This window comes from Pyrus communis, chromosome 13 (genome assembly GCF_963583255.1).
Source record: "Pyrus communis chromosome 13, drPyrComm1.1, whole genome shotgun sequence".
Lineage (NCBI taxonomy): Eukaryota > Viridiplantae > Streptophyta > Magnoliopsida > Rosales > Rosaceae > Pyrus > Pyrus communis.
Genome location: NC_084815.1, coordinates 6,822,774 through 6,966,952, shown reverse-complemented (window position 1 = coordinate 6,966,952; position 144,179 = coordinate 6,822,774). Strand labels below are relative to the sequence as shown.

Sequence of the window (144,179 nt, the reverse complement as noted above, 5' to 3'; positions counted from 1 at the left end):
TCTGATAGGGATTTTTACCACCTGCAAAAGTAAGGATAAAAAACACATAAAAATACTTGCAAGAGAATAAGGTTATCGTAGTATAGCAGCTAAAGCAAGGTTCGTTCTCCATAAGGATTGAATGAATAATTTATGTTAAAACCAAATCTTAATTAATTATTTGAAAACAAAGTTTGGAAAAGTTGATTTTATGACCTAAAATATTAAAAAAATTTAAATAAATTGGCAAAGTAAAGAAAACAAAAGAAAATAGTTTTGAAAATAAATTTAAGCACTAGGGTTTCGCCGTCACCTTAACAATCATACATAGTTGTTTCAATTACTTATGAATTACACATGCATATTTTGAAGGTTAGGTTTTCCTAAAGTATATCCTACTTGGAACCTCCAACATAGAATGTATATCTAACATGCAACCCGTCTGTGGCGTCCAGATCAAATGTGAACATGCAAGACTCATTAAGTTTTGTGAAAACCTTCTGAAAAACCATATAACCCTTAAGACGTGTTGTCCATCCTAAGAAGTTACACGTATTAACCACAAGAAGCTAGTGCCAATTCCAGGGACAGCCCTCTGCCAAAATTTCATCAAATTACTTTTCTAAATATCCTAATGGTGACCAATCATCAAGACAATTAGATAGTTTAAAGCACAGTGATTAATAATTCAAAACTTGCATGCATAATATCATAAGCAAATTGAAAAGAAACTACATATTCTTGCTAAGGCTCGTGGCCTCAGCAAACGAAACTAGTTACGAACAATCATAAAACAAAATATTATTAAAAACATGGATAGAAAACACCTTGAAAATAAACTTGAATCATCAAAGCCTAGCAAAGCTCTCCAAAATATTATGCGTTCTTCTCCTTATCTCCCTCTTTTCTAATGGCTAAAAAGCCTTATTTATACTACTAGAAAATAAAACCCTACCTAGAAAAGGTCTTAGAATAATACTAGGAAACCAAATAAATTGAAATAAATTAGAAAACATAATCCTAAATTAACTTGAAAATTCGCCCAAAATCCTTCACAACCACGTTTTGGACCCATATCAGCTCCAAAACCAGCCCAAAAGACACCATTTTGGATGCCAAAAAGCCCAAAGAAGCCCAAAACGTTAGTTTGACAGCATTGCGTGCTGCTTTTTTATTTAATTGCCAGAAAATAACCACTTGGTAGAAATTGCTGAAATTTTGATATGAACAAGCTGAGAGACATATGAACATCCTCCAATTTGAATCACTACAAAATTTAACCGTTTCTTTACTTTTTGCTCCAGAAGAAGTCGAATGTCCTACATTGAAAATACATAACAAAGTATCAAAATTCTACCAAAATAACCAATAAATTAATACTAAGAATAGGGTAAAATATACAGTATAATACCGCCTCATCAAATTCCTAATCTAATTGTACAAGAAAATTTATTCTTTCCTAATCTATGTAGGACAAGAATATGTGAACCTTTAGCTTTTCTAATACAATCCTAAACAAAATAAGACTCTCACAAATGACAAGCCAAACCTAACAATCTCAACCCATGTGGCTACTCCTCCAACCTCGTTCCTCTAGCCCTATTCAAAATTTTGAATATTCGCCAAATTGAAGGTGTTGTGTTCGCGTGTTGCAGCTGTTGCTCGCCACGTTAGACTCTAATTGAAGTCGCCATAAAACCTAACCGTAATGGTAAGAACTCTACCTAATTCATTAAGTGACTAATTTTAATGAGCCTAAATTAGGGTTTGACTTCTAACATTTTGGAATTAAGGTTATAAATTTGAATTTAGGGATTTATAGGGTTAAAATTACTCACAAACAATGAAATATTGGTGTTTGTTTGTTAGTTAGTTATAAACAATGTGCAGATTAAGGAACTTTTGATAGGATGAAAATGAGTGGGTGTGCGGATTAGGAGAGTGTGTGTAGTTGTAGTTTGTTGTCGAGTATGTGTGTCATTGATTGAACTTGCAAATTAGGAGTGTGTGTATTTCTAGATTAAGACTTTGTGTGTGATAGAGAATGTGGGATCATTTGTATTTTGTAAAAGTAATAGAATCAAACACATTTTTTAAAATATACATAACTAAAGTGGAACAATGTTGTTTCTGCTCATTTTTTAAAAATGACTTTAGGTCGTGATTTGCCAAAAAACGACTAGGGGCCCTTAGTTGTAGGTCGAGGTTTCTGGGTTCATGGGGATGACAATACCAAACAACATCGTTTTGGTTCTCAAGATTCGAGTTGTGGGCTCCTGGGCTTGCGGCTCGCTATGCAGGCTGTGGGCCTCGACAACTTAGAAACCTCGTCGGTTTAAAAAAAAAAACTCTAGATTTTATTTTATTTTTTTCAAATCACAATAGGCTTTTTATATTAGTACCCCACAAAATGTTGAATGCACCTCACATTAAAAATTAATATTAAATAACTTATTTACCCCATTATGCAATGACAATTTTGATCTTATTAGGTTTTTTAAAAATAAAAAAAAATTTCTAAATACACCCCAAATCACTTTTAGCGGATTATTTATCTTCTCAACTATCAAAACTCTCCCACCCTCCATTATTTAATAAAATCCTAACCAATAAAACTACAAACATGTTGATTGAGAAAAATTGTTTTTGATGAATGGAACACGAAATCGATGTTTCAGAAGCTTCACATGAGGTAAGACTTCAATGACATCGATTTCACGAACTTCATTTCTTACCTCATGTCATTGAAATCACTAAAACAATGAAATGATGTATACTTATAAATGAAAAGTTACATCTCTTTAATAAGTAGTAATTGGATTCTATATAAACCCATGAAACCATTGGTATTAAATGATAGAAAATTAGAGTTAATTTTTACTCTTGAGGGTTTCGCCACTCATTTTCTCTCATTCTTCGTTTGTCAAATTCCGAGTCGTGTCTTGAGAGTACAAAATATATAAAGTTTGCTAGAGTTCGAAGATTGAAGTGCTTCGACTTCGGTTTATAAATTATTAAATCCTGGAAGATGGACGCCTACTGAATTACAAGCACAAGGGGAGGGGCAAAATTATGTCTTTAGGACATTGCATTTATGCAAGCACCAAGTTTGTTAGTATTTCTAACTTTCTCCCTAGTTGTTTATATTAATCTCATACACAATTGATGTTGTGATTTTCTTTATGATTATTATAATTGGAATTATTGTGTTAGTTTCATATTTTCTAATATTGCTCCAACAATCTAATGACAGAATTACTTATGCAATAATTAGAAAATATGGATTTAAGAAATAATTATATTGAAAAAGTAGAAAAGAATCATTTGGATATATGTTAGTCAAACTGCAGTTTAAACTTTGAAACGCGTGCATCTTGAACCAACAACAATAACTTGTCGGTCTATTCATTAAGAACGACAGGTTATTGTTGTCGATTCAATACTCTAAAAACTAGACATTGAGAATGACGATTAGTTCTTGTGATATGTGATTGGTTTTGCCAATTCAAAATCTTGCCAACTGTTATGCCTGTTAAATGGTTTCTCAAATTGATATACAATATTGCATTAATATAAAGAGAACCCATTATTAAAATGGAAGATATAGTGGTTATATTATCATACAAATCATGTTTTGATAAGAAGATGCATCCCACTGCATATAATTTGACGAAGCCATATCTAGGTTTGAAATCTTAGGCTGATGCTTGGTTGGTGTTTAATTTTACATAATATATTAGATGAAAAAGGCATTTGGTGCTTTTAACCAACACAATCAGTTTTGATTGGTGAGGTTCGTGGTGGACTGAAATTAGACATGATTTTCTATTTGAAGGATTTATCTGTTCAAATAACAAACAGATGCCAAACAATATGCAAAGGTCTCCAAGTTTTCTCAAACAGTATGAACACAAAGATAAGGAAATGAATTGGTGAACCATTCGGTCACTGGTTACGGAAAGAGATGGCGTGGTCACTAGTTTAGTTCTTTTCAGACTTTAACCATATCGGTTATGGTGCTAGTGCTATTTGGGATATAGAAAAGCTAGAGATTCTAGTTTCCAGAAAGATATGGTGATAATGATTTTCATCATGAGGTTGCTGCAATTATTATGAGATCTGTTCATGTTCAGTGTTTGTCTCCATTATATGAAGAAAGGTGTCAGTTAAAGCCAAGTGAACGCCAAAGTGGTGTACTGGATTCATACCAGTTCATAAAATGGATCCTTTTTTCCAGAAAGGAGATGTGTTATCGAACCAGAAAAGTATGGTATGTCAAATGCCATTTGATTTTTCTACCAAAGGGAGCATAATGGTTGCTTGATTCTAATTTGAAATGACCATGAATTTTTATTTATTTATGAAGAAATATCATGAATGTGCAGTTTGAAAAGAGCTATGAAAACACGTGCAGAAAACCACACAAGAAGGTGCTGATGTGATTATTTTTACAAGCCGTTGCAACTCTATGTAAAAATGTGTCATTAGTGCTATAGAGAAACAGTTTCAAACTAGTAATTGGCACTAGACACTAGCATTGCTAGTAATTAGTGCAGTGTTAGAATTGCAAAGGAGGTGAGACTAGTACAAGCACTAGCAAAAGAAGACGATCAGTTTTATGATAAGTATCATAAAAGGAATCTTGCGGTTCCCATGTTAGTCATGGATGAAGTGAGAATAAAAATGTAGGGGACATTTTACATAATTAAATTAGACACGATGATGTTTTTAATTAAGTAAGCATATGAATTAATGGACATGGTCATGGGGTCATACATGTAAGTCATAGTAAAGAAGAATGAAAGCCAAAAAAATGTTTTTCCCATAATGGCTAGTGAGGCATGAATGCATAAGAAGATAGATAAAATCGGTCTAGTTGTTCCCTACTTCTTAAAAGTAGAAAACGTGATCGATTTAATGATAACGTTAAAAGTAACCACAATTATTGAAGAATTTTGGGGGGAGTTTAAGTATCTTTGATATATTAAGAAAAATGGAAACATAATTTGTTAATTGAATGAGACAATCAAGATGTCATCTCTTATGATGAGTAATTGTTTAAGGTATGGCAAGGTTAGAGACCTTCTTACAAATACCTTTAATGTAGGGGAGTTTAATTACTTAGTAATTAAGTCCTAATATAATTTTGAGGAATTGACATTTCACACAACTACTCTTGTATGAAATATAATTTCCTAACAACATAGAGAAAGTCAACCTCGTGGATCCAATATTAAAGGATTGACTACAGAGTAAGTTGACCATCGAGGGAAATGAGGCTAAAGCCAACATAAGCAATGAATCAACCGGGCGGAAACCTAACTTAGTTGATTGGAGATCCCATTGTCTAAGTTCAATAGACAAACTGGTTGGGCATGATTCAAAGAAGTTTACAAACTATAGACCTCATTCCTATGGTGGGAAAAGTGTGTTGTTCTGCAAAAGTTATAGGGTATATATTTGTACTTAATGTCAGTGATATCTTAAAAATAAGGGGGATAGAGCAGACTATTCTTAATATGTGGTCACCTAAATGAGAGTAGAAGTGGGTCGCTTCTATACGTATGAGATGGCTAAATTCTCTAAAGCTCTGATGAATCTATGATTTGTTCAGGACCAAAATGAACACAACTTTATGAATCGTAATATATTAGGATTAATGATGTGCGTTGCTTATTGTCTCGATTTACTGCTGCAGTGAACAGTTCAAGATTCCATATCCACTGCATCACCAAGTAAATCCGATAAGTATTCACTAGGGTAGGTTCAAATCCAAAAGACACCTCTCTTGATCCATCTCTTGTCTGCCTGTACTCTCAAATTCTTCTAATTTTTCATTCATGTGGGGGATTGTTGGAAATTATATATTATAATATGAAATGTTATAGTATATAATTTTAATAATTGAATGAAAAATAGTGTTAACCATATTTCTTAGAAAGGTTTAACTATATTTCTTAGAAAGGTTATGTTGTTTATGTGCATTCCCTTGCTAAATGATGTATACTTATAGATGAAAAGTTACATCTCTTTAATAAGTAGTAATTGGGTTCTATATAAACCCAAGAAACCATTGGTATTAAATGATAGAAAATTAGAGTTAATTTTTACTCTTGAGAAATAGGGTTTCCCTACTCTATTTCTCTCATTCTTCGTTTATCAAATTATGAGCTATGTATTCAGAGTACGGAATATATGAAATTCGCTAGAGTCCGAAGTTAAAGTGCTTCGACTTCGGATTATAGATTGTTGAATCCTGGGAGACGGACGCCTACCGAACTACAAGCACAAGAGTAAGGGCAAAATTATGTCTTTAGGACATTGCATTTATGCAAGCCTCAATCTCCAAGTTTGTTAGTATTTCTAACTTTCTCCCTAGTTGTTTATATTAATCTCATACACAATTGATGTTGAGATTTTCTTTATGATTATTATCATTATAATTATTGCGTTATTTACATATTTTCTAATATTACTCCGACAAAATTTACACAATCACACTTTAATATAATATTTATAACATATATGATATTGTATTGAAATGTTCCTTGTGCATCAGCTGCAAGAAGATATTCCATATAATCATACATGTTTGACCAATTCCAATATCCAACTGTGGAAACGAGAATTGAGTAAATGAAAGGAAAAAAACCAAAGGTAGTTCCCTTACACGGCATTCGTGTCACATTTAGTTATCAAACATGGTGAGTTCACCAGGACATTTGATGTATTAGTTAGGAAGGTACTACCCTTCGACTTTAAATAACCAAAACTTCTATATCCTCATATAGGGATATCGAACAAGTGTAGTATTGTTCTTCTTGATTAAGAAAAATAGTACTATATTTGTTCATATTCTCCAAAACGGTAAAATGGCGAACGTTGAAGCAATTAGGATCCTCATAGGCGTCATTGGTTAGTATATCATTTTCGCGATGAATTAACTTTTTAGTTTTACTTTACGTAAAAAATGACCAAGTTCTTATTAAATTCTTCTTGTTCCTCCTTTTGCAGGAAATGTCATATCTTTTTTCTTATTTACCTCTCCAGTGTAAGTTCTCTCTCTCTATCTCTCTCTCTCATCCTTGTGTTCCACGTACGCACATGGTTACAAAATTCTTATGTTTTATGAGTGACTGTAATTAAAATTTTTGCAGCCCAACATTTGTGAAAATCATCAAGCAAAAGTCAGTTGGAGAATTCAAGTCAGATCCTTATATTGCAACTCTGCTTAATTGTGCAATGTGGTCGTTTTACGGCATGCCGATTGTTCATCCGGATAGCCTTCTTGTCATTACAATCAATGGCACTGGATTTTTTATTGAACTCGTTTACATTGCCATCTTCTTCACATATTCCTCTGGGAAAAACCGCGTAAGTCGTACTAATACTAACAACTAAACTGCACGTTATGAATTTGCAACACGTGTTTTTTTCTTTCTTTCAGCGAAATATCATCATTGCTCTTCTGGTTGAAGCTACATTATTTGCCATTGTGGTTTTCATTACCCTACACTTCTTCCACTCAACGAAAGACCGGTCTATGATAATTGGGCTCTTGTCTATTGTCTTCAATATCATTATGTACGCGTCGCCCTTGACCGTCATGGTATGTATTTATAATTTCCATGCGCGTACGTAGGTGCACTGCTGCTTAGACAATATTTACTAATAACATGAAAAGAAACCTATTTATACGCAACTTACTTCTACTAAAGTGAGGTGGTCACTAAACACCTCCAAATGGTACATACTATATGTCTTGAATCAAGTTGATGTGTTGCCTTTCTTGGATGACAGAAAATGGTTATCAAGACGCAGAGTGTTAAGTACATGCCAATTGCCCTCTCGCTAGCTAACTTTTGCAATGGAATTGTGTGGCTCATCTATGCACTTCTTAAATTTGATCCCTATATTCTGGTAATTATCGAAACGAACATTTTAATTTATGATAAGAGTTTTTATCCGTTTCTGAAATTGTTTTCTTGATATTTTAACAATTTTGTTTGAACAAATTTTGTAGATTCCAAATGGTTTAGGAACAATTTCTGGCTTGGTGCAACTCACCTTGTACGGCACTTACTACCAGACCACCAAATGGGATGAGGATGATGAAAAGCCAAAATCGGATGTTCAACTCTCCATAGGGATGGCAATTCTAACCGTTAGACCCGATAATCGCGGATAACCGCCCGAATGGATTGGATTTGGGTATGAAAATTTGGGTATATTTTGGGTACGGGGAAAAACCGTGAATATTATTCGGTTATGGTTATAGGGGTCTCCAATCCGTATCCGTCCCCAAATCCGAACCGAATAATATAATATAATTATGTAATATTAAAATATTAAATAGTGTATGTGTGTGTGTGTATATATATATATATTTATTTATATATATATATATATATTCATTATTCACCGAATCCATTACCTTGAAAATATAAAAATTGCATTGTGTGAGTTGCATTTTGTGGGAAAGTTCGAATTTTTTTTATATGAATCAAAATATATGATAATTCAATGGTACTTATAGGAGATATCAAATATTAGTCAACATTATCAATGTTTAGCTTTAATTTTTATGCTTTACAAGATCTATTCACTAAATCATTTTATCATCAATTATATAGTGACGAAATTAATATTTCCTAAATTATCATGCATCAATTGGACGAATATATTTTTTGTATTAACGAAGATGGATAACCGATGGGGAATCCATTACCCGGTGGGTATGGTTATGGATAATATCCGATGGTTAATTTATGGTTATGGATATGGTTAATTTTCGTGGTTATAGGGATAGATATAGTATTTCCGTCCCCAAACCAAACCGTTGCCCTCCCTACTCTCCAACGTTTAGAAGACGAGTAATGCTAAGTAGACTACATTGTAAATCTCTAATTTGTCAAATCAAATTAAAGATTCGGATAAATTATTTACCAAAATTTTATGAATGGTAAAACCTTTGTAAATTTCAATTGTTACGTTTCAAAAGTGGGCATAGCTCACCATTCTAAGGAGGTGGTGAGAATCACTATCCTAAGATAGCTGTGAGTAATATCACCACATTAATTGCCGTTAGATGAGTTTAATATAATATATCTAATACAAAAATATCGAAATTCAAAGTGAATCTACTATTATTCAATGCAAACCACTATTAACCTATCTTAGCTTGATGGAGTGGAATTTATTATGACCCACCACGAAAGTTTTATTTAGGAGTGGGCACAATTTGGTGCGGTTTGGTTTTGGGGTATAATCAAAATCAAAATTTATTGTGGTTTGATTCAGTTTGACAGATGGAATCGAAGTAAAACTAAACCTTTCAGTTTTGGTTTTGTTCGATTTAGTTTCTAACAGTTTTGGTTTCGATATAAGCTATGTTAAACAATTGGGCTTATCTTACATGCCTATTTCAGTTTGGCTTTCTCAACTTTTTATTTTATTTTTGCAGTTTTCAGTTTGCTTGGGCCCCAGAATAGAAGAAAGGAACAATTTACAGTAAGTAAAAGCAAAATTGATAACCACTATACTAAACTTCAAAGAAATCCCCTTTCGGTTTGTTTTAAAATTGAGTCGTTGAGGATGATAATGACCAAGAGCTTTATTTTATTTTAAAGTTTCGTGATGGTTTTTGAAGTTTGAAATGCCCCAAATGCAGAAAACACCTTGTCATATCAATCAAACTTACGGATTTTTCAATCTAGTAAATGAAACAGATTAACATGGAACATGGAGGATGAGCATGAAGTGTAAAGTGAGAATGAGTAGCTAGAAGCATTTTTATTTTATTTTACTAGCAAATACACGCATTGCCTTTTGCGTTTTTATTAGTGGTGGGCAAAATGGATCGAGAACCGAAACCGAACGAGGTCTGAACCGGAAAAATTCAGCCAGTTCAGTTTTATACACTTTTTTCTCGGTTTCAGTACAAAACCGAACTGGTCTATTAACATTCGGTTTCGGTGTTATAAATGTATGACTCGAACAATTTTTTTTTAGATTCCTTTTTCCACTTGGCTGCCCTCAATTGGTTGTTGGGAGAGCCCATAGAATTACCATGGAGTCTACCACATCGTATCTGGGACTCACTAAATATCTAGGGGTGTGCTATCTACACACCCATTTTTACTTCTCATACACCCTTTGTTAATTTCTGTCCGTTGATTTTCTTCAATTTATCCGATCAAACAGCCGAAAACCAAAAATATGTGGGAGAACTAAAAAAAGATATGTGGATATCACACTCCAATATCTATGAAAGACGATCTATTCTCTCTCACACTCTCAACTCATCTCATCACACACTTAGTCACACAGGTAGACAGACTCAAAGCTCAGTTGCTAGTCATCTCATACAGTTTATCTTATAATATATTATGACTACCTCAAGGAACCTGTCCTTTGATGTACGACAATAAACTAAATTTAGCAAATAGAAAATAATAGGAAACACATAAAATTTATATTGGTTTGGCGGAACTTTGTCCTACGTCCATTTGTGATTTCTCTGGGTAGAGAAATCACAACTTCATTGAATTAATAATAGAGCAACAGTACTTTTGTAAACATAAAACCAATCCCTTCAACTTTCTAAGCTATCTTTCTATTCTCTCGTGTTTTTGCCCCTTGCTGCACCCTATCTAGAAGTATTGTGTGCAGCTTACAAACCTATTTACTGATGAGAACATCTGTTATATTTGGGATAGAAGGTACACTTACATTCCTATTATGTTTATGCTTCTAGAATTCATAATCTAATTATACAATTCTTGTAGGACAAGAATATGTGCACCTTTAGCTTTCCTAATACAATCCTAAATAAAATAGGACTATAATAAATGACGAGCAAAACCCTAAAAATCTCCACATTGGTGAGTCAAAGCAAGTCTTGACTGTTGCACCCCAAATTATCTTCAAATCATCTTGAAGCATCTTTGGAAATCTTAAAGAACATTTATTTTTGCAAACTCCTACTTGCCTCATTTCACCTCAAATAAGGAGGTGGTCCATCTTAATCAATCAACTAGATTGATCAAGGTCAAGTAATGCTTGAATTTCTTGGCCGCACTATCTTGGTAAGAAATCTGTGGCACCTTAAACTCTACCAAATCTCAAATTATGTGATACCTCGCTTAAATGTGCTTTGATCTTGCATGAAAAACTCAATTCTTGGCCAAGTGAATGACATGTTGACGGTCACATCTTAGCTTCACGTAATGTAGAGTGATTCGCAATGTTGACTTTCTGGATTTTCATGCATTTGGAAACGACACTGATTGCTTGAGCTAAGTCAGGTCGTGTGCACACCACTTTGTACATTAGGTAGTCCACGACATTAGCATACGGCCCCTTCTTCATCGCTTGTTTCTCTTTCTCAAACTTAGGACAATGATGCCCACTTAATTTCAAGTGAGCCACCAAAGGAGTCGAAATTGTGTTTGCTTGTAGCATGTTGAACTTTTCAAGAACATTTTGGATATACTTGGCTGTGAGATGCAGATCCTACCTGCGGTCCTACCTCTCTGAATTTCCATGTTAAAGATCTTTATGTTGCACCTAAATCCTTCATGTTGAACCTCTTGCTCAACATCTTCTTCAAGTCTAGAATTCTAGACTTGTCTTGACAAGCTATTAGCATGTCATCCATATATAACAGCAACAATATGATTATCCCATCTTGAAATACATGATAAATCACACAAAAGTCATATCCTAAAATTTATTTTTAGCATAAAGGAATCAAACCTCTTGTAACACTGTCTTGGAGACTACTTTAGGCCATACAAGGGCTTCCTAAGCCTATACACTAGGTTCTCTTTTCCATATCGGCAAACCTTTCCGGTTGAGTCATGAAAAGTGTCTTCTCTAGATCTCATAGAGAAACATAATCTTCACATCCATCAGCTCAATCTTCATGTTATGTTGTGCTACCATTGCTAAAAATAATTTGATAGAAGTACACTTGACCATCGGTGAAAAGATCTCAACATAATCCACCTTTTCCTTCTATGAGTACCTTTCCATGTTCCTTGCTTTGAATCTCACGACATCTTATTCATATAATTATTCATTCTTCCTAAGCACCCACTTGCATCAAACTAGTTTTCTGTCTTTAGGCATAGGAACCAACTTCGAAACAGAGTTCTTGTAAACCGACTCCATTTCTTCTGTCATATTGCTTATCCAACTATCTTGCTCGTCACTTGCTATAGCTTCTTGATAAGTAGTGGATCTCTTTGACTAATGTTAAGAGCATAATTAACTTCGTCTTGGTCAACTTGTAAGGTTTTTTCTTGTTTCGAATGGGTTTGTCTAGTGCTATGCATCTTTAGAATACATGTGAATTATGGGTTGGAATTCAAGTCCCTTGGGATGTCTAGCGGATTGGAGAGTCTGCAATCTACCATATTTCTTGCTCCACATGATTCCTACATATTGAATGATGTTGATGCTCTTCTTCTTTTCTAGAATCATCAGATTCAAATTCGCACTTAATTGGTTCCAGCTGAGCTTCATCTTCCCTATGGAACTTATCAATTGTTATAATTATGACTCCCTTATGGAACTTGTTATTTGATGTATAGGAATAGGACAATAGACTATACTTAGCAAATAGAGAACAACTAGAAGCACACAAAATTTATACTGGGTCGGTAGAATTTTTGCCTAACCACGGTTGTGATTTTTCTGGGTAGAGAAATCATACCTGCTTTAAATTAATAATAAAGCAAACAACACTTTTTGTAAACCCTAGAACCAATCCCTCTAACTCTCTCGGCTATCTCTTTGTTCTCTCTTGTGTTTTTGCCCATCATTGCACCCAATTTATAAGTATAGGGTGCGACTTACGAACTTATTTATTGATTAGAACTCCTATTCTATTTGAAAAAGGAGGTACACTTACATTCCTACTCGTTTCTGCTTCTAGAATTCCTAATCTAATTGCACAAGAAAATTTATTCTTTCCTAATTCTTGTAAGACAAGAATATATGCACATTTAGCTTTTCTAATACAATCCTAAACAAAATAAGACTCTCACAAATGACAAGCCAAATCAACAGTCTCAACCCCAGTGTCTCCTCCTCTAACCTCATTCCTCCGGCCCTATTAAAAATTATAATTTTTTGCCAAATCGAAGGTGTTATGTGCACGTGTTGCAGTTGTTGCTCGCCACATCAGACTCTAATCAATGTCGATGCCACTCCAGTCGGAGAAATTTTTCTGAGTTCCCAGTACCCCAGACAGTTGGTGTACGCCACAAATGGCCACATGACTCGTAGCCTTTATTTACCACGTAACCATCTTTTTGACAGGTTGCAAACAATATACCCATTTAATCCTAAATTTTCAGAAAACAAATTAAATAAAAACAAAAAAAGAAGTTAATAAGAAACCGGACCCAGAGTTCCCGATCTCCGCCCCAGCCCCACCCATCTGACATCTTTACACCATCGTCATAGCTTCCCCAACCTTCCTCCGCCTCCGATTCCTCCCAGCTCCCCATGACAACCATCGCCGCTCGGGGTGCTGCCCCACCATGTCCTCGTGCCCCCCCTTATTGTGCGCACCTTTCTCCTGGTGCTCAACAACCGGCGACTCTACTTCCGTCGCGAAGGCCCTGCAGGCCATAGAAAGACCCGGCCAACTCGACATGGGAACCGGCGATCTGCATGACTTAACGAAACATAGATTTTTTTTGTTAAAGCAAAATCAAAGAAACCAAAAACTGTGTTGCAGACCAAGACGGCCGGGGAGAAGGAAGAGAGAAAAGAGAAGGGCACCGATGAAATAATATTAAAATATTAAAATTTTAAATTCTTTAATTGTGGGCCAGACGATGGTGTAAAGATGTCGAGACATGGTTGGTGGAACTCCAAGTTAGCAAAATTCCCGGCACTTCAAAAAATTCCTCCTCCAGTCGCCCTAAAACTAATCGCAATGGTAAAAACTCTACCTAATTCATCAAGTGACTAACTTTAATGAGCTTAAATTAGAGTTTGAGTTCTGACATTCTGGAATTAGGGTTAGAAATTTGAATTTAGGGATTTATAGGATTAAAATGTACTCCCAAACAGTGAAAAATCGGTGTTTGTTTGTTTGTTAGTTAGTTAGCTATAAACAATGTGCAAATTACGGAACTTTGGATAGGATTAAAATGAATGGGTGTGCAGATTATGAGTGTGTGTGTGTGTGGTTGCAGTTGTTTTTGCGCGCGCGCGTGTGTTTGATTGAACTTTGCAGATTAGGAGAGTGTATTTGCAAATTGGGACGTAGTCAAATTACGATTTGATGAGATTTTAATGGACTTTAAATTCACGAGGTAGTCGATTACGATTTTGAAAGATGATTTTAAAAGATTTTGAAATCATGGTGTAGTCAAACTAGGATTTAAGAGTATTTAAAAAGATACATTCAAATTCATGGGTAGTCAAGTACGTTTCTAAAAAAGTCCACTCAAATCTAGGTGTAGTGAGAATTCTAGAGATTTGTTAGGATTTAATGAATTATGGATTTGAAGGTGGGTGGTATAAATATCAAATGCCATCAAGAATCCAACCCTCCCCTATCAGATTTATTTTCACGTTCATCACAAAAAACCTCTCTCAGATGTCTTCCTCTATCTCTCACGGTATTCATGCTTTTCTCTTCACAATTTGTATTGTATGATTATTTGTTGCACAGCTCCACTAGACTAGCGCAATGAAAAGGAAGTGGAGTAATTCCCTAGCTCCACCGCTTGCTCCCTATATTCCTTCTCACGCATACATATCTTTACATATAGGATCACAATTTCTGCTGCTGCATTGCACCCGTGTGAGGAACTTTGATATTTTGTTCTAAATAAATGAAAGGGGCTTGTATAAATTTAATGGGCTTTAATTATTTAGTAATATATACCTTGGTCTTTGAGAATTCAAGAACTGTTCTTTTATACTAGAAGTATATTTGGGTTTAGTTCTTAATGTGTTTAGTTCTCCATTGTCACTAGCTCACAGATCTTGAATGGTTGTTCATCATACTTCAGGTCATTCTTCATTGTTTAAACTATAGATCTTTCAGTGGTTGTTTATGTGGTGTGTATATAGATTGAATCGTGATTTTAATGTAAAAAATTCATGGCTGGATTGGTATTTGGGTATTTGTTAACTTCTTTATGATTTTGTTTATTTGGTTGGTTAGTTTATATAATGTCTCGATCAAGCATATATAAACTGTCTTAAACAAGCATGGAAACCGAAGAAGATGGGGAAGAAATGGAAGTGGACGAAGAGGAGGAAGAAATGGAAGTAGAGCAAATGGTGGAAGAACAAATTGAAGAAGAAGATGAAGAAGAAACTGAGGAAGAAAAGCATTATGATACCATTAAGTATTTATTGATGGCAATTCAAGCCGTAGTCCACGTGCTAAAAGAGTTTATAATCATCAGTGGACAGTCTATTGAACATCCTTTAAATCGACAATCAATTACTACGAAATGATACAATTATATACATAAAGTATTGAAAAAGGACCGCCCAGAGAATTTCCGGCAGAGGTATAGAATGTATCATGATTTGTTTATGAAGTTATGGACTATTATTAGAGAAAAAAACACATTTAAGAGATACAAAATTCATTTGCATAGAAGAAATGTCGGCAACATTTTTGCTCATTGTCGGACAGAATAGTAGATATTGTCTTCTACGTGATACGTTTGGCCGATCACATTAGACTATCAGTAGAAATTTTAACAAATTTCTGAAAACCTTGAACACAACAACACCAGAGATGATGGTCAAACATGGATGAGCAGTGCCATCTAAAATAAGAGAAAGTAAGAGGTTTTACCCTTACTTGAAGGTACGTATAGTGTGTAGTTCTTTTTATTTTTTTTTATTTTGTATCATTATAATAAGATAAACTTAACACTCTTCATTGGAGCTATTGATGGCACACATACCCCAGCATCAGTGTCCGGATGCAACGTAAGCAGTTATCGTAATCACAAGAGTGTCATATCACAAAATGTATTAGCCGCTTGTAACTTTGATTTGGAATTCATGTATGTTCTTAGTGGGTGGGAAGGATTGGCTCATGATTCACGAATACTAAATGATGCTTTGACAAGGAAGAATGGACCTTGAAGTGCCACAAGGTATCAAATTATTATTTATTACTATCATTCTTATTATTATTATTATTTTAAAATTTTCATTAATCCATTCAGTTGCATACTAAAATATATTATCAGGTAAATTTTTCATAGTAGATTGTGGATTTCCAAATAGACATCAGTCCTTAGCTCCTTATTGAGGAATCCGATATCATCTCCAAGAGTAAAGTGGTTTGGGTCGTGAGCCTAGAATTGAAAAGAGTTCAATTTTCTTCAAGCTTTCTTAAGAAATGTCATTGAGAGGATATTTGGTATTTAAAATCACGATTCACAATTTTAAAGATTGCACCTCCATTTTTGAAAATATACATAACTAAAGTGGAACAATGTTGATTCTGCTAATGATACGTAGAGTTGTGCATCGCTGATGGATAAAGTTTTGACTTTTTTCTGTTTTCAATTTGTGTCTTATGTAACACTCTTTTTCCTATCCTGATGTTTTTTTCAATGTGGTTTTGTTTGCTAAGATTTTTCTACAGACGCCATTTTGTTTTTTTTTTTTGTTCTCCGTGGGATACACCAGACAACATGTGACGACCTGTCCCTAATTTTCATGTAATTTCCTTCCCGAGTATGTAAAATGATGATGATTACACCCTTTTTGGCTAAATGGAATATGACGTGGACGTTGTTGGTTGGCATTTAATTTATTTTTTGTATTATCGTAATTAAATATTTCTCGTTATTATGAACGTATGAGCATAAGCTAGACCCAAATCGGATTTGTAACTAAGAAGTTATGCTTAGTTAAAATACGTTAACAACAGGTAAAATTATACACGTGCGTGTGAATTATTTAGTGTTGGTGAACATTGTTTTAGATAGGGTGAATTGGATATTTTTGTACTTGGAATTGTACAAAATTTGAACCCTTCCCACTTTAAAAGCCAATCCTTTATTGGTGACCTTATCTCACCAACCAATCAACTTTCTTCCCATTTCTCTCACCAATTAGAGACTCTCTCTTGTACAATCAGAAACTCTCCCTCTCTCTTCTTCTTCTTCTCTTTCTCTCACTGTACCTCTCTTCTCTCTACAACAACAAAGATCATCATCAAACATCATAGATTGGACTTTAAACCACCACCGTCATATTCCTCTCATCCCCACAAGTTCATCCATACGAGCCGATTCGAAAACGAACGAGTTTTAAGTTCCCAACTCAGAGCTCCGACTTGGATCATGGTTCTCCAGTGACTTTCTGTTCGAGTTACAAGGTTTTGGAAGGTTTAGAAGCAACTACACAACTCCCTGAGGTCCCTAGCCTAAGTTTGAAGTCAAGCCAACGTGTAGAGACGTGGTTTTGGGACGTTGGAATTAGGGCCAAGACTTTCAAGCCATTTTCAGTCCATTTTCGTCCACTTTTTGGACTTTCAAAAGGTACAAACTTGTTCTTCTCTTCCCAAGCTTCATTTCCATATACAGTACGTCAAAAATGGTTGAGAAATGAGAAAGTTATGAAGTTTCAAAGTTTTTACAAAAAATCCGGCCAACTTTTCCAGATTTCAGCGAACCAGGCGACGACGACAACCAGAGAACTAAGGAAGAAGGAGAATATTCCATTAAAGTTGACGGAATATTCTCATGCAATTACTAACACCGTTAAGGTATGCTCTTAGAGTTAACGGAATATTCCGTCAACTGAAGGAATATTCCTTAAGGTTTCTGCCAGCACGTATAGCCACGTGGCTGCAAGCTGGCAGCGCGTGGAGGCACGTGCTGCTTCGTGGTGGTGCATGGTTGACGTGTATGGGTCCGTAACATCACGTAGAATGTTTTCGTATATTTAAACCCTTTGTTTAAGCAAACTATGAGGGATTTTCCTAGCCTTTTCATGTATGTATTAATTAATTAATTAATTACTATAGTTGTTTCACTTATAGGAGAGAATTATCCCGAGGAGGTACGAAGTCAAGTAAGGCTAGGAAGCTACGATCCGACTACGTATTAGTGAGTGGTCATTTGTGTGTGTGTGTCTATATATATATAGTTTTATAGTTTCCACAAATTCTTTTGGATTTAATATTATGCCTATCATGCCATGCTTTATTTCATTTTAAAAGTGCTATTATATTGCTAAGATTTATAAATTGTCATGGCATGTTCATATACATTTTACATGCTCATCATGCATGCTTGCACCGGTGTAGTACTCGTCCTGGGCCAGGGCCAGACTTCACGTGTATGTTCACATCAAACCACACGCTCACTTTGGATCCATTGTAGATGCCAGTCATATCCTAGGTTGCAATAGGCAACTAGGACTCGTATATGATGCACTTAGCGCCAGTCTTCATGTGATTGTAGTACTAAAGCGTATATTATGATTACACTCAGTCCTGTTCACGTCAGAATTTCTCTTCATGAACTCGTGTGTTAGCATAGATTGATGAGCACTTGATTTTCTTATGTCACGGTTGAGATATTATGATTTGTTGTGTTTATGGAATTATTGATAGATTACATTTGGTTTCATACTTATACGTAGTATGATTTTATGGAAACTATACATGTTTTACAGCGAGGGGTTATTATGTTTAGAAAATAAATGTGTGTCATAAACCTTTGTTTTTGTCCACTCACACTTTCTGTTTTTTGCCCCTCCAGAATTTAGTTAGCTGAATCATCTGTGGCGTACGAGGGATCTTTGGCGATTCTGACATTCTCGTGAGTAAATGTAGGAGTTTATTTCCAGTTGTGTAATAAGTATCTTAACTAGACTTAACTGCTCTACTTATGTCGTACTGTCATTTATGCTCTGACTACTTATGTATTATGGGTTCTTCCCACTACTGCGCACTCTCTTTATTAGCTTAAATAATTTCTAGTTTCGGTTTAAATTTATCCTTATTTTTTTGCACCTCACTTTCCTTTTGGCTAAGTCACCTTCAGGTGTCGGCCAAAATGCCTCGACTTCGGTCGGAATGTGTCACAACATATCTTTTGTAAAATGCAACTTTTATTCCCAATATTCACGTTGGATTTTGAACTGTCATTTTTTTTTTGTGCCCTTGTACTATCCTACGTGTTTTTTTTTAGTAAAACATCTATTATTCCTACAAAATATATACATAAACATAACTACTACATTACTCATTATTTTATATTAGAATAATACCATAATACAACGGATGGCTAAAGAGCTATCCAAAGAGAAATCTTAAAAAGACACTGCATAAAAGAATCTGGGTCCAAAAGTAAAAATAAAACAAACAAAATTAAAAATAAAACGCGCTTCTTCAAAATTAACTTGAAAATAGATGCATGCCTTTTCGAAACAACTATTAGAGCAGAAACCAATTACAATTGGTTTCAATTAAAACCTTCTCGAAAAAAATCACGCAAAACAAAATTTTGGGATATAAAAAAGGTTTTTGTTTTTCTTTTAACTAAAATAGGTTTTGAAATTGATATAATTTTTTATTTGGTCTATTCAGATTTAAAATAAAAAATTGGGAATATTTTTGCTATTATTTTCTTAATTAACCAAGATTTTTTACATAATGAATAAAATGATTGATGGTGGACAAATCCAGAAACCAGTTCTACCAATTTCAAATTTCAAGGACCAAATTGAAGAGTTATGCCAATCTTAAAGAATTTTATTTTTTTTGCCTTTTGAGCAAATGATACTACACTAAAAGGGTAAGGAAGTGAGCTAAGACTTACAATAGGCCAGTAAAAAATTTGGTTCAAATTTTTCTTTTGCCGAGAATCGAATTTAAAACTTTTCACTTACAAGGTACAAATAAAAAATAATACTACTAAATTATAATACTAAATAACATCTCAAGGACTATTTTAATTAAGTATCCTAGAAAAAAGAAAGAAAAAAAGATCTGGACACAATAAGGCACATGTTTTTTTTTTTTTTTTTAACTCTCCTTGGTGACGAGCCCGGTTGTCTTAATTATTGTACCCGTATAAATTTTTTATTCGGTTACAAAACAATTATTTTTGTTAACCAGTGAGGTAATTCATTATTTTTCCCCGCCAGCTTGCCCGTTGCCCAAAGAGGAGCTGGGCATTGCACGGTGACAAAAAAGATAATTCATGGCGACGCCACCGGTTGCGCCGCCGAACATGGAAGGCGGTCCGCCGCCCGTGGTAGCACAGCCACCGGGTACGGACATGACTGATATATGCTTCAAGGACCAGCTATGGTTGAACTCGTATCCTCTCGATCGCAATCTGGTCTTCGATTACTTCGCTATCTCTCCGTTCTACGACTGGACTTGTAACAATGAACAGCTTCGTCAACGCTCCATTCACCCCCTCGACCGAGATCAACTCGTGTAAGTAAACCCCCTCCCCAATTTTTGGAAATGTTCTTCGATTTTTGCTTTTTGTACTGAATTTACTTAGCTAGGGTTTCTGAATTTTGAATGAAATTTCTTTTGATTAAGCGAGAATTTGAAGAAATATGAATTCATGGTATTGGTATGCTTGGAATAATCATTAAAAATATGTGGTTTTTAATTTTATAAGCAGAATCATTCGAAATTTTTTTTTTTATAAGCAGAATCAACTTGCTTTTTGTATTTGGTTGGTATGGACTAATGAAACCTGACTGATTCGTGGTTAATTTTCGGATCAATTTGATTAGATACAGATATTATACGGGACTAAATTTTCTTTTGGTAACTTTCGTGGGCATCATTGCGTTAGACGGGAAATGCAGATTGTTCATATGGTTCTTTTGATTGACCCCAAATGGTTGGGATTTGGGGTTTTGGCACAGTTAATGATGGTCACGTGTCCGTTTTATAGGAAAATGATGGGCACTGAATACTGGCTGAGTGAAGTTATGGAGCCGCACCTTTTTGTTTTCCGCAAGCAAAAGAGGGATGGTCCGGAGAAAGTTACACCGATGCTGACTTATTATGTCTTGGATGGTACAATTTACCAAGCACCACAACTGTGCAATGTTTTTGCCGCTCGAATTGTAAGTTTCTTCTTTGGGTTTGTTTGAACGAATTAGGACTTATCTGAATGGAGTTTGCCACATTATAATTATAAAAGAACTAGTAGCTTCAAGCCTTAAAGTCATTTCAAATTTATGCTTAATTTTATTCTGATTGCACAGCAGTACAATCATGTGATGTGTTCCTAAGTCGTGGAATTAATAGGGATCTTTATTTCATTCTGATTGTTTGTCTACTCATGTTGCAGGGACGTGCTCTCCATTATATATCTAAGGCTTTTACGACTGCTGCCTCAAAGCTGGAGAAGATTGGATACGGTATATTGATTTCCTTGTACTTTGTCCGATATCTTGATTATATAAGTATGATCTTAAACAAATGTTAATTCAGCTAATGGGAAGGTTGTCAACAGTTTCCTTGCTGTTACAGTGATAGTTACTTATTTTTGTTGGTGCTCCATACAAGTTATATAGGAATGCTCTGCTCATATCAGTTATATTGATATTTACATCACATCAAAAACCTGAAAGATGAAAACTCTAATGCTTTGCAGAACCATGATATATCCCAAACTCCGATGTTTCCCCAGTTTACATTTGTTTCGACGTGGCTATAGGGATTTGGGAGTAATTGGGGTAGGCAAGTTCAATCACGATCCAATCACTACACTTTTCTCTTTTCCAATCATCACGGTCGTATATGTGAAGATGTCATGCAAGACAGAAAAATTCAAAATCAAAATCAAAGCTTTATTTGTCCGGTATTGAAAAAAAGAGAGAGGGTGGAATAGGGTTTGATGGCATGCTAAATCATGCAGCCACCTCTTGCTGTTCAACCATTCTGTCAAGATCTACGAATCAGTATTTTGGATGTCAATTTATTTGTCTGTTACAGCATCATTTTTCTTTTGTTTCATGAGATATTTACTTTGATGAGCATGACAAACTTGGACGTTACGGGTGTACATGGGTGGTTCAGGTCAGATTTGAAGCAATTCCAATCAAACCGACCTTTTGGCGTTGAAAGATCAAAAGACCAATGTCCAATCAAATCGTTGTAACAACTTGGCCAATCCAATCCAAGAATCATTGGATAACTTGGATTTGGTTCACATGTGTGCTACTATGCAAGGATCATACTGCTCTCTGATCACAAAATTATCTTGGTTGAACTCTTGAAATCATGCTTGTTTAAACATGGTGACATGTATCATGCCTATAAAAGGATGGTAGGTGTATCATGTATGTAATGCTAAAACCTTAAGCATAGTGTATATTTAAAATATGAGAAGGCTCGTCGTTGCTTGTCCTATTTCTGTATTAACTTCTTGTTTTTGTAGTGTCACCATGAGTTTAATGTTCATGGTTTCTAAATTTTGTGATGCAGTTGATTCAGAAAATGAGGCTGCAGCCTTCGAATCAAAGGTTACCAAAGAGACAATTGACTTCAAGGAAGTAAAGCGAGTGGACCTTATTCTTCAATCCTTACAGCGCAAGGTAACTATGATAGAACTGAAACATATATTTTCCCATGCACCTATTTGAAGTGAATTATTGCATTGCACTTCTGGGTAAGAATGTTAGCTAAGGTACTGGAGGATATTCTGGGAAGCTTGTAATTATTAACTGATCACAACTGTATTACTAGGAGTAGGTCCTTATTATCATACTGTTTATGCAGCTACCACCAGCCCCACCACCGCCACCATTTCCAGAAGGCTATGTTCCCGCCCCAACTGCAGAAGCAGAGAACGGCACTGAAACCCAAGAAGCTGGAGAGACACAAAACCCTCAGATAGATCCCATCATTGATCAAGGCCCAGCTAAAAGAATGAAATTTTAGAGTACAGCTACCATTTCTGCATCCTGTTAAGAGAACAAAGCTGTATCCAACGTTGAAGGTACAAACCGTTTGACAAGAAACTACATTTCTTGTGCAAACCGTGATGGAGTATCAACTAACCTCTAGGTTTGGTTTTGTTAATCCTAAAAATAATAGTATTTTTGTAACTGGAGGTTCTGAGTTCACCCAATTACAATTATTCAAAGTGACAGGTCGGATCTTACGACACCGTATGGTTGTTTAACATACTATGCTACTCAATATATAATAGCAAATTCGGATTAGGGCAATAATTTTTTGACAATTTGGAAAAAAAATACCGATTTCTCATTTTTCGGATATGATTGGAACCGATGATTTATGCCTATTTCTTAGGGTGTTTAAAGAGCGTGACTCTACCGCTTAGTTAAAAAGGTCCATTTGATTCAATTCATGAATTAGCCCACTAATTAGCCCACTATGGGTTTATTGCATTTGCATTTATAAATATATTAAATTATAGATTTTTTATGATAATTATTTATATAATAAATAATAATATAGTATCTTATTTGTGTCTCTATTACAACATGGGGAAACAAAAGGGTTCGAATGAAATCCAATGAGAAAAATAATAAGAATTAAGGACTAGCAAAAATACCAACAAACTCCTATGGGCACGTTTGTTGCATAGGATTGGCTTTGGCTTAGGGTAATTGTAGGGATTGACTTGGAGTACAAGGTATAAGAAGGTATAATCCCAGCTTGATGTTAAAAATCCAACTCAAATGTAGCCCGATCAATATTTTCAAGCTCGTCTAGCACCTCCCGTTCTTGCGGTTTGTCAATTTTTATGATTCAGTGGTTCAATAATTGTGTCAAGTAAAAGCACTGAAGTTGTAGGAAAAACCAGCACTTTGTTATGATCTTGTGATTACTTCGATCACAAGTACTAAGAGGGGACCAAAATGTAATAAGTGAGATAGATTTGGGGGTCATTTTCCTATTTGTAGTTTTAAGGGAGTTTGTTTACAATTTGACAGGTTTCATGTTGTATTGGGTTACTATATAACCATCTGTTTTTCTCTGAAGTAAGAAGAAGATACAATTTTACAAAACCAATTCTGTTCAGTGTTCTCTTCGACTTCCCTCGCCATTTCTGATCTTGCAAGCAGGTCTAGGTTTGAGCCTTGCTACGGTTTGGTGCTAACATTGGTATCAGCCTCTGGTCCTGGTTCCCTTCCGCGCATGCCCCGTGCTACTACCACCAATCGTATCTCTGTGATGGACAATCGCGTTGCTGAGCTCGAGAATTCCATGGCTTCGCTCAAAGCTTCTGTCGATGCTTCCATGGTTTCTCTTCCTTCCTTAATTGACAATGCGGTCGCTGCTACTCTCGACACTAAATTGCAGCTCTATTTCGAGCAATTTCGTCGTGAGCTGCACTTTCGTCCGGGCAGTAGTGGTCCTCCTGTGCCTATGGTTCCTGACTGTTCCGATCCTCGTGCATCTGCACCTGATCTCCGACCTCTGAGTTCGAACCGTTTTGGCGGTGATCATCCGCCGCGGCCACCATGGATCCAGCGCATTGAGTTTCCTCGCTTTGTCGATGGAGATGATCCGCTTGCTTGGATCTACAAAGCCGAGTAGTTCTTTTCCTACTACAACACTCCGCCTGATTCTCGAGTGCTTACTGTTTCCTTCCATTTCGATGGTGAAGTGTTGCAGTGGTTTAAGTGGCGCGATTGTTTGCGTACTACACCAACCTGGGAGGAGTTCACTCACGCCTTATGCTTAGAGTTTGGACCACTCGAATTTGAGGACACAGCGGAGACACTTTTTAAGCTGCGCCATACAGGTACTTTGAAGGATTACATCTCTGAATTTAGGCGTTTGGCTACTCGTACTTCCGATATTAGTCATGTGTTGCTTAAGAGTTGTTTCCTCGGCGGTTTAAAAAAAGAGCTGAAGTTTGATGTTAAATTGCTTAAACCTGCTACTGTCCATGATGCGATTGCGATTGCCGTCCAACTAGATGTGAAATTTACTGAGTTTAAGAGTAGTCCGGCTAAACCTTCTCTTGTGTTGAAACATCAGTTTGTCCCTGTCCCTACTCCTCCTTCTGTGCCCCCACACCCTGGTAATCTGCCAGTTAAGCGATTGTCCCTTGAGGAAGTTCAACGAAAGAGGGAGAGAGGCGAGTGTTGGTTTTGTTCCGATAAGTGGACAAGGGGTCATAAATGTGGATTAAAACAACTTCTTATGTTAGATCTACTGGATGGTGTTGATGAGTGTCTTACTGAGGAGCTGCCGGAGACTTCGGAATTGTATCATATGGCACTTAGTGAATGCGCTTTTTATGGTACAACTGCTAGCCAAACACTGCAAACAATGAAGGTCGAGGGTTTGTTGAAAGGCCATTCTGTCAAGATCCTTTTGGATTCAGGGAGTACTCACAATTTTGTGGATTCCAAGCTTTCGAAACAATGGGGATTTCCAGCTCAAACTACACGGCCTTTCGAAGTTATGATTGCAGATGGGGGAAAAGTGCAAGGTTCAGGGTGTTGTAGGGATATGCCACTGTCGTTGGGGGGTTACAAGTGTGCAGTGGACCTTTATGCTTTGCCATTGGGAGGATGTGATGCAGTGCTAGGTGTACAATGGCTTTCTTCTGTGAGTCCAGTTCTGTGGGACTTCCAACTCTTAACCATGGAATTTTGTAAGGGTGCTCAGAAGTTTAAGTTGTTTCATAGTCCTCCAACAGTCCCATTCATTCAGGAACTTCCCTTGCATAACGTTGATAAGGAACTTAACAGTTCTAATCTTGGTTTATGTCTTTATTCTCTGGAAACTACTCAGTTGGGAACTAGTACACTCAACTCTTCACAGCTGCAGGAATTACAAGCATTATTGGGCGAATTTGAAGACATTTTTGAGCTACCTACTAAACTGCCACCATCCAGGTCACTTGATCATTCTATTGCTTTAGCTCCTGGTGCTAAACCGCCACACTTGAGGCCTTATCACTATGGACCTCTTCAAAAAACGGAAATTGAGAAGGCTGTGCAGGAGCTTTTGGATGCAGGATTTATAAAGGCTAGCCATAGTCCCTTTTCATTCCCCGTACTTTTAGTCAAGAAGAAGGAGGGCACATGGAGAATGTGCATTGACTATAGGGAATTGAATGCACTTACAATTAAAGACAAGTATCCAATTCCCCTTATTGATGACTTGTTGGATGAATTGCATGGTTCCCAATATTTTTCTAAGCTCGATTTGCGATCTGGATATCATCAAATTTTAATGAAACCTGAGGATGTGGGCAAGACAACATTTAAAACCCATGAAGGTCACTATGAGTTTTTGGTGATGCCTTTTGGGCTCACTAATGATTCCAGAATGTGATGAATGATCTGTTTAAACCATTCCTTAGGAAGTTTGTGCTTGTTTTCTTTGATGATATACTCATCTATAGCACCTCTTGGCAGCACCACTTGGTTCATTTGAAGGAAGTCCTCACTGTGCTTCACAAAAATCAACTATATCTCAAAAAGTCTAAGTGCTCTTTTGGTCAAAGTAGTGTTGAGTATCTGGGACATATAGTGTCTAAGGATGGGGTGGCTGCAGATCCATCAAAGCTCAAAGCAATTCAGCAGTGGCCTCAACCCAGAAATGTAAAGGAGTTAAGAGGATTTTTAGGGCTTACTGGCTATTATCGCAAATTTATTCCCGGTTATGGGAAGGTATGTCAACCTTTGTACAATTTGACCAAAAAAGAGGGATTTGCTTGGAATGATTCAGCTAGTGAAGCTTTTAGACAACTCAAGAGCATTATGTCATCACCACAGGTTTTAGCACTTCCAGATTTTTCTCAAACCTTTGTAGTGGAGTGTGATGCTTCTGGAAATGGTATAGGTGCTGTTTTGCAACAAAATCACAGGCCAATTGCATTTTTCAGTCAAGCACTTGGGCCTAAAAACCAGGCATTATCGACTTATGAGAGGGAGCTTATTGCCATAGTTCATGCGATACGCAAATGGCAGAATTATTTGCAAGGGAGGCACTTTGTTATAAAGACTGACCATAGCAGTTTGAAGTATTTCTTGGGGCAGAGAACCAACACTCAGTTCCAACACAAATGGGTGGCTAAACTTCTCGGATTTGATTATGAAATTCGGTATCGAAGTGGGAAGGAAAATACTGTGGCAAATTCATTATCTCGAATTCCAGACCATCAGGAAATTGTTGCAGGGAACACTATGGAATTAGGTGCCATATCTTATCCGTATTTTGGATGGATGGATGACTTGAGAAGGTATAATGAGAGTGATACTTGGATCATGGACAAAATTAGGGAGGTGACTGAGTACAAACTTAAGGGCACCACCAATCCTGCTTTAGCTAAATATTCTCTTGATAATGGGTTTTTATGCTACAAGAAGCGGGTAGTAATTAGTCCAACTTCTCAGTGGAGAACCAAGCTCATGGAGGAGCATCATTGCACACCAGCAGCAGGTCATCAAGGGGTAGCTAAAACTTATCAAAGAACTAAGAAGGGGTTTTATTGGCAGGGAATAAAAGGGGATATAAAGAAGTTCATTGCTGAATGTGCCATATGTCAACAAAACAAGTTTGAAACCATTGCACCACCTGGATTGCTTCAACCCTTACCTATGCCACAAAGGGTGTGGTCCGATATTAGCATGGATTTTATAGTAGGATTGCCTAATTGCAAGGGAAAATCAGTTATCATGGTGATTGTGGACAGGCTTTCAAAGTACAGTCATTTTATTGCACTTACTCATCCTTACAATGCTTCTATAGTTGCTCAACTATTCATAGAACATGTTTTCCGATTGCATGGCATGCCTAATTCCATTGTGAGTGATAGAGATCCAGTGTTTGTAAGTGCTTTTTGAAAAGAACTCTTTAGACTCCAAGGTTCCAAACTTTGCATGAGTTCTGGATATCATCCTCAAACTGATGGGCAGACTGAGGTAATGAATCGATGTTTGGAGACCTACTTAAGGTGCTTTGTTGGAGGACAACCGAGGAAATGGGTTCAATGGTTGCCATGGGCAGAGTGGTGCTTTAATACTGCATACCATACTTCTTCAAAGTATACTCTCTTTGAAGTGGTGTATGGTTTTCCCCCACCTTACATTGTTCCACATGAGGTTGGTTCCACCAAAGTAGCTTCTGTGGAACAATGCATGATTGAAAGAGATGGGTTGTTGTCAGTGTTAAAGAATAATTTGCAGCTAGCTCAAAATCGCATGAAAGTGCAAGCAGATAAGAAAAGGACTGAGAGACACTTTAATGTTGGAGATATGGTGTATTTGAAGTTGGTGCCCTATCAATTACACTCATTGGTGAATCATAGTTATCACAAATTACAACCACGGTTCTATGGTCCTTATGCAGTTCTTGAGAAGATTGGTGTTGTGGCATACAAGTTGAAACTTCCTGAGGGGTCCAAAGTCCATCCTGTGTTTCATGTTAGCTGTCTCAAAAAACAGGTTGGAAACAATGAGATTCCCCAGATTGAACTTCCTTTGGTGTTTGAGGATGGCTTGGTTCAGGACATACCTGTAACAATTTTGTCGAGAAGGATGTATAAAAAGGGGAATGTGGCTGGAGTTCAACTTCTAGTGCAATGGAAGGGTAAGGAAACTGCAGATGCCACTTGGGAAGATTTTGATGAGTTCCAGAAACGATTTCCAGGTTTTGTAGTTTAACCTTGAGGACAAGGTTGTTCTGAAGGGGAAGGCATTGTTATGATCTTGTGATTACTTCGATCACAAGTACTAAGAAGGGACCAAAATGTAATAAGTGAGATAGATTTGGGGGTCATTTTCCTATTTGTAGTTTTAAGGGAGTTTGTTTACAATTTGACAGGTTTCATGTTGTATTGGGTTACTATATAACCATCTGTTTTTCTCTGAAGTAAGAAGAAGATACAATTTTACAAAACCAATTCTGTTCAGTGTTCTCTTCGACTTCCCTCGCCATTTCTGATCTTGCAAGCAGGTCTAGGTTTGAGCCTTGCTAGGGTTTGGTGCTAACACACTTCTTCAGGAAGGTTCATTTATCAACAATTTGTACAGTAAACTGCATCTGTTGGGGAACAAATAATGTACCACCCTTAGAGGGGTCAGATGCAAAGTTGTATGTACAACTGACCAACTCGAAATATGACCACGAAGTTGTATATACAGAGATTCATCGTATCCTGAGTTTGATCGTTGTTCTCCTGAGGAATCGAGACAAACATGCACTGCAAAACAAGCATAATCCCGTTTCAGGCGCAACTAGATTCTTGCAAGTCACATTTTCACTCTGTTCTTGTAGTATAGCATGCAGTAGGCACAAAGGTCTGCACTCGCCAACAGATATAACATCGACAGTGTCCCAACGAGAAACACACGAGGCACGTAATCATACAACCAACACGCATATGCAGTTGTACGCCAAAAGAAATCAAAATCCCGACACTTGTGGGTGTGGGTGTGTGTTGGTGGTGCTCTATTGTTAGTAGAGTATATCAAGGAACACAGTGCTAATGTTAAAAACTCGCCTAATCTCGGCCTAGGTTTTGGAACGTGAAGATAGGCCATGCATTTATCACTCTTAACTTGTTTAATTCACTTTTAAGCGCTCTGTTTAAACCAACTTACAGAATGGGCGTTCATTAGATTGTTAATTTTAATCAACATGCGAAAGGCTGGCGTTTTCTGGTCTCCTAAAGTTGAATTTGATAATACGTATCATCAAGTATATTGTATATTATACAAGATCTTGGTGTGTTGTTTTCCTCTTCTTTGAACCAAATGTATGTTCTCTTTTTATGTTTCACATTTCTGGTTGTGTTGGAGCTGCTAAGAGTTTGATATTATTACTTAACCTAGCCTGTAGACCTGCCAACATCCCGTTGCTGTGTCGTTATAGAATCTAAGGAATGAAACGTAAATTGCAGATTTCGTTATCCATCTCGGAGATGTCATCACAGCCAATAATATATGGATTGAAAATGCAAGCTTGTACCGGGATCAGGCAACTTCACCAAGAATAGCCAGGGGCATTCCTTGTGCCAGTGTATTTGGAAACCATGATGATGCATAATTTGTGTGGCCAATTGAGTGGTTTTCATCCCCTGGAATTCCTGAAATTCGTTGCCGTGTTGCAAATGAGAAGTTTATCTACTATGTGATTGTGGCCACAATCATGAATAATGTTGGCCCGCTGTATGAAAACACAGTTGCCTCCAACTATGTAGTGAGAAAGTTGGCAACGTTAGGGGTGAGAAATGGTGTTTGCAGCAGCAGTGGTTAAATGTATTCCGGTTGGGATTTGGGGTTATGGAATGAACTGGTTGAGTGATCCCTCAGGAAAATAAACTAGATCGGCATCCGTTCCAAAGAAATATAACAGAAACATTGCTTTAAATTAATCGAAGGAGCTCAGGAATAAAAACCAATACACCCCCATTTCAGAGGTGATGGTTTTCAGAGAGTACAGAAGCAACTTGTGCCTCAAGGAATTAGTGTTTAGGTTTTAAATTCTCCTCAAATCCCAGTTGGCTAAGGTGTTTGGTAATCCCAGAGTTACAACGAAACCAAGATTTGAGTTGTGTTGATGGTTTTGGTCGAACCACTTTAACTACTTTTTCTCTTTGATTTTTAATAACTTGAGCTGTCATGGTGTTCGTTGAAACACTGTCGTTTACTACCCTTGGGAAGGCGATATTTGTCTGTTCTAAACCGTGTTATGCTTATTGTGCCTGCCATATGTAAATGCTACCCGTGTTATGCTTATTCTGTAAAATAATACAGCAGTACAATTATCGTAGCAACCAACAAATTTTCCTCACTGTTCTAAACCGCCTAGTGCCACCTAGGCGCTAGGAAGCTGGCCACTGCTCTAATTAATCCCTATGCATTTGAAAATTAAGAAAGTGCGCTTAGGCATAAACTCACCTAGGTCGCGATTCTCATATAGACAGAAAATTGATAACTTTCATTTTGCATTTAATTTTTTCAATAAAATGTTAGAGACTTGTTAAATACTTGGATGAACACTCATTATATGCTTGTTCCCATGTTTTCAATATGTTCTAATACTTACTTCTCACACTCCCCTTGTTAAATTCTGTCATTTAATCTTCTTTAATTCATCTGATTCAACGGCCGAAAGCTAGAAGGGTGCGTAAGAAGTAAAAAGGGGTGTGGATATCACACCCCTATAATGTGTCATTTTATTTTGCACTTTATATATATAATCATGTGTTTTTTTAATTATAAATAGGCACTTATTTATACAGTATATAATAAGTTTACTTAATCCGCCTAATCCATTTAGGCCCCGCTTAGCTGCCTAGGCACTAGGCCCAACTCGCCACTCGACTAGTGTCTAACATCTTTCAGAACTTTGCTTTCGTATTTAGACTCACACACACCCCCTCCCAATTCTATGTCAATTTCATTTTTCATTTTTTCTTTTTCTTTTTTTTTTTTTTTGAAAAACAAGACGTTTTATTTCAGGATCAAAGGTCAATTAAAGATACAAAGAGGTCCATTAACTACATAAGTTCAAAACAAAACATTGGAGCTCAAAAGCACATACAAAAGAGCCCAAAACTAGTACAAGTGGGGCCCAATACAAACACAGACACATCCAGAACACCCTAGAGGAAGACCGGAAACGGAAGTGAGACTCGCACAGACGGCGGAAGAAACTCTCAAAGAGAGAGAAGTGCTCTCACCAGAACGGGAGAGAAGTAATTATATTTGTTTTCTATGTCAATTTCATTAGGAAACGTATGTTTCGTTAATAAATCATTAGTAATAGAAGCATATCATATTGCTGATTCCTAAAGTCAATGTTCTGTATCTATTCTGAATTGCAGACAAACTCAGTCGTGATCCTTCCAATCGACAATCGTACATTGCGAAAGCATGAAAATTTCAATCTTCTTGCAGTCTTCCAAATGTTAAAGTTCTGTATCTTTCTCCATCTTGTCCTAGCTCGCCCCTTAGGTTTTGTTTATATGCTAGTATATCTAAACGCTTATATTCCTTCCCGCCTGCAGTCCTCTATCTAAATCAAGTCACACAACTTATAGACTGGAGAAACTATAGGATACAGTCAGATGATGGTACTTGATCAGCGTATGTAAAACTTTTATGTTAAATTGATTAAATTTTCTTTGGGGTTGTGGTAGGCAATATTTGTACGACGCAGCCATGGATTAGCCTGGTGTTGCCCCTACGAAAAACTGTGGGTAGGTTATGCTAGGCATAACAGTTATCGCGGGCATGGAAACTAGGACAGGTAGGTTATGCTAGGCATAACAGTTGTCGCGGGCATGGAAACTAGGACAGGCGAGCTAGAATTGTGGAAATCAACTATCAGCCTTTCTCTGTTAAATCTTGGATAAGAATGGAGAATGGGAATGTAAATAGTGAAGTTGCATTGAGTCCTCGAAAAATTTTCCCTTTTAATTTTAAGTGCTACTACCAACAGAAAGAGTAAAATAATGAAAAAAATAATACCCGATATTTGCAAAAAACCGTATTTGTATGTCTCTGTATATAAACTGTATTAATCTTTTTCTGTTTATATATGTTTCGATGCTTCAAAGTGTATTATTTTTCCTTTTTGTTTTTCATTTTCAGTATTTTTGCAGTAAAAAAATGCTGCCTTTGTAGAAAGCAAAGAATTAGCGGACCACTTACATAATTGGTTCACATGTACAAAAATATTTAAATCAATTAGCCAAAAAGTTTAGTCTAAAAAAACAACATAAAGAAATATAAAGAAAAAAAGGTTGCTTAAATATATTGTTGGTTCTCTTATTTCTTTTCTGTCCCTTAAGCTGAAAGCATAAAGCAAATGCTCAGCCGCTTCCAATACCGCTGGGTTAAGATTATATTAACGTGCCACTTAGAAGTTTGAATATTCACTAATCAAGAAATGCATGCATCAATATTGTTGGCAAATGCAGGCTGTGCATGCATGTAGCTATTATGACATGCTTCATTCTTTTCTCCTTTTAGGTAACTGATTAAGAGATAATATAATACACTGCTCTAAATAACTTAGAAATTATGAAAACGATGAATCCGACTTTAGTGTAGACAATAATACATTGCTTTAAATAACTCGGAATTGTGGTCTTGTCGTTCAAGGTTTTAGACAGCGGGTTTTGCCCAACTACTCTTTTCCAACAAACTTCCGTTGTCTAAAGCCTTCAGCAACAAAAGTAGCGTATAGCCGACAGGAATTATCTATCTGACGAGGTTTTTTTTTTTTTTTTTTTAATTTTTATTGGGGTAGCATATTCAATTTAATATTTTCATGCTTACATGGGTCAACCTCCTAAAACTGATGATTAGTTTGACTCATGTTTCCAAATCTTATCATGTATATAAAACAGCTTCTTTAAAGGATACATAAATAAAGATATCTTTAGCAGCGGTTCGATTTTAATATGGGCTACTTATCTTTTCTCTAAAGCAACAGTCGGCAAGAATAAAATAGGGGAAATGAAATATCAATGATGTATTTGTGTTTCAATCAATGTATCGAGCCAATTAATAATCTGACACATTGCAAATTAAAATGAAAATAAAATTTCAGTTTTAAAAGTGAACTTCTAAACAAAGTGTTTTAGTTAATAATCTAGTCTATAACAATTTCTAAAAATGATCTTAGGTTCGATTATTTTATGAATTTGAACAACATTAATAAAATTCTCACTAACTGCATGGCTGTTTTTATATGAAAAAATAGATGTTGAGAAAATAGCCACTATGTTTCAAAAACTCATACTTTTCCTTTTTCAGTTTTATCTAGAAAAAGTGTCATTTTATTTTTTATTAGGACAACTCATTGGAGCCCAATCTAAGCAAAAGTTGCAAAAAATTCTGCATTGATAAGTCTTAAATCATGGAAAATTGAACAGCTCAAAAGCTATTTTGGTGTCACTTTTGCCCGGGTCACACGTGGGAGGATTAGGATTGTGACGAAAGTTCTTATTTGACAAGTCAAAACTCACCTCACATGTAGTGTCACATTACATGCAGAATTAAAGTGCAGGGAGGGGGACCGATCCTTTTAATTATAGACTTTATAGGTGCAATTTGTATATCATTGTTATGAAAATACTTAATCCATTCTTCCGACCAAAGTTTTGTAAAAATTGATAATAAATCCTTTCAAAAGTTGATATGAAGTGTTTCTTCTAATATACAAAAAAGGTCTACACAATCAAGTCCTTCGAATTAGTTCAAATGGTGTAAGAAGATAGTATAATGAGTTAAACTAGTAGTTTAGAATAGGCCAAGCATTGGATACTTACATTTTATTATGTGCACAGTACATTATTTGTAAACAGTTTATCACAAAACGCTTAGTGTAACTACAACCAAATCTGCTCAATATATCATATTTTGTTTTGTCGATTTTCTAACGCATAATTCTTGTATTTTTCAACCATATCAATGCCACTCAAGCTTGAGAACAGATTCTTAGCTAGGTTTGCCACTATATTATCTGGGAATGTAAGAGATAAATAGAGGGTTACGTAATATGTTAAAAACTTTAAAAGTGGTCGAGGAATTCATGCAATATAAAGTATCCACTATCCAGGTTGTACTTATAAGTGGACCAAACCAAAACCATCATTATTTTCCATAGACCTTTGGCCTCGCACATGTTAGACTTTCTAACGTCATTATAACTAATGCTAGGGTAATTTCATGAAAGCAGACATTAGGACTCGTCAATGGTGGTTGTTGAATTGACCGTTGATGGTGGAGAGGGGGAGAGAGAGAGGACCCCAGTGAAGTTAAGCAGACTCGTTCTTCTTCTTAAACCACCGCACCTGCTGCTGTTATGAGTCATCAGTCTTCGTCAACTAACAACGTCTAAGTACCTGCAGCAGCCATTGTACAGTTTCTCTCTCTCTCTCTCTCTCTGTGTATGCTGTTAGTTGTAGTGATTGAAGGCTTGAAGCAAAGACACCATGGAAAACCTACTTGAAGTATCACGGTTCATGCATTTAAGTTGATTGATGTAGGTTTTAATAGGTTTGGACCTGAGAGTTTAGTTTTTAGCATCATGACAGAAGAATTATGAGTCTAGAATCTTTCAAGTGCATATATCATGATTCATTATGTATTACATATTCATGTTCCTTAATTTTTCGTATTATATACGTACCTGCTACGAACCTTAATATACACACAAATTAGTAACATATATATGTATTTATCCAGTTACATTAGTGCTCCAGCGAGTGGTTAGCGCCTGAAAAATAAACGACGATGCTTGACATCATAATGGATTAAGATTTAAGATGGTCTTACTACTTGTTCAATGGCAAAGACAAAGTGCTGGTTTGGTTGGGTCAAGAAGCTCTTAACTTCTGAAGCAAACTCAAAGACACAAAAGGTTGGTGAATTGAATTCTATTTCTCAGTCTTCCTTCATTGCCTTAATTAGGTTAACTACTGCTTAATTATTTACACATATGTTGTGATCCTCTTTAATTTGGTTGTCATTATATATTTTTTGTTTCCTAATTAATCACCAGAAATCGAAGAACTGGAAATGGATTTTCGGGAAGCTGGAGGTACTTCCGCAGTACCCTGCACAGCCTGCACTGATCACAGCATCATCATCAGAGAGAGCAGTACTGCTCAGTGAAGCAACTGAAGAGCAGAAAAGACATGCTTTCACTGTTGCAATTGCAACCGCTGCTGCAGCAGAGGCAGCAGTGGCTGCTGCCCGTGCTGCAGCTGAGGTTGTGCGCCTTACTACTACTTCAAAATCTCGCCACTATCACACCAAGTTTGACAGGAACTTGGCCGCCATTAAAATTCAAAGTGTTTATCGTGCGCATCTTGTGAGCTTCTTCAAAACTATAAACTCAGATTCATCAACTTGAAATATATGCATGAGTAGTCAATGTGTACTATGAATTTTTATAACCATTCGAATTTATTTATTTGATGGGAACATTAAATGAAAGGTGGATTTGAAATAAGTATCGTTATTGAGAAATCACCATTAGATCCTCTCTAGAAATTAGCATGGTCTAAAAGTTAGAGTAAAACAGGCAAGGAAAGCATTGCGAGCGTTGAAAGGACTCGTAAGAGTTCAAGCAATTGTTCGTGGTAGAGCTGTGAGACGACGACAAGCAGCTACCACTTTGAAGCGTTTGCCGTCCAAGAGAAAAGGAAATGAGGGGCAGGCAGAGGTTTGCCAAAGGAGCATTCTTACTACACACGAGATATGTAGTGATGGTGAAAACAAACAGCTGATCAGCAAGACAAAAAGGGAGTGGGAAGAAAATGAAACACCAGTAAGTGAGAATTTATTTCTTCATATCTACAAATAATTATTCCTTTTCATGATACTACCTTATGACGCCTCCACATTGTTTGATTTACGCAAGATGTTTGTTATGAACAGCTTCAATGTAGCAGCCAGAGAGGGTGGGATTTCAGTATAATTTCACAGGAAGACATGGAATCCGTACGGCTAAGAAAGCAAGAGGCTATGACCAAAAGAGATAGGATGAAGAAATACTCTTTTTCTCTACGGGTAAGTAAAACGTACTTTTCAGCTTAAATTATCTGAACATCTTGATTCAGATGAGAATATACAATGAAAAGGAGAACCCACAGCAAATTTGAAAGTCCGTACAACTATTGTGTTTTGCAGGAAAGCAGAAATGTTCAAATGTTAGAAGATTCAGCGAGCATCAATGAAACTGGAACGCAAATCCTTCATTCAAATCTTAGTGCTAGTACTGGAGCATTGTTTGGGAGATCACAAGTTAAACCGCGACATGTGAGAAATGAAGATTCAGTGGAAAGACCGACCCCAAAAGTTCTGGTATTGCCAAGGAGATCATTTTGCACTGTAGAAGCGGAACAGAACAATTCTGTTCATGATCAACATTACATGGCTGTGACAGCATCTGCCAAGGCAAAGACGCAGTCGCTAAGTACCCCGAAGCACCGCCTAGAATCCCAGGATCGACACAACTATGGGATTTCTCTTTCTTCTTCTTATGATGCTGAGTCTATTAGCAAGAATAGTAAGAATGGATGGGGTTCTTTGGCAGATATGTTGAAGCAACATCACCATAAACAACGTTGAAAAATAAGAAGTCGATCGTCAAATTGTCCTCCCGGAGATCAATGTAAGTTTAGGTTTAACAGTGATCTGAAAACAAGGAGGCTGAATTCAGTTCTATATCCGCCGAGATTTTCAAAGATGACGATGCAATTTATTGACCCTTCAACACTATAGTCAGGTTTCCGATGTGGGACTTTTACATTCGTCAAGAAATATTTCAAGAGAGAGGAATGTGTCAACGGGCTGTTGGAGATTGATGGAATTTGTAAAATATGAGGATGGTTTTTTGTTTTGTTTTGGATTTTGTTTTTGTTTGGAGGATTTTGTGACTAAGAATTTTGAGGAAGAAAATAATGCAATGAAAGGCATTGTTTGGGTTGGAGTGCAAATAATATCCATTTTCCATGTCCCTTAACTTTACATGCCTAAAGCTAGTGCAAAACAATTCACCAAATGGATTTGAAACTTGAAACACAAGAAAATCAAAATTCTATTAAACCTTGGAGTTTACTGAAACATTTTAAGTATCAAAGAAACTGAAATTCCTTTTATCGACGGAGTTAGAAATATTGTCGTTAGTTATAAATTCTAATAAAAGATAATGAAATTGTTTATGTGCCCATCTCCCTAGTGTAACAACTCGTTCCTAAAAATTATGATTTTTATCATTTTAATAAGTGAAGTTACGAAAATGCCTTCGAGGCAAAGTGTTGACTTTTGTTGACTGTCGTGTCATGTTCCGTAAGGTTCGTTTTCTTGGCGTATTCTTGTAGTACTCATCGCTACGGACGTGTGGGCGCAAATAGGGCATGATTTGGAGTTATAACAAAAGAGTTATTAATGTTTAAAGTTAGGGATATTTTGGTAATTTACTTAACTTGGAAGGCTCCAGATTTTTGGAGCAAAGATCTGTAAGGCTACGTGTGTGGCTGGGATGGAAGGAAAGAAAGAAATCGACGGCTGGGATGAGAAAGAGAGAAGAAAAGGGAGGAAAGGAGAGAGGAAGGTGACCAATTAGAAACAGGAGCAAGGAGGGGAAAGGAGAGAAGAAAAGGTGGGGGGGGGGGGGGGGGGGCAGACACAGGTTGGCCCATGTAACCCGTCAGGCACCACCCACACCGCTGCCTTCCTGACATTTTTCAGTCGGTTTTCCGGCGATCTAACCCTCACCACCACGTAAAAACTAATCCTTATCTTCCCCTCTTCCATTTCCAACTAAATTTTATTGGGTTTGAGCTTGAATTCGAGTAAAACAAAACTCGTGGGTTCCGTGGGTACCATGGCAAAATCCAACGATCATGAAGTTAACCCAGCAAATTACCACCACCACTAGGCTCCCCTCAACCCCAGGAACAAAGCCCAAGCAATGTTTTGAGGCATTATAGTGAATTTGGAGGTTGAATTGAACACACCCAAGTTTAGGGTTCCATACAGTTCGAGCTAAATTGGGGCTTTTTTTGGTCAAATTGGCCTTAGTCACAGGTATGAAAGTTGCTCCACTCATTGAGATCTTCATTCCTATAAAATTTGAGAATTTTTAAAAATAGTTGAATTTTCCAGCAAGTCGGGACGGCCGGCGCGTGGCCAGTTGATCGGCGATGTTATTGTATGTTAAATAGATACATTGATCTTAGATTTGATATCTATATGATGTGATTTGATTATTGTGAATCTAGTTTGATTAAGGTATGTTACTTGGTAAAAATATGAATCGACAATCCAACCGTTGGATTGTTACCAAAATTTAATATGTTATAGTACGTAATATTTGAAGATCATAGGAACTTACAGATCGAGAATTCGATGGGCGGATCTTCCCGAATTGGATTTGTAAGTTCGTAAAATAAAACGTTAACCGCCACTTGAATTTGCAATTGGCGGAGATCCAACCGTTGGATTATAATGAAATTTTAGGATGATGTTTTAGAAACATAATGTGGATCTTTGGAAGTTACTGATTGGAAATCCGATGAGCGGATCTTTCGAATTGAGTTACGTAGAGTTGTGGACCCTACCGTCGATCTTTGACCGACAATCACACAGGGCAACACTTTTGGGGAGCTGGGCCCTCTCGGCTTTATTAATAAAGATGGGCTGCCCCGGAAGTGTTTGTTTTATCTGTTTTGACTTTTGGTCAATGGGTCTCAAATCATTCTAGAATGTCCTTGGAGATGTGTTTTATGTAAATTATGAGTTCTATCAGTAAGGATTCTGAGACGTGGTTTGATATTTGTTCTAGGTGACAATTGTTCAAGACATTTCGATATTCGTGCTAGGGAGTGTAGAGCGGACCTTAGGTGAGTGGGCTTTTGTTTTTCTGTATATATATATATATATATATATATATATATATATACATACATACATACATACAAAGCATTATACAATATATATATATATATACATGTTTCCCATAAACTATTTTAAATGGAATTTCATTTAAAATGCCATGTCATATTTGCTTCACGTTTTAGCATATGCATTAGTATAGCTTTGCATAATATTGCATGATGCTGCAGAGGACTAGGTAAGTTCAGATGAGTACATATTGATGGCATGGTTGCATGGTAGTTGGTTATGAGTTGATGCAAGTAAAGCTCATTGTCCTACATCCCGGTGTTAGTGCTTCTCCCGAGGTTAGGGCCTAGCCTTCACGTGATTGTTCACCTCCTGCACCGCATGCTCACCTTGGATCCAAGGCAAGTGCCAGCCTTTCGTACAGACCACATTAGGTGGTTCCAACTCGTAGGTGACCTGCGATTCGTCGCATAGCCTTCACGTGATTGTAGCACTTGAGCGTACTTATTTACACCCAATCTGTCATACAGACCTCATTAGGTAGTTCCGACTCGTGTGCAGGAATTAGTAGATGAGCTATAGGCTTAGCCGTACAGGTTACTTTAGGTGATGCCAGCTGACATATCAGTTACATTGATTTATTTCACCTAGCTTACTTATTTTATTGCTAAGATACTTGACATGGCATATAATTGCTTTCACTACTCTCGAGCATGATTTTTACATAGGTATGTATTACTATTTTCTGGGAAATTATACAGGTTTTACGATGAGGGGTTATTATGTTTAAAAGGAGAAATGTGTTTTCAAAAACTTTATCTTTGCCCACTCACATTTTCTGTTTTATGCCACTCCAGGTTTTAGCTACTAAAAGTTCGTATCGACAAGGATTCTTGGCAAGTCTCAGTTTAGGTGGCTACTTCTGAAGGTATGATCCTTACCCACACTACTACCTTACTTATGCTCTGACGTCGCGTGTGAAATGAGTTCATTCCCGCTCATAGCGCACTTTGATTTTTAGGCACTTTTTGGTTCAAATTTATTCACATTTTCCATATCACTATACTTTATGACTTCGTCACCTTCTAGGTGTCGGTCAGCACAGCTCAACTCGGAATCTTAGTGGACATTCCGGTCGGAGTGTGTCACCTAGTCCCTAATTTATAAACAAACAGATTTTTTTTCTATTTTCTTTTTATTCTGTGTGCCATTGTTTTTAGGTGGTCCCCGTCCCCACATCCCTCTCCCTCACATCACTTCTTCTCTCTCTACACAACTCACTTCTTGTTTGTTTTGTGTTTTTTCTTTTATTTTGTATAAAATTCAAAAATTAGTGCATGAACCTTATATATGTGGACTCACCTTTTTATTATTATTTTTCACTCTATTACGTATTTCATTTGGTGTATTATCGCATTTTTACAAGACATACTAACATGGTTTGTTAATCGTATACCAAAAAATAAATAAAATTATCATCAACAAACTTAAGGGAAAAAAAAAATTAAATAATGCAACCACGCATAATTTAGAAGAAACTAGTTAATAATATTACAATCCTAAAATATGAAGAAAAACCTTTATTATTGAGTTTTAGAAACAGTGCTTACTTTAATTTTGAAAATGGTGATTCTAAATTTAGTTTGGGCAAATCTTTTGAGTTTGTGCCATATTATCTAAGTTAAATAATACAACCATGCATCATTTATATCAAACTAAGTAATAATATTACAATTAGAAAAAAAACATCAAACTGACTATATTTAGAACTGAACACTAACTATTTCTTAAACTGAACACTAGTACTATTATTATTTTTTACACTGACTATTTTTTAAACTAAATAATAGTATTATCACTATTTCTTAAACTTAACAGTGAACACTAATACAATCATTATTTCTCAAACTGAACATTGATTATTTCTTAAACTGAACACTAATACTATTACTATTTCACTATTTCTTAAATTGAACAGTAATACTATCAATATTTCTCAAACTGAACAGTAGTACTATCACTATTTCTTAAATTGAAAATAGTATAATTAACACACCTTGACCCGGAATGTCCACTAGGACTCCGAATCAAGGTGTGATGACCGACACCTGGAAGGTGACGAAGCTAGAAAGCGTGATAATGTGTAAACTACGAATAAATTTAAAGCTAAAAGGGCCTAAATACACGAGTGTGGGATGAGCGGACATGGACCCATACACACGTGATACAGAGAATGAGTAGAATACAATAAGGTATGATAACGATTATACCATCATAAGAAGCCACATGTACTAAGAAGTGCCATGAATCCTCGTCGATACGGAAACTTTACTACTAGGACCTGGAGGGGTACAAAAATAGAAAATGTGAGTGGGCGAAAACGAAGGTTTTAAAAAAAATCATTCACTTATTAAAAGTAATAACCCCTCACTGTAACACCTGTATAATTTCGCAGAAAATAGAATACATATCTATATCGAAGTAATGCTCGGAATAGCAACATCATATGTATACCATGCTCAACAACTCAACATAATGAAATAATTAAACCAGGTGAAGTAAATCCAAAAGTATACCACAATATAGCATCCCATCAATAATATAAATAATCAGGTGCTTAATAACCCATGCTAGCACGTAAGTCGGAGTCACCTGTAGTGATTTGTACAACTCACCCATATCTCATCAATCAATGTTAGCACATAAGTCAGAGTCACCTATAGTGACCTATACGACTTATCCATATCTCATCAATCAACGCTAGCATATAAGTCGGGAGTCACCTATAGTGACCTGTACGACTTAATCTATAGCTCATCAAACATGCTTGCACACGAGTCGGAACCACCTCTAGTGGTCTATATGATAGGACTGGGTGTATATAAGTATGCTCAAGTGCTACAATCACATGAAGACTGTGCAAATAATCGCGGGTCACCTACAAGTCGGAACCACCTATAATGGTCTATACGACAGGCATGTGCACCTACCTTGAGTCCAAAGTGAGCGTAAGGTGCGGGAGGTGAACATCATGTGAAAGACTGTACCTTGGCCACGGGCAGGAGCACTAATACCGGGGTGCAAGTTTATGAGCTCTCAATGCATCTCAATATAACATGTACAACTCATGGGCAACCAGTATGACAGTGTCGGAGTTGCCTAACACATAAATGTAGTCATGCCATAACTCCTTCAATTCAACTAATACCATAAACTCACCTGAACTTACTTGTGTGTCCTGTGTTCACCTTTGCACTTCAAAGCATTTACAACAATTATGTGCAGATAATATACATATGGATATGCCATGATGCAATCTAATACCCAACCATAACATAGTGTTTTCCAAATATATGTACACAACATGGCGTGAAATGCATAATCTATAATGCCCCACTTCCAAACTATTTATTTCGGGAATAACTATCGGAAACAAGTCCAACTAAATATTAGTTTAATCAACTATCATTACTTACGATTCTTTAGTTCAATTTCTTGATTCTTCACACATTAATTTATGACCAACATTTAACCACCAATTCATAAGGTTAAATCTCACATTTTCCACCAATGTCCCTTACATTGCTCAATTCCCCAAACAAGGTTATTGTCTCAATTATTTACTCTCATTTATTATATGGTTGCATCTAACGTCTCGTTAGACTGCCTACGTACCCTAAACAGGGATCAAGCCATTCGTAGTTCATATTTCGAAAGCTCAAGACCAAATCCGAATATATTCATTTAATCCAACATATACTACAATCGTACTAATATTCAAACCACAGTAGTTAGGTCTAAAAAGCATCATTAGAATATTAACATTCGCATAAAAACACAATGACAGCTCCCTGGCCGTGCGCCGCCGCACCAGCCACCGTGGGTGGTGGTCGGCCTCCTCGACTTGCCGAAAAAACTCAACTATTTCTAAAAATTCTCAATAACCCATGCTTAATAACCCATCAACAATATAACCCATCAACAATATAACCCATCAACAATATAAATAATCAGGTGCTTAATAACCCATGCTAACACGTAAGTCGGAGTCACCTATAGTGATCTGTATGACTCACCCATATCTCATCAATCAATGCTAGCACATAAGTTAGAGTCACCTATAGTGACCTATACGACTTATCCATATCTCCTCAATCAACGCTAGTATATAAGTCGAGAGTCACCTATAGTGACTTGTACGACTTAATTTATAGCTCATCAAACATGCCTGCACACGAGTCGGAACCACCTCTAATGGTCTGTACGATAGGACTGGGTGTATATAAGTACGCTCAAGTGCTACGATCAGTGAAGATTGTGTGAATAATCGTGGGTCACCTACGAGTCGGAACCACCTATAGTGGTCTATACGACAAGCCTATGCACCTACCTTGAGTCCAAGGTGAGCGTAAGGTGTGGGAGGTGAACATGACGTGAAGAACTGTGCCCTAGCCACAAACGGGAGCACTAATATCGGGGTACAGGTTTATGAGCTTTCAATGCATCTCAATATAACATGTACAACTCACGAGCTACCAGTACGACAGTGTCGGAGTTGCCTAACACATAAATGTAGTCATGCCATAACTCCTTCAATTCAACTAATATCATAAACTCACCTGAACTTACTTGTGTGTCCTGTGTTCACCTTTGCACTTCAAAGCATTTACAACAATTATGTGCAGATAATATACATATGGATATGCCATGATGCAATCTAATACCCAACCATAACATAGTGTTTTCCAAATATATGTACACAACATGGCGTGAAATGCATAATCTATAACGCCCCACTTCCAAACTATTTATTTCGGGAATAACTATCGAAGTCCAACTAAATATTAGTTTAATCAACTATCATTACTTACGATTCTTTACTTCAATTTCTTGATTCTTCACACGTTGATTTATGACCAACATTTAACCAACAATTCATAAGGTTAAATCTCACATTTTCCACGAATGTCCCTTACATTGCTCAATTCCCCAAACAAGGCTATTGTCTTAATTATTTAGTCTCATTTATTATATGGTTGCATCTAACGTCTCATTAGACTGCCTACATACCCTAAACAGGATTCAAACCATTCGTAGTTTGCATTTCCAAAGCTCAAGACCAAATCCGAATATATTCATTTAATCTGACATATACTACAATCGTACTAATATTCAAACCACAGTAGTTAGGTCTCAAAAGCATCATTAGAATAGTAACATTCGCATAAAAACACAATGACGGCTCCCTGGCCGTGCGCCGCCGCACCAGCCGCCACGGGTGGCGGTTGGCTGCTCCGGCTCCCCGGAAAAACTCAACTATTTCTAAAAATTCTCAAAATTTACAAAAATAAAGATCTCAAAGAGTAGCACAAACTTTATACTTGTGGCCAAGTCCACTTTGGCCGGGAAAAGCCTCAATTGGTATCGAATCTGCCGGAACCCTAAAATGGGTGCGCTGAAATTCACCGTCGCCGGTGCTCCGACTCCCCTATAACTGACTGGGCTTTGCTCCCAGGCTCAAGGGAAGTCTAATGGTGGTGGAGATCGACGGGATTCACTTAAGAAATAGTGGATCGCAGCCACAAGACTCATAGGCTATTGTCGCTGTTCACCATGAAATCGGGACAAATTGCATTGTTTTGTGAGGGTACCACAAAGAAGAAGAGTCGTGTTGATGGTTGCAGAAGGATGGGGTGTCCTAATTCGCCGAAGGAGTGGTGCAAAACCATTGGAAAATCACACTGGGAGACCGGGTTTTGAAACGGGTCGCGCGGGTCGAAGGGGAACCCTGCCGGTTCCTCTCTTTCTCTACTTCCTCTTTTCCCCTCATTTCCCTTCTCTGATTCGTCCCTTGCATCTCTCCTCTTTCTGATTGGCTAGCAACCCTCTCATTTCCTCTTCCCCGATTGGGCAGCAGTCCCCTTCCTTCTCTTATGTTCTTCATTCTCTCTGAATCCCCTCCTTTTTTCCCACACAACCACCACCCCGTGTGGCATAACCATTTCAAATATAAAATAGTATAATATAATTAAAATTGAAATTTTCTTCAAAATACTTTCGAGTTCGTAGCTCCATAAAACTTTGACCGTAACTTTGAACTCACTTCTGCTTGTACCTACGCATCAGTAACATCAAGTGCCTCAGCAATACGCTAGAAGGATGTTTCGTACGTCACACTATATGTTGGTCAACGAAAATGAATTCCCTCACTTCCAGGGCATTTTCGTAAAATCACTCTTTTAAAATTTATAAAATCGTAAAATTAGGGACAGGTTGTTACAATTATCACTATTTATTAAACTGAATACTAATACTATCACTATTTCTTAAAATGAACACGAACTATTTTTAGAATCAAACTTGACTATTTATTAAACTGAACATTAGTATTATCACTATATCTTTAACTGAACACTAACTATTTCTTAAATTGAACACTAGTACTATTAATTTCTTAAACTAAACACTCAATATTTCTTAAACTAAACAGTAGTACTATCATTATTTCTTAAACTGAACATTAGTACTACCGTTATTTTTTAAACTGAAAATTGACTATTTCTTAAACTAAACACTAGTATTATCACTATTTCTTAAACTGAAGACTAAATATTTCTTAGTTGAAGACTAATTCTATATTAAACTGAATGCTAGTACTATCACTATTTCTTCAACTGAACACTATTACTATCATTACTTCTTAAATTGAACATTGACTATTTTTAGAACTAAACTTGACTATTTATTAAACTGAACACTGGTATTATCACTATTTCTTTAACTGAACACTAACTATTTCTTAAACTGAACAGTAGTACTATCACTCTTTCTTAAGCTGAACACTTGTGCTACTACTATTTCTTAAACTAAAAACTATCTATTTCTTAAACTGAACACTAGTACTATCATTACTTCTTAAACTGAATACTGACTATTTCTTAAACTCAAAACTGACTATTTTTATAACTGAGTATGGGTACTATTATTATTTCTTAAACTGAATATTGATGCTATAACTATTTCTTAAACTGGATACTGAGTATTTCTTAGAATTGAACACTAACTATTGTTTAAATTGAACATTGACTATCTCTAAAATTGAACATAGGTACAATCACTATTTATTACACTGAGTATTTTTAATATGCATGAAATAAAAACAAAATTCAGGGCACCCACAGATGCAACCCGTAGAATTTCATTCACAAATCACAACTTTATAGAATTTAGTTCACATAGATCTTCCCTATACATCTAAGTTTGAAAGTCAAATTGTCCTTCTGTTACTGTATCATGAAAGACTTGAGTAGATACATATTTTTATGTGTATGGTTTTGTGCATGACTTGTATCCACGACGTATCTCAACTATATTGATAATATATTGCCGATATACTTTATACGTGAAGATATATTATCATTACACTATCTATCTGGATCATGCCCATTAGACTATCTACTTAATTATTAGTTAGACAAAAAAGTTCAAAAGAAAACTACTTGGCATAGGATTATGATATTGGCGCCAAGGGGAAACGCTCCCTCATTTTCCTGCCGAATAAATAGCCCATTTCACGACCAAAAAAAGAACAATAGCCCCCATTTAAGGATTGGTCTTGCACACGCTTTTTTTTTTTTTTTTTTTTTGTTGTTGTTGTTGTTGTCGTCGTCGTCATTCTTTATCTATCTATCTATTTATGTGTCTATCTATCTATATAAGAAGCCTAAATAGATGAAACATTTGAAAATCTAAAATGCCTTTTTGTTTCCTTCACAATGAAACTCCAAAAATTTCAAAAAATGAGGACAAATTGGTAAAAAAAACATAACAGAGTATAAAACTGTCGTGAAAAAAGAAAAACATAATAATTATCCTCTTAAACTCAGTTATGCGGTTAACTACTCAACAGACACGATTACAAGAACAATGCAGCGGTTGTAAAGAGCGGAGGACGATGGAAACCGCTTTCCACGCGTTATTGAGAGGAGAATGATTAATCAATTACAATACACTCATTCTGACTGCTTGCACACCCATTTTCCTTCTCAATATTCTCTCTCTCTCACTCTACCGTGAGAGTCTCCCGAGCGTATTGTTCTTCATAATTGCAATTTGACCAATTTATGATGTTTGATTTCGTGTCTCTATGTGTTGTCTTTGGTACTTTTTTATTTAATTGATTGGCTCATTAGTTTACTTATCATTTGCTTATGTGCTTCTTCCTGCGTTTTGAACATTTCAGTTTTGGTTTTCTTACTAGATATCTCACTTCATTGAAAAATCACTTTTGATCTTCTTGTTTTTTTAGGCCTTAATTTACCGTTCACGAGAGAACGGAAGAAGAGGAGTTTTAAGGTAATTTTTGCCCTAACTTCTTTGCATTTTGTTGGAATTAGGGTTAATTTTTTTAATGGATTTATTTGCTGGGTTAATTTTCACCCAATTTCTCTGTAGCCATTTTCTCTCTCTCCCTGCGTTTTTTTCTCTCTGGGTTCCATTAGTAAATGGGTGATTCAATCACCACTTTAAATCTTCCATACCCCATCACAATTCAACCAAAATCAACCAACAAATAAACATATTCAGGGAACAATTTCCTTACGGATATATGTTAGATTGAAATTATTTTCATAACTAATCTGACTCTTAATTTATACTCTACACAACCAAATCCGCCGCTAGGATATTTATGATCGATGTTCATACCATTACCCCATACCAATAAGAGATAAAGTCAATTGGTGAAGTGTGGTGACAGGAATGCATGTAGTAATTAACAAATTTGTTAGCCAAAAAAATTAAATTGAATGAATGTTTTTGCAACATGGTGTTTATGTCTTTCCGGATTGATTATGGTGGATCTCAATTGTTTTATTCTTTGATAGTATATGTGCTCCTCATAGTGATAGTAGATGCCTTGATAGAAATAAATTTTTGCTGTTATTTTTAAAATTTTCTATTTTCCTGCTAAATATCTTCGCTTCTCTTGCAATGTGAGTTTTGTACTGATTTTGTGTCTATTGGTGATGTTTGGTTACTTATGGTGCAGGATATTAAAAGTGACGCATCAATGGTGTTTCCGCCTTCTAATTTAGATGATTGTATTCAATCAAAAGCCATGGTAAAGAATTTAAGATTTGATAAATTTGTTATTTTTACTTTTTGCCGTACACGTGCCCCCATGCAACTCACGCTACTGTTCGTTGCACTGCTACAAGTTACCTATGCATATTTGCACAGATTTATTTCATTTTATTTATTTTGGTGGTGATTTTTGTGTAGTGTTTTGTGATTTGATTTGATTGATCAATCGCATAATATCCGGTGGGGTCCGATGACGAAATGAAAGACATGGATGATGATGATGATGCAGGTATGTTTTTATTTTACTGTTTTAAATGATGAACCATTCATAATGGCACCTGATGCAACTGTTTGTCATGTCCTTTGAGCTTATATATATGGATGCATGAATTGTTCTATATATTTTTTAACGACCTGAATTTGACCCCAAAACGGAATCCAAGATCAATTTTGTCACCTATTCAACAGGCCATATGATCAATGAAAGATTGAGATCAATTGAAGATGCAATTGAATTAAAGGTAAAAAAATTTGGAAACCATTTTTTGTTTACTTTACTCTGGAGAAGATCAATATATGGTATGTGCAATTTTTCAAAGTTTTGCTTATTTCCACTAAAAGTATATTTTTGTGCTTCGGAGGAAAAATCTCCCATGCTAAAATTAGAATTATGAAAAGAATGTATATTTGGAGTTTATGGGCAGCAAATGACTTGGTATTTTAGTGTGATAAAAGGGGTATTTATAGGAGGTGGCCGGCCCTTAGGGTGGAAATGGTCAGCCATATATGGTAGTATTTGGAGAATAATCGCAAGATATTATGTGAAATAACATCTTGCAATTAACATGACAATTATTCTTAAATTACATAGGAAGTTTTGGGAGTCACCTTTTGAATAAAATCAAAAAGGGATTGATGAGGAGTGATGAGAGGGATTTGAATAAATACTATATTGATCACCTTTGACTCTGCCTTGATTGAACCATTATTGTCTGTTGCATGCGCGTGAGAATCCTGATGTGCCTCGAGAGTAATTTTGTCTTTTTATCCAAAAATCCATGTATCACCTCCATGATTTTTTGGATTATTTTTTACTCCACAGATGAAATATATAAGGCTAAGAAAAGGGCTGTAGTTTTGAAGCAACACTTATGACAAATGGTTAGAGTTGTTTGTTTTTATTTGATTTTTTTTTTTTTTTTTTAAGGTGTTGCTAACCATTTTAATCCATTTAAAATGTTTTTGCTTTGATTTAGGTGTTATCACGATACTTTTAGAGTATTAGTGTTAGGTATGTTTTAAATGATTTCATTTGCTTCTCTTTACATTAATTGTTTTGGAATTCTACCTTCATTGTATTATTGAAAGTTTGATTACTAAATTACTTTGTAGACATATAGTTCACAAGAACGAAGAGGATATTGAGCAAAGACTTACGACATGCATAGCGACTTAAAATAGTCTTACTATTATTTTCTTTTGTTTCTCTTCTATGTTTTGTTGTATGTATTGAACCATTCTTTTGTGTTAGTAATTTGTTCTAGATGCATGTACATTTTGTTACTTAGAGAACATAATGTAAAACCAATGGGTGTCTGGAAGGATTGTGTGATTACTAATTTACTATTGCATTGGTTTACTCAACGATTTCAAGACACTAGCTTCTTTGCAGGCACATGATTCCTTTTCTTCAATCACTGGCGCTACACACCCTAAAGATGTCTTGCGTTAGTTGTTTTTCGCTCCTAAAAATGTCTTGCGTTAGTTGTTTTTCATTGTAATTGTCGAAATGGCTCACTGAATGAATTGAAAACTACCAGAAAACATCTTCACGAACGTGTAGCGCCCGTGATTGAAAAAGACCTTTCCAAAATGATGCCGGTCTTTGCATAGCCTGGTGGCTTTGTGTTCACATAAGATCCACCGGGTCAACAATTCAATCGGCACCAAAAGAAAGATCATCTCTAAAGTGGTAGGATTGGAAGGAATGAGTTTTCATAATGTCTAAATCTCTTATGATCTCCTCCAAATGTGAAATCAGTCACTCCTGCCTTTAATGTCTTGAAATGAGTGTAGATTCATTTCAAATCCTAATCCTATCTTACTAAATGACCACACTACGGTGAAGCGTTATGAATATGATGTCTTAAATTCAACTGCCACCAATGATGAATTCGACATCGATAACTTACTGAGTGACAACTCAACACCCCAGTTCCAATATCGTAATCAGAAAAAGATCAAGTACAGCAAGGGGAATCAAGGTCGCCGGGAAAAAGACGCACTATCACATGTCATAATTGCTTCGCTCACCACATGGTTGGTGGAAACATTATGTTGTGGGGATGACGCAGCCCAATTATTCTGCCAACCGCACCCAATAGCCCAATTGACCATTCTACCACTGCTTTCCAACGCAGATTTCGACCCTGCGAGTCAAAATATGCAGAGTTCCCAATGGGTATTTTTGTCAATGCATGTGTTCCTTCCTCTCTCCACCAACGACTTCTACAGTCTTTGTCAGTAATATAAACAGTCCAGCAAGCAACGCGCTTTTCATGCCTCATCTTTCCCTTCTGTCTAACGTCACAAAACAACTTGAGAAAATAAGCAATGCAGAAGAAAACAAAGTGATTACATATATATATATATCTACACACACTCACACACAAACATAATACATATATATGTGTGTGTATACCAGACACACACACTCACACACAGCAAGGGGGAGTTAAGAGAGAGAAGCATGGAAGGAGGAGGAAAGAAGAGGAAGATGGAGGATGAAGAGGAGGAGGATGAAGAGGAGAAGATTGAGAAATTTTATGCGTTGATTACAAGTACGAGGGAGGTGCGCCAGCTTCTCAGGGGCAATTCAAATGGGTCGAAAGAGAAGAAAGATAAGAAGGAAGAAGGCAAGGCTGCCGGGGGTTGGAACCCGACATTTCAACCGGAAGACTTCCTTGAGGATGTTAAGATTTCTGGTCATCATATAGGAGGTTCCTCTAAAGGAAAACAAGAAGAAGAATATAAGAAAGAGGAAGATAAAGAAGGTAATGGTTTAAACCTAAACCTTTCTTTGTAGGGCATGGAGCTTGTAGTTTAGTTTCAGAACATACATTCACCCTTGCGCCTGAGGTCCCGAGTTTGATTTTGCTTCCTCCTACAACATTGCTTGTACCGGAAAAATAAAAAATAAAAAAGGCTTCTTTGTAGGCACATTGTTCTATTTTCTTTCTGGGAACTTGGGTGGTAAAGTTTTAGGGTTTGACACGTTTTTCTCTCAGATGTACTGTTATCAATAGCGTCTACGTGAAAAACCGAAAGAAAATATGAAATTACATCTAACAACTTAGGAGAGAATCCAATTATTCAAGTAGAAAATATCTTCGTGGATCATAAACTATCACGAGTGGTAACCACTACTTCTAGCATGAAATAACCAAGTAAAGAGATTAAGGAGTGATGTAATAGCATGACATCAGCAAACCAAACCAACCAACCATGTATGACTCATTCAACCTTTGAAAATGCAAAATTCTAGAATGCTCCGTAGTATGAAATACTCTTAGTTGTTTTAACCGTTAGATCTTGATTTTTGTAATTTTAAACAAAGATCACGGGTTAAAACAACCAAATTATCTCATACTCTAGAGTACCGTAGAAAATCCCTTTGAAAATGAGCAAACTTAGTTGATTCACATCAAACCAACACTTGACCCACATTGAAAGACATCACAACCCGCTTAAATGATAGATCTTTTCTGTACATGAACAAAGAAAATTTCTCTAGAACGAAAGCTTTGTGCAACTTATTTTTCACTTCATTCATATAAGATGGACTCTACGATCATGTGAGAGTTCAAAAACAGTTACACTCTAAGCCAAGATCAGAGGAGCAAAGCGAAAATCGACGGGTACTGTATTTCGACTACATCCTTATTTTCATGCACGAACAGTAAAAAGGATGAATTTGAAACAAGCTCACACTCAAAAGGAGAAACAGAGAAGCCTAGTTTAGCTCAATTCAAGTGAACATCTTTTAGCATGACCAATTACAAATCTGAAGCCAGTTCGAACTTGTTTTGCTGTTTGGGCACAAGTTTTGGTTTTACTACTTTCTTCTTCAGTGTAAAGGGAAATACCTTTTTTGTTCTTTAACATCTTAGAGGATTTGTTTGAAATAATAAACTGACAGACAGCAGGATGCAGTGCAAAATGCTTTTGTTTGAACACAAATATGTTTTCGGCAACAACTGATGTGCAAACAATCAATAACAGGTTTACCAGTACGAGAAGAGAAATCAAGAAGTTTACACAAAAATTGTCATTATCGGTGATATTGCCCTTCAAATATTTTACTAGTATAATTTATTTATACCAACATCCCAACCATTCAATTGGCGGGAAACCTCTTGGACAAACTCAACCATGCATGTAAAAGTGCACTCATGCACGGACACACACTCGCTAACATGGTAGTTGATAGCAGGGCATAGAGGAAACTATAAGTTTGATCCCAAAGAGATCACCCTAAGTTAGGAACCGGGGAAATTTAAAAGTATTTAAAGGATGACCTTTCTTAATGAACTTCAGGGCAACAAAAGCTCTATGTTTGCCTTCCTCGGCTGAGCTCACTGTGTATCATTCATGTCAAGTTCCAGCCCTGAATCATAAGGTGAACAGCGAATGTGGCACAAAATATTAGCCGAGTAACAGAACAAACAGTATAAAAAAAAAAAAAGAAAAAAAAAATCAATAATATGAACTTAGATTGAATATAACGTACCTCCACACGAGAAAATTTTCACCCCATGCCATTTTCACACAAGCATAAGTACTTCAAAACCATTTCAATTCCAGAGCCATCATTGTAGGCCTTACACTTTGACGTTTACAAGCTTTTTTGGATTGCCAGTGCATACAAGTTATCGTATTTGGAAGTTCTCCCCATGTACCAACAAAGTTATAGCAAGTTCTCCTCATGGTTCTATATATAGGTGTCATTGTCTGGAAGTATCAATTTCTGTCCTGGTCAATTAACTCCGGTAGGCACAATTCCTGTCTCAAAACCAGACCGTCCCAGGATGTATCCCCACAAGTTTGGAATCACCAATAGTCTCCACAAGAACACACACCATCCTTAAAATGATGAAATCTGTTAGCATCCCTCAAAACAATCTCTCTCTGCGTAACTTTAGCTATTAATTTAATTGCAGAATGGCAATCCCCACAAACCCGAAGGTTCTTCATCACACGAATTGGCATCCCTTTTGGCACCTTGAGGAGCCCATATACTATGGCCAATTTCTCACTATGATAACCCAAGCTGTGTGCCTTCTCTTCTTCTTCTACATCATGCAATACAAAGCTCCCATCAGGGCAGTAACCAGCTTCTCTTAATAATACACCCAGTCTCTCTAACTCTCTCATGATCATCTCATGTTCTGGGTGTCCCGTGCTCTCTCCCCCAGTAAACATGTGTACATTTTTCTCCACCACAATCCAGCTACAGCCAGGCGACTTGTGAAGACTTCTGGCTCTCATGTTTTCCCTCACGTCTGCAACATCATGCCATCTACCCTGGGATGCATAAATATTTGATAGCAAGACGTAAGGCCCTGCTTTATCAGGCTCAAGCTCTGTAAGTTTCTTTGCTGCAACTTCCGCCAAGTCCATTTTCATGTGCTGTCTACATGCACCTAATAAGGCACCCCAAACAATTGCATCTGCTTCCACTGGCATCCTATTAATTAAATCCATTGCCTCCTTTACTTGCCCTGCTCGACCAAGCAGATCAACCATACATGCAAAATGTGCAGTTCCTGGTTCCACCTGGTACTTTGATTTCATCGTTTCAAAAATCTCAAGACCTTTTTCTACATTGCCACTGTAGCTACACGCTGAAAGAACTCCAACAAAGGTGATTTCATCTGCTGCTATGCTCAAAGAGCACATCTCATCAAACACTTGTAGAGCTTTACCTCCTAAACCATGTTGGGCATAACCAGTGATCATTGAGTTCCACATAACAATATCCTTTGCAGAAAACCTGTCAAACACCTGTTTTGCCTTCACAAGGTTGCCACATTTAACATACATTGTCATCAATACTGAAGCAACATATACATCAAGATCAAACTGGTTCCTCACCAACTGGGCATGAATCTGTCTACCATAATCAAGATTCGCCAAGCTGCCACAAACAGATAGAACACTTATCAAAGAAGGGAAATTCGGCCTTATATCTTCTCTTTGCATCAAAGCAAACAAGTCAAGGGCTTCCATTTCAAAACCTTTCCGTTCGTAAACTTTAATCATCGCACTCCATGTCCGATCATCCCTATCTCTCATATTATCAAAAACTTCCCTTGCTTTAGCTACCTCTCCATTTTGACCGTACCCAAGTATCATGGCATTACAAGCAACAACTGACTTAATAGGCATTGCTTTAAAAAGCTCTGAAGCCTCTATGATCCGTCCACACTGAGTGTAACCTATCAGCATTGCTGTCCAAGACACCTCATTTTTCTCTGGCATCACTTCAAAAAGCTTTCTAGCAATATCTACTTGTTGGTTATGCACATACCCAGATACCATCATAGTCCATGAAACAACATTCCTACGCGGCATCTCATCAAAAATCTCACGTGCTTCAGCCAAACGCCCAACCTGAAAATACCCACCAATCATATTAGTCCTTGCCACGACATCCTTGTCAGGCATCATATCATAAAGCCTACGGGCATCATCAATCCTACCCTCTTGAATCAGGCCACCCAACATCACTGTCCACGAAACAACATTCTTTTCAGGCATTTCCCAGAAAAGTGATTCAGCCTCCGAAATCATACCCTCTTGCACGTACCCTCGAACCATCGACGTCCACGAAACAATATTCCTTTCGGGCATTGAATCAAACACTTTCCTAGCCTCACTAATCATCCCATTCTTGACATACCCAGATATCAAACCGTTCCAAGAAACTGTGTTCCGCTCCTGCATTTTATCAAACAACCTCCGGGCTTCTCCTGGCTGATTGCTTTGGAAGTAACCTCCCACAATTGAGTTCCAAGACACAATATTTTTATCGTGCATTTGATCAAACACCCTTCGGGCTTTCTCAATTTGGCCAAGCCGAGCATACTGAGCAATCTGAGAATTGGCGGAAATTGCAATACCAGTGCCATATTTCCGAGATAGAATAAACCGAGGCAGCATTGTTACACTAAATATTGCACTACCTACATAAAGAAAACAATTATACAGAGTTTACAAAGTAAAGGCTAGAGATCTAGTCTAATAAACCAGTTCCCTTTTTTTCCAGCTCAACCTCCACAACAATACACAATTTCATTTTTACACGGAAAATACAAACTGAACAGAGTAAATATTGATGATCTGAGAACAAGAAATCTCACCTTCAAGCTGCCGCTGGTTCTGTGTGTTCCAAGCCTCGAACTCTCGCCGTTGCCGCTGGAGAAGATGGAGCGTGCGAAAGTCAGAGGATTACATGAAATTTTATAAATATATGAGGGTATAACAGGAATTCCGAAACATTTTAAACCTGCAACCCTCCCTTTCGTAGTTAGAGTATTTATCAATAATAGTCAAAATTTAATACCTATATTCATAAATGTCATTTTTTATAAAATATTTCAAATATAGCAGAAAAACTACTTAAAAAGAACTAAATGCCTTGAAAATTAAAACCAAATAAACATAAGAAACAAAACCCCATTAGAAGTTTAGAAGTTCAATCGTACCAAAGAAATCCAAAACTAAAATTGAATCTCAACATGATTGGAATAACAGACTTGTATAATGAAAAGTGTGATCGATTCATGGCATCCATTCGCTTTGGGTATAAGAATTGGGACGAGTTGAGATCAACAATTTAGAACTTACAAATTGGTGTTGTAGATTAATTAGATTGGCGGGGAAGAGAAGAAAGAATAAAGTTGGAATGATCCTCTTGTGAATTAGATCGGAATTCGATTCCAATGAGTTAGAAGCCTCAACCAGTATTCACATGGGTTTTGGATTGTGTAATTAGGTTTTGGATTTTTAGGGTTTTTAGGGCATTTAGGTCTATTCACATGGGTTTTCTGCTACATTTAAAATTTTTGTGTAATTCGGTTTTGGATTTTTACGGCATTTAGGTCTATTCACATGAGTTTTCTGCTACATTGGAATTTTTGTATAAAAAATAACATTTATGAAATTGAGTGTTAAATTGTAGCTATTAATGATAAAAACTCGTAGCTGTTTGCGTTAACTTAAGAAAAGTTAACACAAAAAAAATTATCACATAATCAAATTACTACATAAATAAATATATATAGTCTCATATAGAGCCCGAAAGAAATTGCCCTTCATTGGGAGAGATTCTTTTACAAAACCCCCCTCATTGGGAGAGATTCTTTTATAAAGCCCCCAAGATTCCTCAGAATTTTAAAATGAGCTATATCAACCACTTTTCCAACCACAAATAGAGACCCTCACTGGAGATGCTCTAAGTAGTCTAGTCCAATTCAGTCCAATTCCAGTTAATGAGGTCAAACAAATGCACTTAGCCTTACATAGGCTCTACATAGGGAGAGACATGTGACGTGCCGCCCATGTTTCGGGCAAAGCGAAAAAGATTTTAGTCCAATGGTGCCATGTAGGACGAAATTATTATGTTACCCTTATATTTAAGGTCTTTAAGACGGAATTTCTCCGAAATGGAGCGAAAATCGAGTTCTAAAGGCTAAAATGACGATATTGTACTACTTAGTATTACGGTCTATTGATATTTCTCTTCACATATAAATAAAAAAATTTAGATTCGATTCTTGGTAAAAACGAATTTGAATCATATTTTTTCCTCTTAGTGAAGAGAATATCGTTTGTCAAAAACATGACAAATATATTTTTTCGAAAGCAGCTTTTACTCAAAAGACGGTGCTTTTTTTTTTTTTAATTTTTTTCTTTTATCCTCCGCGCGGCAGTTGCAATTACCAAACCAGCGCTAGAAAGTATTCGTTGCCCTCAATCGTCTCTCAGTGTGTCACCCGCTCAATTCCCAGACCCAAACCCTAACCCTAAAAATCCATACCCAAATTCCCTCAACCTTGTCACTCCAATTTCCCACAATTTCAATAAGCCCTAAGAAAAGACAAGGTATGATTTTGTTGTTCAATTTTCATTCCGGTTTAAGCACACCGAATTGTGAGCGAGTTTGAAAATGGTTATTTAACTCTCCATCATTTTATTTGCAAGTGTGAAAGTTACTGATGTGTAATGGATATGAAGAATGTTGTAACTAATGAATATCCGGTCACGGAATTATACGGAATTGAATTTAGCTTCATCTTTATTTGTGACCTTTACATTTATGCACACAAAGCATGATCACGAAATGTCACTGATGTTTGGTGATTACGCTGACCAAATATGTTAGTGCGTTCGAGCTGCTTGAGTTAGTTGGTTATTACTAATCAGTGCGTCTAATTATGTATATATATCTATGTGCTCTCTCCGTGAAATCCCTGGCAAACTAATTTTACAGAAAGTAAAGGAAATGGAAGAACCAGAGCAAGAAGCTCGGCGGCTGAAATCTGTAGCAGAGGCCAAATACAAAGACTCCAATGTCATATCAGCCCTCAAATATGCAAAACGTGCTGAGCGCCTGAGCCCAAGCTTGGAAGGCATCTCTTCCATGGTCACCGCCTTAAAGATCATCTGTACAGCCTCCAAAAGTCCCAATCCTGACTGGTACAAGGTCCTGCAGGTGGAGCCCTTTGCTCACACCAACACCATTAAGAAGAACTACAAGAAGCTCGCGTTTCTTCTCCACCCTGACAAGAATCCTCATGCTGGTTCCGAAGAGGCTTTCAAACTGGTCAACGAGGCCGTTCGATTCCTTTCTGACAAGCTTAGGAGGAAGGAGTATGATATGAAGCTCAGGATAAAGATTCAGGATGGGAAAATTAAAGAGAGTGGTGTTGGGGGTTTAGGTTCTAGTATGGTGGTGGAAAGTGACACCTTTTGGACAGCCTGTTCAACATGCCGGCTTTTGCACCAGTTTGAAAGGAGGTATTTGGGGCATAATTTGGTTTGCCCAAGTTGTAAGAAGAGCTTTAAGGCTCTGGAGGTTGAAAATGGTGAGAATTTCAAGGTTAGGACTAGTGAGAGGTTAAGGAAAGAGAATTTGGCATCAAAAGGGGGAATGAGTAGTGAAGGATTGGGTAGGAGAGTGAGTGACAGTGGTGAAATAAATGGCGGTACTGGTGGGAAAAGGAAAAGTGGTGTTTTGCAGAGGAAGGGTGAAGTGGGTACTGGTGATTTGGACAGTCAAGTGAGCGCTGGGAAAAAGAAAAGTGGTGTTTGGGAGAAGAAAGGTGAAGTGGGTACTGGGAGTTTGGGCAATCAAGGTGGTGATGCTGGTGAACTGAGTGGTTGGAGGTTGAGGAGGAGAATGAGTAGTGTTGGAGAGGTGATGGAGAGGTCTAAACCGAAGAAGGCAAAAACCAGTGATGAAATGATGACATTGGCGGAAATGAAGCAAAAGGCTCAAAAGGAGAAGATGAAGATGAAGATGAAGATGAAGCTGAAGGACAAGAATGATGAAAGAGATAAGAAAGAGAAGAGAGAGAGGCTGAGCCATGACAAATTAAAGAAGGGTAAGAATTTAGATGTTGAGAAACGCACTGTTTCAAAGAAGGATTTGGAAAGTGATAAAAGCAATGGCTTGTCAATAGAGAAGAGCAGCAGGGGGTCTAAGAGTGGGAATCTGGAAATTATGGTGGTGGAGGAATCAGATTTTTACGTTTTTGATAAAGATAGAGTAGGGAGGAGTTTTGAGAAAGGACAGGTGTGGGCTATATACGATGATGACGATGGAATGCCAAGGCATTATGGTTTGATTGATGAAGTTGTATCTGTCAAACCTTTTAAGGTGAAAATGAGTTGGTTGGATCTTCAGAATAATGGTTATGAGTGGCTTGCCTGCTCGGAGAAAATGGGATTCCATGTGTCTTGTGGGAGGTTCAAAGTTTCCAGGAAGACTTCCATTAATTCATTTAATATATTTTCTCATCTTGTGGATTGTGAAAGGGTGGCAAGAGAGATTTATTGTATATATCCGAAGAAGGGGTCAGTGTGGGCGCTTTATAGTGAAACAGCTTTCGATGCAGAGGGAAGAAACTTGTCCAGGAAAGACAAGCGTTGTTATGACATAGTTGTGTTTCTGACAGCTTATAGTGAGATGAATGGTATGAGTATAGGGTATCTTGAGAAGGTCGATGGGTTCAAGACAGTTTTTAAGCGAAGGGAGATCGGGTCTCATGCTGTTAGGTTGCTAGAAAAGAGTGATGTTAGGTTGGCCTCACACCAAATTCCTTTTAGGAAGCTCTCTGGTGATGAGGCTCCAAATCTTTTCAAAGACTGCTTGGAACTTGATCCTGCTTCTCTTCCTCCGGATTTACTTACTTTTGGGTTGAGAAGATAGGTTTAGCATATTGTTTGGAAAGCAGAGAGCTCTTTATGTAGCCTTTCCTTCTCTGGTTTCGGGTTCAAAGTGCAATATGCTACTGTTCATGCAGTACCCTACTGAGGTAATTTTGTAGCAAATGAGGGTACTGCTGTTGAACTACAATCTAATCAGTTGCTGACTATATATAATCTTCCAATTTTTTATTGGAAGTGGATTAAATGCTGGTTTACAATCAAAAGAAAATGCATCTGTACTAAATAATGTGAAGCAGCGGTTTTTGTGTTCTTCTCTTCTCTTGTAGAAACAGGCCCTTATTTTCTTTTCACCCAGCTTTTAAAAAACTGAATTTTTAAAAAGCTTCAGTATTTAGATTATGTGATGCTTTCATAAATCTTGATTGGAAGAAGACGATTGATTTTCTTGACATGTGCATACCTATGTATTGGTTTATATTAATCTTTCAAATATTTGATATTTATGATTTATGCAGAGTAGATGGATACTTTATAACCCTATCTAGATTTTGGAAACCTTTTCCCTTTCAAACCTCGTTTTCAATAGAAGTGGTGTTTTTGGGTTATGTCATTGTATCACTTTAGAAGTTCAGAGCTGATTTGTTTTTGGACTAAACATTTCCTTGAGTCATGCCATATATTAGTTGGTTGGTTTCTCACATATTTATCGTCATATTTTGTTTTTGTTTTTTATCAGGCCGAGGGAGAACAGTTATTTATTATTTTGTTCGTATTGCAAAAGCTTTATGTGCAGGAATCAGGATAAGTTGTACTGTAGCTACTTAGTGTTGTAAATCCTTTTTCGTTGGCCCGATTAATTTGGAAGTAGAACAATTTTTTACTTGTTTCTGCTTCTTTCGTACAGATGAAATTTCAGTCGTGGGATGGAGAGTGCGGAGTGCTAGTCAAGATAGCAACAGAGTAGCAGAAAATGGTAACCCCGGTTCTCCATTTATTGGTTGAGTTCTGATGTTTTGCAGATTTGAATATGGCTTGGTGATGCAAATGGGGATTCGTTCTCATTTGTCTCCCTCAATGAGAGTTTGTGCCAAGCCATTAGTCGATTATTTGTTCAAATACTAAGTTAGCATTCTTATTCGACCCCAAAAAAGTGAGAATTCGATATTATGTCAATTAGAGAGCTTAGGCTGATTGACTATTAGTTTGAAACCCTAGCACCCATTGGCTGCTGGGAAAGTGAAAGAAATCTAACAGCCTAATTCTTTTGAGTACGTACTGTACTTCTGTGCTCCTGCAATTTCAGAGCTACTGATTACAGTTCTCGTTTCTGTTTTTCCTTTCATTACCGGTGCTAAATTTCTAGTACAAATTTTGCTGAATTAGATTGTTTTTGTCGGCCAATATAGGCTCTATTTACTGATTTGGATGCAAATATGATATTGGGTTCGTCAGCATGACTTGATTGTGTTTGGTTTCTTGTCGCCGTATGTACCTGAGTCTGACCTTGTGACTACACTAACTAATGGTACGTGATATTCCCGCTCTCATTTTCTTCATGCACTCCTTTTTTCTACCCTCGAGACTGCATAAATCATAAGAGAATCAAAAGGGCAAAAACTAAGGGAAAAGTACAGAAGGATAAAATGAGAACGTGAAAATCACAAACCTAACTAATTATTCGTATGATTGGCAGTTGATTAATTAATATTAATAATTATCAATAACTAATGTAATAACTATGTGCATATCGACTGACACATCAAGTGATTTAACTAATATGATAAAAAAATACGGTCTTTGCAAATGAGTTCAATTGTTGGTTACTTACTTTGCAAACAGGTGGTGCACATGCAACGAAATTCGTATCTCAAACTGCTTCCCCTACGTGGTTTGGCCTGGAACCCTAACCAGCTTCAGGTTTCAAGTTATATCCCCAAGGTAGCAGATATGCGGGCACTCGGAATCCATGGAGAGGCCACTTTTGGGGCCAAACCGGATGTTCCCCCGCCTCCGAAAAGTTCACTAGTGAAACTGTAGAGTGCACCCCCAATGAGGGTATCACACAATGGTAATGGCACTTTTCGTGCCCGCGACTCTAGGGGAAATGACGATTGCAGCTGCGGGATCCCAAGTTCAAGATGATTCTTGTCATGCTGGTTTCAACTTGCTCATGTCGTGACCTCCCGGGCAGTAACGGCAGCGCGTGGTGGACGTCTGCTTATAATACATTTGGTTCGAACAAGGAGATGAATTTTTACACATTTGTTAGCGGGCTGCTGTAGGGAGTTTGTTGTCGGAAAATTAATCACTGCTTCTATTGCCGCCCAGTACTTGTCTTATTTCTCCACTCACCTTAAAGTCTCTCACTTGATAGAGTAACACCCATTTTCCCACCCACAAGTATTGCTAAAATACCGTTTATCGTATAACCAATTTACAGGGACCTTGATGGTAGAATTTCATTCTTTCAACACTCAAAACGATCCAACTTGGAGAGCGTTTCCCCCTAGGGGTTTGCTAGGCTTGTTTTCCTCTAGTCATTTCTGGGGCTGTTTAACCAGTTTTTGGACCAGATGTGTGTAGATTTCGCCATTTGAGTCGTCATTATTTGTTGAAATTTAAATATTTTGACCGAGGTCCTTGCATCATTAAGGAACCACCAGAGGAGCCATATAATTCTTTCCGAAATTTGGGTGGTGTTAGGTAAAGAGCGAGCGGTGGAGAGTGGGACGAAGGAGAAGTGGTGGCGCCGCCAGTGGCAACCACCAGGAAAGGAAGAGTGAGACGAAAGAGTGTTTTGATGATTTGGGGGTTTTTTATTTTATTTACATCAGTTTTTTATTTTTTTATTTTTTATTTTTTATTCTAGCGCAATAGTTTTGTGTTATGTGGCAAATCCTCTACTTTCATCACCCATTGACAATTAATTGGGCATAAAAGTTTCTAGCGCACCAATTTGTCACAAATTTGAATTATATGCGACGAACAAAATTTTAGAAAAAAATTCTTCAACTGGGGAACTCTTTATGTGACGCTTTTTTTTTTCGAAATCCATCACTTATTTTACCCTAAAGTGATGAATTTTTGAGCATCACAAATAATTTTGTCACCTAATCCATGTTTTCTGGTAGATATAAATATCAACTAAAACAATGTGATATGAAGAGAGGTGGCATCTATCTCTATGACTGAACATAATTAACAATGACATCAAGTGTATCAAGAAAAGTAGTATTTCGTTAAGAAATAGAATGAGCCTGGGCATAAGATTAGTTCTAGAAATTTAACAACCCTATATTATATTGACAGTTTTAATGTATTGATTATCATATAATTAAACACGACATACTAAATTATAGAGAATTTGATAATCTTATGAAACTATTTGGTCGTACATAACCGCTTTTTGGGTACATGATACATGGTAACTCTTTATTGTCATAATGTACATTTACGTAGCTATGGTCAATTGAAAATAATTGGGTATTTAGGCTGCTTTTTGGGAGAAAAAACCCCCCAATGTTTCTCAAGTTCTGGTGTCTTTTGATTCTCATCAAACATGGCAAAGATATAAGTTTCTATGGGTTTTCCTGGCCTTCTTGGAGTCCCTCCCTTCACATGTTGAATCAAGTGTGAGTAATATGTGTTTGCATTATCAATTGTAGTTTCTGTTCCACCAGCTGATGGCCAACCCGTCTCTGATACAACAATTTCCAAGGACCCTCCTCCAACCTTCTCAAGGGCAGCATAAACACCATCCAAAATGGCATCAAAAAGATTATTATAACCAAATTTTCCATCTTGTACCACAATTGATGGAGCTATGAAAAGAGCATAATCAAGACGAATATCACGAGCGTTGCTGCTGTAACTAAAATACGGGTACAAGTTAACAAGTAATGGCGATTCGTGATTCACCAGGAAACGGATAATGGGTTGCAAAAGTGAGCTATATTCAGGCTTGAATGAGCCATTTGACGGAGGATAGGCTTCTCCAAGTACTCCAGTGTCTATGGCAGTGGAGATTTTAATTTGTTTGGCAAGGCCAGCAAGAGAAATCGCCTTTTCAATATTTCGCATTGCTGGGACCAGAAATCGGGCAAAGGAGTCTGAGGGCTTTACTTCATTTCCTACCGCAATGTATTTGAATCTTACATTGGCAAAGTTTCTCACATTGCTTTGCACCCATGTGTTTGCATTGGCTTGGCTTGAAGCAAGGTTTTGAAGGTTGTCATTTGGCACGCCTAGCAAGAGCTCAATATTAGAGCCTCTAAGGGCACCCAAAGCAGCTTGGTTTGGATCATAGAGTCTCATTCTCTGGATTTTATATGTTTTGTAGAGAGCAATAACTTCTGCTTGGGTTGGTAGGTCATCGCCAATCATTCCATTACATACACCAATTTGGGCACCTAGATTTGAAAGATCAAAAAATATTATTGTTTTTATGGGATAACATGATGTTCCTAATTGATAACAAGTAGTGCCTTAAAACAAGTCGTAAAAACAATCTTACTTACGTCGACTGCCATATATAGAACCCTAGTTTTGAAGTATGAGAGATGGAAAGAGAGAGATACCTGTAGTTTCAAAGGTAGCCATCAGTTGCCCTAGTACAAGTACCATGGAAATCATATAAGATCCTCTACCCGTTGATGAACTGGATTTAGCCATGACAAGAAAAATATTTATATCCAAATTAAGAAATAAATTATATTATTTGTGTTCTCCTCAATGTCGCTCCTTGCTCTTTAATTTATAGAGATAAAAAAGAAGAATGTATGATTAAGAATAGTAAAGCACATTAACTAACATGAAACAACCTTAACTATTTGTTTATCTATTCCATTTTTTATGATGCATATCTTTCGTTTTTTGTTTGTTGTATTTTTTTCCTATTCATGGAATGACTATTTCTTCATTTGGTTGGTGGGTTGAGGCTAATGCGTTTTTAGTGGATTTGTGTAACAAAAAATGGTTAGTATAATTGTGATAAATAGAGTGGGGTAAAATGTAATTTACCCTTTTAATTTTGTTCCCATTCGCTTTCTCTGGCAATGCAACTCTTGGTATGTAAAATTCCATATAAAAAAAAATGTAATTTTCTAAAATAATAAACATACACTCCCATGAAGAACATAGAAGGAACAAAACTTTTAGATATTCCTTCTACGTAGTATAGTGCCCCATGAGATTGTAGTCTAGGTTTTTTTATTTCTTTTATTTTTAACAAACACTACTAAGCGTAACTGCTTGGGTGACGAAGAGACAACCGTCGCGCAAAGGTAAATATGGTCGTCGAAAACATTGGGCAGCGAAGAGGGCGTCGTGCAAATTCTGTCACACAAAGCTCGTGACATCAGACATTGCGAGACGGACGAAAGTGCTTTGTCACGCGAAATGAATGTTGCGCGACAAATTTGGTGGTCATTGCGTGAAATGAAGAACAACGAATGAGTGTTCATTGCGCATTACACTCTAAGCGATGAAACTGGGGTTCGACCCCCAAACCCTTATGTGTCAGACATAAGGCCATCGCAGTAAGATTTTAAAATTATTATTTTTTAAATAATAATTATTTTTTTTATTATTTTTTCCTTTTAAATGTTGATAATATTGTTTTATGTATAGATTAATTTAATGAAATTAAAAACAGAAGATGTAAAGAAGAATATTGAATTAAAAAAATTATTGAAATTGTGCATACAATGGAAAGCAATATTTCAAAACTTGAAAACAATTTAAAAGAAAACTAGAATATGTAGTCGTCGGCGTCACAATTGCATGTTGGTGGTGTTGCTGCTGCGTTGGGGCCTAGGAAATCATAGCTGGAGGTGGTTCAATGTCGAGGAACCGAATGTTAGAGATTTGAAGGGCGAGACGAATTTGGTTCATCAAACTGCTTTGGGCCACAAGCTGAGACTATTGGGCAGCAATCTGCTCCTTTAGGTCCACCACTTTAGATGTCAATGATTCGACCTCTTCTGTTCTCTGTCTAGAAGATGAGGCAGACAAGTGCTGAAGGCGGGCTTTCCCAAGCCCCTGGTGAACACTCCCCTACCTACGATCGAGGGTCTGATCGATTGTGTCCGTCATGATCTAAAAACCCGCATCCTCAGGGGGAAACACCTCCTCAATTGGGTTCTCTGGGGGAAGTTAGGAAGCCACCTCCTCCAAAACAGTCTGACATTATGGTTTAATTGATGAAGTTGTATCCGTCTAACCTTTTGAGATGAAAATGAGTTGGTTAGATCTTTAGAATAATGGTTATGAGTGGCTTGCCTACTTGGAGAAAATGGGATTCCATGTGTCTTGTGGGAGGTTCAAAGTTTCGAGGAAGACTTCTATTAATTCATTTAATATATTTTGTCATCTTGTGGATTGTGAAAGGGTGGCAAGAGAGATTTATTGCATTTATCCGAAGAAGGGGTCGGTGTGGGCACTTTATAGTGGAACGGTTTTGGATGCAGAGGGAAGAAACTTGTCCATTAAAGACAAACAGTGTTATGACTTAGTTGTGTTTTTGACAACTTATAGTGAGATGCATGGTATGAGTATAGGGTATCTTGAGAAGTTCAATGGATTCAAGGTAGCTTTTAAGAGAAGGGAGATCGGGTCTCATGCTGTTAGGTTGCTAGAAAAGAGTGATGTTAGGTTGGCATCACACCAAATTCCTTCTAGGAAGCTCTCTAGTGATGAGGCTCCAAACCTTTTCAAAGTGTTGGGAGCTAACCAGCTTTTGGAGTCGAGGGGTCGAAGGTAGCAAAGTGCTCCTAAGCAAAGGATGTTGTCTGCGTCGAAGAAGGAAGAAAAAGAAATGAAGGGTTGGCTTCCAACGGCTAGTTTTTTGTTTAATTGTGTGAGTGACAAATGTACACTCCAGATTAGATCACTTAAATCCCAATGAAGGGCTAGGATTTAATCTGGAGTAGTAAGGTAATTTTAGTGTTTGATATTGTCTAATCACCAACTCTTTTACACAAGTATGGGTGATGGAAATGTACCATACCCTTACACATTTCTCACTACTTAATGAAGTATGGCTGCTGCATTTTTTCTGCACAACCTTGAAGTTGAAAAACACACTCCAAATCCTCTCATTTTCTCTGCCATTCTACCCCCAAGAAACGGATCCAAAACTATTCAACAAACAAACGTTAACATGGCCTCAGAGCTCAGTTTCTGATCTAAAAAAACCTTCTGGTCGTAATATGTGCAAGTTAAGACTCTTGGGAGCACCAACGAAGTGTCCTCAATAACAACAACCAATAAACAATTCTAAAAATGAAGGGATCCAGCAGTAGCAGTGAGCTAAAAGCTCTAGTCTTTGATGGGGATAATTATGATTTTTGGAGAATAAGAATGACAACCATTTTCAAATCCTATGATAATCTATGGGATATGGTTCAACACGGTTATGAACTACCTGAGATGGAGATCGATGCTCTAGAGGAAGATCTCACAAAAACACAATTCAAAACACTGAAGCAGAATCGGATGGAGGATGCTAGAGCACTTGGAATCATTCAAGGTGCTGTCTCAGACACCATTTTCCTGAGGATAACAAATGAAGAGACTGCTAAGGGAGCTTGGGAAGTTTTACAATAAGAGTATAAAGGAGACACTAAAGTCAGAAAGGTAAAACTTCAGTCCCTTAGAAGAGATTTCGAGTATATAAGAATGAAGGAAAATGAGTTGTTAAAAGACTACTTCACTAGGTTGTTTGATGTTATAAAAAAGATGAAAACATATGGTGAGGAACTGCCTAATGAAAGAATTGTCCAGAAACTGTTGATTAGTTTGACTAAACCCTATGATTCAATAGTGAGTGTTATTGAAGAAACCAAAGACACTGAAACTCTCAGTGTGCAAGATGTGATGGCATCTTTAAGAGCTTTTGACCAAAGACTTAAGCGGCATGCTGATTTTGCACCTGAGAAAGCCTTTCAATCACTCAATATTGGATCTAGTAGCCAAGCCAGTGCAAGCAATCAGAAACCACAGTAGAAGGGCAAGAACAAGAAATGGGAAGGAAAAGGGTATCATAACTCTAGACCTAACCAAGGTAACAACATTAATGCAGGTCCAAGAACCAAACAACAATGCAAACACTGTGATAAATTTCATCTTGGAAAGTGTTGGTTCAAAGACAAGCCTAGGTGCCACAAATGCAACAAGTTTGGGCACATTATGAAGAACTGCAGATCAAAGAATGTGCAGCAAGTAAACCACGCAAATCAAGTGGAGGAAGAAGCAAATGTGTTATGTGCCTTTAGTGCAAAAGTGGAGAAAAACAATGAAGTGTGGTACATTGACAGTGGATGCAGCAACCACATGACTGCACATGAGTCATTACTCATTGACATTGACACAAATTTCATTGGAAAATTGAAAATGGGAGATGGAAACATTGTCAAAGCCACTGGAAGAGAAACTCTGGTTATCAACACCAAGAAAGGAAGAAGATGCATAAGGGAGGTGATGCTAGTGCTAGGATTGGATGAAAACCTACTTAATGTGGGTCAAATGATGGGGCATGGATATTTCCTACTTTTTGGGGGAACTGTGCTTAAGATCTATGATGACAGATCCTTATCAAATTGGTGACCAAAGTGGAAGTGAAAAACAGAAGCTTTCCACTTATGTTGAAGTACTTAGACAAAGTGGCAAGGAAAGCAAGTGTGACAGGTTCTATGAAGCTATAGCACAACAGGCTTGGTCATTTAAACATGACAAGCTTACAAAATTTGCAAAAGCATGAAATGGTACAAGGTATACCAAAGATGGATCAATGCAATGAAACCTGTGAAGGATGTGTGTTTGGCAAGTATCACAGTGATCCATTTGAAGCTGGCAAGGCTTGGAGGGCAACAAAACCACTCGAATTGATTCACATAGATGTGTGTGGACCAATGTAAACAACAACAATAAGTGGGAACAGGTATTTCCTAATCTTCATTAATGACTACTCACGGATGTGTTGGGTGTATTTCATAAGGTTCAACTTAGAGGTATTCATAATATTCAAGAAGTTCAAGGCAATGGTGGAATTACAAAGTGAATCCCAAATAAAAAAACTAAGAAGTGATAGGGGAGGTAAGTACACCTCACATGAGTTCAATGCATTCTGTGAAGTGATGCGAGAATTACTTGACACTCAAATTAAACCCTCGTTTGACAATTGTAGTAGAATGGATAAGTGAGGGATCGTTCTAGACCGGGGATTAGGAGGGCTTGCTAAAACCTTCTAAATTGACTTAAAAACATAAAAACTAAATTAAAATACTCTTAACAAGACTACTATGACTCAGAATGGCTTTGAAAAACTCAAATTGTCTAAAACAATCAAATTGACTCAAATAGAAGCTAGAACTTGATTTAGACGAATTTGCAATTGTTTATGACTCCAAAAGCTTAAAGATACAAAAATAAAACAAATACGAATGATTAAGACTTAACAAAATAGGGGGGGAATTGTGGTTGGACGATATTAAATTAAAAAGACAGAATATAATTAAAGGCAAAATGTAAATATGAATGTGATAAAAATATGGATGATGGAATAGCCAAGGGGTTCTTCTCCACGCATGTTACACTTGCAAACAAAATTGATTCTCAGTTGGTCTTTCGATAAGTTGTGAAACTCAATGCTCCAAGTTAATTAGATCCGCTTAGATTAACTTTCAGATTTCCCTAAATTCGTTGGATTGAATGGAATACGCATTACAACCAAATTATTCTTAATCAAAGTCCCTAACTATGGAATACGCATGATAGAGACATTTAACCAAGATCATTAAGTTCAACGGAAATCATAAACATCGACGAGGCATTCGTTACTATGGAATACGCATGAAACTTATGCCAAGAATTCGTTTAACGCGATTGTTTATAAGCAACCTCTACTACTTGTGAATATAAGTTCATAACGATTAGGTGAAATTCACTTATATTCTAGCGTCATATTTATGCATGAAAATTAAGCTTGCAATCTCAATGAACATACATAAATAAGTTATCAATCAAACAGTTAAACGAATTGAATCCACAACTTATGAAATTCCAACCAAACGTAATCAATTCAAAATGCAAATATAAACATAGTTTCGAATCACCCCCTAGCTAAAGGGGGTTTAGTTCCTCATAACTTTGAAATCAAAGAAACACCTAAACATTCCAACAACTCAAACGTGAATTGTATGAACGTTTAGGCACTCTTCTCTTCCCTTCTCATACGTACAAAACAAAGAGAATTAAATTTAAACTTTGAAATCAAAGAAACACCTAAACATTCCAACAACTCAAACTTGAATTGTATGAACGTTTAAGCACTCTTTTCTTCCTCGTTGTTGTAGCACAAGGTCTAAGGTGAGCTTTGGGGATTATGTGAAGTGTTTTGGAGGGATGGGAAGTGGTTGGATAGTGGCTGCAATGAAGGAGAAAAACTGCACAGAAAATGGAAGTGTTTGTAACTGAAAATGTGTATGGAAGAGTGAATGAATTTTGAGGAGTGTTGGATGCTTATTTATAGGTGAAATGGGGGAACAAAAGAGGGAATATTGCAGCTAGGAGGGGATGAATGATTATGGGTGCATGTGTTTGGAATAATGAAGGGGGAATGTATGTAATAAAACAACTAGGAAAAGTTATGGAAAGTTGGAAATGGGAGTGGGAACTCACGGCATTGTTGGGTTGTTTATGGGAGAATAAATGTATGATAATGGCTAAATAATTAAAGGGAATGAATGGGAGTGACACTAGGTTGGTTATGCATGTGAATGCAAGGAGGAAAGCTGAAAATGCAAGGGAAGCTCACGGCATTGTTGTTTTGCTTCTTGAAATGCATGTGAATGCATTTGAGTGTAATATGAAAAGAATGACTAATTAATGTATGTAGGGTTGATATGCATGTGAATTAGGTTGGAAAGAGGTGGAAGTGGAATGTTATGCAATGATAATGTCTTGTAAAGATGCTAATAAATAATGCATGTAGGGTTAGCTAGGTTGGCTTTGTTTGGGTGCATGTATGTTAATGGTGGTTTTGCATGTGAATTGATGGATTGTTTTTGATGGAATGGATGGTTCTTTGCATGACTATAAGGGATAGAATAAGAGAGAATGGGCTAGGCCCTTTGTTTTATGTCCAAAGTGAAAATAAGGCCTTCAAATTCGTCCAAACTTTGGCTCCATGGATAAGCTATCCAATCCATGCCCAAAAATGCTCCAAATGGCCTCAAAATGCACTTTCTTGCTCCCTAAGCCCTTAGAACCTGAAAACACACAAAAGAAGCATAAAGAACTAAAATAACTAAAGAAACATAACGTAAATGTACGAGAACAAGCCATTTAAGTCGCATGAATATGCTCCTATCAAATACCCCCACACTTAGCTTTTGCTAGTCCTCGAGCAAAACAGAATAAAAACAAATAAACAAAACGACACTAAACACGTAAAACACAACCTAAACCTTCCAACAACCGTCTTAGGGATTTCCAATGCACATGACATGTTAAAAATCATCATTCTCACAGATTTTTAGTCATCTTCACACTTAAGTACATTCTTAATCATAGTCACCATATACTAGTTCACAATTAAGCATTTAAAACCATGTTTTGAATGTAGTAACATGCCTTAGAGAATTTGCTCAATTCCTTACAAGATATGCACTCGATTTTCACTCAGAATTTCTAACTACACACCCTAATCTAGTCATATGTGAGAAGATTGATGTAAACATGAAAACGAACACTCACATATATGTATCATAAAGAGAGCAATTTCTGGAGTTAATAAGCATGTTTAGGTATGATCTCATGAATGGAATGCTACTACTTAGAATGAGAACCAGTGATTCCATAAGCTCATATCAATTTCAAACTCCGCAAATTGAAACACATAACACTCAAGATAGAAGTTGAGGGAGGTAACGGGGCTAAGGGTAATGGTTTAACAAAGAAAGGTAGAGTACACAAACGTTCTTAAAGCAATAGTGAGCAAAGTATTGAATTAGGCACTTAGAATTCCCTTTAGAACGCAGAAGTTAACTTTGAACACCCAAGGGGAAGTCACAACACTTAGGGCCATATTCAAACTTTTTGGGCCCTTTCATCAACAATCACACTTGTGAGTCCATTCTCACTTATTTTCACTCTTTTTCTTTTCTTTTCTTTTCTTTTTTTTTTTTTTTTTTTTTTTTTTTTTTTTTTTTTTTCTTTTTCCCGTGCCTCCTTTAAGACTTAGGCACATACATACACACAAAAATCCCTTCCCCCACACTTATTTTCTGCAACATATTAATAAAAAGGAATTCAATTAAGTCATGCTCACTATCCTTTAAGAACAAGGGTATAGGAAAGTCCTACTCTAGGCTAGGTAAGGGGTGATGTGGGTTAACAAAGAATAAAGGCTAAACGAGGCTCAACGGGGTTAAAACTTACAATAAATACGAAATATGGGAAGTAAGGCTATTTGGTTATGGTGGCAACTACACAACTTCATCTTGATATATGTTATGCAATTCAATGTCATGCTTTGAATGAAACGGATATAAGTTCTAGCATTTAGTTCTATCATGATACAATTGCATTCTAAGTAGTAACCAAGCAAGGAATAATGAGATCATGCAACAACTTTAGAAAACAAAGAATCACAGAAAATAACTCTCCAAAGAAGGTAATGGCTCGAGTCTCACAGGGTTGTAGCGTTTGTTTGAGTTCCTTCCTTCAAGCATGTTACAAAAACGAATTTTTCTTTTATGATTGCATGTGAAGTCATATATTATAACCATAACTAAGCATAAACCAAGAGTAAATCAAACTTTTCTCTATGTTTATAACTCTTTCTAACCGTCATGCAATTATAAACCAAATCCTTAACATTGTGTTGGAAGGTATCCTAAGACACAAACTCACAAAAACGACTCAAAACACTCTTTTTAGGCTTTTCAAAACAATTTTTCAAATTTTTATGTGCTTTTCGGAGTTATAAAACAACACACACTAAAATAGTTTTAAAACAGTGAGAAACAACATGTGAAGTGATAGGTGATAAAATCCAACGAATTTGCATCAAATATACTTAGTTACCCCCCCCCACACTTAAATCAAACATTGTCCTCAATGTTTTAAGCATAGATTCACACAAAGCATAAGTAAATACACAAAAAGCACTTAAACATACTAAACATGGCAAAATGTAATTAACAAAGAGAAGAGTTTAGGGACGCAAATCTGGTTATGGAGTGTAAATTCCATCTTCTCTTTGTTGATTGCAATGAGGCTTGATCTTGATGATCCACAGGCTTACTCTCGAACTGGTTTCCGCCCATCATTGATTTTCCTTTGTGCTACTGGGCTGGAGGATTCTTTTGGTCTTCCCCGAAGGTCTGAGCTTATCCCTTTTGTCTGTTTCTTTGTTCAATCTGTGCAGGAGTGGTCCCTTCTCTGGAAGTGTATCAACCGTTGAAGATGACTACTCGAGAGCAATGCTAGGTAAGCAATCAGGAATAGGTTCCAGGCAGTTGGCTCCAGATCGGAAGACTAACTCCAAGTGCCGGCTGATTGCTTCTTTCACTTTGCCATGCGAGTAAGAACAAGGACAAAGAAAAAGACAGGGAGAGAGCATGATATGAGATACTTTTGCTTTTGACCTTGATGATATGAGATACCTTTGCTTTTGAAGAAGCGGTGAAGGAATCAGCGCATGTATTTCCTCCTGGGTCATATGTACTCCAGGTATCTGGTATCATCTTTGGGGAAGAAGAAAATTTTGAGTAATTCAAAAGGCTTTGCTGGGAGTGCGCCCTCAGAGGTGAGAGAGAGTTGGGCATTTTTCTTCAGGTTTACCCTGCCATAAAAGACGAAGGTCGACATATATAGAGATAATATCAAGTGGTGGTACTTTTTACCTTCGTCGACAAACGTTTTGATCCCGCAAATCCGGCTTTTTGAAATAATGGCGCCTCTTCGATCTCTGAACACGCCTCTTCGATTTCTGAGCAGGCGCCCCTTCGAGTGCTGAACGACACGTGGTAGTGCAGATGCGGCTCCTTTTGACAAAGCTGCACGCGTCTTCTGAAAAGCTGAGAAAGTGTCGCCGAACTTTGCGCTTGTCGGCTAAAGACGTGTAATTGAGATGATGGCCTCCACGTGTTATCAGCTTTGTCAGATATCTTTTGACAAAGCTGAACGCGTTTTCTGAAAAACCGCGAAAGCGTCGTCGAAATTTGCGGAGGAAAATCCGGATCTCTGAATCGGTGGACGCGTCGCCATGGCTTTTTATGGAGCTATCGATCACCCCAACAAATACACTCTGAAGAAATCCCATTCTTGAAAAATCGACTCCGGCCCTTTGAGAATTAACTCCAACCACCCCTTCTTTCTGAACACTTTTGAAAAATGGCAAACTCATCGAACCTTAGCTTGGAATTGAGCCTTAGCAGTGATACGGGCGCGCCGCGTCAAGGTAACGTATGGCGCCCTTCTTTCTTTTCTTCTAACGGTCCTCTCACAGGTGAAGACTCCGTGATGCAGGACGCCACAACAGCTACAATAGTAGCTAGGAACCTCCTCACTCCGAAAGATAGTAGGCTGCTGTCAGGACGGTCCGATGAGCTGGCCGTTCAAGAGTCCCTCGCACTTAGTGTTCAGTGTGCGAGTTCTGTGTCCAACATGGGCCAACGCCTGCTTGCCCGCTCCCGTCAGGTGGAATCATTGATGGCAGAAGTGGAAAGTCTCAAGCAGGAGATCCAGCAGCTGAAGTATGAGAATAGAAGTTTGCACGTGCTTGCAAACAACTATTCGACGGGCATGAAGAGGAAGCTTGATGAGCTGCAAGAGTCTGAAGGTCGGATTCACAGTGACCGTCAAAGGTTCTCGTCTTTCCTCCAGAGGCAACTTTTTCCTGGCTCATCCAGCGCTTGGCCAAGTATTGAGGCCTGGAATGCTCTATCTTCGATGCCTTCTGCTCCTATGCCTTCTGTTCCAACGCCTTCTGTTCCTACGCCTTCCGCTCTGATGCCTTCTGCTCCTACGCCTTCCGCTTCAAGAGTAAAGCCACGTAGTGGGGCCTCAAGCAAACACCCTTTGTGAAACACCATCTTTCTTTGTTTAGCAGTGCCTATCAATAAATCAAACATTTTCTCAATGTTACAATCATAGACTCACATAATTAATAAACAAACAAACAATAACAACTAAACAACCTAAGTAGCGCTAAGACACAAACAAACACCAAAATGACTCAAATGACTCTAAAAACACATATTTTTGGGTTTTTCAAAAGATCTTTTTTTTTTTTTTTTTTTATCAAATTTTCGAAGTTTTATACCAAGACACTATAAAACACTCTAAAAACGCTTAAAACAGCAAGAAACAACATTCTAAGTGATAGGTGAATAAATCCCACGAAATTCATGCAAATACAAATTGTTTACCCCCCCACACTTAAATCAAACCTTGTCCTCAATGTTTTAAGCAGAAAGTCACAACAGAGCAAGCAAATAAACAAATACGAGAAAGAAAGCAAAGTAAGGCAGTAAAGAAAAAGAAAGGAATAAAAATAAGTCTCTTAAAGGGGTTTTCCAAGTTCTTCTCTATTCGGATGCATGGGTTGCCTCCCAAGTAGCGCTTTCTTTTACGTCTTGCAGCCGGACGGTACCTCCGTTTAAGCTTGACTAGGTTCCACGGCATGGAGGGGTACCTCCTCCACGACATGCTCCTCAAACATCTCGTAATAGGGCTTCAATCGATGCCCATTCACTTTGAATTCTTGCTGCGTCCTTGAACTTTTGATTTGCACTGCACCATGAGGGAAAACATTAGTAACAACAAACGGGCCAATCCATTTAGAACACAACTTACCAGGAAACAACCGTAGGCGAGAGTTGAAAAGTAACACTTTCTGCCCAACTGTGAAGGTCTTGGTTCGAATCATTTTATCATGGAATGCTTTGGTCTTGGTTTTGTACATCCGGGCATTCTCATAGGCTTCATTCCGAATCTCCTCAAGTTCATTCAATTGGAGCTTCCTATGAACTCCCGCTGCATCTATGTCCATGTTGAAAATCTTCACGGCCCAATGTGCCTTGTGCTCTAACTCTACGGGCAAATGACATGGCTTACCATAGACGAGCCGAAAAGGTGACATCCCAATGGGTGTTTTGTATGCCGTACGATATGCCCACAGTGCATCATCTAAACGTAAGCTCCAATCCCTCCTTGTTGGTCCAACGGTCTTCTCCAAAATTTGTTTGATTTCTCGGTTAGACACCTCGGCTTGGCCATTTGTTTGAGGATGGTAAGGTGTGGAGACCTTATGGTTGACATGGTACTTTCTTAGCAACGCCTCAATGGTCCGATTGCAAAAGTGAGACCCTCCATCACTTATGATTACTCTCGGCATTCCAAACCTAGCAAAAATGTTAGTTTTCACGAAATCTGCAACCACCTTAGAATCGTTAGTACGGGTGGCTTTTGCTTCCACCCATTTAGAAACATAATCAACGGCTAGCAAGATATAAGTGAAACCATAAGATGGAGGGAAAGGGCCCATGAAATCAATGCCCCAAACATCAAAAATTTCAACATTAAAGACAGGGGTTTGCGGCATTTGGTCCTTGGTACCTATGTTACCCATTCGTTGGCAACGATCACAAGACATACAAAAGGTTCTAGCATCCCTAAATATAGTCGGCCAATAAAAACCACACTCTAAAACCTTGAGGGCAGTGCGTTGTGTGCCAAAATGACCACCACATGCATATGTGTGACAAAAGCTTAGAATTGAGTGAAATTCAGAATCATGCACACATCTACGTACAATTTGATCTGAGCAATACTTCCACAAATAAGGGTCATCCCAAACATAGAAACGTGCATCATTTTTAAGCTTATCACGTTGGTGCTTGTTTAGTTCATTTGGAATTTGTTTAGCCACCAAGTAATTCACTAAATCTGCATACCATGGTTCACTTACCTCAATGGAAAGCAGCTGCTCATCGGGAAAAGTTTCAGGGATAGGTACGGCATGTTCATGCTCCTCGTGGATCATTCGGCTTAAATGGTCAGCCACTACATTCTCGCTTCCTTTCTTATCCCGGATTTCAATATCAAATTCTTGAAGAAGAAGAATCCAACGGATAAGCCTCGGCTTTGCTTCCTTTTTCGTGAGCAAGTACCTCAAAGCTGCATGATCAGAATAAACGATTACTTTAGTACCAATTAAATATGAACGGAATTTATCTAAAGCAAAAACCACAGCTAGAAGTTCTTTTTCCGTCGTGGAGTAGTTCAATTGGGCATCATTGAGAGTCCGAGAGGCATAGTATATGACATGCGGCCGCTTGTCTCTTCTTTGTCCTAGAACAGCTCCTAATGCATAGTCGGATGCATCGCACATGAGCTCGAACGGAAGGCTCCAATCTGGAGGTACAATAATGGGGGCCGAGACTAGCTTCTCCTTGAGTTGGTTAAATGCCGAATTACACTCTCCATCAAACTTGAATGGCACATCTTTTTGAAGCAATCGGCAAAGAGGGTTGGACATCTTGGAGAAGTCCTTGATAAAACGCCTATAGAACCCTGCATGGCCAAGAAACGAACGTACCTCTCTAACCGAAGTAGGAGAGGGTAAGTGACGTACAAGGTCTATTTTTGATTTATCTACTTCAATTCCTTTTTCTGAAACAATATGTCCTAAAACTATACCTTGTTTCACCATAAAGTGACATTTCTCCCAATTCAAGACAAGGTTAGTTTCAACACATCGTTTCAAAATTAAGGTCAGATTATCCAAGCAATTATCAAATGAACTCCCAAATACACTGAAATCATCCATGAAAACCTCAATGATCTTTTCAACAAAATCGGAAAATATACTTACCATACACCTTTGGAAAGTGGCCGGTGCGTTGCATAAGCCAAATGGCATGCGACGATAAGCAAATGTTCCAAAGGGACATGTGAATGTGGTCTTCTCTTGATCATCTGGGGCTATCACAATTTGGTTATATCCAGAGTATCCATCAAGAAAACAGTAAAAGGCATGACCGGCTAACCTTTCGAGCATCTGGTCGATGAATGGCAAAGGAAAGTGATCTTTCCTAGTCATGGCATTTAGCTTCCGGTAATCGATACATACTCGCCATCCAGTCTGAATGCGTGTAGGCACGAGCTCATTCTCATCATTCTTGATAACAGTTACTCCGGACTTCTTGGGAACGACTTGAACTGGAGAGACCCAACGGCTATCGGAGATAGGGTAGATCACTCCGCAATCCAAAAGCTTGATTATTTCCTTCTTCACCACTTCCATCATCGGAGGGTTGAGACGGCGTTGAGCCTCTCGGGATGGCTTAGTCCCCTCCTCAAGAAGTATACGGTGCATGCATGTGGTAGGGCTTATTCCTTTAATGTCGGCCAAAGTCCACCCTATGGCCGTTTTGTGCTATCGCAGCACCCTCTCAAGCTTCTCCTCCTCCATTGCCGTGAGACTTGATGAAATGATGACGGGCAATGTTTCGCCTTTTCCCAAAAACACATACTTCAAATGGTCCGGCAACGGCTTAAGTTCAAGCGATGGTGCCTGAACAACAGAAGGTAGCATCTTAGTGGAAACTGAATTTGAAAGTGAGAGTGGAACCTTACCATATTGTTGTGGTAATGACTCAAGGGCTGCCACAACCTCAATTATTTCTTCACTAGAACCCATTGCAAAGAATTCCTCCTCCTTGCCGTGGCCTTGCATTGGCCCAAATCCTTCATTTTTGCGCTCTATGGCCTTAGTGATGGTTGTTTCCAGGGCGTCCTCATTCAATTCTTCAAGGTATACCTGCGCCAAAGAATCGATAACATCAATGGAAAAACAAGAATGGTCATCAACGGGATATCTCATAGTTTCAGAAATATTAAAATCAATCACTTCCCCATCGAATTCCATTGTCAAGGTGCCTTTGTATACATCAATCTTCGTTCGGGCCGTCTTCATGAATGGCCTACCAAGGAGAATCGGCAAAGATGTAGAATGGGCTGAATCCTCCATGTCTAGGACGTAGAAATCAGCCGGAAAAATTAAATGGTTCACCTGCACAAGCACATCTTCCAAAACTCCTTTTGGATACGCGTTAGAACGATCGGCCAATTGTATAATTACACCATCTTGTTTTAATTCACCCAAATTCATAGATGCATAAATCGAATAAGGCATGACATTTATGGATGCACCTAAATCAAGCATGGCATGTTCAAAACGATTATGTCCAATCACACAAGGAATCGTGAAACTACCGGGGTCTTTGCACTTGGTAGGCAGTTTACGTTGCAAAACAGCGGACACATTCTCGCTTACCTTCACTACCTCTTTGTTTGCCCTTCTTCTCTTTGTATTGCATAGGTCCTTGAGGAATTTAGCATACTTTGGAACCTGTTTGATTGCATCGAGAAGTGGTATGTTCACTTGCACCTTCCGGAACGTTTCAAGAATGTCCTTCTCGCTTTCTTCCTTTTTTTCTTGCATGAACCTACGAGGAAAAGGTACATTGGGCAGATTAGGACGTGAAGTACATGAATTTGAACTTAAATTACCTGATTTGGCCGAGTTAGGGTGATCTGCCTCAGGTTGTGTCTTCTCTTCATCTACTTTCTGGGCAGATGTGGGATTGTTTGGCTTGGTCCCAACTTCTTTTCCACCCCTTAGGGTGATGGCCTTGGCGGATTCGAATCCTCCCTTTGGATTGACTGTGGTTGAGCTAGGAAGCTTTCCTTGCTCTCTAATCTGTCCAAGGAACTCAGAAATCTGCCCTATTTGTTTCTTCATATCCATCATCTCCTTCTCGTTATTTTCTATCCGGTTGTTTTGATTTTGCAACCCCTGCGAAATAGAGGTTAGTAATTGCATAGCTTGATTACTTTCCAAAGACGTACCTGAATGAGATGATGCCGAAGGTTGTTGGGATTGTTGGGGTGCATACGGCTTGGAATAAAAACCAGGGGGGTTTGGCCTAAATCCTCCTTGTTGGGCAGCTTGTTGTGGCTCCCTCCATTTGAAGTTTGGATGGTCCCTCCATCCGGCATTGTAAGTGTTCGAGTATGGGTTGTTTTGATTTTGTCCTTGGAAACCAATTGCATTGGCAGATTCCCACCCACCATTCTCGATTAGTTGAGGGCACTTGTCGGATGGATGCCCTTGAATTGAGCACACGCCACAGACTTGGTGTTCTTGTGCTTTTGGACCAATCACAACCTGAGAAACAAGAGAAGTAAGATTAGCAAGTTGTGATTGAATTTCAGAAATAGCACTCACCTCATTTACACTTTGTTGCCGTGGGGCTTCCCTTTGGCCCACTCCTTCATATTGTTGAGCGTTGAGCGCTCGGTTGGCTATGAGAACCTTGGCATCCCTTGGTGTTTTGTCCACCAATGCTCCTCCTGCTGATGCATCAAGCATTTGACGTTCGATAGGAAGGAGGCCCTCATAGAAATATTGAAGGAGAAGTTCCTCCTTCATTTGATGTTGAGGACATGAAGCTACAAGGCCCTTGAAGCGCTCATAATAAGCCGGGAATGTCTCACCATGATTCTGTTGAATACCACTAATTTTCTTCCGTAGGAGAATCACTCTCGAAGTAGGGAAGAATTTTTCCAAGAAAGCACGCTTCATACTCTCCCACGAAGTCACAGTTCCCGGGGCTAGTTCGTAGAGCCAATCTTTGGCCTTGTCCATAAGTGAAAATGGAAAGGCCTTCATCTTCAATATACTCCCATCCACATTGACGGGGGTCATGCTCGAACAAACCACCTCGAACTCCTTCAAGTGTTTGTTGGGGTCTTCCATAGACAAGCCATGGAACTTCGGAATATGGTGTAACAAACTGGATTTGAGTTCAAATTCATCGGTCTTGCCTTGGGCAGCCGTGGGGTATTGGATACAAAGAGGCAATGCATTATCCAGACCCGAGGCCGAAAGCTCCTTGATGGTTCTATTATCTGCTGCCATGGCTTGTTCTTCTTCAAAAATCTGATCCGTGGGCTTTTCTTCTACACCTACTTCGTCTTCTTCAAGCCCAGGTTGTGGTGGAGGTTGTGGTGGCTCTTGTTGACTCCTCGTTCTCCTCAAAGTGCGTTCAAAATCACCGTCAAAGTCGGAGATGTTCTCTATAATAGGCCGAGAGCTACGAGTCATACACAGTACCTAAAAAAAAACAAGGAAACAAACAAACTAAGAATTTGAAATAAGAATGCACGAAAAACAAAATATAAAAATAAAGACAAAGGATTAGCAAAGTTGCTAATCCCCGGCAACGGCGCCAAAATTTGATGCGAGAATTACTTGACACTCAAATTAAACCCTCGTTTGACAATTGTAGTAGAATGGATAAGTGAGGGATCGTTCTAGACCGGGGATTAGGAGGGCTTGCTAAAACCTTCTAAATTGACTTAAAAACATAAAAACTAAATTAAAATAATCTTAACAAGACTACTATGACTCAGAATGGCTTTGAAAAACTCAAATTGTCTAAAACAATCAAATTGACTCAAATAGAAGCTAGAACTTGATTTAGACGAATTTGCAATTGTTTATGACTCCAAAAGCTTAAAGATACAAAAATAAAACAAATACGAATGATTAAGACTTAACAAAATAGGGGGGGGAATTGTGGTTGGACGATATTAAATTAAAAAGACAGAATATAATTAAAGGCAAAATGTAAATATGAATGTGATAAAAATATGGATGATGGAATAGCCAAGGGGTTCTTCTCCACGCATGTTACACTTGCAAACAAAATTGATTCTCAGTTGGTCTTTCGATAAGTTGTGAAACTCAATGCTCCAAGTTAATTAGATCCGCTTAGATTAACTTTCAGATTTCCCTAAATTCGTTGGATTGAATGGAATACGCATTACAACCAAATTATTCTTAATCAAAGTCCCTAACTATGGAATACGCATGATAGAGACATTTAACCAAGATCATTAAGTTCAACGGAAATCATAAACATCGACGAGGCATTCGTTACTATGGAATACGCATGAAACTTATGCCAAGAATTCGTTTAACGCGATTGTTTATAAGCAACCTCTACTACTTGTGAATATAAGTTCATAACGATTAGGTGAAATTCACTTATATTCTAGCGTCATATTTATGCATGAAAATTAAGCTTGCAATCTCAATGAACATACATAAATAAGTTATCAATCAAACAGTTAAACGAATTGAATCCACAACTTATGAAATTCCAACCAAACGTAATCAATTCAAAATGCAAATATAAACATAGTTTCGAATCACCCCCTAGCTAAAGGGGGTTTAGTTCCTCATAACTTTGAAATCAAAGAAACACCTAAACATTCCAACAACTCAAACGTGAATTGTATGAACGTTTAGGCACTCTTCTCTTCCCTTCTCATACGTACAAAACAAAGAGAATTAAATTTAAACTTTGAAATCAAAGAAACACCTAAACATTCCAACAACTCAAACTTGAATTGTATGAACGTTTAAGCACTCTTTTCTTCCTCGTTGTTGTAGCACAAGGTCTAAGGTGAGCTTTGGGGATTATGTGAAGTGTTTTGGAGGGATGGGAAGTGGTTGGATAGTGGCTGCAATGAAGGAGAAAAACTGCACAGAAAATGGAAGTGTTTGTAACTGAAAATGTGTATGGAAGAGTGAATGAATTTTGAGGAGTGTTGGATGCTTATTTATAGGTGAAATGGGGGAACAAAAGAGGGAATATTGCAGCTAGGAGGGGATGAATGATTATGGGTGCATGTGTTTGGAATAATGAAGGGGGAATGTATGTAATAAAACAACTAGGAAAAGTTATGGAAAGTTGGAAATGGGAGTGGGAACTCACGGCATTGTTGGGTTGTTTATGGGAGAATAAATGTATGATAATGGCTAAATAATTAAAGGGAATGAATGGGAGTGACACTAGGTTGGTTATGCATGTGAATGCAAGGAGGAAAGCTGAAAATGCAAGGGAAGCTCACGGCATTGTTGTTTTGCTTCTTGAAATGCATGTGAATGCATTTGAGTGTAATATGAAAAGAATGACTAATTAATGTATGTAGGGTTGATATGCATGTGAATTAGGTTGGAAAGAGGTGGAAGTGGAATGTTATGCAATGATAATGTCTTGTAAAGATGCTAATAAATAATGCATGTAGGGTTAGCTAGGTTGGCTTTGTTTGGGTGCATGTATGTTAATGGTGGTTTTGCATGTGAATTGATGGATTGTTTTTGATGGAATGGATGGTTCTTTGCATGGCTATAAGGGATAGAATAAGAGAGAATGGGCTAGGCCCTTTGTTTTATGTCCAAAGTGAAAATAAGGCCTTCAAATTCGTCCAAACTTTGGCTCCATGGATAAGCTATCCAATCCATGCCCAAAAATGCTCCAAATGGCCTCAAAATGCACTTTCTTGCTCCCTAAGCCCTTAGAACCTGAAAACACACAAAAGAAGCATAAAGAACTAAAATAACTAAAGAAACATAACGTAAATGTACGAGAACAAGCCATTTAAGTCGCATGAATATGCTCCTATCATGAAGATGTGGGGTTGGAGAAGCAACTCACTGTGGCATATTCACCACAACAGAATGAGATTGCAGAAAGGAAGAATAAGACTATAGTCGAAATGGCTAAGTCTATGATGCATGAAAAGAACATGCCCTATACATTTTGGGGTGAAGCTGTGAACACTTCAGTGTACCTATTGAATAGGTGTTCTACTAAAGCATTGAATAAGAAGACACCATTTGAAGTGTTCAGTGGAAGGAAGCCCTCTGTGAAGCATCTAAGAGTGTTTGGCTCAGTGTGTTACATTCTCATCCCTCACCAACTAAGGCACAAGTTGGAGAAATCAAGTAACAAGGGTGTTTTTGTAGGCTAGGGAACCAGTGAGAAAGGGTACAGAGTTTGCAATTTATCAACTTGGAAGATAATCCTATCAAGGGATGTTATCTTTGATGAAGACTCAACATGAAAATGGGAAACAAGGGTAGAAGAGAAGGACAATGTCCCTCTACAACTTAATCTCAATAAAAGGTAAATAAGGGAACCTATAGAGACCTCAGTTCAAGAAGATGTCACAGATAATGGTGACATACAAGGGACTACACAGCAAGCTAGTATGAGTCCACAATCAAGTCAATCACAGATAACAACTCCAAGTTCAACTCCAGTGAGATTAAGAAACCTGGATGAGATTTATGCTACATGTAATTACTGTGTAGTAGAACCAGAAATATATGAAGAAGCTGAGAAAGACAAAGCTTGGAAGAAAGCAATGAAGGAAGAGCTTGAAATGATAGAGAAGAATGACACTTGGGAACTTGTAAATTGACCAAGTGACAAGCCTGTGATTGGAGTGAAATGAGTGTACAAAACGAAACTCAACTTAAATGGTTTTGTGCAAAAGAACAAGGCCACGTTGGTGGCCAAAGGTTACTCACAGAAACCAGGTGTAGATTTCAATGAAACCTTTGCTCCATTAGCAAGGTTAGACACCATAAGGACTTTGATAGCCCTAGCAGCCAAGAAGGGTTGGAAGTTACTTCAATTGGATGTCAAATCTGAATTTCTAAATGGAGTGCTAAAGAAGGAAGTGTTTGTGGAACAACCTCAAGGGTTCACAAGTAAAGCACTTCCAAAGAAAGTGTACAAGCTAAGGAAGGCACTATATGGCCTAAAGCAAGCTTCAAGAGCCTGGTACAGTGAGATTAATTCCTATTTCACTGAAAAAGGATTTCAAAAATGTCCTAGTAAAGCTACACTCTACACCAAGATAGAAAGCAACATCAAGACACTCATTGTCTCAATCTATGTGGATGATGTTGTCTACACTAGAAATGATGCTGCAATGATTGAAGAGTTCAAAGAAGAAATGATGAAGAGGTATGAAATGACTGATTTTGGCCTCTTGCATCATTTTTTAGGCATTGGGATAATTCAAGAGACAAACAACATTTTCATTCATCAAAGGAAGTATGCTGAAACCTTACTTGAAAAGTTTGGTTTGAAAGGTTGCAAACCGGTCTCTACACCTCTAATTGCAAATGAGAAACTTAAGAAGGATGATGGAAGTGAATCTGCAGATGCCAGTCTTTACAAAAGCATTGTTGGCAGTCTATTGTACTTAACTGCAACAAGGCCAGATCTAATGTTCTCAGCAAGCCTACTTTCTAGGTTTATGCAAAATCCTAGCTAGATACATATGGGCACAGCTAAGAGAGTGCTGAGATATGTGCAAGGAACACTAGATTATGGAATCAAGTATGAAATGGGGAAGTCAACAATCCTAATTGGATTTTGTGACAGTGACTAGGGTGGCAGTGAAGATGATAGCAGAAGCACATTGGGCTACACTTTCACCTTTGGTTCAGGGGTGTTTTCGTGGGCCTCTGTGAAGCAACAAAGTGTTGCACTATCCACAACTGAGGCGGAATATGTGAGTGCATTAGAAGCAACGACTCAAGCTATTTGGCTAAGGTTTATACTCAAAGATTTTGGCGAATTACAGGTTGATGCCACACCATTCTTATGTGACAACACCTCTGCAATTGTCATGACCAAAAACCCAGTTTTTCATCAAAAAAACAAAGCACATCAAGAGAAGATATCATTTCATTAGAGAAGCATTGCAGGACAATACAATCAAACTAATCTATTGCAGCACAGAAGTTCAGATCACAGACATATTCACAAAAGCACTACCTAAGGAGAGATTCAATTACCTGAGGGGTTTGCTCGGAATGACTCCTAGAAGCAGTTTAAAAGGGAGTGTTGGAAGCTAACCAGCTCCTGGAGTCGAGGGGTCGAAGGCAGCAAAGTGCTCCTGAGCAAAGGGTGTTGTTTGCGTCGAAGAAGGAAGAAGAAGAAATGAAGGGTTGGCCTCCAACGGCTAGTTTTTTGTTTAATTGTGTGAGTGACAAATGTACACTCCAGATTAGATCACTTAAATCCCAATGAAGGGCTAGGATTTAATCTGGAGTAGTAAGGTAATTTTAGTGTTTAATATTGTCTATTCACCAACTCTTTTACACAAGTATGGGTGATGGAAATGTACCATACCCTTACACATTTCTCACTACTTAATGAAGTATGGCTGCTGCATTTTTTCTGCACAACCTTGAAGTTGAAAAATACACTCCAAATCCTCTCAATTTCTCTGCCATTCTACCCCCAAGAAACTGATCCAAAACTATTCAACAAGCAAACGTTAACACAAAGACTGTTGGGAACTTGATCCTGCTTCTCTTCCTCCGGATTTACTTACTTTTGGTTCGGGAAGACAAGTTTAGAATATAGTTTGAAAAGCAGAGAGCTCTTTATATAGCCTTTCCTTCTTTGGTTTCACGGTTCACGGTGTGAAATACTATTGTACATGCAGTACCCTACAGAGGTAATTTTTGTAGCAAATGAAGGTACTGCGGTTTAACTACAATCTAATCAGTTGTTGACTGTATAATCTTCCAATTTTTTACTTTTTTCTGCTTCTTTCATACAGATAAAATTTCAGTTGTGGGATGGAGAGTGCAGAAAATGGTAACCCCGGTTCTCCTTTTATTGGTTGAGTTCTGATGTTTTGCATATTTGAATATGGCTTGGTGATGCGAATGGGGATTCGGTCTCATTTGTCTCCCTCAATGAGAGTTTGTGCCAAGCTATGATGCATGGACACGGACACGAATACGGGGATATGACACGATACGACACAGGGATATGTGAAATTTCTAAAAATGAGGACACGATATGTCAAGGACACGACAATTAAAAAATATAAATAAATATATATATATATATATATATATATATCTGAAACATTATAAAATAAGCATTCAAATTTATTTCAATAAACTCTAAACATTTAGAAAGATAGTTCATCCAACAAGCAATTAGTCTTAAAACTTGAAAAAGTGAAAAGATCATCCAAACGAAATTAAAATAAAAAATAAAAAAAAGCCTCATTCAACTTCCACGTTCATGATGTCTCATCCAGTAATCAAAGTAGTCTCCAATGACGGTTCATCAAGTGAAAGGTTAGCAATATCAAGCATCCCGACACTTTCTTCACCCATGTTTTCAAAGCCATCTCCTCCAACATCCCACAATTGAGTAATACCTTCTTTGTAGGTTGAGCTATTCCTTGATAAAAGACGAAGATTATTATGCACAAATACCAAATCCTCCGCTCTTTGTGGTGTAATCTTGTTCCTTCTTAGAGAGTGAATAAAATTATAAGTGCTCCAATTTCTTTCACAACAAGAGGAGGAACAAGGTTGTCCAAGTAGCTTCAACGCTATGGATTGGAGACTAGGTGTAGAAGCTCCATGGACAATCCACCACATCACTGGTTCCAAATGAAACCTATCATTCATAGAATCAATAGCTCCAAAGTCATTCAAGCACATAGAGAAAGAAGCATACTCCACATTGATACTTCTTCTAATTTCCTCATTGGAAAAGTATCTCTCAAAGCACTTTTTCCTTTCAGTTGTAAGCTCAACATCTCGGTGTGGAGCAACCTGACTAGGGTCTTCTTGGAGCCATTCTGAACTATAATACCTAAAATAAAAGAAATAGCACTTTTAAAATATAATCATAAAGCTAAAGATTAATTTATAAGAGTTTATAAGGATATTAGCAAAATCATTACCTTGGATTTAATGAATGCGCCAAACAATGAAGTGGTGTGCTGCTTTTAGTCCATCACTCCAATAAAATGTGATACACCGCATCAAAAAAGCTGTTTTTTTCATGTAATGCCTTGCGCTCATTCCTGTAGATAGCAGCTTTCACGTTTTCAATCATAGTATCCCAACACTCATACACCAAGTGAAGACAAGGTTTATCTGTATCAGCCATTCTAATAACCTCATATATTGGAGCTGTAAAGAAAAGAATATACTCAATCTTCTCCCAAAAGTACTCGTCCAATATTTTTTGCTTCACCGACATTGCTTTAACCAAATCATCTTCTTTGTACAAAGCCCAATTCGAGCTAATCACCATTTGTTGTAAACCTTCCTTTACTTCCTTAAATCTTCTAAGCATCACAAGTGTGGAAGCAAATCTGAAAAATTTTAAAATTAGGATAGCTCATAATTGAATAAGAAAAAAAAAAGAAAAAAAAGAAAAAAAGTGGAGAAAACAAACCTTGTTTCGGCAATGGAGAGCAACTTTAGTTTGCAATGTTCATTAAACATGGACAATCTCATGCTATGGTTCATAATAAAAATTTTTATGGACCAAACATCACTAGCAATAGTTGAAATCCAATTGCAGTCATCGTACGAAACATGTGTTTGTTTCGGAGAACATATACTCTTCAAAGCAAGATTAAGAGTGTGAACAACACAGGGTGTCCAAAAGATATGGGGATAGTGAGCCTCAATAAGTAACCCAGCAACTCTACAGACAGGAGCATTGTCAGTGATCACTTGAACAACATTTTCATGACCAATTTCTTTGATAACTTATGTGAGAAAGTTGGCAATACAATGCTTGTCTTTATATTCACCTTCACAATTAATTGCCCTCAAGAACATAGGCTCGCTTTCACAAGTTGCCATAATATTAATTAGTGGTCTCCTTTGTGCATTTGTCCACCCATCACTGCACAAACTTACACCTTTAGTGCTCCATGTGCGCTTGATTGGTTGGAGGCATTGCTCAATGTGACTCTTCTCTTGTTGCAGAAGAGTGGTTCTTGGTGCATTGTAACCTGGTGGAACATACCCTGGAAGTGTAGAAGCACGAACATATGAGTTTCGATAGTGCGGATTTCTTGCAAGGTTAAATGATAAGCCACCTATATAAAACATCCTTGCAACCTCGGCATCACATTGATCTCGAGCTTCCTTGTTAAAAGCTTTACTGAGAGGCCCACTTGTTCCTTTTCTCTTCTTTGGATCAAGATTCACTTCAAGTAGATCATAACAGAAAGAACCAGTATTGGGCAAAGACACATTCTTAAGAGCAGAACTGTTCAGCTTATATTCACACTCTCGAATTAACTTTTTCATTTATGCAAGATTTTCATCAGTAACCTTGTTGCAAGGCGCGATCCCGTTTCCAGCCATTTTTAACAAATGATACTTGACCCTAGGGTAGGATCCTTTATAAGTTTTCTGACAATAATTGCATTTAAATTCAGTATTTCCTCCTCCTTTATTTCCCACTTTTTCGAGCTTTTTGACATACTTTCACAACGGAGTGTGATAATTTTCAACAATCTCATCCGGATTAGCATTATCATTCAGATTAGTATTATCATTCACATGATTATCAGGATGATTCATTTTCCTAAATCAACAAACATATAAAGTTATAAACAATAAGAGTTAATCCATCATGAAAGCATATACATAAAAAAACACATCATGAAAGCATATACATAAAATTATTAGAATCTAAATATTCATACCACTACACAATAATATATTATAATATGCAAAATACAAGAATATTATAATAATACAAAAAGTTAAAAACAAAAAAGCAACAAGCTTCATCAAAAGAATATTATAATAATACAAAAAGTTAAAAACAGAAAAGCAACAAGCTTCATCATATTCGAATGGGCTATGGGGTAGTGGTATGGTTATTATAATATATTATTGTGGGTAGTGGTATGGGTATTACAATATATTATTGTGGGTAGTGGTATGAATATAATAATATTGGTTTCGACTTTTGGAAAAGCAAATGGCTTTATATTTTATAATCAGTTAAGCTTTTAGTTTCAAACTTTCAATACTCACTCACCTGGAGTTGCAGACAGAGAAGAAGGAGATGACGGAGCACTTGTAGACGGAGAAGATGGAGACGACGGCGCAGTTGCAGATGAAGACGACGGAACGGTTGCAGATGACGGTCTGATTCATGAAAGTCTCCCAAGAAAAGTGATTTATGTTATGAGGTTCGAGAGGTAAATCTGAGTTTTATTTTATTTTTTCTAATTATCCTCCGATTTTAGAGTGATTTCAATTAGCTAGCTTCGATCAATCACGATTCTGTGTGGATTTATTGTGATTATTTTTTATTTTTTTTCTGATTATCCTCCTATTTTAGTTTCAAACGTATCTGAAAAGTAGGATACTGGTATCCGGACAATACGATACGCGTATCTTATCAGTCCTAAACGTATCTCTTCATTCCGATACGTATCGGGCGCGTATCCATGCGTATCCTTCACGTATCCGCATCCTTAGTGTGTCAAATACGGGATACGATGGATTTCTCCCGTGTCCATGCATCGTAGGTGCCAAGCCATTAGTCGATCATTTGTTCAAATACTAAGTTAGCATTCTTATTCGACCCAAAAAAAGAGAATTCGATATTAATTATGTCAATTAGAGAGATTAGGTTGATTGATTATTAGTTTGAAACCCTAGCACCCATTGGCTGCTGGGAAAGTGAAAGAAATCTAACAGCCTAATTCTTTTGAATACATACTGTACATCTGTGCTCCTGCAATTTCAAAGCTACTGATTATAGTTCCCGTTTCTGTTTTTCCTTTCATTACCGGTGCTAAATTTCTAGTACAAATTTTGCTGAATTAGATTGTTTTTGTTGGCCAATATAGGCTCTATTTGCTGATTTGGATGCAAATATGATATTGGGGTCGTTAGCATGACTTGATTGTGTTTGGTTTCTTGTCACCGTATGTACCTGGGTCTGACCTTGTGACTACACTAACTAATGGTATGTGATATTCCCGCTCTCATTTTCTTCTCCTACATTCCTTTTTTCTACTCTCGAGACTACATAAATCATAAGAGAATCAAAAGGGCAAAAACAAAGGAAAAAGTACAGAAGGATAAAATGAAAACTTGAAAATCACTAACCTAACTAATTATTCGCATGATAGGCAGTTGATTAATTAATATTAATAATTATCAATAACTAATGTAATAACTAGGTGCATATCAATAGACACATCATGTGATTTATTAATATGATAAAAAATACGATCTTTGCAAATGAGTTCAATTGTTGATTACTTACTATGCAAACAGGTGGTGCACATGCAACGAAATTCGTATCTCAAACTGCTTCCCCTACGTGGTTTGGCCTGGAACCCTAACCAGCCTCAGATTTCAAGTTATATCCCCAATGTAGCAGATATGTGGGCACTCGGAATCCATGGAGAGGCCACTTTTTGGGCCAACCGGATGTTCCCCCGCCTCCGAAAAGTTCACTTGTGAAACTGTAGAGTGCACCCCCAATGAGGGTATCACACAATGGTAATGGCACTTTTCGTGCCCGCGACTCTAGGGGAAATGACGATTGCAGCTGCGGGATCCCAAGTTCAAGATGATTCTTGTCATGCTGGTTTCAACTTGCTCATGTCGTGACCTCCCGGGCAGTAATGGCAGCGCGTGGTGGACGTCTGCTTATACTACATTTGGTTCGAACAAGTAGGTGAATTTTTACACATCTGTTAGCGGGCTGCTGTAGGGAGTTTGTTGTCGGAAAATTAATCACTGCTTCTATTGCCGGCCAGTACTCGTCTTATTTCTCCACTCATCTTAAAATCTCTCACTTGATAGAGTAACACCCATTTTCCCACCCACAAGTATTGCTAAAATACCGTTTATCGTATAACCACTTTACAGAGACCTTGATCATAGAATTTCATTCTTTCAACACTCAAAAAGATCCAACTTGGAGAGCGTTTCCCCCTAGGGGTTTGCTAGGCTTGTTTTCCTCTAGTCTTTTCTGGGGCTGTTCAACCAGTTTTAGGACCGGACGTGTGTAGATTTCGCCATTTGGGTCGTTATTGCTTGCTGAAATTTAAATTTTTTGACCGAGGTCCTTAGTATCATTAAGGAACCACTAGAGGAGCCATATATTTCTTTCCGAAAGTTAGGTGGTGTTAGGCCAAAAAGAGGAGAGGACTGAGTGAAAGAGTGAGCGGTGGAGAGTGAGACGAAGGAGAAGTGGTGGCGGCGCCAGTGGCAACCAACAGGAAACGAAAGACTGAGACGAAAGAGTGTGTTTTGATGATTTGGGGTTTTTGATTTTAAATATTTTTATGTTTTATTTTTATTCTACCGCAATAGTTTTGTGTTATGTGGTGAATCCTCTACTTTGATCACCCTTTGACAATTAATTGGGCGTAAAAGTTTGTAGCACACCAATTTGTCACAAATTTGAATTATATCTGACGAACAAAATTTTAGAAAAAAAAATTCTTTCACTCGAAAACTCTTTATGTGACGTTTTTTTCAAAATGGATCACTTATTTTACCATAAAGTGATGAATTCTTGGGCATCACAAATAATTTTATCACCGAATCCATGTTTCCTTGTAGTATATCATATGAATAAAAAATCACATTGAATATAGTAGATATGAATATCAACTAAAATGTCATATGAAGAGTATATTTGTTACACAACATTATCATAAGTTGAAAACTTCAATGGTTAGTTTTTCAAACTCGCTAATCGGTGGTCAGAGGTGGCATCTATCTCTTGACTAAACATAATTAACACTGACATCAAGTGTATCAAGAAAACTAGTATTTCGTTACGAAATAGAATGAGCCTAGGCATAAGATTAGTTCTAAAAATTTAAGAACCCTATATTATATTGACAGTTTTAATGTATTGATTATCATATAATTAAACACGACATACAAAATTATAGAGAATTTGATAATCTTATGAAACTATTTGATCGTACATTACCGCTTTTTGGGTACATGATACATGGTAACTCTTTATTTTCATAATGTACATTTACCTAGCTATGATTAATTGAAAATAATTGGGTATTTAGGCTGCTTTTTGGGAGAAAAAAACCCGCAATGTTTCTCAAGTTCTGGTGTCTTTGGATTCTCATCAAACATGGCAAAGATATAAGTTTCTATGGTTTTTCCTGACCTTCTTGGAGTCCCTCCTTTCACATGTTGAATCAAGTGTGAGTAATATGTCTTTGCATTATCAATTGTAGTTTCCGTTCCACCAGCTGATGGCCAACCCGTGTCTTATACAACAATTTCCAATGACCCTCCTCCAACCTTCTCAAGGGCAGCATAAACACCATCCAAAATGGCATCGAAAAGATTATCATAACCAAATTTTCCATCTTGTACGACAATTGATGGAGATGTGAAAAGAGCATAATCAAGACGAATATCCCGAGCGTTGCTGCTGTAACTAAAATACGGGTACAAGTTAACAAGTAATGGCGATTTGTGATTCACTAGGAAATGGATAATGGGTTGCAAAAGTGAGTTATATTCAGACTTGAATGAGCCATTTGACGGAGGATAGGCTTCTCCAAGTACTCCAGTGTCTATGGCAGTGGAAATTTTAATTTGTTTGGCAAGGCTAGCAAGAGAAATCGCCTTTTCAATATTTCGCATTGCTAGGACCAGAAATCAGGCAAACGAGTCTGAGGGCTTGACTTCATTTCCTACTGCAATGTAATTGAATCTTACATTGGCATAGTTTCTCACATTGTTTTGCACCCACGTGTTTGCATTGGCTTGGCTTGAAGCAAGGTTTTGAAGGTTGTCATTTGGCACGCCTAGCAAGAGCTCAATATAGTAGAGCCTCTAAGGGCACCCATAGCAGCTTGGTTTGGATCATAGAGTCTCATTCTATGGATTTTATATGTCTTGTAGAGAGCAATAACTTCTGCTTCGGTTGGTAGGTCATCAACAATCATTCCATTACATACACCAATTTGGGCATCTAGATTTGAAAGAACAAAAATTATTATTGTTTTTATGATAACATGATGTTCCTAATTGATAACAAGTAGTGCGTTAAAACAAGTCATAAAAACAATCTTACGTCGACTGCCGTATATAGAACCCTAGTTTTGAAGCATGAGAGAGGAAGAGAGAGATACCTGTGGTTTCAAAGCTGGCCATCTGTTGCCCTAGTACAAGTATTATGGAAATCATACAAGATCCTCTGCCAACTGATGAATTGGATTTAGCCATGACAAGAAAAATATTTATATCCAAATTAAGAAATAAATTATATTATTTTGTGTTCTCCTCAATGATGCTCCTTGCTCTTTAATTTATAGAGATAAAATAGAAGAATGTACGATTAAGAATAGTAAGGCACACTAACTTACATGAAACAGCCTCAACTGTTTGTTTATTTATTTTGTTTTTTATGATGGATATTTGTGCTTCGCATATATTTTTGTTTTTTGCTATTCAAGGAATGACTATTTCTTAATTTGGTTGGTGGATTGAGGCTAATGCGTTTTTAGTGGATTTGTGTAACAAAGAATGGTTAGTATAATTGTTATTTTACCAATTTAATTCAATTGCGTATGTTAATCTTGTTATTCGTTTATTCTCTTGTTTTTCCACTCGATTTGTAGTTTAAGGCACTACTAAATTAAACAATTTGCGTGACGATGAAGATTTTGTCGCGCAAATCATTATTAGGTTGCACAAAAACTATGGCAACTAGAAAATCGTCTGTCATATTTTGTCGAGCAAAGGTCGTGAAAAAAGACATTGCGCGACGAACAATTTCAAACTTGTCGCGCAAAGGGCTATGAGGGCAATGATGCAGAAAAACTGGGAAGATGTATTCCGAAGGAACTGAGGGCTTGTACAAGCATCGACATTTGAGACTTGTACAATGCCAACTCACTCCTTAGGCCAGCGACTTCTTGCGTCAAAGCTGTAACCTGGCCCTTTGACTACGAGGATGACGAGGCTCTACTCTCCCGCTGTCTAGCATTTCCCATCCCCCGACAATAGGTCCCTGGCCTCCGACTGAAAGTTTGGTCCAACGTCTCTGTCACAATGTGAAACCCTACATCCTCAGGGGGATCCACAGACTCAATCGGTGTGTCTGAGGGAAGCTGGAAGGTGGACTCTTGAAGCACCGACTGACTCTTCTCCACCATAGTCACCTATGAAAAAAAAACATGGATTATTAATAGAAAACAATTTGAAATAATGAGTATAAATGTTGAATGCATAAGAAATTACTTACATGAAGGGACTTGGTCAACTCATTCCCAGGCTGAACATAAACGTCAGCAAAGACGTTGATCTCCAAAAATTTTGAACCCTCTTGAAATAAAAAAAGAGAGGGAAAATGTTAGTAAGAAAAAAAAAATATTAGCGGCATTTAAAATTGGAAATGAAAGATGTAATATATACCTTCCGTCGCGCCTCCATCCTATAAGAGAAAGGTCTCAAACTCGAATGGTGGAGAAGAGTCTTCTTCTCCCGATTGATCTTGTTCGCCTTCACCTTCTTCTATTATAAAAAAAAAAAAAAAAAAAAAAAAAAAACGCATTAGTTGTAATACTTAAAGAAAATAAATAATAATAATAATAAACATTAGTAAAAATTTTAAAAAGTAAAATGAAAGAAGTCGTAATTAAAAATGCACCACCTAGCCTGGCTCCTGAAAATGACCGCAAAGCCAAACCTAACTATCTTGTCGGTCCTCCAACTCCTCCGGACAACCCTCCTCGAGAGCGACCTGCGGATCATCAAATCGCTGAAAACATTGGTGCAGGCCACTCTTCCACTGCTTGTAGCGTTCGAAGAAGAGCTGATTGAGGTACGCGAACATGTCCTCGTCCATGTCCTCCAAATTGTAGTTTGTCTGCAATGTAAAAAATATTTTGAAAGTATTAGTAATAAAAGACAGTAATAAATATAAATATATCAATTTTACATGAAAAGCATTAAAAAGGTTGCACACCGTGTTCTTCGTCTCCTCCGGCATCGCCTTCCAAGACTTCCACCGCATAGGGCAAAGGTCCGCACAACATGCTCAATGTCATAGGCCAATGCACTACGATGCTCTGTCGTTGGTGCTGCCCAATGTCGCTCATTGTATCAATTTGGGATATGACCGTTGGTCACCCAGGTGACCTTCCCCGTCTTCAATTGCCGACAAGGTCCCCGGGTGTTTTTCTTCACTGCAAAGAGATGAAAAATAAATCATTAACCCAAAACTAATAACAAATCCTACTTAAATTTCGGCATAACCTCTCCTATAATTAAAACATTTCGTAAAACCTTGAAAATAACATAAACAATATACGTATCTAACACAATGATCACAACAGTTTAATAAAAGGTTCGGAATGATGACAACTTTTTAATCCTTACATGACATAACTTAACAAATTCAACCCAAAATAACAAAATTCAGTTAACATGGGAATGAGGGAGTGAATAAGGATTGTATACCTGGACGTGTACCCGAGGCATTGGTTGTGGATCCTGATGGCGACATCTGGTCCGTAGTGCTGGGGCGTCGGTGAGTACGTTGGGAGCTAACAGGCAACGCCACCGAAGAAGTTGACGATGCTTATGCCTACGGGACTGGAGGACCAACTGGGTCAACCGGATTGACCGGCCTATGGTCCATCTCTGCTGGAGCAGTGGCGGCAATAATAGGTGTAGTCGTCGGACTAGGTGTAGCTGTCAGACTAGGTGTATAAGCCATCGCCCTCCGGGTTCTAATGAGGTTTAACATCTACAAAATTGGAAATCAATTTGTTTCATACACAAAGATTTAACTTACCATACACATACTAATAATTTCAACTTAAATTTAAAACGAAATTTAAAAACCCTAATTCTAAACCCAATTCAAGCTTGGCAGAAACAAAACTTAAAACTGATATACTATACACAACCTAATCAATTCAGATAGGATATAGACCCAACAATTATAACTTATAAGAAGAAACTAGCATAAAGGAGTAGTTGGAGGCAAAATCTAGTATGTACGTGTTCTGTGTGTGTCAGGGAATTCAAGTGACAAATAAGCCACAAGCTAGCAATTTGGCTCGTCGAGGTTAGGCAGAAACTAAGAACATGCACCCCAAGTTAATGGATAGAAACAAAAAAGTATGGCATATGTTCAACAATTACCCGGGATACAAGCATCATAGCCAGAAAAAGAAAGCATTAGGCATCTTAGGAGTTACAAAGTCCGATATATCACGCCAATACACAACAGGTGCTATAACACAATTAAAACAAAGGGAAGCAGATGATAATTGATAACCCTTTTTGCATCTCCGCAGAAGCAGAGATGATAACCTTCTATTTTCAAAAATCGAAGCACATTATTGGTCAATGAATACAATCAGAAAACCAATGAAAAGAGAGTAACCAAAACATCTAATTCTGATATGTAAGCTCTCATCAAATGAACCTTAAAAAAGCAAGTCAACCACCACAATATCAAAATCCATGGGACTACTTTCGAGTAGACCACTTGAACTTGAAGTCAAACAACAACACTAGAAAGCAATGGAAGGTAACAAAATTATGGAAATAGTAATTAAAATTACCATAAAGTAATGTAGGTGACCAAAGTGTACATCCAAAAGCTAGTGGATTTTTCTCCTGAAAATTGAAAAAATCAAGAATAACAATCTTATCATATGAAAGTATTTTCGTTAAAGAAATACATTATTAGCACTGAAAGTATTTGTTGACAAAAAACCTCACCTAGTATCCAAAAAAGATAAACAAATTTCTTCAAGAGAGCAAATAAATACCCATCTAGAATATAAGAACTTATAACACAATATCATTCTCCAAGAAACACAAATTTGGATGAAAAAATAAAAAAATCCCAAATTGCTGAATCCTTTCTCCAGAAAACAAAATTTTGAAATGTGAAAAATGCCAACTCGCTGAACCCATGTTCTAGATGTGTTCATGTTTGCATATTTTATGAAGAGAGCAACATGCAATCACAGAGAAAACAAAAACAAAGGGAAGCACATGTAAGTTTATAGAACTAATCTCCGCATGTGCACTTTCCATCCTCAAACCTATGAAACCTATTGTTATCCCTCACTATGATAACCCTTCCTAAGCACTTGGACATAAACTTGATTGCAGTATGACAATCGCCACCAATTTAAGAACCCCTAATTTAATAACCCTAAATCTATCCCCAGAACCCCTAATTTAATAACCCTAAATCTATCCCCCAATTTAAGAAAACCTAATCTAACCTCACTGCCCAAAATCGTTCCCCTAATTTAAGACCTAAATCTAACCCAAATTAAGAACCCTAAAAACTCTAATTTAAGAATCTAAATGTAACCCCCAATTTACAAACCCTAAATCTAACCCGGTTTCCCCAATTCTAACCTCCAATTTGAAAAAGAAAAAAAACCAAAAAAAACCCTAATTCTAACCCTCAATTTGTAAATAAAGAAAATTGAAAATAAAAACTAAAGAGGAAATTACCTCTTGGAGACGAAGTCGTGACGGCCGGAGAGAGTGACAGAGAGAAAAAAGGAGATACAGAGGAATGAGAGAGAGGGTATTGCGCAGGGAAAAAGGAAGAAAAGGGAAGTGAGGGGAAGAAGGAGGGGGGGTTAAAATATAGAATCTTGAACGATAGAGTCTTAGTCTCGCAAGGCTAAACAATTGTCGCACAAGTTTTTTAAAATTTCCCCCAAAAAAAGCACCTTAATTGAAATTTCAGACACTTGCGCAACGAATAAATATATTTTGTCGCACAAATATACTTTGTGCGACGAAATATATGTATTTGTCGCGCAATATTCCTGCGTAAATTTCAAATAACTGTTAAATCGTGATTTTTTGTTTAAAACTGTTGAAAAGTTTTGTCTCGTTACTTGATCTCTGGATGTTTGTTTCTTGCGATTTTTGGCGTATGCGATCTGAAACCATATACAAACAAGTTTGACGGTTGGATCGTTGAAATTAGTTTCGTACAATGCATATCCCATCAAAAAGATAGATTCACTGACACTTAGAGTTTATTTATACTTTCATTAAGTATAACATAAGATTATGTGGTATCCACTAGCGTAAATAATTGAAATTGAAGATTGAATTTATTCATTGTATTCATATAGGGTCAAGGAGTGTAGCTGTAAAAAATCATCAAAATCGGAGTTAAAATAACCGTTAAATCGTGATTATTCGTTTCTAACCATCGAAAAGTTTTGTACCATTACTTGATTTTTGAATGTTTGTTTTCTGCGATTTTTGGCATATGCGATCTCGAACCATATAAAAACAAGTTTGACGGTTGGATCGTTGAAATTAGTTTCGTACAATGCGTATCCCATAAAAAAGATAGATTCACTAACACTTAGAGTTTATTTATACTTTTATTAAGTATAACATAAGATTTTGTGGTATCCATTAGTTTAGTAGATTTAAATTTATTTATTTTGTACGTATAACACTTAAGAAGTTGAATGGTATGTATATTTAAGCCGATCCAATGGTCACCAATTTTTTAAATTTAATTTAATATATATATATATATATATATATATATATATATAATTTTTATACTTTTTGGGGGTATAAAATTGTTAAATTAATATATAAAATTATTATAGTAATTTCTTTTAGGGTTATAAAATTATAAAATTAATATTTTACTTGTCGTGTTGGGTTATCGGATCGTGTTAGGAATTGCTAGGCCTAGCTTGCGCGACCAAAAATTGTTATGTGTCACACAATTATGTTTTAAAATGGTTTTTTTAATTTTTTTATTTTGCTTAAATTTATTATAAAATACGAACATACCAAATTTATTTACAAAGTAATTCACATATAAAATGGGAATCATTCATACCATTTTTTCCATCACTCTATATAATGCATTAACCATTTCATGTGTTTTACAAAAAAAGTTACAAATATATTGCCTTAATCTTCATCCGAACTATAATAACTTTCACTTTCGTCGCTATCATCATTTTCAGTGTCCCATTCTTCATCATCGATAGGTACGTCACCATCGTCGTTTGTGCGCATTGGACCATCGTATCGTGGAATTTTACCGAGGTCAATTGTGATCGACTGAATCGGTATTTCAATTGAAGATACTCCTTCTATTTGAAATGGTTCTTGGATAAGATTAGTATCTCGGAGTGTTTTTGCACCACGTTCCATCGAAGATTCAAGACGTTGGTCAACAACATTGTCGATGTCATCATCAATACGGTCTTGTTCTGGTATAGCATACACGTTCCTATGATCCATCTTCTGAACAACTTTCCAACCCCTCCTAGCTTTAAGGTCATCTAGATACACAATTTGTTTTGCCATGGTTGCTAAGATGTAAGGGTCGTCATCGTACCAAGTTTTAGTAGTGTTCACTGATAGTAATCTATGATTTCTTTTTATATTACTAGAGAGATTATTTCCTAAAAGACATGGCTTCAATCATTTTTTTCAAAAAATTATCTACACGCCATATAACAAAAAATTCCAATTCAAATTATCATCCCAACATATATTATATATTATCAAAAATATTGACATATCATTCCATCATATATTATAAAAGATTAACAACATGCAACATATCAATTGAAATTTCAACATATATTATAAAAATTATCTATTTGCTAGTCACCGCACGGGTTTTGCAGCTTTTGCAGTCCTGTTATGAAATAAAAACTGATTTTGTAAAAAACAAAAATTAAGTTGAAAAAAATTGAGAAAACTAAACGAAAAGAATTGACCAAAATACAGCTGAACTCAGAACTAGGTCTGCCGTCTGGGACTCTATCACTCTTATGGACGACTAGAAGTGGACAGACTGCGGAATGGGAAGTTGGACTGCAGCCTGCAGCCCTACAAGTTTGTGACTGTGAGAGATGACGAATTTAGGAGGACAAATAATAGTCGAAGGCAGTTGGGAAATTGCTGCGAAATTTTGGGTTGTGGGCTTAAAAATCTATAGTGGTTCTTAAAGAACTGATTTATGATATTTAATTAATTAAAAACTTCAGGTTTGAAATTAGTCCTTGGATTTGCGAAGTCTTAAAGACAAAGTGACGAATAGAAGGCTAAGAGTCGAAGACGCGGGAGCACGGTGGAAAAATTAAATTAAATTTTTTATACTTATATATGTGCAAAAGAAAAATAGTACCCCTTTCAATTTTGGGCCTTGGACAAGGGCCCTGTTAGCATTGGGCGTGAGCTGGCCCTGACGGTGATTTTTGTGACATGTCATCCTAGGGTAAAAAGTTTATCACAATACGTATTAAAGTTGACTATTATTCTGACATGTCTTGATCTCGATTTATTAGGCTCGTATTTTCTTCTTTAAGTTAGGCTTTTAAAAAGATACTCTAATTAACTCTAGCTTAAGAGTATTGAATAATGATTGGGCTCTTAAAATGATGCGTTAATTAGTTGTGTCATAATGAATTTACTAGTTTTCGATGTGAGAATTAGTTTCTTTTATGACCCTGTGTGGTGTCATTCATGAGGCATGTTGAAGAATAAAGTTATACATATATGAGATATAACAAATATTATACGATTTATATGTAAGAGCGTCACTATTGCTAATATCATCAATACCCTTTATAATAAAAGTGATTAAGTTTACAAAAATATCAATGATGTTTATGGTAGATATTACTAGACGTGAAAATTTAATTAGAACCTTCATTTCTTTACAAGCCATGTTAAGTCTATTATGTATTGTGGTTCTAACTGATGACTAAATTTCTAAGTGATCTCTACTAGGATGAGACGTTCCATGGATAGCCTTGTCTGGGTGAAATCTTTAAGGCATGAGGCGAAACCTCACTGGACCTAATTATATATATATATATATATATATATATATATATATATATATAGTTATATAGTTATATAGTTATATATAAAAATATAATACTTTGTAGAACAAACATTGTCATTCAAATTCAAAAGGTAATATATCATCCAAATCAATTATAAAATAAACAAGTTTAGCTCACAAACGTACAGACAAAGAAATCATTCATCCAAATCCTCTTCATCTAAATCAAAGGTAACATCATCCTCTTCATTGCCAAGTCTAGTTGAACTTGGAGGTTATGTCATCAAGTCTTCAAACAAATCTTCTGAATCATACTCCAAATTTGTGATTCTTTGACTTGAGGTTTCTTCATTAATTTGTTTTCTTTTGTAAGTAATAGGAGCTCAAGGTTGAGTAGGTTCACAGGAAGGAGGAGGAGGAGGAGGAGGAGGCTTTCTTGTAATTACATAAAATTTTTTGATACTTTTGTATCATTGCACTTGGATCCAAAAGTTTATATTTTTACATAAAGGCCCAACTTCACTAAAGGATAAAATGTTTTGCTCCTTTAATGAAGTTTTTGTTACTGTTGAACTTTTTGGTATCTAGTTGTAATAACATGAAGTTGTGAACATTTGTGTATTTAAAAAGTGATCCCAAAAGTTTGTGTTTTTGCAATATAGACCTAAAGTTGAGGTTATTGCATTTTTACCCAAATTAGTTAGAGCACAAAATAGTTTTGTCTCTTTAATAAGAATAAGATTTGCAATTCACTTACCTTCATTTAAATCAATTCTATGAATCCAAAAACCTATTGTTTAATTAAAATGCTTTCTTGGTTAATGTGATTAATTATAAAAAGGTGATTATGAAGCAAAGGCCTACGATAATTGAGTTACATGATTGACTGCTTTTCATTATGAATGAATGGAAATATGTAGATTAGATCTTAATGTAATTTGTTTAGATCAAATGTGATGTAAAGGGTATAAGCTCTTCTATTTACTTTATATACTCTTTTAGTTTGTTTGCATGCAAATTGGAGTAGTTGGGTCCAATGCCCAATAGGACATAACAATTTAATTGGATTAAACGTGTAATTAAAGTCAAATCTCTTAGCAGTCTTGCTTCCATTAGGACTCAGTTGAATCAATGCTCTTCTGGGCTGAGAAGAAACTACACGTGGAATCATTATTGGGCTGAGAGTCATGGGTTTCCAACTTGAGTTATTTCTCTCAACCCAATTTTTGTATTTCAGGTCCACACAATATAACAAGGGATATTTGACCTTCAATATTCCAAGAATCGTATAATATAATTGAAGGGTCTCTAGAGCACATGAATCTGATTTAGGAAGTACGTTCCAAAATCACATTTATAAGAATCATATGCATAAAAATCACATTTGGATAGTAATTATGCCTAACAGCTAAACAAATGTGATGAAGAGTATATATTTGTTATACACCATTATCATAAGTTGAAAACTTCCATGGTTAAGCTTTTTCGGAGGTGGCTTCTATCTATATGACTAAACAGAAGGAACAATGACACCAACAAGTGCATAAGACAAGTAGTATTTCCTTAAGAAATAGAATAATGAGCCTGGACATAAGATTTGTGAGGTTCAGAAATTGAAGAAAACTTTATACTATATTGACAGTTTTTATGTATCGATTATCATATAATTAAACACGTACGACATACAAAATAATAGAGAATTTGATAACCTTATTCGGAGGTGGCATCTATCTATATGACTAAACAGAAGTAACAATGACATCAACAAGTGCATAAGACAAGTAGTATTTCCTTAAGAAATTGAATGAGCCTGGACATAAGGTTTGTGAGGTTTAGAAATTGAAGAAAACTTTATATTATATTGACAGTTTTAATGTTTCGATTATCATATAATTAAACACGACATACAAAATAATAGGGAATTTTTTTGATAATTTTATTAAGACTATTTGATCGTACATGACCGCTTTTTGGGTACATGATACATGATAACTCTTTATTGTCATAATGTACATTTACCTAGCTATGGTCGATTGAAAATAATTGGGTACTTAGGCTGTTTTTTGGGAGAAGAAACCCCCCAATGTTTTCTCAAGTTCTGGTGTATTTTGATTCTCATCAAATATGGCAAAGATGTAAGTTTCTATGGGTTTTCCTGGCCTTCTCGGAGTCCTTGTTTTCACATGTTAAATCAAGTGTGAGTAATATGTCTTTGCATTATCAACTGTCGTTTCCGTTCCACCAGCTGATGGCCAACCTGTCTCTGATACAACAATTTCCAAGGACCCTCCTCCAACCTTCTCAAGGGTAGCATAAACACCATCCAAAATGGCATAAAAAAGATTATCATAACCAAAATTTCCATCTTGTACTACAATTGATGGAGCCGTGAAAAGAGCATAATCAAGAGGAAGATCACGAGTGTTGCTGCTGTAACTAAAATACGGGTACAAGTTAACAAGTAATGGTGATTTGTGAATCACGAGGAAATGGATAATGGGTTGCAAAAGTGAGCTATATTCAAACTTGAATGAGCAATTTGACGGAGGATAGGCTTCTCCAAGTACTCCAGCGTCTATGGCAGTGGAAACTTTAATTTGTTTGGCAAGGCCAGCAAGAGAAATCGCCTTCTCTATATTTGGCATTGCTAGGACCAGAAATCGGGCAAACGAATTTGAGGGCTTGACTTCATTTCCTACCGCAATGTAATCGAATCTTACATTGGCATAGTTCATCACATTGTTTTGCACCCATGTGTTTGCATTGGCTTGGCTTGAAGCAAGGTTTTGAAGGTTGTCATTTGGCACGCCTAGCAAGAGCTCAATATTAGAGTTCTAAGGGCTCCCAAAGCAGCTTGGTTTGGATCATAGAGTCTCATTCTCTGGATTTTATATGTTTTGTAGAGATCAATAACTTCTGCTTGGGTTATTAGGTCAACGCCAATCATTCCATTACAGACACCAATTTGGGCACCAAGATTTGAAAGGACAAAAATTATTAGAGTTTTAACGAAACACTTCCGGTACTATTCACTTTTAACAAAAATGATATTTTTACTCTAAAAAATCACTCTGGCACTATTCACTTATAACACTTTTTTGTCCTTTCGATTAAAACTCAAAGTTTTCAAGCCACTTTCATTAGTTTTCCTAAATTATTATTGTTTTTATGGGATAACATGATGTTCCTAATTGATAACAAGTAGTGCGTTAAAACAAGTCGTCAAAACAATCTTACTTACGTCGACTGCCATATATAGAACCCTAGTTTTGAAGTATGAGAGATGGCAAGAGAGAGATACATGTAGTTTCAAAGCTAGCCATCAGTTGCCCTAGTACAAGTACTATGGAAATCATATAATATCCTCTGCCCGTTGATGAACTGGATTTAGCCATGACAAGAAAAATATTTATATCCAAATTAAGAAATAAATTATATTATTTTGTGTTCTCCTCAATGTTGCTCCTTGCTCTTTAATTTATAGAGATAAAAAAGAAGAATGTATGATTAAGAATGGTAAAGCACATTAACTTGCATGAAACAGCCTTAACTGTTTGTTCATCTATTCCTTTTTTTATGATGAATATCTTTCGTTTTTTGTATTTTTTTTGCTATTCATGGAATGACTATTTCTTCATTTGGTTGGTGGGTTAAGGCTAATGCGTTTTTAGTGGATTTGTGTAACAAAAAATGGTTAGTATAATTGTGATAAATAGAGTGAGGTAAAATGTAATTTACTCTTTTAGTTTTGTTCCCATTCGCTTTCTCTGGCAATCCAACTCTTAGTATGTAAAATTCCTTATAAAACAAAAATGAAATTTTCTAAAATAATAAACATACATTCCCATGAAGAATACAGAAGGAACAAAACTTTTATGGGATATTGCTTCTACGTAGTATAGTGCCCCATGAGATTGCAGTCTAGGTTTTTTTTTTAATATTTTTATTTTTTATTTGTAACAAACGAGTACAGTAAATAGAAGGGAGTGGCCTCACGATGAGCTAGTATTAATGAGGTTCAAATTTGTTTTTTTACGAGAATTGAACCTAAAATCTCTCACCATGAGATTGTAGTCTAGTTAAAAGATACTATATTTATTATATCATCTAAATGTAATAACTAGATGTTCTTCTTTTCTTTTATTTGTCTTTATTATTATTGTTATTATTATTATTTATTTATTTATTTATTCATTTTTAGTAGGAGAGGAGTAGGTCAGATTAGCTAATGGTTGATGAAGGATGCAAAGCACCCACAACGAGAGGGCACCATACTTCTAGGAGCCAGATTGAGATCCACTCCAAATCTTTATGTTCGGAAACCGCAGACCAAGAGATTATGATCACTTAATTTAAATCCTACGGCCCCTATTAACTTTTCCCACTTACCCAGATCTCTTTCTCTTTCTCTCTCTCTCTTTAATGGTCCAAATCTCTCGATCTGCGGTTTTTGGACACAGAGATTCGGAGTGGATTTCATTCCCCAGCAGCCTCCCATCCGTCTCTCTTCAGGGTGTAATAACTAGATTGTGTAATTTTTAAGCGAATTGTTATTGACACTCTAAAAATATAATTGTGCACTCCAATTTTTTTTTTTTTTTTTTTTTTATATTTAGAAAAAAAAATATTGTTATAACAAAATGTACAATTAAAGTTTCAATAATAGTTCCATTTTTAAATACATATTTGTTTGTCACCATTGCATAGTAAGAACAACCATACAAAAGTTATTCTACTTTATCCACGGATAAATGCGCATAATTCAATGGGGGAAACATGTAGACGCAAATGCAAAATTAGTAGAAAAAACAAGGTTTCTCTCTACGTGCGCCAACTATCTAGTGAGGTAAATTAACTGAATTATCACTAGGATTGTAAATGAAATTCCTAAATCCGAGAGAATATGTATATGTATCTTGTTGTGTAATTCAAACCTATTTTGTCCGACATAAATAATTCAATATAAATTAAGTTTTTTGTTATTTTTGTTATGGGGTCTGAAGTTTTGAGTAGACACAAACTAAGGTTTGAAATAATTACATTCACCTGCTTTTCTTTTACTTCTTTATAAATTACAAATTCTATTTCGTGAAAACACTCTGCTGTCAGGACTCAAGAGCGTATATATATAATCGCAATTTCTTAATCTAAATTAAGACGGTGAGGTTTTTATAAGTTAAAAACCTAAAATCTGCTAATCTAAATGGCTCATATGCAACTGATGAAAAGGAGGGAAAAGATACGACAGCCTACATAAGATTTCATAAAAAGCAGCTAAAACATATAGGCGTAGTATTAAACAACAAAAGCAAAGCAAACTAATTAATAATTTCCAAAATAGTTGTTTTTTTTTTTTTTTTGGGTGGTTGAAAAGAGGTACATAAAATATGTAAGTTTACCTAACTTTGTTGGTGTGTGGGGGACGGGGTTTCGGGTGCTGCTGTCCAGGAGTAAATATATATTAAAGTAGTCTGTAATATATATATATATATATATATATATATATATATATATATATATATATATATATGTGCTCCCAGCCACTCTAACCATAGCACCAGTAAAACAGGAATCTATTCCCGATTCCTCATCAGCCCTAGCCATTACAAACAAATTCACTCCTCTAGGATCAACCATAGGAAATATCCGACCAAATTACCAAACAGCACTAACTACTCAATATGATCCTTATTCTTCACTAGAAACCCCATCTCCTTCGAGACCAAAAACAGCTAGCTTTGCTAAAGCATCACCATATCTCAAAAACCCAAATTCAGAAAGGCTTTTTAGCATCCCACATCATATTGATAAAAATCAATCACCAGAACGCATTGCCAAAATTCTCCTTCCCCCAAATTATCATTATCTTCTGACTGAATCTTTCAAAAGCCTCAAATATTACCAAGCCATTCTCTCTAAGACAGAAAGTATTGCTATCAAACCTATTTTTAGCACACCCATGAAAATAAAATATTATACCATTCTCTCCATATCGTAGAATTTCTTTCTGAACAAGAATGGGGAATTCCCCTCTACTAAACCAAACCCCTTCATATCCAACATGTACTCATCCCAAACAATCATTACAATTATTATGATTATATCTAAGCATGGACTAATATTTTTCTTCACCAGACAGCTGATTTTAGTCATTCATTGTTCATAACTTTTGACAAAGGTTTCAAATTAAAATTTCCAGCATGGTTTCCAGAATGGTGGGCTTCTCATGGCCCAAATGTCAATCTCATTCCAAATGACCTTCGTCAAGCCCTCATCACTGGCTTCCAGAACAAATTTGATCGCAGCCGTTTCAACAGCAGGGTTTCCATCTTTTCATTATTCATGGCCAAGTACAAAATCCCGTGGATACTGAAATGGAATTTTGAAGCAGATAATGGTGGTATTTACAGAACTCGATAAGTGAAATGGTGGGACAAATTCAACCATAAAAAAATCATAGATTTAATAAAATCAGAATTTCCCTTGATACCAATCCCGCCAATCTCTACACCTTCAACACAGGCTTTGCCAGAAAACCAGCAGTTTCCTGAACTACCAAAAACTCAGGAACAAGTCCAATCACTATCAAACATTAGTCATTCATCCTCTCTTAAGGGAAAAACTAAGTCTTCCAAATCCTCCAATTCAAAGAAAAAAGAGAAATCCTCAAAATCTTCTCAACTCCTTGACTTAGCTCAACAGCTAATGGCCGAAGCAGCAATGCTCCACAAAAGAGAAGACTCAGACTCAGATTCAGACTCATCAGACGCCTCGTCCCAACATCCAGTCAAATGGTCGGACTATCCAGATGCCCAATACCCATATGAAATTTGAAATTCAAAATTGTAATAATTTCCCATGTGATCGTATCCTGAAAAGTATCATCAGCAGTAGCAGCCATCATTTCAAGATTCCTGACAAGGTACTATTCATCAACAGTAACAGCAGACAAGTTACTATTCATCCAGCTTTTCTGAAGACACAACATGAATCCACAGTAAAACTTCATCATTTGCCAGCCTTTAACAGCTAGCAGCACTTGCAAGTGGGATTCCCGGCTCAATTTACTCAACATCAATCATTCCTCTCAGTAGGATAAAAGGAGAGCTCATTCGCAGAAGACGGGGACTTTTAGTCGAGAAAAACTTCTGCGCATTCGAAAGAACAGAAGAAAATACTCAGTAGAAAACCAAAAACTTATAAGTTATATTATCAAGGATGCCTGCGAGCTCCATGTTGTCTATGTTTATCATTTGCCATTAGGCAAAAACAGTTTGTAAATTGCAGTAAGTTTTAATAAAATTTATTTTCATTAATTACTTGCATCATTAATTTTAATTCATTATTTTCATGGATATATCATATATGTTCAACTTAATTATATGCATTTACATTATCATCTGTCATCCATGGATATTCCGCTTTAATCAACCTCATTTCTTTATCATCCAATATATTGAATTATTAGGATCTTTATATATCTTTTACTTCTGCAACTCTAATTCTATGGACGGTTTTACCCCCTAATCTATCTCTGATAAACCTTTGGTATCATTGGTTGGTTCCCCCCAACTTGGTATCATTCTTTGGTTAGTACCCATTCTTCCCCTGCAAAAATTCTCTAGTTAGAAAATCAGTGATGCAATTCTGGCTGCCTTTAATGTATTCAATTTCAAAATAAAAAATACTTAATATGGCTTGCCAACGTGCAAAAATCTGTTTTGATGCAATGTTTTGAACATCTTTTTGTAAAACATGTTTTGCAGATTTGTAGTCGACACGGACTAAAAATTTTTGATTTAATAAAACATCTTGAAATTTGCTAATGCACAATACAATAGATAATATTTCTTTCTTAATAGTACTATAATTATGTTGATCAGAATTCCAAACTCCTGAATGAAAATGAACAATTTGTTCAGGAGCTTCGGAAGAAGTTTTCTGTTTGAGGATACCTCCATAACCAATGTCAAATGCATCGGTTTCAACTATTTTGAATGAGTTGGGAGTTGGAATGCCAAGGCAAGGCAAAGTCTTGACATGATTTTTTTATCTATTTGACAATAGAAGTATGCATAGGAGACCATGATGGAAGATTATCTTTAAGACGATTAAATAAAGGTTTGCATTTTTGTTTGAGATGAGGATATAATTCAGAAACACAATTGAGAGATTCAAGAAAACGCTAAAGTTGAGTTTTATCAGTAATCTGATCTGGAAATTTTTCAGCAAATTGAATGACTCGATCTATTGGTTGGATGGTAGACGTATGGATATGATACCTTAAAAATCTAACTTTAGTTTGAAATAACTTAATCTTGGTAGCTGAAACAACTAATCCATTGGTTTTAATGATTCTAGCAAACATATGCAGATGTTTCCAATGTTTATCTATTGATTTTGAAAAAATTAGAACATCATTAATATAAACAATTGAAAAATGACTATATGGATTAAAAATCTCATTCATAATATTTTGAAATTCACTTGGTGCATTTTAAACCGAAAGACATCACATTCCATTCATAATGTCCGAAAGGAGTGACAAAAGCAGTTTTATACTTATCAGTTTCATGAATTTGGATTTGTCAAAGACCTGATTTCATATCAATTTGGAAAAAACAGTTGCTTCAGAAAGTCTTTTTATTAAATCTCTTTTATTAGGAATTGGATATCTAATCCATTCCAAAACATCATTTAAAGATTTATAGTTAATAACTAATCGTGGAGTGCCTCTTTCCAATTCGGCATTCTTCTGAACATAAAATGCTGGGCATGACCATGGGGATTTGCTTTTTTGAATAATTCCTTTTTCTAAAAGCTGGTTAATTTCTGTTTTACAAAACTCTAAAACTTATTGATTCATTTGGATAGGTCTTGCTTTTGTTGGGATTTTCGATTCATTGAAATCCTTAATATAAGGGAGTTTAACAATATGTTGTTTCCTATGCCAAAATGCGTTGGGGATATCCGAACAGATTTCCTTAACAAGTTTATTATAAAACTAGTTAATAGATTCTAACAAAAACTTATTTGTTAGCTGTTCTTCAATTCTTCTGTGTTTAATTTCTTCTTGTAAGAAATTAATTTGTTGAGATTTCATATTGATTTGGTTAACTGATTTGGAGACACTGTCTTTCTGGAGTTGTTTTAATTTTTTGAGATCTGTTTCCATGCAGAACTCAAGGGTAATTTTTTGTCCTAATATACTAGTAGTGATTCGATTATGATGGACCTTAAAAGGATAAATTAAAGCTATGAAAGGGAGTTCTAATATAATTGGATCAGAAATATTTTTAATTAAAACAAATGGAGTTTTGAAACAAATATTGTCTTGACAGATATGGGCTTTAGGAATTTCATATTTTAATTTCATCGGGGATTGATTTGCAGCACTAAACATTTCAGTGGACTTATGATAATACTTAGTAGGAATTAATCATTCTTGAATACAATTCAAGTCTGCGCCCGAATCAATTAATGCTATGGTTTCTAGATGAAAATCTTTGATTATTATCTTAATTTTAGAATACCATTTCCTAATTCTTATTTTGTCTAGGAGACCTAAGACCAAATCTTTTGAAGAAGCCTTGCTCGAATGAGCATCAGAATTGTGGTCTGAAGAAGAGCTACCTTATTCTTCAACAAAAGTTTGAGTGTAGACTCTAATGATATGTGAACGAATTTCTGTGTTTTCGGACTTTAGAAACCTAATTTCCGTTTTGATTGGATTGACTTCTTGTTGTAAGTCTTTAATGGTAATATCTTTTTTTGGTTTACTAAACCTTTCCAAAGTGGTGCTAAGAGAGATCTTTTGAGGTGGTAGTTGATTAGTACTTGGTTTTTCTTGTGAAATCAATTTCTTTAATTTTTTTTAAATAAAAATATTTCAATTCTGGATCGTCAACTTTACTTATTTATTCCACTAAAAATTCTTCCTATTCTTCTTACTTATTAAGCACTGATATTTTATTACAGCAAGTATCGGTACATCCTAACTTGATGTTTGGCGAAGAAACTTCACTGAAACTACTATGATCAGAAGAGGATAATTCCAAATCTCCTTCTGATTGACTATAGCCTTAAGCTCTAGAACCTGGATAAGCTGTATTTTCTCTTTGTTAGAGATTTTCAACTGGTTAATGGTTTTCTTGACTCTACAGTCGTTGGCATAATGGCCGAATTTGCCACATTTGTACCATTTTCCCTTTTTACCTTGACAATTCTTGTCAGGTTTTCCAAATGATTTCTTGTTAGGTTTCTCATAAAACTTGTTGGACTGAAAGGGTTTAGTAGATGACTTCGACTTATATTTGTGATACCTGGGATGTGGTTTGGAATATTTGCTCATGTGTTGAGCTTTTTTCTTTTTATGGGAATAAGCTATGGGAGACAAACCATATTGTTCACAAAACGTTCTTAACTCATATTTGGCAATTGATTTGTCTTTATTGACTTGTTTGGAAATCTTCATATCTATACACATTTTCAATCCTTCCTTCTGGATAAGATTAACTATGTTTCCATAAGTAAGGGTATGATATGGTATTATACCTTCTTCATTTACCAAAACATTTCTTATTTTATGTGCAAAAAGGTTTGGTAACCCATTAATAAATTTTTCTTTTCAAAATGGTTGATTACTATCTTCTTGAAGTATAACTCTGGACATGAAGACATCTTTATACCATCTGAAATCACTTAAGGTAGGACACCTTAAATTACTCAGCTGGTCGTGGACTCTAGTAGTGACATTACTAGGTGTTCCTATAAAATGTTCTATGATAGTGTAGAGTAAGGTATTTACTCCATCAGGTATTCTTTGTCCTATACTTTCATCAAAGATGGGAAGACCTTCCTCATCGTTTTTAACCGTATGGCGTATTTCATCTAGGGATTGAGAGGTTAAGTGTTTTTCCCACCAGGAATGAAGCATTCCTGTGAAACCAGTGACTAAGAGGTCGACAATTTGTGTTTGTGTAAAATTATGATTGGTAATATAATTATTAGCAACCATGGACATGTGTTGAAGTTTGTTAAGAAGTTCTTGCTCTGATAATCCATCTATATTCCATTCATAGAGTTTATCAACAGAGACTGAGAATTGATTTTGGGTATTTCTTTCCTCAAATTGAGGATCTGGAGGTGTTGGTCTGGGATACCAGTTTTTTGTGAGAGTTGTAGGGTTGACTGGAATAGTGCGAATATGCTTAAGATCAAAAGTTGGTTGAAAATCAATATTTTGAAAAGCATGTTCAATCTTCTGAATGGAAGTATTAGTATCAGTTTCTTGTGAAAAATCTAAAGTCTAAAATTTTCTTCCTTTAGAGAAGTATCATGATTCTATAAAACATTAACAACTTTTTCTTTTTTGAGCTCATTGAGCATTTGATCAATTTTTTGCACAGCAGTCATTGTTTTCAAAGCAGTAGAACTTGAAGAAGTGTCAGTAAAATTCACTAATGGTTTTTCTTTTTGAAAAGATTTTGGTTGAGACAATTTGTCTATTTTGGTTTTAATTTTATCCAATTGTTTTCCAATAGTATGAAGACTTTGGTTTGTAAAATTGTTCTGTTCGATGACAGATTTGAAACCTGCTTTCTTTTTTGGAATTTTAAAAGGAGTGGCTGAAATCTGGGTATTGCCAGTGGAAAGCAAAATAGTTTCTTTGGGGGGATGACTGGAAGAAATCAAAGTTTTGTCTTCCTTAACCCAATTTTCTTTGATAACAACCGTAAGTTTGTTTTTTGGCTTAAAATGTTTTTCAATAAAATCAAAGAAAGATATTTCAAATTGATATTGCTCTACAAAAGCCTTCCATTCATTGTAAATGGTTAGTTTTTCTTCATCAGAATACCTTTTTCTGAAAACATTTCTTCTGGGTATATTTTCAACAGATTCGATGTCAGCTTTGAGCTTCCTCAACCGAATTTTGTATGATTTGTTTAAAACAAGTAATTGGTGATTCACCGATGTTGTTTCAAAATCAGAGGTTGTGGGTGAGGTTTGTTCTTTCTGATTCTGAGGTTGGTAAACAGGATGTGCTACTTGTGATGAGGTGTCTACTAACTTTAGTTTAACATTAATCAAATCATTGATTAATTCTTGCTGGGCCATTGCTGACACACCCCGACCCAGAAAGTCCACTCGGACCCTGAATCGAGCTGTGCTGGCCGACACCTGGAAGGTGACGAAGCCATAAAATGTGATAGTGCATAAAAAGTGAATGAATTTGAATCTAAAAGTGTCTAAGTACCAGAGTGCGCTATGAGTGGGAGCGAACCCATTTCACACGCGATGTCAGAGTATAAGTAAGGTACAGTAGTGTGGTTAAGAATCATACCCTCAGAAATATCCATTAATACTAAGATTCACCACAGCACAAACTCAGCAGCTAAAACCTGGAGGGCACCAAACTGAAGGTGTGAGTAAGCAATAAAACCAAGCTTCCCAAAGTTATTACCTCTCTAAAAGTAATGCCCTAAATGTAAAACCCGTATCGTTTTCCATAAGACAGTACAATATATATACATATATCCAAACCATACTCAGAAATGACCAAAACCACGGTTTGCCATCAAATCCACCATACATTAATAAGTAGGCCAAATGAACTAAATCAATACAAAGTGATATATCAGTCAGAGTCATCTAAAATGACATGTACAACTTATCCGTATCTTATCAATCATGGCTAGCATATAAGTCGGAGTCACCTCTAGTGACCTGTACGACTTATCCATATCTCGTCAATCCTGGCTAGCATATAAGTCGGAGTCACCTATAGTGACCTGTACGACTTATCCATATCTCGTCAATCCTGGCTAGCATATAAGTCGGAGTCACCTATAGTGACCTGTACGACTTATCCATATCTCGTCAATCCTGGCTAGCATATAAGTCGGAGTCACCTATAGTGACCTGTACGACTTATCCATATCTCGTCAATCCTGGCTAGCATAGCTCAATAAGTATACCTGCACACGAGTCGGAACCACCTAAAGTGGTCTGTACGACAGGACTGGGTGTAAATAAATACGCTCAAGTGCTACGATCACGTGAAGACTGGGCGAATAATCGCAGGTCACCTACGAGTCGGAACCACCTAAAGTGGTCTGTACGACAGGACTGTGCACCTACCTTGGATCCAAGGTGAGCGTAAGGTGCGGGAGGTGAACATCACGTGAAGGACTGTGCCCTGGCCACGGGCGGGAGCACTAACACCGAGGTGCAGGTTTATGAGCTCTCAATGCATCTCAATATAACATGTGCAACTCATGGCAACCAGTACGACCGTATCGAAGTTGCCTAACTCATAACTGTAGTCATGCTATAACGCAATCGATTCAACTAGTACCATAAACTCACCTGAACTTACCTGGGTGTCCTGAGTTCACCTTTGCACTTGAAAGCATTCCCAATAATTATATGCAAGTTATATACATAGGGATATATCATGATGCAATCTACTACTCAACCATGTCGTAGCATTTTCAATTATAAACAATATATTGTGAAGTGTACAATCAATAACGCCCTACTCCCAAACTACTTATTTTCAAGGATAATTATTCATGACAACCCAATTAACACTAATTTAACTAACTAATTCAAAAAAAACTAAAACTTGCCTTAACCAATTTCCTTCGCATTACTCAATTTCCCAAGCAAGGCTTTTGTCTCAAATATTTTATGGCTGCATCTAACGTCTCGTTAGACTGCCTACGTACCCTAAACAGGGATCAAGCCATTCGTAGTTCACATAGGTACTTCAAGCATTCACAATAATTATATGAAGGTAATATACCTAATCAATTTAAAAGTGTCGATAGAACTCTCAATAATATGCACAATAAAAAGGAAAAGATCCACTCACCTGGAGTCCACGCTAAGATTCTCTAGCGCACACATCGAGGCGTCCTGAATGATTGGTCCCTGCCACGAAGTCCAAAAGTGGACGGAAGATGGTCAATTTTTCCCATGAAGCCGGCGGGTGCCTAAAACTTCCCGACGTCGATTCGTCGTCTACGGTGGTCCAACGGGGTCAAGGTTGGTTGGGTTTTGCTCCTGGGATGATGGGCTACAAAGCCCAAGTGGTGGCATCGGCCATTGCTTTGCCGATTTGCCGGAAAATCGAAAAGGGTGGCCGGAGCACCATTGATTTTCGTCAACTTTCGTGGCCTCAAACCTCCACATCCCATGGTTAATCAAGATGGTTCTTGGGTGGGTTTTGTAGAGGGGAATGAGAGCTTCAAGATGGTGGTGGTGGCATCGAAAAACTCCACCGGAGTTGGCCGGAATCGGCCTTGGAAAATGGGTGGTCGCGAGTGGGAAAACCCACGGGAAAAGCTGGGATTTTTTTTTTTTTTTTTTTTTTTCTTTCTTTCCTTTTTCTGATTGGGCTTCACCTTAAATAACCAACTTCGAACGTCCGTAACTATACCGTTATAATCCGGACTCGCAAACGGCTTTCGCCTGTACGTTCGTACCAAAGAGTACTACGAGGATATGCTTAAAGAATAAGTCCCACATCTCTTAAGTCGATGGTCAACGGAAGTGAAAGTCCTTGCCTCTAGGGCAATTTCGTAAATTCACGCTTTTAAAATAAAATAAAAACGAAAAATTTGGAACGGGTTGTCACAATCTACCCACCTTAAGAAAATTTCGTCCTCGAAATTCAAAATCATCAGTCGAATGTAGAACACTCAAAATTAAAGAGATATATGCATGTAAATACATACACGAGGAAGACATCAAGTTATAGCGACTACATAAAAGAGGATGACATTCCGTCATTATCGGAGTGTTATGACTCTTCTTTCATGCCTCCAAATTCCTACTTTCCTTCTCTTTTACATAAACATGTTCAAAGCGTAACGCACTTCGCAATTTAGCATGTAGTATTTTTGGGTCAAGCCTAAACAACAATTAACGAACTAAATAAGTAAATACAAATATTAACGTAGAATAATCTACTTGTTTACTTGCTTAACAAGCCAACGAATAATTTATTAATATTACGGTATGCACCCCACAAAACCAATAATTCACTGTTGTCTTGATAAGCAAGTAACAATTTCCGAGGGTGCAATATTACCATCTTGCCCCTCAATGGAAAATACACATACCAGCCTCGATCGTACTCATTCACTACCTTCTGAGGCAACATCGTCAATAACATAAATTTTCTACATCACAATCTCAATTTGTTCGCAATAATCTGTTGTAAATCACAAGCTGCACATACAATATTTGTATTATATTTCGAAGGATGCCATACTCCTAAACAGGAATGTAACCGTAGTTACCCATAATTCTAACAAAAGTATACGTCCATTAAATATGCGCTGTGCGTAAAATCTCCATACATCAACCCCAACGGTACCATAGTTAACCCGAATTGTAACTGTGGTTACAAGTGACTAGAATGGAGATAAGGATATACTGCAACCATGCTACTGGTGGGACAAACAAGATGCAACTCGTCCACAAAGGTCTGAGTAACTCATTACAAACTAATCGTTAATCTAGGGTTAGAAATGCGATACTGAACAACTTCTAATACTCAAAACCTTCATAACGACTTCCAAAGGTTTGGAAGTGAAACATGTAACACGATGAAATATAAATACACCAAGATGATAATCTTGTCAGGTTTCTGTTTGCTGAATTTGTATAAAAGTCTAGAAGTAGTTTTCTCAAAAAGTCATCATCTTCTGGACGCAATTAGAAAATTGTAGTTGTCCAGAAAATTTGAACTCTATAACCTCAATATCCCCACAACATTAATCAAAAGCAGGGTGCATCTAGAGTGAGGATTCATTTAGAACACATCAACGGGAGCCTCGATTTTATCTCTTTCCTACTTCCACATTTGATCACGTCACAAAGAGAATTTCCAGATCACATCCCCCGAAGAGGTTGACTACATCCCACTTCTATCTTAGTGGTCTTCACAAGTGTCTTGTTGTTGAAATTTCAACACCCATTTTCAGGAAATAACTATTGCCAATACTTCAATTTTTAGAGCAAGAAGAATATTGTTTTCTACTTAAGTAAACAACCACCAATTGGAAAATCATATAAGCGTATCATTGGTTTAGCATCACGATTAATGAATTTCACATTCTTTACATATACAACACATCTCGAACTGAGCATATAAAAAGATACTTCATAACTCTATTCATACAAAATGATTAAAATCATTTGAACCATTTCTGGGTAGATTAAAGGTAACTCTATATCGACACTCATACTTCCCAATTAAATAGAAAAGGACAGGCTGGAAGTGTGCGAGAGTAGATACACCATAGTGCACTCATAGATGCCAATTTAATTCTACTATTGCCTCTGACAAAACTTAGCTTGTTCCAAAAAGTAAATGTAATAAAAAGTTCGAAGATCAATGAAGATTTGGACACACTTTTCTACATAAGAGTCCCAATCAAAATTCCAATGAAATTAGAAATTGTTAATTCTAGGTCATAAGTATGATGGTTCATCTTTAGCGGTTCTACCACCGAGAAACATAAGCGTTAACATACTAAGAAAGTCTGAATCCGAATTGACTTATCACGTCAATTGACAATCACCATGCATCATCAAAATCTCCACCGAGAAGTGTCATCTAACCTTCGAAATAAGGTGATGACTGTTGACTTTAGGTCAATGAATAAGATGGTTCGTTTCAAACGGTTCTAATCGTGAAAAGTAAAAGCAATACTCTGTCATGTTGCCATACCAACTTAACAATGTGGTGGTATCCGCGGTAAGATTTTTGAGATATGACGCCAAAAGTATACGTCCTCGAATTTACAGTACTACTAACCAACTCTACGACACGAACTAAAAGGTCTTCACAGTTTCCTCGACACTCATAACAATCTAACAGTGAGATATCATCCCGCATTTCGATTCTAATGTCTATGGAAGTGATCGAGAGGTGGTTAGTCAAAGGGTTTTCGTTTACCTAAATAAGTGATAGGGTAAAAACAACAATCATGAGTTTAACGTCCTATTGCAAAGCTTATTCCTAAGCTTCCACGATTCTAATTTATTCGGCTCAAGCGAAGTAGTTCATTGATCCTAGGAGGATTTGATGATTGCTTTTTGAATTTCTACAACTCCCAGGATATGACAACTTACATTCGCAAGCCTATTCTCACCCATTTAATAAGTACAACTACGAAAGCAAAAATCTGGAATAGCGTTGATTGAAAAATCCCCAATGCTAGAAAAAGACCTTGCTTAAGATCTACTTTAAAAAAGACTTCATTGACAGTCGATCTTCCTCCTAAAGATTCAACATGAACACAAGTATGCTTGAAGATATTATTGCTAATAGGGACCGAACAATAATTATCCCTCACATGATCTTCCGCGAAATGTTACTAAGAAATCAAGACTAACTAAGATTTCCAATCTTTAAAGAATCAATACTAACGGCGGTAGGACAATGATAGAATTATTTGGTAATATCTCTGGCGATACCTGATTATCAAAACATTAATTTAGGTCATCACTTGCCTCAGATCTACACTTCCCCTCTCAAGGGAAATCTTCGTTTTAGTTCTATGGACATGGCCAAAATGATCATCTAAAATGTCGTGAAGACAACATAATTGTCCAAAACTTAAGAAAAGTTAGCATATTTTTCCATATTTGACGAGGTGGCATCATTTGAACGTCAAACACAAAAACCAAGAGTGCTCACATCACGCGTGTGATGAACACAATACTGCCCAACATATGCTCTGATACCAAACTGACACACCCCGACCCAGAAAGTCCACTCGGACCCTGAATCGAGCTGTGCTGGCCGACACCTGGAAGGTGACGAAGCCATAAAATGTGATAGTGCATAAAAAGTGAATGAATTTGAATCTAAAAGTGTCTAAGTACCAGAGTGCGCTATGAGTGGGAGCGAACCCATTTCACACGCGATGTCAGAGTATAAGTAAGGTACAGTAGTGTGGTTAAGAATCATACCCTCAGAAATATCCATTAATACTAAGATTCACCACAGCACAAACTCAGCAGCTAAAACCTGGAGGGCACCAAACTGAAGGTGTGAGTAAGCAATAAAACCAAGCTTCCCAAAGTTATTACCTCTCTAAAAGTAATGCCCTAAATGTAAAACCCGTATCGTTTTCCATAAGACAGTACAATATATATACATATATCCAAACCATACTCAGAAATGACCAAAACCACGGTTTGCCATCAAATCCACCATACATTAATAAGTAGGCCAAATGAACTAAATCAATACAAAGTGATATATCAGTCAGAGTCATCTAAAATGACATGTACAACTTATCCGTATCTTATCAATCATGGCTAGCATATAAGTCGGAGTCACCTCTAGTGACCTGTACGACTTATCCATATCTCGTCAATCCTGGCTAGCATATAAGTCGGAGTCACCTATAGTGACCTGTACGACTTATCCATATCTCGTCAATCCTGGCTAGCATATAAGTCGGAGTCACCTATAGTGACCTGTACGACTTATCCATATCTCGTCAATCCTGGCTAGCATATAAGTCGGAGTCACCTATAGTGACCTGTACGACTTATCCATATCTCGTCAATCCTGGCTAGCATAGCTCAATAAGTATACCTGCACACGAGTCGGAACCACCTAAAGTGGTCTGTACGACAGGACTGGGTGTAAATAAATACGCTCAAGTGCTACGATCACGTGAAGACTGGGCGAATAATCGCAGGTCACCTACGAGTCGGAACCACCTAAAGTGGTCTGTACGACAGGACTGTGCACCTACCTTGGATCCAAGGTGAGCGTAAGGTGCGGGAGGTGAACATCACGTGAAGGACTGTGCCCTGGCCACGGGCGGGAGCACTAACACCGAGGTGCAGGTTTATGAGCTCTCAATGCATCTCAATATAACATGTGCAACTCATGGCAACCAGTACGACCGTATCGAAGTTGCCTAACTCATAACTGTAGTCATGCTATAACGCAATCGATTCAACTAGTACCATAAACTCACCTGAACTTACCTGGGTGTCCTGAGTTCACCTTTGCACTTGAAAGCATTCCCAATAATTATATGCAAGTTATATACATAGGGATATATCATGATGCAATCTACTACTCAACCATGTCGTAGCATTTTCAATTATAAACAATATATTGTGAAGTGTACAATCAATAACGCCCTACTCCCAAACTACTTATTTTCAAGGATAATTATTCATGACAACCCAATTAACACTAATTTAACTAACTAATTCAAAAAAAACTAAAACTTGCCTTAACCAATTTCCTTCGCATTACTCAATTTCCCAAGCAAGGCTTTTGTCTCAAATATTTTATGGCTGCATCTAACGTCTCGTTAGACTGCCTACGTACCCTAAACAGGGATCAAGCCATTCGTAGTTCACATAGGTACTTCAAGCATTCACAATAATTATATGAAGGTAATATACCTAATCAATTTAAAAGTGTCGATAGAACTCTCAATAATATGCACAATAAAAAGGAAAAGATCCACTCACCTGGAGTCCACGCTAAGATTCTCTAGCGCACACATCGAGGCGTCCTGAATGATTGGTCCCTGCCACGAAGTCCAAAAGTGGACGGAAGATGGTCAATTTTTCCCATGAAGCCGGCGGGTGCCTAAAACTTCCCGACGTCGATTCGTCGTCTACGGTGGTCCAACGGGGTCAAGGTTGGTTGGGTTTTGCTCCTGGGATGATGGGCTACAAAGCCCAAGTGGTGGCATCGGCCATTGCTTTGCCGATTTGCCGGAAAATCGAAAAGGGTGGCCGGAGCACCATTGATTTTCGTCAACTTTCGTGGCCTCAAACCTCCACATCCCATGGTTAATCAAGATGGTTCTTGGGTGGGTTTTGTAGAGGGGAATGAGAGCTTCAAGATGGTGGTGGTGGCATCGAAAAACTCCACCGGAGTTGGCCGGAATCGGCCTTGGAAAATGGGTGGTCGCGAGTGGGAAAACCCACGGGAAAAGCTGGGATTTTTTTTTTTTTTTTTTTTTTTCTTTCTTTCCTTTTTCTGATTGGGCTTCACCTTAAATAACCAACTTCGAACGTCCGTAACTATACCGTTATAATCCGGACTCGCAAACGGCTTTCGCCTATACGTTCGTACCAAAGAGTACTACGAGGATATGCTTAAAGAATAAGTCCCACATCTCTTAAGTCAATGGTCAACGGAAGTGAAAGTCCTTGCCTCTAGGGCAATTTCGTAAATTCACGCTTTTAAAATAAAATAAAAACGAAAAATTTGGAACGGGTTGTCACAATTGCAAAGTTAGTTTCCTGCTCTTTTAACTTTTTATCTACTAAAGATTTTATTAAATCTTGATCTCGACTCAATCTATCGGCTGATGTGGATCCAGAAAAAGAATTTCTGCTAGAAACAAATGATTTATGTGAATGCATAGATTCACAAGATCTTCTAGCTGGTCGGTCAAAATTAATTTTTACTGTGCCATCAAAATATTGTTCAACATTGTCAAGATTGACAAGGCTGTTTTGTATAGCTATTGACTTACTTTCATTGATTAAACACCAATCTAAGGGTAGACTGATGTCCGACCACCTAATGGGTTCTGGGAACTTTGATATTTGCATTTTCTTGGGTTGTTTGAATTAAAAGTGTATGATCACGAGGACTTTTGGTTAAAGCTTGAAAATTCATGCTTGTGCCAGTGACTTTGTAATAAACTCTGTAAATAAGTGTCAAAGGCTGTGTTCCTTCAAGGACTTGATATCCTGAAGTTTTGATATTGAGCGTGAGTGCTTTCAGCATATGTGGATCTGAAAGACTTATGGTAAGATCTAGGAAACAATCAAAATGGATATGTTCATTATAAAGACTAGATTCAGTCATTCCAAGTATACTATCACTGAAATCAGTGAATCTTGCATCTCGGAGACATAAAAGAATAGAGGTATTAAGACCTTTTCTTGTTAATGGTTTAACAGCTATTTGGACTAGACCAATATGAATATAGTTATGACCATCTTTCCTATGGGATTTGATTTGTTCAGGAGAAAATAATTGACAAGTCTCATGTTCTTTACTAAGAGTATAAGCCTTTTCAATTGTTTTAACATGATGTTCAGATTTAAAAGAGGTCAAAGACCATTTTTTCTTGTAAATATTTTTGCTTGAAACTTTTGGAATATTCCAATCACCAAAATCAATGCTATCATTAGTTTGAAAATCAAGTTTTTGTTCTTCATTTATGATATCTGGTACAGTTCCTAAGTGGGATCTGGAGCTAGTGCTGGCCATTGAATTAGATCTAAATAATCTACTCATGATAATCACAAATCAGAAATTCTATATGCAAAACTTAAATAGTTCACCTTCCTCGTGTATTGTCTAAACCCTTTCCCTGCTTATGCGCTCCGCTCATGCCTCACCTCGGGCCTTACTGTTTGGACCACGCCTTACTGTTTGGTTGGGAGTTCAACAAATGAGGACTGACAAATAAGAAATTGCAGATAGGATAAAAGTAATGTGAATACAGGAATAGATCAAATAGATGCTAGTGCAATTACCAGACTACTTTATTACTCCTGGACAGCAGCACCTGAATCCCCGTCCCCCACTATATATATATGTATGTATATATTTTACAGTTCACTACTGAAAAAATTTGAGATATCATAATGTATACAATGGAAAAAATTTGATGTTTCATTATAAAATTAATTGATAATATGAAGTGTAGTCTAACTTATAAGTTCGTGTAAAGTTTCTTCTCCCATCAGTGTGAGATTCATTCTTAACACGCTGCGTCACGTAGAGCGTGTCGCATCCCGGGCTCGACTCCACCGTAGCACGATATTGTCCGCTTTGGACCCCGATCACGCCCTCACGGTTTTGTTTCTAGGAACTCACACGAGAACTTCCCAGTGGGTCACCCATCCTGGGATTGCTCTGGCGCGAGCTCGCTTAACTTTGGAGTTCCAATGGAACCCGAAGCTAGTAAGCTCCTAAAAGGCCTCGTGTTAGGTAGAGATGAGAATATACATATAAGGCTTACATGATCCAATCCCCTGTGTGATGTGGGATGTTATAGAGCGAATTTTTAAACCAAACACATGATAACACAAATGAGGTGATGTGGAATGCTTGTGCTCATTGTGCTCCATATGTGGGACAACCTTGTTTTGATCTATTTTTCTATCAATATGTGATTCATTCTCAACATATTATTTAACAAATAATGTTTTTAGAGTACAATTAGAAAAATATGTGCGTATGAAGAATGGAACTTGTCTCAAGCCCCATAAAACTTTTATTATTCTCTACAGCTTACCAAAAGTAGTGAACCTAAACCCTAGAACTTTTTTTTTGGTTGATACCGTAGTACCTTTTTTTTTTTTTTTTGTTGACAACGGGGTATCAAGCTGAAGAAAAAAATTGCAATAATTTAACAAGGCCGAGCGACTTTAGCTATATTTGCAACAAACCGACAATAATGAGGAGTTTGTTAAAAAAAATTAACTGGACCAGGATTACAAATCAAACTCAATCATCAGCAACAAACTTCTTTTTATGGTAAACCCTAGCATTTTGTATTCAAGTCAATTATACTTTTAACTTTCGATCAATTCTTTGCCAATAAAGTGGGCTAAATAAGTTTAATCAATATAGTGATTATGGCCTGCATTTCTGTTTTTTTTTTTTTTTTTTTTTTTTTTTTTTGGGTCAAGAAAATTATTATTAACTACAAAAAACCCTATTTACAAATGAAAGGCCCAGAAACAAAAAAACATAAACAAGCAAAAAGACAGGCCAAACAACAAACTATCAAGAGCCCAACCAAATAGTTGATGTCCAAAAAAAGGAAAAAAAGAAACATAAAAACCGAGAAGTCCACTGCTACTGCCTCCGCCAGAACAGTGCATCTCGACCTGCACAAATCAGTGCCCACCACCGAACATCGCCTCGCCAGTCTCATCATCCAACCCCGATTTGCTCCCCAAGAACAACCACGAAGTAAAGATAATCAACTAAAGAAAATGAGTCAGCTATCAAGAAAAAGAAGCCCATGGAACACCACGAGTAACATTGCCAAACATGATATACGCAGAAAGAAGGTAGTGGTGTTGAAAACACCCGAGTCAGTCGAAGCACCGGAACTCTACGTACCATCTCCAAGGCGAGAATGGCTAAAGATCAAAATTCAGAAGAAGGAGGAAAGGGAATGTCAGTAAGGTAAGAAGGGCAAATCAAGATGAGGAGGAGGAGGAAGAAAAAGCAGCAGAAAATAGAAAAAAAGCATTAAAAAAAAGAAAAAGAAAAAAAGGAATGGGGAAATTGGCAGCTAACCCCAGCCGAAACTAGGGTCGGCATGGCCTGCAATTCTCTGCCTACCAAAGAAGGGGAAAGGAGGGAAAAAAAGTCCCATATTCCTATTATTGGGTCTTAAATTGCCTCACAAAGTCTATCCAAAACTAAAATATTAGACGAACAATTCCACGCCCATGTTTATGCAATTAGGCCAGCCTTATATAATTTATACTATGTATTAACAAAATCTTCTATATCAATTAAAAGAGTGTTAAAACGATTGGGTTTTCTGTTCATAGTTCAATCAAAATAATCCAACAAAAAAAGAAAAGAAAAAACATGGGCATCAAAGTAATTTTGCACAAAAAAAAAAAAAAAAAAAATCTTTTTCTCTTCCCTCTCCAGCATGTCATCAAATCATCCAAACTCATCCCCCCTTTTTTCTCTCTAAATTCTAGTTTCCCTATCTCTTCTTCTCTCCCACAAATTTAAAATTATTAAAAAAACCAAATTAACCCACATTTCTCTCCTTATCCGCTCTCACAAAATGTTATAATTTTACACACATAATATGTGGCCATTTTCTAGTAATATTATATATAAACCCTAGACAACCATATCAAAGAGCATATCTAGTAACTTCTAATTGGATAAATAGTTGAAATAATAGTGAATGAGCATAAGACAAATATGACATTAGTGACATTGTCCCCACACAATTCAGGCAAATTATAATATATTCTATTAAAACTATAATGCCAACAATGGCGTAGCCACCCACAAGGCTAAGGTGGGTTGTAGCCCAGGGAGGTTTTCTGTAAGGGTAGTGCTATCCATACACTCATTTTACTTCTTACACACATCTCTTAATTGCTGGTTGTTCAGATCGAATGAATTGAAGATGATCACTAACAAAATATTAATAAGGCTGTGTTGGAAGTAAAATGGGTTTGTGAATATAACTATTCTTTTGTAAACTCATGCTTATAGCCTACTCAATTTCAATACAGATTATTATTTAATGTATATTTAGTAGAGGAGAGGTAGTAAATAATACATTTTCTACTAAAAATTATAAATTAGTTCTATCTCCAGTCCTCCTTTATCATATTCTTTAAAGAAAAAGACCATTTACCCTATGTAATTTAGCTTCTGTGCTTCTTACTCAAGAAAAGATTAATAAAGTTCTTTAAATACACAATTAGATCCCTATCTCCTCAATTCTTGACTTTCTGTTGCAGTTTTCCAATGAAAGTCACCTTTGGTACGTTCTTAATCTATTTATTCACTTATTCTTGATTTAATTAGTAGGTTAATTATTTATATGGTCCTTGAATTTATCGGTTAGGATTATGATTTTGAGAATAGTTTATATTATATTGTTGTTCTTTTATATTGATTAATATATAATTTTATATAAGCAAAAAAATAAAAATATAATTTTATGGTACTATTTTCAGCTAGCCCACTCAAGAAAAAAATCCTGGCTCCACCCTTGAATGCCAAAACATGGCAGAAATCATATCATCCTTGCATATTGGGGTCTAAAAAAATAGATAGAAAAATAAGTGTTTTTAATTAAGGAACAGTAATGGGAAACTGTCCCAACATATCTGTTTTGGTCCTCGACATCATCATGCTGGAAGTGCACCGGCTGCCTTTGGTTGAAAGGGGTGCCTACGGTCCGAAATATATATTAGACACCTCATTATTCTTATCATGTTCCCTATCTCAATGACATTCCTCTTTTGTCATCTCTACTTGTCCCTCACAACGACGTAATTTTGTGGGGATTTTACTGAGTTTGTTAATAATTAGCATCATTCTAACATGCTTTCGTTACTTGAAATGTTGAAGCAATATGAGGAAGTTATCAGACAAGTTCACCATTTAGACAATTTCTTTTTAGAGAACTTAATTTAATATTGATAGAGTCTTTGATAATTAGAAATATATAAAAAATAAATTCGGATTTTGGGTGTAGTTTGTGGAATTTTTTTTGTTATGTTCATTTTAGGTCCACGAAGCAAGCTCATGGTTTTTCATGCCCTTGCAATTGAGGTGGAAAATTATAGTTGTGCCCTTATTAAGTGAACGGCTAAAACTCAAATTAACTCATCCTTGAAGCACATAAGGTTAATTGTATTGTAGTTTCCATTATGCAGTTTTGAAGATTTAGACTCTGCATTACAAATTCTGTTTTACTATAGTCAAGTTCGTCACATGTAATATTAGATTTTAATCAGTGATTAAGAGATATGGGTTTTATTACCGAATTGACTTGAAATTGGGTGTTCTGGTGCATTAATAATGATTTTAGATTTTAATACTTTTTTATGCTTTTAGATTCTTGGGTTGGTTGTTTTAGGATTACAATGTTAGTTACTAGTTAATTACTTTAGGAGTTTACAATGTGAGATAGAGGTTAATGGTTTTAGAAGGAGTATTAAGGATTAGGGTTGTTTTAGGATTACAATGTTAGTTACTAGTTGGTTGTTTTTATTGTTTTCAAGTAAAAAATGAGAAGAAACAAACTAAAGTACAGAATAAAATGAAACCAATAATCATACTAGAAAAATATCATACGTAAATATTTTGACTATAGTAAAACAAAAGCTGCGTAGAGCAACGCATAATCTATATACATAGATTGCTGAGTCGAAACTGCAATGTTGCATCTGAATGTTAGTAATTTATTCTATAATTTTAAAGATTCAAGATAGTAGTGTAATGAAACTAGTGTTGAGACATAAATTTACATCTAACACGAGAATGACATGTGGACATTAAGCTCATTATGATGGTTTTATCCTTGATATCGTGAGCAGACCACATAGTACCTCAAGCGATGTGGCATCTGCTCTATCCTCTCGGTACAAAGCCTTTGACTTGCCATGGTGCCCATTGGACCCATGGTCTCTTACCACCGAGCCATACCCAGTCCAAGGTGGTAGGAAGCCAACTCTTGGGAGTCTCTCCTTTGGGTTGCCCGTGCTCCTACTCTCAAACCAACCAAGGACATCTAGGATTTCTCGTAAGCTCCCTACGGAGACTGGTTTGCATCATCACTAGCAGAACATAGCGGTCTGCCTAATATGGTATGCAACCTCACCTCCAGCTACATGTGAAGGTTCAGCTTCATAAATAGCCAAGTCACACGGGGAAATAGGTAATGATCACTTACTACTCAGAATCTCTATGTCCAATCTCTCAAACTACTTTTCTACGGCATCAGAGGCCCCTTGGTGGAGACCCTCCCCCTTTTTTGGGTGTTCGTCAGTTAGGCTAATGGTGTTTGTTATTTTGTAGGTGTGATTCCATCAGTCTAATCTTGTACACGACTATTATGTGGTTTTTGTTTAGTTTGGATGCATTAATGTACTTTTTTTTTTTTTTTGTCAAACGGTATATTTGTTAGATTAGGTGTTAGATTAGAGAGTCGACATGATTCAAATCCACGACGTGGTGCGAAGACAACACTCTTCTCCACTACTGTGGTAAATGGCGACATGGTGATGCACTAATGTACTTGGAATGTCCATTAATTGATTGTGTCAAGTAAAGTATAGTTTCATGCACTCCATTCATATTCTTTTTTGTATGTGATGGATTCCATTCATTGATTGTGTTTATGTAAAATATTGTTAGAAAAAAAAAAAGGTGTGTGGTTGATTAGGTAGGTAAGCTACATATCCCTGATCGAGGGGCTTTCCTTCGATTTCATGTCTTGAGAAAGGAAAGAGTCTTTGTTTCAAAATGCTGAGAACTTTAAACCAGCAACTTTTGGGGATGGAACCATGGAAAAATACCACCAACGACTGCATACCAAAAGATATAGGGCACGAGATTTTGTAAAATGAAAACCTAGGTTCAAAAGAAAACATCATGAAGCCGAACTCTTCATTCATGGTTAGACTACACTCTCACTTTCACTATGGGATTTTTCATTACTTTGGAAGTTCTCTAAGATCGAGTTATCATCATGTCATCATTTCGATCGACTATTAAGTATTTTTCCTCTATCTTCGTTGAATAAAAATAGAAACAGTTGAACCTAATGTGATCCCGTCCATATTATTGCTTTCGTATGACATTATTATATTTTACTAAAATGATGCAAAACAAACACTAATGAGACCGTTATCAAGTTTTCTCGACATAATCATCAAACAAACTGCCATTTGCGAAACAACAATTACATCAACTTTGCTTCAAATCTTTGTTGTTTGCTTTTGCGCACCATGTATCTCATAACATTCTTTAATATTTTTGTTTGAAAATATTGTACATACGATTCCCGAAAAGAAACTTTAAGACAAACGAAAGGAAACTTTAAAATCGAAATCTTATAGTTTAATAATGATGATTAGGGAACCTTGATCGTGCATTGTTGTTAGTGAAAAGTTTATAGGTTGATTGTGTTCATGGAATGCTATCATGCTTTGTCATTCTGTACCCAATACCAATATCAATTCATGTGGAAACACGATGTTTTGAAGAAAATTTTCAATGTATGAGGAACGCGATTCAGTATGCTAAGTGTCGTAATATAAATGATTGAAATTAATTATTTCTTTTCTAAGTATCTAATCACTTATATTATGACACTTACTGTACCAGACCATATTCCTGATACACTGAAAAATCTTTCAATGTTTAAGGGCCAAACAACATCTTTTGTAACTTTCCAAATGCTTCATTTTGTCTGCTAAGTCTAACCTGCTAACTATGATATAATTAGTTTTAAAATGGTTGATGGTGATAAAAGTAGTAATAGTGGGAACAACACCACAAACCTTTAAGTTCCAATTTAAAGAGCCTATGCTAGCTCCAGGAAATAACATCTCTACTACTCAAGATACCTTTCCAAGCTAGAAAATGATTTTGTTTGACTCTAGTTTCCAAAAAGTTCTCATGTCGTAAATATTTTTGTTTGATCATTTTAACCCACCAATTATATTGATCATTTCAGGGCCGTCCTGTTTGGTATCTTATTTAAATTTTTTTATCATTTCTCAAAACAGTTTTTAAGAACATTTCTTGAAAACAATTTTCTTTAAGATTCAAAAACTTGATTGGTTTACGATTTAAAAAGTTTAAATCTTACAACTTAGACTAGACAAAGAGATCTAAAAAGAGGGGGTCGCAGGAGAGGGAGAAACATGAGAGAGGAGGAAAGAAAGTAAGAGATTGAAGGAAAAAGAAAGAAGAGAAAGGATCGGACAAGATAAAGAGGAAGAGGAGTGAGAGAAAGAATCGAGAGAATGAAGAGAACGGATTGGAGGAGAGACGAAAAGGTAAAAAAAAAAAAACAGGAGAGAGAAAAAAGAAAAGATAGAGAGATAGATTTGGAGTGAGAGGGGAGGAGGGAGAGAAAAGAAATGAGTGAGTTTAAGTTTAAAAACTCTAAAAACTGACTTTTTATGTTTTTAGAGAATAAACTATATTTTTGAGTTAGTTTTGAGTTCAGTTTTTTAAAATAATCTTACTAAACAAGTTTTTAAGGCCTAAAACTTGAAAATTGTTTTTAAATTTAAAAAGTTAGATTCAAATAGAGTACCAAACATACCCTAAACTTTCCACACTAGCTTAGCCTAACAAGCCTATTTAAAGTCTTCTAATCTTCTAATGTCAAGACCCAGGCAGACGTATGAGTACAAACATCATTCCAACCAAACGGGGTTAGCGTTTAGTATATTTGCCCCAAACGAAAGTTCTACATTCCCTGTTGATATCATTAATTAGTTTGTCCGACATTTAAAACAAGGCTTTCTTATTAAGTTCGAGTTTATCAAAGTTAGTTTTCCAGCCCTAGATAAGGATTTTGCTTTCCACCAAGCAAGTTTCTGTTTAACACTGAGAATAAGTTCCTTAGCATTAGCTGGATCCCTCGAGAAAATAACGTTATGAATATCAAAAAATTATCAATAGTAGTTTTGCGTTGTATATGTAAAAATATTAATGGGAACAAAATATAGTTTCCCGTATGACCTTGCGTGATGTCATTCGTGAAAGGGCGTGTTGAAGAATAAAGTTGCACACATCTGAGATATAACAAAATGGATTTGGATTCCATCCGGATCTAAATTGTGAGGATCCTTAGATCTAAATTGTGAGGATCCTAAGGATCCTCACATTTTAGCCATTCATCGTGCATCGTGTGGTTAGAAATCATTTGATTTTTTTTATTTAAAATTAAATATAAATAGTACCTGACAAAAACTGGCTGCACGATGTATGATGAACAGTTAGGATGTGGAGATCCCTAGGATCCCCACAAAGTGAATCCGGAAAGAATCCTCTTCCTAACAAAATAATATACAATTTATATGTAGGAGCTTCACTATTGCTAATATAGATGTAGAAGTGACTCTTCAGAATAGTACTAGTGGTGTTGAAGAGCCAATGAGTTGCATCTCTTCAATCAAAAGGCAAATGTTGCACCTTTTCTCTTTAATTGATTAATAACAGTCTTATTCCTGAATAGTCACAACTCATCAAATATTTTCAATTTACATAAAATAATTTAATTCATTTTGAATTAAATTTTCCAATAATTCCTCCACTAATTAAGTGAGAGTTCTTGAGTTCTACTTTCATGTGTGATGAGTTTAATATCAATTTATCATTGCTGACTCGTCACAGCTTTACCAAATCCTACACCTTAGTGTAAATGTATCGTTGCATAAACTTCGGAATAGTAGTTGCTCCAATATTTGTTCTGTATTCACTATCTACTCATATTTTCAAGTAATTAAAAGGTTCGTATGATAACCATTTCGTTTTTAGATTTTAATTTTTGCTTTTTGTGCTTGAGATATAAGGAAAGTATCTGCAGGTAAAAGAGAGATGAAGAAGTGTGCATGACTGGAGGGGAATAAATCAAGAAGTATGAATGAAAAATAATCTTGAAAATAAAAATGATTTTAAATAACTTTTGATTTTTAGTTTTAGTTTTTGATTTTGTATATCTTTTCTTGTAAATTTCTTCTACGTCTCTTACACTATGTTTTTTTTCTTTTTCTTTTCATTCTTTTATACTCCTTATTTCTCTCACGTGTCTCCACTATTTAAATAAATAAAAAAACTAAATTTAAAAACAAAATGGTTATCAAAATTAAATATACATATTCCTACAAAAAACAATAAAACTTGAACTTGGTAAAAGGAATTTAATATCAAAGAATCCTAACATTTATTTCTTGGGAAAATTTCTGAAATGTAATATGAACTTATACACATTTTTTAATATGTCATATAAATTTAAATTTTACAGGATTTGCCATCTCAATTTTTCAAAATCATTAAGTATTATGATTTGGTTTCAAGGTTATTTCGGACCTTTTAACTCCCCACACTCCTTCAAGATTATTTTAGATATTTTAACTCCCTTTTCCAAGAACAGGATGTACCACATTGAATTCTCAAAGCTTGCAATTAGTTAAACTCCATGTTAGTAAGCCTAATGTAGTTTTTTAGTAGTTCACCATAAGCTTTTGAAACAAACACAACATAATGTTTTTACAAGCCAAAATTTTTGGTTTCGTACCAAGGGGAAGTACAGAACTTGTGAAAAGGAGGTCAAATATCCGAAACCAATTTATTCCTCCACCTTTTATAGTAAATATATGCTTGTATAAAAAAAAATTAAAAAAAAAAAGCTCGTGAAAATGAGGTCAAAAGTCTGAAATAACACTGAACACAAGTCATGTGTAAGGTACGTGACTCATTAATATGAGATGACAAATTTACAATTTTGAAAAATTGATATCACAAGTTATTTAAAATTTTAGTTCATATGACAAATTAAAAAAGATAAGTTTACACGACATTTTAGAAATTTCCCCCTTTTTCATCTCTCTCCTCAATAAGTGTACAAGGGACCGATGATAGTTTATTCAACCTTTCTTGCAAAGTTTTCTTCCCATCAACCACAAAAAAGCAAAGCATATACTGTATAGTCGATTCTTTTTGATATCGGAGAATCATTTTAGGGATGTCATAGTGCTGGGATCAAAGACTCCAAAGCCAATCAGTTAACTTTTATAGTGTTTCCTCCATTCAAACTGTCATACTCATCGTCCCCCATGTTCCACTTTCCAATCCTTGCTAGCTACACAGCCCAAAGTAACCCAGGCCCCTACATGCCACCAACATAATGATACTTGAATACGTCTATGACCAATGGATGCACATAGCTTTCCTCGGACGGTGACATTAAACATCCAAAATAAATAATTATTTGAGGTTGAAAATGATTAGGCAAATGGCCACATTGAACATATTAATCTCAGCCCACTAAACATTCAAGTTCACACTAATAATTTCCTCTTTGATGATAAATTTTGAGTCACCGAGTGATTAACCCCTAACCTAATTAGTAATTTAATACAACGCTAATTATACTTTTGGATCCATTCCATGATATTTTATCATGAATTCATTATTTATTTTTTAGGTCTTCATTTAAACATCATTGAGAAAATTCTTCCAAATCAATTAATCATTTAGCCATCGCTTATTGTCATGGACATTCATTAGATTTTCAACAACATTATGTCAATAAATATTTTTATTTTTCATAATTATATTTTTAAAACACTTCCAATTTAATTTAATTTTTTATCAGGATGGTCTTTGAATGAAAAAAATAGAAACTAAATGATTTAGATCATAGAAAAATATTGTAGAATGAACTCAAACGCATGGTAACGTTATATTAAGTTACTGAATAGTTAGCGCTTGATGCTCCTTCCTTCTTATGATCTATATGTAGGGATACAAGTAATTGAATAGGTATATAAATATTGAGGTGAAAAATTATGCAACACTAAACGCTGTCCCAGTCCACAACAAGATTCAAGTTCACAAGAGCAATTTTAAACGTGTTCTGAGGATTTGAGCCAAGTACTTATGATTAAACAAGTCTTCTAAGAAATATGAATGTCTTCCCCGACCAGAAAAAAGAAATAAGAATGTCTTTTTACTTACTATTCATATGTTCCCATTAGACTTCGTGGGACGTACTTATACTTGCAGACGTGTGGTTGGTCCTGGTACCAAAGTCACGGCTAAGACAATTTTTTCTCGATGCCTCGTGAAAGTCACATGTAACATGTCCTACATGACCTTGTCATCGTCATGACAACATATGTTTCATTTTTGTCACTTTAATATCCTAAAGTAAATTTAACGACAGACTTTTCTTGTTTCTAAAAATAATCTAATTATTGTATAATTTTCATTCAACATACTTTCACGCGTTTTGTCTAGTCATATTTCTCTTGTTAATTAAAGATTGTGACATCGCCGAATCATCTCCTTTCAATATGTATAACGCATTGAGGTTGTTGAGCATCCATCTTTTGTTGAAGGACCGACATATGAATTATATATGTCTACATCGAATCGGATCGATTATCTAAGCACATGATAAGATAAAAACCTAATATCTTACATACCAAGCTACAAGCCTCGTGTTGATATAAAAACAAAAAGAACCCTAAACCCTAAAACTTGACAAAGAAAAAGTTGCACGCGTTTTTCCTCATCGGTACCACACAAATCTTGGTGATTAAGATTTATAGAGTTTACAACTAGCTTGCTAAACGACTCGTGGAGAGATGGTCCATATAATTCTCCATCGATGGAGTAATATTATGGTTTGCTTGTTCACGAGATTATCAAAAAGATGAGACAGTCACAATGGAAAAAAGAGTCAAAAACCACAAAATGCATGCTGCTGAAGATAAACGCTGCAGTGGGACCCCACTTTTATCCGACTCGCCTGACACTAAACTCGAACAGAATGCAGCAGCTGTGTAGGGGGCATCCCCTGAATCGCTCTCCGAGCAGAAAATTATTGAATAAAGGTACTCTCTAATACGTGAGGTAGCATGCATGCATGCATGCATACATACATACATACATGCATACACACACACACACACATATACATACATATATATATATATACACATACATATATATATATATATATATCTATATATGAAACCTTTAAGGAAAGGGATTCCTATTTTTTTTTTTTTAAATGGGGACATCCTCTTAACTGTTAGATTTGACTTTAATGAAATCTTATGGTTGAAATTCTGTGGCCTATGATTTAATCTCAGCTACATAATTTCATTAAAATTAGATCTAATGGTTAAGAAATTATCCTTATTTTTTTTGATAAATAAGGATCTATTTCTTTAAGGAGCCTGATATATATACGCAGTAGTCTTGCTCAAATAAATAAGGACATTGCAATCATGATCAACAGCAAGTAATTAAGTTCATGGACCATGCCCTTTATGTGTGGTGACTGGTCTCACTGTACGATTTTTACTTGAAGTGGTAAATATCGACAACAGTAAAGCACTTTCAGAAAATGAGGTACAAATATAAATCAGGCGAAAGTTGATAAAGGTAATTTGGAATTTTTACTTTCTTGTCATTTGTGATGTTTATTATCTCCTCAAAATTGGAACGCAACAAGGAAACCTGAAAGTTATATTGTAAGGCCATTTCCAACTGACCTAGCTAAAGGGTCATAGGTCAAAATATAACTTGTTTTGACACGAATGTCGTCTCCAATCGAGAGCTAGGCGAAAAGGCTTGCTGGCCCAACTGGGTCATATTCTACCCACACGGCCAGCCAGCCAGCCTGTTTGTAGCAGCCCAAATCCATGCAACAGTAACCATGATGTCAGCATGACGCAAGCTAGCAACGGCTAGTTGACGTCAGATTACCGTTGGAATTTGAAATTTTTTCAGATGATTTTTTTTTTTTAAATTCTACTTTTTTTCCTATACCATTTCTACACCATTTCTCACATCATTTTCACCATTTCACCATTCCATAACCAATTACATCTCGACACGTGGCTAAAAAATTAATTCAATTCCATAACTACTGCTACACCATTTTCTCACATCTGAAAATCTTATCTTAATATGGTAGTTTAATTCAATTAAAATAATAAATTATTGAGGGGGCTAAAAATAGCCCTCTTCGGTTGGAGATGAGTTTTTGTTGTCAAACGGGCTATGTTTTGGCCTATGACCCTTTGGCCCCCTTGGTTGGAAATGGTATATAAATATGGCTTGACACTGTTTATTAAAAAATAATTTCTTACAGGACTATCATCTGAACAGAGGCTAAACATGACCTTTTGATCCCCTTTCGGTTAAAGATGGCCTAACACTTTCGTTTTTAGGTTTTAGCTGTTCTTCTTTAGCTAGAGACCGTGGCCACTTTGAAGTTTACAAAAGCATTTCTTGAAGCGAGTACTTATTCTAAAAAATGCTTCTTGAGGCGAGTACTTATTCTAAAAAATGCTTCTTGAAGCTAGTACTTGTTCAAAAAAATCGCATCAAGGGTTTTTTGACCCAAAAGCACACTAAATATCGTCATAAATACGGTTTTTGTGACCTGAAACCGCTTTTTCATGTTTTGGATTTTGTTTTTTTCTTTAGCTAGGAGGAGGAAGGAATAAAGGAGAAATGAAGAAAAATACGTCAAATCAAAAATTAATTTTGTAGTTCTTTGGCTGTTTTTCTTTTAGACCCCTTTTGGCTCATAACCATCTTTTTCTACCTTATCATTTCTCTCATACATATCCTCTTTCTCTGTTTTCTATAACAAAACACAAAGCATGAAAGTGTTATCAAAAAAATCTTAAACGACAATTATTCAATCACAAATTGATTTGTAAATGTCTCGTTTGTTTATCGATAGACCAACTTTGATCCGCATTTATTTTTTTTTGCCAAAAAATTTCTTCTCATGTGTTACATCAATTAATATCAATTTGTAATGAAAAGGTTGTGACATTTTGTTGGTATATGTACCATTACCCGAAGGATAGTACTTGGCTCAGGTTATATGTACCATTACCCTAAGGATAGTACTTGGTTCAAGTTATACATGACCTCATAAGCGCCGAACTGACCTAAATATTTTCCTTACGCAAGCCTAAAATACACCTAATAGAAACAATTATATAGTCTATATTCTGTCGAACTGTGTTTTGACTATGCCGCCTAAAACCTTCCCTTTAAATTGTCTTCTCTACCTCTGATTTTTTACACTCCTCTCTGCGCCTATCCTCTTGTTTTGCCTCTCAGAAGATCAGCAAGAAAACCTCTCTCTCTCTCTCTCTCTCTCTCTCTCTCAAAATCCTCAAAATACTTGCTACATGGGCTCACCATTTTACAGCTTCCTCAAGCAGAACAACATTGTCTGCCTCAAAATTTTCTTGATTTTGTTAATCATGGGGTGCATACCGGATAGAACAACCAACCTTTGTTCCAACCAACTCTTTGCCAAACCAGCCACTCCAACTCACTCAAATGTTACTTCATCTTTGGAGACACTAAGCCTGGACGGCTACTTTAGTTTCAACAACAACAATCACGCAGCAAAGGACTTTGGCAATACATACCAGTCCCTCCCACTAGCAGTCCTATATCCGAAATCAGTTTCCGATATCTCCTCAACGGTGAAACTTATTTTCAACATGGGTTCCGCTTCGGAGCTTACTGTTGCCGCCAGAGGCCACGGCCACTCCCTTCAAGGCCAAGCACAAGCTCATAGAGGTGTAGTCATCAACATGGAATCGCTCAAGGGATCGCAAATGCAGGTTCACACTGGAGAGCGACCTTATGTGGATGTTTCAGGTGGTGAGCTGTGGATAAATATTCTGCATGAGACTCTCAAACTTGGGTTGGCACCGAAATCTTGGACCGATTACCTTCATCTCACTGTCGGTGGGACCTTATCGTACGCCGGCATCAGCGGTCAGGCCTTCCGGCATGGTCCCCAGATCAATAACGTATACCGGCTGCAGGTTGTCACAGGTATGCCAAACAAAACCACTTTAAGCCCTCCCGAGCATGAAATGGCAGCACAACAAAACACGTAGCACGCATCACTCATCATTTCAGAGAAAGGAAAAGGGCATTTTTGTGATTTAACCTCTTATTTTTTTGGAAGTAAAGTAGTCATACAGAGTGACCTTACATTAAACTCAGAGGAAAACAAGGGGAAAAATGGGGAACGAAGAAAATGAATAAATTTAGTGGGAGAAATCTGGAAAAAATGCATAAGTAACGACATAAAAAATGAAAATTATAAACCGATTTTAAGTTGTTTTCACTTACAAAATTTTCTTTTCATTCTTTCTTTATGTCTTCTACATCTCTTCCACCAACCTTAATCACCTCTATTTTTTCCTTAAAATTCTCCGGCCCTTATCTCGAACACAAAAAGTGAACCAAAAAAAAAAACAAAATTATTATCAAACAAACACTTAGAAAAACAAAACGGATCCTTATAAATAAAAAAAAAAAAAAAAAAAAAAACACACTCGTCTGACATTGTAATGAGAGAAGGGCTGAAAAGAAATTACAAAGTTAAGAATCAAGTAGAAAATAGCAATATGAGTAGCTCTTGAAGTGTTAGTGTGTTTTATCTAGTATACTAAAATGTTTTCATTTATAACTTTATACTTAATTGCAACAATTCCAATTTACCTCGGCCAAAAAAATGTGCGAATGCTATAATTTGAAGTTTTGATTGAAGGAAAAGGAGAAGTAATTACCTGCTCAAAGAGCAAAAATCCAGACCTTTTCTATGGTGTTCTTGGAGGGCTAGGTCAGTTTGGCATAATTACACAGGCCAGAATTTCTCTTGAACCTGCACCAAAGATGGTAATATACAACCACTTGAATTATATTGTTGATTTATAAGGGTTCTATTATTGGCACTCTAAAAAATTCATCCTGCACCTCTAAGTGTTGTACATAATTGGAGTGCGGGAGGACATTTTTAGAACGCTAACAACCCCTATTTATAATTATTTTATTTACGCATCCATTCTAATCATCTAGTTTATTTATTAACAGGTGAAATGGATTAGAGTTTTATACTTAGATTTCTCATCATTTTCTAAAGACCAAGAGTATCTCATAGCATCTGAAAATTCATTCGAATATATCGAAGGATTTGTAATACTTAACAGAACAGGTCTTCTCAATAACTGGAGATCTTCTTTCAATCCTAAAGATCCAATGCAAGCCAGCCAATTCAATTCGGATGGAAAAACACTTTACTGCCTAGAAATGGCCAAATATTTTAACCCCGACGTAACGAATGTCATAGATCAGGTGAGACATTCACAGAAACGAACAATGTATTTCGTATTGCTCCGATGATGGAAAACACAACATTTACATGCTAAACTAGTCACTGAAAATTTTCATGTTTGCAGATAACTGAAAGCTTACTGTTAAAATTGCACTATATCCCATCCACCCTCTTCATGTCCGAAGTTTCGTTTGTCGAATTCCTAGATAGAGTGCATTTGTCGGAGCTAAAACTCCGAGCGAAAGGACTATGGGAAGTTCCCCACCCGTGGATGAACCTACTCATTCCAAAAAACAGAATACACGAGTTTGCAGATGAGGTCTTTGGTAACATTCTCACAAACAATATCAATGGTCCTATCCTTATGTACCCAGTCAACAAAACCAAGTAACTATTCTACATTTTTATGAAATTTTCTTTAAAATTCTCAATTCCATATTTCTCAGGTTTAAACCAATTATTGTATTGCAGGTGGAACAACAACACATCTTTGGTAACCCCAGATGAAGATGTATTCTACCTAGTGGCATTGCTATCATCTGCAGTGCCATCTTCCAAAGGAACAGACGGCCTAGAATACATTCTAACACAAAATAAAAGAATACTAGAATACAGCGCTAGAGCCGACCTTGGTATCAAGCAATATCTTCCTCATTACAGAACCCAAGGAGAGTGGCGAGCTCACTTCGGCCCTCGATGGAAAGCTTTTGCAAGAAGGAAGTCTTCTTATGATCCACTGGCAATCCTTGCTCCCGGGCAGATGATGTTCAAAAAGGGAATACCAATATTATAACAATGGTATTAAAATGAATGAGCTATACCCAGTAATTGCCTCACAGAGCCAGAGACGATCGATAATGTCCAAAACTGTATGGTCTTCTCAGATTTCCAGTTCTATAGTGAGCGTTGTTCTAAAAATCTCTGCCTAGCGTCGTGGTCCTGCCTAGGTGATAGGCAACTGACCGTCCTAAGTAATCTCCAGACTTTTGAAATTTAGAAAAGGGCACCTAGACCTATCTAGAAGCCCGCTTGAGTCGCGACTCTTACTTAGACAAAAAATAAATAAATAACTTTATTTTGCATTTTATTTTTGCAATAAATTGTAAGAGACTAGTTGAATACTTGGATGAACATTCTTGTTCCCCATATTTTCAATATATCTAATATTTTATAATTTATAGCCATTTTATTTTGCAATTTTTGTATCTCAATACAATTATGTATACTTCTAAGTATAAGTAAATATTTATTTATATGTTATTATTGAGGCCCAAATATGTCATGAACAAGGCCAAGCAAGTCTCAAAGCCCAATTGTCACAAGAGGCGTCCCAAGTTGAGCCCAAATACATGCAAAGGTGCAAGATCAAAGAAAGAGTATATTCACGATCATGCCATGTGCTACAGTAATTAAGCTGGATACTTATATAAATCACGCCATGCCCATCCTAGTCACATGCTCGATTGTGGTGTTGATAGTTACGGAAGTTCATTGGGTCTATGTGAGGTCAAGATATGGAAGACTTTGGGTTGCTTGGGTGTAAAGACCAAAAAATCAGAAGCAAAATCCGGTGATAGGCCAAAATAAAGTCATGGTTAATCTTTAGTCTATAAACCATATTAAATCTCCTCTCAAAACCAATTATTCTAAATGTTATTTTGGTTACTTTATGGCTGCATATAACCTCCTCATTAGACTGCCTACGTACTGTCAAACGAGATCAAAGCCATTCGTAGTTCACCATCGTATTTAAACCGTTTAACCCTTAAATATTCAAGTGGTAGACGTTTATGATACTAGTTTCAAACAATTGAATCACATCAATCAAATATGTAATAAGAATATCGAAATTAGCTTAAAAAGGCAAAGTCGGCCCACTGGCCACGCGCCACGAATTTCGATCAAAACTCTCAAAATTACTAAATTTTACAGGATTGTAGAACAAACCATGGGGAAGAATTTTCATACCTGAGCAGAAGTCCAATTCGGCCGGGAAATACCTGAAATCCAACATGGTTCATTGAAAAACCCTAAAATGGGTGATTGTCAAATCAACGTCACCAGAACTCCGATGTTTTGAACCGTGGATGGATTTTCCTCCTGAGTTCGAGGAGAGTCAAGTAGAGGTGGTGGCGAGTGACGGGAAAAGCCAGAAAGGCAGGATCGCAGCCGTGAGCTCCAGAGAAGACTGCATTCGTTTGTTGTGAAATCGCAACCAAAAACTATCAAGTTTGGGTGGGAATGAAAGCTAGGACGACGCTGAGTTATTTGGTGGTGGTGGTTTGCCATGATTCACCAAATAAACGCTATGAAAGGCATCGGAATTCATGGCTGCATTCGAGTCAAGTCACGCAAGGAAATGGGTTAAAGTGGATCTGGTTCGCTTCTTCTCTTTTCCTTCATTTCCCTCATTTCCTTCTTTTCCCATTAGGCAACCCCTTTCTCCTTTCCTTCCTTTCTCCTCTTCTCTTTCCATCACAGCCACACACACGATGCCCAGATGGTTGCTCCAGCAAAGCTGGAGCCTTCCAGATTAATGGTCAAATAACCATTTTGCTCTTACATTTGCTCGTTTATATCTCATGCGTTATAACTTCGTTTGGCGAACGGTTTTCACCTATGCGCTTATGGGATCGAGCTCTATCCAAATATGCCAAGAAATACAACAAACCATATAAGGATAAAATACATTCTCGTATAATTATGTTTAGCCAATGAAGGGTATTTTCTTCTTTTTCACTTATCCAACAAATATACGTCATAAATATAAATGTGTTGTAACTCCGAATACGACTACCAAATATTTACTAATAAAATCCGGGAATGGGATTTCACATTTCCCCCCATTTAAATTTCATAATCGTTAATTAATTTGAATTTCATAATTAAATCACATATTTAAAAATAATCAGGGTATGACATTGGGGGCCCAAAGATCCAAGCCCATAATCTTTGAAGTCTAAGTTGGCAGACATTGAGAGAGAACCAGTCTAGTTTACCTCTTTCCCTAGCAAACTAACCAACTCAGTTAGGATTAAACTAGATCCCAGCTCTAAGTTACGTGAAAGCCCATCAGAACTAACATTTAATACTGACTTTTCTTTCCCAGCTCACGCAGCAGTTCAACGCGTGAAAGCCATGAGGTGCGTTACCAAAAGTAGCGTATGTGGAAAGCTGACCTAGAAAAGCCGCGCCTTAGGAAGAAGACACGATGCAAGTTTTTGAGCCTAGCTTCATTACATCAAAATAGGGCGTAACAGAAGAACTAGGGAGAACGGGGAGAAAGAAACAAGTCGTAGCTAGAGATTCCTTGAGAATGAATCATTCAACTACAAATATAGGTTAAGAACTTTACAAAGAGGATCCCCCAATTCCCTTGCATAACAGAGAGAACCAAAGAAACCCAGAAGGGAGCCCTCTACAATCTTAGTATTTTCCATAACCTCCCTCTGAGTATTCCAACCACTGTAAACTTTGCTATCGTCCTAAGAAATCCAAATTATCCAACAGGAAACACCATACAATCGCCCAATCTTTGTCTCTTTCATGCAAAACTGATGAATTTCTAGCTTCCAAACCACACTTTTCTTGATCAAGTCATTATTTACCTAATCATGCTATCTTCGAGTCATTGATCCAACAGGATATTCCTAAGACGTGCTAATTCTTTCAAGATATTTTAGGACTTGGTACAAATCTGAACCAAGGAAGGCAATAGGACGTTCTCAAAGCCCAAGTCCACTTCGACCTAAAAGTCCCCCATCAGTTATATAATAAAATTAATTAAAATTAAAAAAAAAATAAAAAAACTGCTTAGACTCTCACCTAGACGCCTAAGAGCTAAGGACCTTACCCGTCACCCAACTATCGCCTAACGTTTTTTAGAACCTTGATAATAAGCTACATAGAGACCCTTTAGGTTGTCCAATAATTTTTTTTCTAACTCATAAGCATCAAATATACAGCCACTACATGTTGTCTATAAAACAATTGCCTTCGGCCCAATAAATTATGTTACCTCTGACATAATTAATGGAAATAATGATGAAAATAATGGCCAGAATCATTTCTTATTTGGAAATGATAATATGAAGGGTGCCACAATAAGAATTTCTAGTTCCAAAAAACTTACATTTGTAGGAAGTGCTGAGAGTGTTGATGCAGGTCAATTCACTAAATGTCAAGTTAATCATAATACACTCTCGGATATAGATGATACAACAGCAGTAACATGTTCATGTTTGTCAGTTGGTCTTCACTTCCAGCCCAACGGTTGTGTTTCTGAAGCAGCTTCTATGGATAGAGTGACAACGAAAGATGTCGTTAGTTTTCCTGGCATTACAGATGGATTAAAGTGTGATTTGAAGACTTTAAGAGGTCATTTTGTGATCATTCCTGTCTTGGAGCAAATATATTTCCTGAATTAAATAAAACTTCAGAATTTGTCACGAATGGTAGGTCTGTTAGGGACAAAAAATCAAGGACACAAAGGGGGAAGTCAAAGAAACATTCCCTGAGTAAGCAATGGCTAAGACAAGATCATGTGCTCAATGAAAGTAGTTCCCAAGAAAACCCAAAACCTTGTGGATGCTACTCACCCATGGATTTCTCTTCCTATGAGGAAACAAAAGTTGTTGATCCGCATTCTAGAGGGCAAATTGTGACATCTGCTGATCCCTTCCACCTAGCCAACCAAAGTGCACTTTGTGCCTTTGGCGAAACAGTTCCTGTAGATCCCAAATGTGAAGGTTTAGCTGATACAGGAAGTCGATTAGGTGAAAGAGTTGATCAGATATGTAAAGAGCCCATTGAGAAGAATTCGATGTACCATGGTGAGGGAGTATTTTATCGTGATGGTTTGTGGAAAGGCTAGAGCTGGTATTGGGTTAAATATAGAGAAAGAAGAAAGTGATAGCATAACACCATTTTTTACTTCTAGTTCCGAAGAGGATAAATGCTTTACGTTTTTGACATCATCTTCTACGCAAGGTAGTTCAATGATGGGTAAGTGTCGACAGCGTAGAAAGAAAAATAGGATGAAAGTTGGTCATGCGACATTTGTTATTACTCCAAGTCCAAATGTTGAGTTTGGATCTTCTGACTTATTTACCCCTCATTCTAGCACACCTTTATGTTTTGATGTAGTTGGTAAATCTGAAGCAAATGAACAATTTAAGCAAGTGCATGTCTCTTCTAGTGTTGATACACATGAAACCTGTGAGTAATGGCAAATCAGGTGCTCTCATTATACTTTAACAACTAGTTTCTATTTTTTAACAAAATT

General features: G+C 36.7%; 9 protein-coding genes and 3 pseudogenes across 13 annotated transcripts; 7 read left to right on the top strand and 5 right to left on the bottom strand.

Moving 5' to 3' along the window:
- Positions 1-6,851: 6,851 nt before the first annotated feature.
- Positions 6,852-8,167, top strand: LOC137712162 (bidirectional sugar transporter SWEET5-like). Its single transcript, XM_068451290.1, has 6 exons — positions 6,852-6,894; positions 6,994-7,030; positions 7,137-7,353; positions 7,427-7,588; positions 7,780-7,899; positions 8,003-8,167. The coding sequence occupies exons 1-6, from the start codon at positions 6,852-6,854 to the stop codon at positions 8,165-8,167; spliced, it is 744 nt and encodes a 247-aa protein (XP_068307391.1).
- Positions 8,168-20,105: 11,938 nt separating this feature from the next.
- Positions 20,106-23,141, top strand: LOC137713081 (mediator of RNA polymerase II transcription subunit 6). Its single transcript, XM_068452333.1, has 5 exons — positions 20,106-20,440; positions 20,916-21,090; positions 21,318-21,387; positions 22,457-22,566; positions 22,751-23,141. The coding sequence occupies exons 1-5, from the start codon at positions 20,199-20,201 to the stop codon at positions 22,910-22,912; spliced, it is 759 nt and encodes a 252-aa protein (XP_068308434.1). The 5' UTR covers positions 20,106-20,198; the 3' UTR covers positions 22,913-23,141.
- A 12,128-nt stretch (positions 23,142-35,269) lies between these two features.
- On the top strand, positions 35,270-37,307 carry LOC137712160 (protein IQ-DOMAIN 12). The gene is made up of 5 exons (XM_068451289.1): positions 35,270-35,344; positions 35,486-35,797; positions 36,011-36,256; positions 36,367-36,498; positions 36,619-37,307. Exons 1-5 carry the CDS (start codon positions 35,270-35,272, stop codon positions 37,057-37,059), a joined length of 1,206 nt encoding a protein of 401 aa, XP_068307390.1. The 3' UTR covers positions 37,060-37,307.
- A 13,279-nt stretch (positions 37,308-50,586) lies between these two features.
- LOC137713031 (pentatricopeptide repeat-containing protein At1g56690, mitochondrial-like) lies at positions 50,587-55,895 on the bottom strand. 3 transcript variants are annotated; one of them, XM_068452260.1, is made up of 4 exons: positions 55,842-55,895; positions 53,210-55,664; positions 51,494-53,086; positions 50,587-51,000 (listed from the first exon to the last, which is right to left on the bottom strand). In XM_068452260.1, the coding sequence occupies exon 2, from the start codon at positions 55,639-55,641 to the stop codon at positions 53,530-53,532; it is 2,112 nt and encodes a 703-aa protein (XP_068308361.1). In that variant the 5' UTR covers positions 55,642-55,664; positions 55,842-55,895; the 3' UTR covers positions 50,587-51,000; positions 51,494-53,086; positions 53,210-53,529. The 3 variants fall into 3 exon arrangements, with proteins under 3 accessions (XP_068308361.1, XP_068308362.1, XP_068308363.1); XM_068452261.1 differs by having other exon boundaries at positions 52,998-53,086; XM_068452262.1 differs by having other exon boundaries at positions 50,587-50,996; positions 52,998-53,086.
- On the top strand, positions 51,170-51,725 carry LOC137712159 (protein NIM1-INTERACTING 3-like). Its single transcript, XM_068451288.1, has 2 exons — positions 51,170-51,473; positions 51,685-51,725. Exons 1-2 carry the CDS (start codon positions 51,170-51,172, stop codon positions 51,723-51,725), a joined length of 345 nt encoding a protein of 114 aa, XP_068307389.1.
- A 1,551-nt stretch (positions 55,896-57,446) lies between the features above and the next one.
- On the top strand, positions 57,447-90,503 carry LOC137713190 (uncharacterized). Of its 3 annotated transcripts, XM_068452458.1 has the most exons (5): positions 57,447-57,585; positions 57,974-60,020; positions 60,779-60,847; positions 61,281-61,399; positions 61,714-62,783. In XM_068452458.1, exon 2 carries the CDS (start codon positions 57,986-57,988, stop codon positions 59,912-59,914), a length of 1,929 nt encoding a protein of 642 aa, XP_068308559.1. In that variant the 5' UTR covers positions 57,447-57,585; positions 57,974-57,985; the 3' UTR covers positions 59,915-60,020; positions 60,779-60,847; positions 61,281-61,399; positions 61,714-62,783. The 3 variants fall into 3 exon arrangements, with proteins under 3 accessions (XP_068308559.1, XP_068308560.1, XP_068308558.1); XM_068452459.1 differs by lacking the exons at positions 61,281-61,399; positions 61,714-62,783 and adding an exon at positions 90,466-90,503; XM_068452457.1 differs by having other exon boundaries at positions 60,779-61,399.
- LOC137713936 (glucan endo-1,3-beta-glucosidase, basic isoform-like) lies at positions 63,340-64,576 on the bottom strand. Its single transcript, XM_068453296.1, has 2 exons — positions 64,452-64,576; positions 63,340-64,283 (listed from the first exon to the last, which is right to left on the bottom strand). Exons 1-2 carry the CDS (start codon positions 64,543-64,545, stop codon positions 63,340-63,342), a joined length of 1,038 nt encoding a protein of 345 aa, XP_068309397.1. The 5' UTR covers positions 64,546-64,576.
- Positions 67,552-68,478, top strand: LOC137712158 (uncharacterized). Its single transcript, XM_068451287.1, has 2 exons — positions 67,552-67,874; positions 68,076-68,478. The coding sequence occupies exons 1-2, from the start codon at positions 67,552-67,554 to the stop codon at positions 68,476-68,478; spliced, it is 726 nt and encodes a 241-aa protein (XP_068307388.1).
- Positions 86,870-88,903, bottom strand: LOC137712157 (uncharacterized). Its single transcript, XM_068451286.1, has 4 exons — positions 88,617-88,903; positions 88,035-88,289; positions 87,610-87,951; positions 86,870-87,443 (listed from the first exon to the last, which is right to left on the bottom strand). Exons 1-4 carry the CDS (start codon positions 88,901-88,903, stop codon positions 86,870-86,872), a joined length of 1,458 nt encoding a protein of 485 aa, XP_068307387.1.
- A 2,138-nt stretch (positions 90,504-92,641) lies between the features above and the next one.
- On the bottom strand, positions 92,642-93,841 carry LOC137713970 (glucan endo-1,3-beta-glucosidase, basic isoform-like; annotated as a pseudogene).
- Positions 93,842-103,470: 9,629 nt separating this feature from the next.
- LOC137712156 (glucan endo-1,3-beta-glucosidase, basic isoform-like) lies at positions 103,471-104,842 on the bottom strand (annotated as a pseudogene).
- Positions 104,843-133,302: 28,460 nt separating this feature from the next.
- On the top strand, positions 133,303-139,688 carry LOC137711986 (cytokinin dehydrogenase 1-like; annotated as a pseudogene).
- The last annotated feature ends 4,491 nt before the right edge of the window (positions 139,689-144,179 follow it).

Excerpts from the sequence above, each read along its gene's own strand:
- LOC137713190 (XM_068452459.1), top strand. The coding sequence starts at position 57,986 with ATGGAAGAACCAGAGCAAGAAGCTCGGCGGCTGAAATCTGTAGCAGAG.
- LOC137712158 (XM_068451287.1), top strand. The coding sequence starts at position 67,552 with ATGAAGGAAAATGAGTTGTTAAAAGACTACTTCACTAGGTTGTTTGAT. Across the intron at positions 67,875-68,075 it reads GCAAGCAATCAGAAACCACA|ATCAAAGAATGTGCAGCAAG; the intron begins GTAGAAGGGCAA and ends GAAGAACTGCAG.
- LOC137712157 (XM_068451286.1), bottom strand. The coding sequence starts at position 88,903 with ATGAAAAAGTTAATTCGAGAGTGTGAATATAAGCTGAACAGTTCTGCT. Across the intron at positions 88,290-88,616 it reads CGTGCTTCTACACTTCCAGG|AGTTGCTGGGTTACTTATTG; the intron begins GTATGTTCCACC and ends TCCTGTCTGTAG. Across the intron at positions 87,444-87,609 it reads AACAGCTTTTTTGATGCGGT|GTATTATAGTTCAGAATGGC; the intron begins GTATCACATTTT and ends CTTTTATTTTAG.
- LOC137712160 (XM_068451289.1), top strand. The coding sequence starts at position 35,270 with ATGGCAAAGACAAAGTGCTGGTTTGGTTGGGTCAAGAAGCTCTTAACT. Across the intron at positions 35,345-35,485 it reads CAAACTCAAAGACACAAAAG|AAATCGAAGAACTGGAAATG; the intron begins GTTGGTGAATTG and ends ATTAATCACCAG. Across the intron at positions 36,499-36,618 it reads AATACTCTTTTTCTCTACGG|GAAAGCAGAAATGTTCAAAT; the intron begins GTAAGTAAAACG and ends TGTGTTTTGCAG.
- LOC137712159 (XM_068451288.1), top strand. The coding sequence starts at position 51,170 with ATGGAAGGAGGAGGAAAGAAGAGGAAGATGGAGGATGAAGAGGAGGAG. Across the intron at positions 51,474-51,684 it reads GAAAGAGGAAGATAAAGAAG|GGTTTGACACGTTTTTCTCT; the intron begins GTAATGGTTTAA and ends GTAAAGTTTTAG.
- LOC137713081 (XM_068452333.1), top strand. The coding sequence starts at position 20,199 with ATGGCGACGCCACCGGTTGCGCCGCCGAACATGGAAGGCGGTCCGCCG. Across the intron at positions 20,441-20,915 it reads CTCGACCGAGATCAACTCGT|GAAAATGATGGGCACTGAAT; the intron begins GTAAGTAAACCC and ends TCCGTTTTATAG. Across the intron at positions 21,388-22,456 it reads GCTGGAGAAGATTGGATACG|TTGATTCAGAAAATGAGGCT; the intron begins GTATATTGATTT and ends TTTGTGATGCAG.
- LOC137713031 (XM_068452260.1), bottom strand. The coding sequence starts at position 55,641 with ATGCTGCCTCGGTTTATTCTATCTCGGAAATATGGCACTGGTATTGCA.
- LOC137713936 (XM_068453296.1), bottom strand. The coding sequence starts at position 64,545 with ATGGCTAAATCCAGTTCATCAACGGGTAGAGGATCTTATATGATTTCC. Across the intron at positions 64,284-64,451 it reads GGCTACCTTTGAAACTACAG|GTGCCCAAATTGGTGTATGT; the intron begins GTATCTCTCTCT and ends TTTCAAATCTAG.
- LOC137712162 (XM_068451290.1), top strand. The coding sequence starts at position 6,852 with ATGGCGAACGTTGAAGCAATTAGGATCCTCATAGGCGTCATTG. Across the intron at positions 6,895-6,993 it reads GATCCTCATAGGCGTCATTG|GAAATGTCATATCTTTTTTC; the intron begins GTTAGTATATCA and ends CTCCTTTTGCAG. Across the intron at positions 7,031-7,136 it reads TTCTTATTTACCTCTCCAGT|CCCAACATTTGTGAAAATCA; the intron begins GTAAGTTCTCTC and ends AAATTTTTGCAG.